At 50.7% G+C, this 106598-nt stretch overlaps 1 protein-coding gene across 3 annotated transcripts; it reads left to right on the forward strand.

Annotated features, from left to right (window-relative positions):
- Nucleotides 1-8683: 8683 nt before the first annotated feature.
- Nucleotides 8684-94980, forward strand: BCAS4 (breast carcinoma amplified sequence 4). Of its 3 annotated transcripts, XM_077948316.1 has the most exons (6): nucleotides 8684-8888; nucleotides 33519-33590; nucleotides 45792-45893; nucleotides 56985-57119; nucleotides 86217-86334; nucleotides 94287-94421. In XM_077948316.1, exons 1-5 carry the CDS (start codon nucleotides 8709-8711, stop codon nucleotides 86316-86318), a joined length of 591 nt encoding a protein of 196 aa, XP_077804442.1. In that variant the 5' UTR covers nucleotides 8684-8708; the 3' UTR covers nucleotides 86319-86334; nucleotides 94287-94421. The 3 variants fall into 3 exon arrangements, with proteins under 3 accessions (XP_077804442.1, XP_077804441.1, NP_001253400.1); XM_077948315.1 differs by lacking the exon at nucleotides 86217-86334 and having other exon boundaries at nucleotides 94290-94980; NM_001266471.1 differs by lacking the exon at nucleotides 86217-86334 and having other exon boundaries at nucleotides 8701-8888; nucleotides 94287-94460.
- Nucleotides 94981-106598: the final 11618 nt, after the last annotated feature.

The raw sequence follows: 106598 nt of genomic DNA on the forward strand, positions 1-106598 counted from the left end.
TTTGCATGCGGTGTTCTTCTAAGTAAACATCCTCATTCCCATTTGCTTTATATCAGCTATATTATTTCATTGCCTTAAATTGAACTCAGAGTCCCTTTAAAAGATCTGTGTTTGTCACATGAACTGCTGAAAACAAGATTTCCCACATCCTCATGCAGGTAAATGCATTAACAAATTTTTTTTTTTTGCTAAATTTTTTAATGTGGTTGCTTTTGGCCACTGTTACAACCAGAGGCCTGGCTCAGCTTTTTATGTTATTGGTATGACTGCAGATTTCATATAGAGCAGCACCTCATTTACAAAGAACACAGCCTTGCCATGGACTCCAAAGATGGAAAAGTCCTTTGAGGCTGGGCATGGTGGGTCATGCCTGTAATCCCAACATTTTGGGAGGCTGCGGTGGGAGAATGGCTTGAGCTCAGGAGTTCAAGACCAGCCTGGCAACATGGTGAAACCCCGTTTCTACAAAATTTAGCTGGGCATGGTGGTGTGTGCCTGTAGTCCCAGCTACCTGGGAGGCTGAGGTGGAAGGATTGGTTGAGCCCGGGAGGTCAAGGCTGCAGTGAGCCGAAATCAGTGCCACTGCACTCTAGTCTGGGCCAAAGAGACTGAGACCCTGTCAAGGCATGAAGAGAAAAGTCCGGGTGTGGTGGCTCACACCTGTAATCCCAGCACTTTGGGAGGCCGAGGTGTGTGGATTGCATGAGCTCAGGAGTTCTAGACCAGCCTGGGCAACACGGTGAAACCCTGTCTCTACTAAAATACAAAAAAAGTTAGCCGGACTTGGTGGTGTGCGCCTGTAGTCCTAGCTATTTGGGAGGCTGAGGCAGGAGAATCACTTGAATGTAGGAGGCAGAGGTTGTGGTGAGCCAAGATTGTGCCACTGCACTCCAGCCTGGGTGAAAGAGTGACTCCATCTTACAAAAAAAAGAAAGAAAAGAAAGGAGAGGGAGAGAGGAAAGAGGGGCAGAGAGAGAGAGAAGAGGAAAAAGAGGAGAAAGAAAGAGAAAGAAGGAAAGAGAGAGAAGGAAAGAAAGAGAAAGGAAGAAAAGAGAGAAAGAAAGAAGTCTTTAGAATTTTAATGAAAGGCCGGGTGTCGTGGCTCATGCCTGTAATCCCAGCACTTTGGGTGGCTGTGGTGGGAGGATGGCTTGAGCTTAGGAGTTCGAGACCAGCCTGGGCAACATGGTGAAACCCTGTTTCTACAAAAATTACCTGGGCATGGTGGTACGTGCCTGTAGTCCCAGCTACCTGGGATGCTGAGATGGGAAGATGGGTTGAGCCCAGGAGGTCCAGGCGGCAGTGAGCCGAGATCAGTGCCACTGCACTCCAGCCTGGGCCACACAGTGAGACCCTGTCAAGGCAAGAAAGGCAAGGCAGAGAGGGAGGAAAGAAGGGAGGGAGGGAGGGAGGGAGGGAAGGAAGGGGAGAGAAAGGGAGAAAGAAAAGAGAGAAATAAGTCCTTAGAATCTTAATGAAAGGCTGGTTGCGGTGGCTCATGCCTGTAATCCCAGCACTTTGGGAGGCCTAGGCGGGTGGATCACATGAAGTCAGGAGTTTGAAACCAGCCTGGCCAACATGGTGAAACCTCGTTTTATTTAAAAAAAAAAAAAAAAAAAAAAAGAATCTTAATGAAAGAAGAAAGAAGTTCTTAGAATCTTAATGAACAAAAACACAAGTTTCTGAAACAAGAAAACAAATGTCTCATGTAGTCTAAAGAATACGGTTTTTACTAGGGTATTTAGCAATTTTCTAGAAGATTCTGATCTATCTCTATGTGATATAATAGGTGCAAAGCTCAACCGCTCCACTTCACGGTTATGTGTGAAGGCCTCATTTTCTCCAGCTGTGGGATTGGAAAACAAGTCAATTCTTTTTTTATAATTTTGAAATCCAGGAAACGCCAAAACCATTAGCTCTCTTTCCCATCAGTTTGGCAGAAATTCACTGAGGTGAAGAGATGGGGGGTTATTTAAGGCTTTTATTTAGCTCAATTAAGGTGAATATCCACATATTTTTCTGAGAAATATGATTAGATAAGAGGATGCTGCCCCAGCTCCCCTGGGACTTGTACGTACTTTGTATTAGCCTTCTACACTCCAAAGAGTTCGGATTCTGAAACACATCTGGCCCCAGCGGTCTTGGATGAGGAGTAACACCTGTAACACCCAGAGGTAGCTGAGAGCAGTGAATGAGAATCCATGGACAGCACTGAAACTCATACCTCGGGGGACCTCTAATGTCCCTGCATCGGGCCAGTAGTTTCCGCCACTTACTGTTTAGATAGAGGCAGAGAAAACAAGTAGGGACACAATTTCAGTACCTGGAAGGGAGAACATTCCTTCGCCCTCCAACTAAGTCACTCTCCTCTCGCTTCTCAAGGCCGGGGAAGCTCTGCCGTAAGGCTAAACGCGACACTCAGGGAGCATCTGGAAACTTGCCCTGTGGCCTTTTGCCTCTAAAGCTGCAAGACCCTTTATGTGGCTCTGTTGTGAAAGGGAAAGGAGTAGAGAGAAACTGCTCAAATGACTGCAGAGACGTAGACGCTTTCCTTATCAGGGAGAGAATAGGAAGCTGTGATTGCTGTGTCCTGTCACTGTAGTGAACATTTCAAAATTATGACATAAAAATGGTCTTTGTTTGTTCTTTTGAGATGGTGGTCTCGCTCTTTCACCCAGGATGGAGTGCAGTGGTGTGATCACAGCTCTCTGCAGCCTCAATGTCCCAGGCTCAAGTGATCCTCCTGCCTCAGCCTCCTGATGTAGCTGGAACTACAGGTGCATGACACCATACCTGGCTAATTTTTGTAATTTTTGCAGAGGTGGGGTTTCACCATGTTGCCCAGGCTGGTCTCGAACTCTTGAGCTCAAGCGACCCACCTGCTTTGGGTGGCCAAAAATGTTTATTTATTCATGTATTTATTTTTGAGACGAAGTCTCGCTCTTGTCCCCCAGGCTGGAGTGCAATGGCGCGATCTTGGCTCACTGCAACCTCCACCTCCCTGGTTCAAGCGATTCTCCTGCCTCAGACTCCTGAGTAGCTGGGATTACAGGCGCCTGCCACCATGTCCGGCTAATTTTTGCATTTTGATTTTTAGTAGAGACAGGGTTTCACCCTGTTGGCCAGGCTGGTCTCGAACTCCTGACCTCAGGCGATCTGCCCACCTCAGCCTCCCAAAGTGCTGGGATTACAGGTGTGATCCACCGCGCCTGGCCCCAAAATGTTTTTTAATATCTGGGTTTTTATTGTTGGTGGTGTTGGGTGTTTGTTTGTTTGAGACAGCATCTTACTCTCTTGACCAGACTGGAGAGCAGTGGCACGATCTCGCCTCACCAAAACCTCTGCCTCTGGGTTCAAGCAATTCTCCTGCCTCAGCCTCCCGAGTAGCTGGGATTACAGGAGCAAGTACCACCAAGCTCAGCTAATTTTTGTATTTTCACTGGAGATGGGGTTTCACCATGTTGGCCAGGCTGGTCTCGAATTCTTGACCTCAAGCAATCCACCCACCTCAGCCTCCCAAAGTGCTGGGATTACAGGCATGAGCCACCATGCCCAGCCAATACCTGGTTTTTCACTATGCTTCTATGAAGATGGGTTGTGCTTGAAATTATTTCACTAGTGGGGAAACACACTAAGTAGGAGAGCGACTTCACATTTTATTTATTTTTTCCAGAGAGAGGTGCCCAGGCTGGTCTCGAAACCTGGTCCCAAGCAATTCTCCCCACCTCAGCCTCCCATAGTGTTGGGATTACAGGCGTGAGCCACCGCCTGTCATGTGTTCTTTTGACTGAGGGGATCGTTGCAGGACCTACTGGCCTCACATGGTGTGGTGAGGATCCAGTGAGCGCATCTATGTAAAGAGCTTAGAACAGTGCCAGGCACATAGTAAGGGCTCAGGACACATTAGCAACGAATATGGTTTCAGAGATCAGGGTCCCAGACAAAGCTATGCCAGCGGAAACAGTGTAGATCGGAATCACCTAGGGGCATCTTTTAAAACCATCAAAGCCGAGGCTACATCCCAGACCAATAAAGTCACAGCCTCTGGGGGTGGGGTCTGGGCATCAGTATTTTCTGGACGTTTCCCAGGAGTTTTCAATGTGAAGCCACGTTTGGGAACTGTCTGGTCTAGAACTTTGTGTGCCTGAGGCCTGTGCTGGGAGAACTGACTTTGAAAAGACACAGACAGGCAGTCATTTTGCAGCTAGAGGTGAAGCAGATGGGGTTGGGGCAGAAGGGTGTGAGACATGGGACCCAGCGGGGGACTACAGCTCCCAGGGGCCTTCGGGCCTGGCAACCACTGGCACCCCCACCCCCTTAGGCTGGGTTGGAGCCACTGTCTGCACCCGAGGAGGCCTCCCGAGCAGGAGGCGGGAGCAGCACTCTGAGCCCGGCTTGGGCACCAGAGGGAGCTCGTGGGGACGCGCCACGGCTCCATCCCTGCAGCTGGTTCAAACTGGTTTGGGCAGGGTGCGGCCTGGGCGGGCTGCATTCCAGGCCTCAGGCTCACGGCTGTCCGGGGCCTCCCCAAGGGCTGCGGACCTAGGGCAGGGAGCAGCGAGGGCAGGACCCTGGGCAGGAGCCCAGCACCCTGAGAGGCTAGGGAGATGTTTAAAAACCCAGTTCTCTTTGTGTAAAATCATTTACTTGACCTCCCACGGGGGTCCCTGACTAAGGCTGACAGCGCGGCTGAGCCCCTGGATAGGGCTATTCCCAGACATTAGTGTGCATTAGAATCAATGCAGAGCTTCTTAAATGCAGAGGCCCAGTGCCCCCTCTCACCAAAGATCCTGATTCAGAACGTCTGGTGGGGGAGCTTGTGGGCATCCATATTTTTAGCAAAGTATTTCTTTTTTTTTTTTTTATACTTTAAGTTCTAGGGTACATGTGTACAACATGCAGGTTTGTTACATATGTATACATGTGCCATGTTGGTGTGCTGCACCCATTAACTCGTCATTTACATTAGGTATATCTCCTAATGCTATCCCTCCCCTCTCCCTTAGCAAAGTATTTCTAAGCTACAATCACACATTCAGAAAAAAAGGTTAGAAACAAAATGACTCTCAACCAGCCAACCTGGCCCAGGGTATGAATCACTGGGACACTTGCAAAGGACGCAGAGACCCCTTCCCCAGACCTCCTCTCTCCCCAGGGAAGAGGATTTGAGCAATTAGCACTTTTAGTTAATATCCCAGGCTTTTTTTTGATAAAGGTAATTTTCTTTTTCTTTTTTATTTTATTTTTTGAGACAGGGCCTGGCTCTGTCACCCAGGCTACAGTGCAGTGGAGTGATCTCGGCTCACTGCAGCCTTGCCCTCTGGGCTCAGGTGGTCCTCTCATCTCAGCCTCCCAAGTAGCTGGGACCACAGGCGTGTGCCACCACTCCTAGCTAAGTTTTGTGTTTTTTGTAGATGCAGGAGTTTCGCCATGTTGGCCAGACTGGTCTCAAACTCCTGGCCTCAAGATCTGCCCGCCTCGGCCTCCTACTCCCAAAGTGCTGGGATTATAGGCGTGAGCCACCATGCCAGGCTGGCTTTTTTTTTTTTTAAATGAGTCATTTTAGACATTTACACAGTTTTGATATTGTTACAAACAGCAGCTGAAGAAATAAAACGTTCCAAACGTTCAGCTGTCCCTCTCAGCTGAACACCTGAGGTCAGGAGTTCAAGACCAGCCTTGCCAACATGGCAAAAATCCATCTCTCCTAAAAATACAAAAAATTAGTCAGGTGTAGCCAGGTGCGGTGGCTCACGCCTGTAATCCCAGCACTTTGGGAGGCCAAGGCAGGCAGATCCCCTGAGGTCGAGACTTCGAGACAAGCCTGGCCAAGATGATGAAACCCCGTTTCTACTAAAAATACAAAAAGTAGCCGGGCGTGGTGGTGGGTGCCTGCAATTCCACCTACTCAGGAGGCTGAGGCAGGAGAATCACTTGAACCCGGGAGGAGGAGGTTGCAGTGAGCCGAGATCGTGCCACTGCACTCCAGCCTGGGCTACAGAGACTCTGTCTCAAAAGAAAAAAAAAAAAAAAAAAGTCAGGCGTAGTGGCATGTGCTTGTAATCCCAGCTACTTAGGAGGCTGAGGCAGGAGGATCACTTGAGCCCAGGAGGCAGCTGTTCCAGTGAGCTGAGATTGTGCCACTGCACATCAGCCTGGGCAACAGAGCGATTCTCTGTCTCAAAATAAATAAATAAATAAATAAATCCCTCTTGGACTGGGCGTGGTGCCTCACTCCTGCAATCCCAGCTCTTTGGGAGGCCGAGACTGGTGGGTCACTTGAAACCAGGAGTTTGAGACTGGCTGGGCCAACATGTTGAAACCCCATCTCTACTAAAAATACGAAAATTGGCCGGGCTTGGTGTTGCTTGTTCCTGTAATCCCAGCTACTCGGGAGGCTGAGGCAGGAGAATTGCTTGAACCCGGGAGATGGAGATTGCAGTGAGCCAAGATTGCCACTGCACTCCAGCCTGGGCGGCAGAGTGAGTCTCTGTCTCAAAAAAAAAAAAAAAAAAAAAAAAAAAGAAGAAGAAGAAGAAAAGAAAAAGAAATCCCTCCCATACCCCTCCCCAGTGTCTTCTCCCAGGCCCTAAAGTAACCACTTTTGGAACATGGGGTGCATCGTTCCCATGCACAGCTTTGTACTTTTGCTCCATCTGTCGGTGTCCATAAACAATCTATAGTGTGGTTCTGCATGTTTTAAAAACTGTGCTAATGGCACAGTGCCCTACAGAGCCTTCTGCAACACGGCTTTCCTTCCTTAGCTTTATGTTTCTGAGATTTATCCACCAGGAGAAGTTTGCTGTGCTCAGGTCAATTTGGTGATCTGAGGCCAGTCCTGGACTCTTTGTGGGAGATGCCCAGCCAGCAGGCAAGAGCGAAGAGGGTCTAAGACCGGCTCCCAGGGGATGGCGAGGAGGGCTCAGAGCATCAGGGAAATCATGACAATGACAAATGGCCAAGTGTGGGCTCAGTGAGTTCCTATAAAACCCTTAAGCACTTGGGGCCCAAGTCTTTGCCAAGAATTTTCCAGAAAATGACTGGCCTGAAGGCCTGGATATTTGGATAGGGAGAAATTAGCTGTGGGCAGATTTGGAAGTGGGAATTGTGATGTACTACACAAAAGACAGATCAAATATGTGTTGTTTAGGCCCCTACCTAGGGTGGTCAACTACAATATAAATTCAGACTTAATGGAGAGGAAAGTGTGGGACGTCCTATGTATTTATTTGCACCCTTGATACCAGCCCCCTCTTTTTTTTGAAAAAAACAAAAGACAGGCTTTCACTGTGTCACGCAGGCTGGAGTGCAGTGGTGCGATCGGAGTTCGCTGTATCCAAGAACTCCTGGCCTCAAACAATCCTCCTGCATCTGCCTCCCCACTAGCTAGGACTACAGTTGCGCACCACCACACCCTGCAATTTTAATTTTTTTTTTCTTTTTCCTTTTTTTTTTTTTTTTTTTTTTTTTAAGGCGATTTAACATTTAAAGAAAAGTCAGCAGTCCGGGGGTGGTGGCTCACGTCTGTAATCCCAGCACTTTGGGAGGCCGAGGCAGGTGGCTCACCTGAGGTCAGGAGTTTGAGACCAGCCTGGCCAATATGGCGAAACCCCGTCTCTACTAAAAAATACAAAAATTAGCCAGACATAGTGACATGGGCCTGTAATCCCAGCTACTCGGAAGGCTGAGGGAGGGGGAGAATTGCTTGAACCCAGGAGGTGGAGGTTGCAGTGAGCCGAAATCGCGCACTCCAGCCTGGGCGACAGAGCGAGTCCGTCTCCAAAAAAATAATAATAATAATAATTAAAAATAAAAATCAAAGTCATCAAACGAAAAATTTAAACTTCAGACCTTTCTTGTACCTATTTGCCTTTTAGTACTTTCCTCGTTAGCACTGCTGGGGTGGGGGATGGGGCGCACCTCGCTCTCTTCAGCCCCAGGGCTGTAAAGGGTCTATCTAGGCCAGCCTCCGAGAGCGTGGAGGGAGTGGGGGGCGGCTGTCAAATTTAGTGCGCTCAATAGTTTCCTGGTGAAGCTTATTTAAAAGCTGCACAGAAGAGGAAGACGAGGACCGTCACACTCGGCCTTCCCTCAACTCCAGGACCCTCCGCCCGATGCAAACTAGATGCTTTAGCAGGATGGGAACGAGAGGGGAGCGGGAGGCTTTGGGCTTCCTCTAAGATAGCGCCTCTCTAACCCGGACGCCCGTTAGAATCACCCGGGGAGCTTTAGAAACTACCGATGCCTAAGCCCCACTCCGAAGGATTCCGATTTAATCGGCCTGGTGCGAGGCCTGGCTTCCGGCCTTTTAAAAGCTCCCCGGGGATTCTATTGTACCGCGGGGGCCGGGAGCCCGTACTCTACCGGGATTCCGAAGAGGAGGGGTGGCTTGCCCCAATAGCTCTCAAATTTAGCTTTCGGTCAACAATCTGATTGGAACCACCTACCAAACATCAAAAGATCCTGATACCCAGGTCCCAACCCAGATACGGTGTGGTCCGGGCTTGGGAAATTCTAAAAGAGCTCCAGGTGACTGCCATCTGCAAGCGAGTTTGCAAAGCACTGGTGTCCAGGTGCTGCGGGGGCGGGCGCAGCGCGCGCCGCTCGCCACTGGGTGGCGCTGCCCGCTCGGCCCGGCGCTCCTGGAGCTGAGAGCCGCGACCGCCGGGAGCGCACCTGCCCCGCCTCCGCCAGGCGGGCCGCGGAGCATGCAGCGGACCGGGGGCGGGGCTCCGAGGCCCGGGCGCAACCACGGGCTCCCAGGCAGCCTCCGCCAACCCGACTCCGCCGCCCTCCTGATGCTGCTCGTGAACGCCGATCGGCCGGAGCCCGTGCGCAGCGGAGCGCGGGAGCTCGCGCTCTTCCTGACCCCCGAGCCTGGGGCCGAGGTAGGGGACGGGGCTGTGGAGTTGGAGGAGAGGGTTCTCGCGGTTGGGGGTCCGGGCTCCGGATCCTCGGCTTCCCCGGAGCATCCTCTAGCTCCCGGAATGGGGGGCCCGGGGATTCCCCCCTTCCTGAACTGTGGCTGCGGGGCGCCACCCAGAGATGCGCAGCGGGTCGCCTCTGCTCCCTGCTCCGGGCGACACCGGGCCCCGGAGGCCCAGGCTCGCTTTCCCTCCCCACCCAGGTACCCCAGCATCCGCCGGGTCCCGAGGCGCCGCCCTTTGCCAGGCCGGCCCTGGGAGAGGCAGACCGCGGGACCGCCCCTGCCCCGGCTACCTCCGAGCGCGGTGCCCCAGCCGAGCGGCGCCGCAGGCTGCGGCTGTGCGGGGAGTCCTGAGGCCGCGCTGCGAGGCTGCAGCTCGGAGCGAAAACACCACGCCTCTGTCTGCGCTTTCTATTTTAAAAGCACCAAGTGAAAAGCAGATCTAAAACGAGACCCTCTACCTTCCGGCTGGAGGCATCTGTCGACGGTGCTGTGAAAAAGTTATTTACCCGAGTTCACTAGGAGTTATTTACGGCCAGAAATTCAACCCATTCTCTTTTTAAACCACAAAAGCAGTACAGGAGTATTTAAAATAAAGGCTATGCACCCCTTTCTCTTTTCTCTCCCATCCCAGTTCTAGTTTTCTTAGAAAACCAGCATTAACAGTTTGGTATAAATCATTCCGGACATTTAAAATGCCTTTACAAATGTAGATATCTATATATCTGTATCTGTCTAGGCGGAGCATTGGCTTGCGCCAGTGGTCCCAGCATTCTGGGAGGCTGAGGAAGGAGGATTGCTTGGGATGGGGATGGGGGACGGGGAAGACTGAGGCTGCAGTGAGGCTTGATCATGCCACTGCACTCCAGCCTGGGCGACAGAGTGAGACATGTTAAAAAAAAAAAAAAAAAAAATCTATTTCACCAGGCGTGGTGGCTCACGCCTGTAATCCCAGCACTATTGGGAGGCCGAGGCAGGTGGATCACCTGAGGTCTGGAGTTCGAGACCAGCCTGACCAACATGGCGAAACCCTGTCTCTCCTAAAAATACAAAAATTAGCCGGGCGTGTAATCCCAGCTACTTGGGAGGCTGAGGCAGGAGAATCGCTTGAGCCTGGGAGGTGGAAGTTGCAGTGAGCTGAGATCAGCCATTGCACTCCAGCCTGGGCAACAAGAGCAAAACTCCCTCTCAAAACAAAACAAAACAAAACATAAAAATATCTTTCCATATATATATAATATTTTTTCTATATATATTCTTTCCATATATATTAAAGATATTTTTAACTCCTAGTGAACTCGGTATTTTACATATATATATATATATATATATATATATATGTTTTTTCTTTTCTCTTTTTATTTTTCTCCATATATAGGCTGGAGTGCAGTGACACGATCTCAGCTCACTGCAACCTCCGCCTCCTGAGTTCAAGCAATTCTCCTGCCTCAGCCTACGGAGTAGCTGGGACTATAGGCGCATGCCACCACACCCATCTACTTTTTGTATTTTTAGTAGAGACAGGGTTTCACCACGTTGGCCAGGATGGTCTCTATCTCTTGACCTTGTGATCCACCTGCCTCAGCCTCCCAAAGTGCTGGAATGACAGGTGTGAGCCACCGTGCCCGGCCATCTCCATATATTTTTAAAATATTTTTTGAACAGAAGTTTTTCGTTTTTTAGGTTTTTTTGTTTTGTTTTGTTTTGTTTTTTTGAGACAGGGTTTCATTTTGTCACTCAGGCTGGAATGCAGTGACACAATCGTAGCTCAATGCAGCCTCAATCTCCTGGGCTCAAGTGATCCTCCCACCTCAGCCTCCCGCATAGCCAGGACCACAGGTGTGTACCACCATGTCAGGTTAACTTTTAAAACAAAGTTATTTTATGGAGACAAGATCTCACTATGTTGCCCAGGTCTTGAACTCCTGGGTCCAAGAGATCCTCTGGCCTCAGCCTCCCAAAGTGCTGGGATTACAAGAGTGTGCCACCATGCCTGGCCCATCTATATTCGTTTTAAATGAAACCTCACGTGCTGCTGTAATACTGTCCTGCAACTTGCTTTTCTTTACTCAAAATAGCATGGGCAAATGGGTGGGGACTACTAATGGGAAGGTATGGAGCTTCGTTTTGGTGTGATGAACATGTTCTGGATGTTAGTTGTGATGGTTGCACAAATTTGTGAATATACTGAAAACTGCTGAATTGTACACATTTAAAAGGGTGAATTTTGTGGTTTGTGAATTATATCTCAATTTTAAAAATAGCATGGAGGCAGGGCACAGTGGCTTATGCCTGTAATTCCAGCGACTTGGGAAGCTGAAGTGGGAGGATCACTTGAAACCAGGAATTCAAGACCAGTCTGGGCAACGCAGGAAAACCCCTGTCTCTACAAAAATGTTAAAAGATTAAAAAAAAAAAAAAACAAAAAAAACACACAAAAATTTAAAAATTAAAAATAACATGAGCATGTATCCATAAACACTGTCCAACAGAAATATAATTGGAGCTACAAATGTGAGCCACCTATGCAATTTTTTTTTTGAGACAGAGTTTCACTCTTGTTGCCCAGGCTGGAGTACAATGGTATGATCTAGGCTCACCGCAACCTCTGCCTCCCGGGTTCAAGTGATTCTCCTGCCTCAGCCTCATGAGAAGCTGGGATTAGAGGCGTGCACTACCATGCCCAGCTAATTTTTGTATTTTTAGTAGAGACAGGGTTTCTCCATGTTGGTCAGGCTGGTCTCGAACTCCTGACCTCAGGTGATTTGCCCGCCTCAGCCTCCCAAAGTGCTGGGATTACAGGTGTGAGCAACTGTGCCTGGCCACCTATGCAAGTTTTAGTGTCCCAGGAGCTACATGAAAAAGAAACAGGTAGCCAGGCACCATGGCTCACGTCTGTAATTCCAGCATTTTCGGAGGCCAGCGCAGGCAGATCACTTGAGGCCAGGAGTTTGACACCAGCCTGGCCAACACGGTGGAACCCAGTCTCTACTAAAAATACAAAAATTAGCCAGATGTGGTGGCATATACCTGTAATCCCAGCTACTCGGGAGGCTGAGGCACGAGAACTGCTTGAACCTGGGAGGCGGAGGTTGCAGTGAGCTGAGATCATGCCACTGCACTGCAGCCTGGGCGATAGAGTGAGACTGTCTCAAAAAAAAAAAAAAAAAAGGCCAGGCATGGTGGCTTACACCTGTAATCCCAGCACCTTGGGAGGCCAAGGCGGGTGGATCACCTAAGGTCGGGAATTTGAGACCAGCCTGACCAACATGGAGAAACCCCGTCTCTACTAAAAATATAAAATTAGCTGGGTGTGGTGGCACATGCCTGTAATCCCAGCTACTTGGGAGGCTGAGTCATGAGAATCACTTGAACCTGGGAGGTGGAGGTTGCAGTGGGCCGAGATTGTGCCATTACACTCGAGCCTGGGCGACAAGAGGGTAACTCCATCTCAAAGAAAACAAAACAAAACAACAACAAAAACCAAAAGAGTAAAAAGAAAAGAAACAGGTGAAAGTAATTTTAATATATTTAAAATAACAGTATATCTGGGCCAGGTGCAGTGGCTCACGCTTGTAGTCCTAGCACTTTGGGAGGCCAAGACTGGAAGATCCCTTGAGCCCAAGGAGTTTGAGACCAGCCTGGGCAACATAGTGAGGCCCCGTCTCTAGTTAATAAAAAAATAAAAATAAAAATATATCCAGGCTGGGTGCGGTGGCTCACGCCTGAAATCCCAGCACTTTGGGAGGCCGAGGCGGGCAGATCATGAGGTCAGGAGATCGAGACCATCCTGGCTAACATGGTGAAACCCCGTCTCTACTAAGAAAACAAAAAATTAGCCGGGTGTGGTGGCGGGCGCCTGTAGTTCCAGCTACTTGGGAGGCTGAGGCAGAAGAATGGCATGAACCCGGGAGGCGGAGCTTGCAGTGAGCCGAGATCGCGCCACTGCACTCCAGCCTGGGTGACACAGCGAGACTCTGTCTCAAAAAAAAAAAAAAATATATATATATATATCTCTCTCCCCAAAATATTTCAACATGTGATCAACAGTAAAAAGTTAATGAAATTTTACATTCTGTTCTTTGTCCTGAGTTTTCAAAATCAGGCTTTTGATACTGAACTTTCAGTCCATCTCAGCTTGGACTGACCACATTTGAAGTGTTCAGTAGTCCCATGAGACATGTGGCTGCCATGTTGGAGAGCCTAGGTCTCTGTCACCCTCTGGCTTCCTAGTGTCCCACGATGAAACGGTAATTGCTCCCATTCCTGAGCACATCCTGTGTGGCACCAGTTTGCCAAACTCTGTTCATGGCTTATGTCATTGTGTCATGGCAGTGACCCAGTGACTGGGATGGTGTTATGTTGATTTTATAGCTCAGCAAACAGAGGCTCGCACAGCATAAATGACGTTGTGTGGATGGACCGTAATTTATGAATCATTCATAAATGGTTCAGGGCTGCTGCGTTTTGCCAGGCAGCGTCCTGGGGGAGGCTGCACGCTCCCCAAGCATACTTTGGTCTAGTGTCCCAGGGACTCTGGCACAGACATTTAGGTTGTCTGCGACTTTTCACTGCCTTTAGCATCCTGAGTGCATTTCTTGTTCCTTCTCTCCCTTACTCTCAGCAGCTTCATGTCATTTTGCCCAGTGGCTAAGCCCCAGCTTCATTTTGTCTCTATTAGGAATAATCTTTAAGAGAAACTGCATGTATTAATTTCATTTTCTCACTCAGGGCTCTCTTTAACTGAGTCACGGGTTTGATTATGCTCATGTGTAAGGGACGTGTAGTAAAGAGCCTCAACTCCCTGTAGCTCCATGCAGCAATAACCCACTTAAAGCGCTTGTTGAACTTGATTTACCAAAAGAAACAGAAACTGCGCCAGAGCACAGTCACGTGCAGCCTCCACTTTTAAAGCTTAATTCATTAGCAGATACTCAGGCTGGAACAGTTTCCAGGTGGGCAGATGAGCAGGAAAAGGGAAACCTGGTTTGCGAACAGGCCTGGACGGCAGCCTCCTCCCACCAGCCTGTCTCCCAGGGGCACTTTTGCCTCTTCCGTGGAGCAGTAGAAATCTCAGTCCAGCCAACCCCAGCCTTAGGGGGCCTGGGCCTCCCAGTGAAGTGGGGCCTGCTTCATTCAGCACCTTCAGCCTCGGTATGTGCCAAGTCTTTCCTGGAGCTGGGGACGCCACAGGCAGTTAGACACACAAAGCCCTTCCCCCGTGGCACTGCCAGACAGTAAACACATAACAAGGCCAGACACAGTGGCTCACGCCTGTAATCCTAGCACTTTGGGAGGCTGAGGTGGGCGGATCCTTTGTGCCAGGAGTTCGAGACCAGCCTGGGCAACATGGCAGAATCCCATCTCTACAAAAATTAGCTGGGCGTGGTGGTATGTGCCCGTGGTCCCAGCTACTAGAGAGGCCGAGGTGGGAAGATCACCTGGGTCCTGGGAGATGGAAGTTGCAGTGAGCTGAGATCGCATCACTGCACTCCAGCCTGGGCAACAGAGGGAGACCCATCTCAAAAGAGAAAACAAAATGAAACCGTAGCAAGACCTCTAAATTGTAACGAATGCTACAAAGCACACGACATGGGTTGATGTGTGATAGGGCACCTGTGTGTGCAGAGACTCAGGAGGGTGAACAGAAAGTTATTGTCTGGGTGCAGTCATGGAGGTCTTCCCTGAGGCAGCATTGTCTTAGGATGAGCCCTGAGCCTAAATAGGAGTTGGCTGGCTGAGGAGAAAAATATCCCAGGCAGAAAGAACAGTTCTTACAAAAGCCCCGGGATGGGATGAAGCAGGGGGTTTTTGGGGGTGGAGAAAAGAGCAGCTGTGGGAGGCAGAGCAGCAGGAGATGGGGCAAGTGAGGGCACACAAGCTCTCCTTGGACTTCACACTGCCTTCCCCAGATGGAGAAGCTGCTGAGGGGGGTGCCTTGAGCTGGGTTGGCAGGTGAGTTACTATTTCCTGGGCCTCAGGTTTTCTCTTCAACCAGTTCCCTGCCACCCCTCTTTCTGGTTTGAACTTCCCCTTTTTCTTGAATCAGAGTCTTGCTCTTGTCACCCAGGCTGGAGTGCGGTGGCGCAATCTCAGCTCACTGCAACCTCTGCCTCCTGGGTTCAAACGATTCTCCTGCCTCAGCCTCCCGAGTAGCTGGGATTACAGGTATGCATCACCACGCCCAGCTAATTTTTGTATTTTTAGTAGAGATGGAGTTATACCATGTTGGCCAGGCTGGTCTGTAACCTCTGACGTCAGGTGATCCACCTGCCTCAGCCTCCCAAAGTGTTAGGATTACAGGCGTGAGCCTCCGCACCTGGCGAACTTTTGATTTTTCTATAGTCAGAATGAGAGAAAAGAGAAATATTTCTCCAAACTCTGTACCTGGACAAAAGTAGAAAAATGTAAATTAGCCAAAGATGGCCTTCAGTTTCAAAAAAAATGTAGGAGAAGAGTTTTCTTTGCATAAGCTAAGAATATTACTTCCAACCTGCAAACATGATGCACCCATGGGAAACTTGCCAACATGTCTCATCCTTGTGTGACCTGCTGGTCCCCTTTGGGCATTCAAGTTTGGGATGCTGGATTAGAAGTCCATGGTGGGGGGCTGGGCGTGGTGGGTCACGCCTATAATTCTAGCACTTTGGGAGGCCAAGATGGGTGGATCACTTGAGGTCAGGAGTTTGAGACCAGGCTGGCCAACATGGTGAAACTCCTTCTCTACTAAAAATACAAAACTAGTTGTACATGGTGGCAGGTGCCTATAATCCCAGCTACTTGGGTGACTGAGGCAGAATTGCTTGAACCCGAGAAGTGGAGGTTGCAGTGAGCTGAGATTGTGCCCCTGCACTCCAACCTGGGCAACAAAAGCGAGACTCTGTCAAAAAAAAAAAAAATCTGTTAGGGGGACTCCAGGGTATGGTCCACTGTCTCAAAGATGTAATTCCACTATTTATTCCTTAAATTTTGTTTTGAGATGGGGTCTTGCTATGTTGCTCAGGCTGGTCTTGAATTCCTGGGCTCAAGCAATCTGCCCACCTCAGCCTCCCAAAGTGCTGGATTACAGGCATGAGCCACCACACCTGGCCAGTTCCTTAAATTGTATGACAAACCTGCATTGTGCCATTCTGCTGTAGGCACTGGGCGAGACCAGCAAGATAGGCATGGTACCTGGTGTTGCAGGTGGGGAGGAAGATAAGCAGACTAGTGACAAACAGAGTGACTAAATGATGATAAATGCCATGCAGTAGACACCTGAGGGGTTATAGGGACTGAGGGGAAAGAGGATGGGAAGGACCGGAGGGCAAAGATATGACAGCAGATGCCCGGCCACAGGGGAAAGATGAGGGACCGGGAGGTACCTGAGGGGAGGGACCTCAGTGACCACAGGGGCGTTGGGGGAGGTAGGGCCACACCAGGGCCTAGGTCCCCAGGGGAGGAGTCTGAATTCTGTTCCAGGGTAATGCATAAAGGACAGGTTCTGATTTGTCAACTTGTGCTAGGCATGATAGCTCATGTCTGTAGTCCCAGCACTTTGAGAGGCTGAGGTAAGAGGATCACTTGAGTGCAGAAGTTTGAGGCTACACTCTAGCCTGGGTGACAGAGCAAGACCCTGTCTCAAACATAATAAATGAAAAGATTCATGGCCATGTGGCTGTGGTGCTAGAATGTATTGGCGGACCGCAGCGGCAGCAGGGAGACCAGAGATGGGTGCTGCGCCATCCAAGTGGACAAGGACCGGCTGGCCACCTCCCTTCATCAGAACCTTCTGGGGCATGAGGAGCCAGGGCCAAGGCATGTGCTGGGAGAGGCAGCTTTTCTCAGATGTGCCTGACTTTCTACCCACAAAACTTGCCTAGAAGCGGAAGGAGCCTTCCTCAGGGCTCTGGCAGCCTCTCATCAAAGGACGTGGTCTTGCTTTGGGTGAGGGTCTGCCTAGAGCCTTGGATGAAGGTTTGCCATCTGGCCGACCCTCAGCGTCACACAGAAGCCTTAAAACAAACACATTAGGCCAGGCATGTTGGCACACGCCTGTAATCCCAGCACTTTGGGAAGCCGAGGCGGGTGGATCAGTTAAGGTTAGGAGTTTGAGATCAGCCTGGCGAACATGGTGAATCCTTATCTCTACTAAAAAAAAAAAAAAAAAAAAAAAAAAAAAAAAAATTAGCCAGGAGTGGTGGTGGGCACCTGTAATCCTAGCTATTTGGGAGGTTGAGGCAGGAGAATCATTTGATCCCGGGAAGCAGAATTTGCAGTGAGCCGAGATTGTGCCACTGCACTCCAGCCTGGGCGACAGAGCGACTCTCCATCTCAACAAACAAAACACATTGACTGGCTGTGGTGGCTCACACCGCCTGTAATCCCAGCACTTTGGGAGGCTGAGGTGGACAATCACTTGAGGCCAGGAGTTTGAAACCAGCCTGGCCAACGTGGCAAAACCCAGTCTCTACAAAAAATACAAAAATTAGCCAGGTGTGGGGGTGTGCACCTATAGTCCCAGCTACTCGGGAGGCGGGGGCATGAGAATTGCTCGAACCCAGAATGTGGAGGTTGCAGTGAGCCAAGATCGTGCCACTGCACTCCAGCCTGGGTGACAGAGCAAGACTCTGTCTCAAAAACAAAACAAAACAAAACATGTTCCCAAAGATTGGAAACAGCCCAGTGCCCATCAGTGCGGGCCAGTGCCATAGCATTGCTTCTGATGAGTGGAGCAGTAGCGGCTGTGGCAGGAGTCAGCGCTACTTGTGCCCGTGCACAGCAGCGTTCAGCACAGAGTGCTGAGTGAGAGGTGCAAGGGGCATGTGTGTGTGCTGCCGTCTTCTGTAAATAAAAACAGAAGGCAAAAAATATGTATTTTCATGCATCTGTAAACAGGAGATTCAATTAAATCAGTTTCTCGGGTGGGGTAGGGTATGGGCGTGGTTCAGCAGTAATACAGATTATAGTTCTCAAACTTTACAAACTTTGGCATCCTTTGAGGATGCAAAATTACTTGCTGGGGTCAGATGCAGTATCTCATGCCTCCAATCCCAGCACTTTGGGAGGCTGAAGTGAGAGGATTGCTTAAGCTCAGGAGATCGAGACCACATCTCTACAAAATAAAATAATAAATTAGCCAGGCATGGTGGCACACGCCTGTAGTCCCAGCTTGTGAGCTGTGATCACGCCACTGTACTTCAGCCTTGGGGACAGAGTGAGACTAGACTCCAAAGAAAAAAGAAAGAAAAATACTGATTGCCTGTCCCATCCTTGAGTATTCTGATTTAATTGATGTGGGTGCAGCCTGGTCACTGGAATTATAAAATCTCTCCCAGAGGATTTTAAGCCTGGAAGTTTCCTGGTCTGATTGGTCTGTTGGAAAATCACTCTGGGGGCTGGTGGAAAATGGATTATAGAGAGGGGTGGATTATAATATTTAGCAGGCATGCAGGCATAGGGATGTGGACTTCTTTTTTTTTTTTTTTTTTTGAGACAAGAGTTTCGCTCTTGTTGCCCAGGCTGGAGTACAATGGCGCAATCTCAGCTCACTGCAACCTCTGCCTCCCAGGTTCAAGCGATTATCTTGCTTCAGCCTCCCAAATAGCTGGGATTACAGGCACCTGCCACCATGTCTGGCTAATTTTGTATTTTTGGTAGAGATGGGGTTTTACCACATTGGTCAGGCTGGTCTTAAACTCCTGCCCTCAGGTGATCTGCCTACCTTGGCCTCCCAAAGTGCTGGGATTACAGGCATGGGTCACTGCGCCCAGCCAGGGGATCTGGACTTCTAAACACCACCTCTACCCCAGATGATTCTGACGGCCAGCTTGGTTGGGACTGCCCACCTGTCCTGGCCTGGACCCTGCTGGGGTCGCAGGCTCGTGTCCCTGGATGTGGAATCCACTCCAGTGTCTGCGAGTGCCCCACCTCCAGCGTCAGACCCCTGAGGGCAGGGACCCCAGCTGTCCTGCTTGCTGCTGTGTCCTCGGTGCTTGGTGCCTCTTGGTTAAGGACACATCCCTTACAGGTGTGTGAACCCCCAACACCCTGCCCTGGTCAGACAGGGCAGAGAGGTGGGAGGACGTGGGCTCTGGAGCTCCCTGGGCTGGTGCAGATCTGGGGGCTGTGTCCAGTGCCTCGCTCCCTGCCTTGTCCAGCCTGCCTTCTCATCCCATACTGTGGTCTCCTAGCAGGGTTCTGCCCATTTTAGGTGGTCTGGGAGCATTAGCTACGATCATTTGCTAATTGTACAGACCTTTATTGAGCAGGTACTGGGTGCAGATACTGTGAAAGGTGGCATGAGAGGTGTCTTGGTCCTTGAGGGCTTGCATTTGGGTGACCCACTTGCATGGGTTACACTTGCCTGAGTAACAGTTGTATGCCATGCTTGGAAGTGGGCAATTTCAGCCCTCCAACTGGGCTGAAGAGCAGGGATTTTCACTCACCAGCTCTGCCTTACATAGGCGTGGAAGCCCGGTGTTCACTCGCTGCACCTGCGCATGCTGGGGGCAACCACGACATGGTCTCAACGAGCCACCAGTTGTCTTGAGCTGTTTTAGGATCTGAATTTATTCCTTTGCTGCAGCTGTGGTGGGGAATATGGCTTGTGGTTTTTTTTTTTTTTTAAAGTAAATTGGAGCCGGGTGCGGTGGCTCGCGCCTGTCATCCCAGCACTTTTTGAGGCCGAGGCGGGTGGATCACCTCAGGTCAAGAGTTGAAGACCAGCCTGGCCGACATGGCGAAACCCTGTCTCTACTAAAAATACAAAACTTAGCCAAGCGTGGTAGCACGTGCCTGTAATCCCAGCTCCTCAGGACGCTGAGGCAGGAGAATCATTTGAGCCTGGGAGGTGGAGGTTGCAGTGAGCTGAGATCACACCACTGCACTCTAGCCTGGGCAACAGAGTGAGACTCTGTCTCAGAAAAAAATAATAATAAATAAGTAAAAAATAAAGTAAATTGGAGTTTTTTTTTCTATTTTTTAAATCTTTTTAAATATATTTTTTTTAGAGACAGGATCTCCCTGTATCAGGAGGCTTAAGCAGTCCTCCCACCTCAGCCTCCCAAAGTGCTGGAATTACAGGTGTCAGCTACCACACTTAGCTGGTTTTGTTTTTTTAAAAAACTTTTGTCTTAAAGATTTAAAAATGTATGTACATGTTACAAATCCGAAAGACCCTGTGGCCATGGAGGGATGAGAGAGCCCTGCCTGCCTCCTCCGGTCCTCAGCCCCGCGCTCCTCCTGCAGAGCCCGGTCATTTCCTGTGTCCCCCTTCTGGGCAGGTAGGACAGGGAAGTCCCTACCTCCTGCCACCTCCCCTCTCTGCATTAAGCTTTTTTTTTTTTTTTTTGAAATGGAGTCTCACTCTGTCACCCAGGCTGGAGTGCAGTGGCGTGATCTCGGCTCCCAGGTTCAAGTGATTCTTGTGCCTCAGCCTCCTGAGTAGCTGGGATAACAGGCGTGTGCCACCACACCTGGCTAATTTTGGTATTTTCAGTAGAGGCGGGGTTTCACCATGTTGGCCAGGCTGATCTCGAACTCCTGACCTCAAGTGATCTGCCCACCTGGGCCTCCCAAAGTGCTGGGATTATAGGTGTGAGCCACTGTGCCACTGCACCCGGCCTCATGCTTTTTTCACGCATTTTTCGAGATCTTTTTATATTAATGCACAGGAGTTACCTGATTATTTTCAGCAGTTAGACAGAATTTCATTGTGTCTGAATGACACTTTAGGTAACCATTCCTCTGTTGACAGACATTTAAGTTATGTGGAAGTTTTTGCTGTCACAAAGCGTCCTGCAATAAATATCTCTGCACATACATCATTTTGCATTTATGCAAATATGTAGGATAAATACCTAGGAGGTGTATTACTGTGTCTAAGGGCACATGCATTTTAGACAAGATTGAGTGGTTAGGGCAGTATGGCCATAGACTGCACCTGCATTTTAAATGTTGGTTACTGTTGCCAAATTAACCTTCCTGGAAGTCAGGGTCTGCATGACTTTAGAGCAGAGTAGTCAGCCCTTTCTGGACACTCAAACCTCAAGATCAAGGGTCTTTTCGGGACCAGGATGGGAACTCTGTCTTGCTTTGGGGACCTGAGAGGAAAGAGTTCCTGAGTTTCTTCTCTGGGCGGTGGGTCATTGTTTAACCCACCAGCTCCTTCCTGGTTTGCAGTTCAAATCTAATGCTACTCAGAGAATCACTTCATTTGCTCCCTGGCTTCCAGGATCTTTCAACGTTCATTTCATCCCTTTCATCTTGTGCATAGAGATGAGGATGCTTTTTCTGCCTGGGCTGAATGGACCTTGCTGTGCTAAGATTCTTCTGTGTGTGTGTGTAAGCAGCATTATTGAGATGTGATTTGCATACATACAATTCACCTGTTTAAAGTGTATAATGTAATGGCTTTTAGGATATTCACAGAGTTGTACAACCATCAACCACAACCAATTTTAGAACATTTTTATGACCCCAAAAAGAAACACTGCACCGTTATCTGTCATTCCCCAACTCCCCACCACGAATATCCTTTCCATCTCTGTAGAGATTTGCCTGTTCTGGTATTTCATGTGTGTTTGTGTTTTAAAAGCACAGATTGGCCAGAGGCTTGAAGGCCACATTCAGCCCACAGACAGTTTTATTTGGCCGTCATAGTGTTTTTTAACTTATCAGGCTAGTTTTGAACATTTTCAAACGGAGAGAATTTGCATAAACATCTGGATTGCCATTTGTCTTGAACAAAGCAGGGTTGGCACATCCCTACCTGGCACAAGCTGGGGCCCAGTAGCAGCCACCCCATTTAAATAGGGCCTGTGGTCTTCTGTTTGCTACAGTCTCCACCCCTCCCTGTTGTCTCCCTGACCTGGAGGCTGAACATCAGCTGCTCTTTATAATCCCACCTGCACTGCTATTTTTCTTAGAAGTAAAATGTCTCTGTCAAAAGTGGGAAACTGGTCATAGCGGTGGCTCATGCCTGTAATCCCAGCACTTTGGGAGGCCGAGGCGGGCGGACCACCTGAGGTCAGTAGTTCAAGACCAGCCTGGCCAACATGGCAAAACCCCATCTCTTCTAAAAATACAAAACTTAGCCAGGCGTGGTGGTGTGCTCTTGTAGTCCCAGCTACTTAGGAGGCTCTGAGGTAGGAAAATCGCTTGAACCCAGGAGGCAGCGGTTGCAGTGAGTTGAGATTGCGCCACTGCACTCCAGCCTGGGTGACAGAGCGAGACTCCGTCTCAAAAAAAAAAAAAAAAAGTGGGAAACTGAAAATAAACAGTTTGCAGAAAACAGTCTTCAGCACAGCCCACTTCTCTGGCATTTATTACCTGCATGGCTTTGGTGTCATTTGAGTTTGGAGACCCTAGCAGGGTCCTTTGAAAGGGAGGTGGCGTCTCACTGGGAGTGACCCAGAGAAGTGACTTGGTAGACTTCCTTAGCTTCTGTCATGAGACAGAGTCTGTGGATTGTTTTTCTCATAATTTTCAAATGGGGAGTCAGAAGCACAGGGATGGTCAGAGGTGCAGTTGAGACCACATAGCATAAAATGCAAGGCTGGGACTAAGGCGCCACCCAGGCTGCTGTTCTCAGGCCACACCTCTTCCAGGCAGTACACATCCTCCTCTTCCCTCCTTTCTCTTTCTCCCTTTCATCTTCCTTTCTTTTCTACAATGAATATTCATGAGCACTGTACTGATTACCAATCACTGGGTAGCAAACTACCCTAAACCTTAGCAGTTTCAAGCAACTGCCATTTCATAGGGTTCATGCATGGACTGCGTTCAGCTGGAGGATTGGCCACTCTGGCAGTCCAGCATGGCCTTGCCCATGTGTCTAGCAGTTGGTGCTGGCTATTGGCTGGGGCATCTCAGTTCTCCTCCATGTGGCCTCTCAACCTCTAGGGCCTCACTCACTGGCTTTTGCAGAAGAGTTGCCTGGACTTCTTTTTTTCTTAAATTTTATTATTTTTATTTTTAATTTTTGGGGGTATATAGTAGGTATATATATTCAGGGGGTACATGAGAGGTTTTGATACAGACGTGCAATGTGAAATAAGCACATCATGGAGAATGGGCTATCCATCCCCTCAAGCATTTATCCTTTGAGTTACAAACAGTCCAATTATACTCTTTTTTTTTTTTTTATTTTGAGACTGAGTCTCACTCTGTTGCCCAGGCTGGAGCGCAGTGACATGATCTTGGCTCACTGCAACCTCCACCTTTTGGGTTCAAATGATTCTTGTGCCTCAGCCTCCCAAATACCTGGGATTACAGGCACACACCACCACACGCGGCTAATTTTTGTATTTTTAGTAGAGACGGGGTTTCACCATGTTGGCCAGATTGGTCTTGAACTCCTGACCTCAGGTGATCTGCCTGCCCAAAAAGTGCTGGGATTACAGGCGTGAGCCACCGCACCCAGCCCAGTTATACTCTTTAAGTTATGTTATTTTCTTTTTTTGAGACAGGACCTCACTCTGTCGCCTAGGCTGGAGTGCAGTGACAGAATCTTTGCTCACTGCACCCTCCACTTCCTGGCCTCAAGCGATCCTTCCACCCCAGCCTCCCAGGTAGCTGGGACTACAGGCATGTGTCACCACACCCAGCTAATTTTTGTATTTTTTTTTTTTTTTTTTTTTTGGTAGAGATTGGGTTTCACCATGTTGCCCAGGCTGGTCTTGAACTCCTGATCTCAAGTGATCTGCCTGCTCAGCCTTCTAAAGTGCTGGGATTACAGGCATGGACCACTATGCCTGGACTTTAAGTTATTTTATTTTTAAATTTCAATAGGTTTTTGGGGAACAGGTGGTGTTTGGTTACATGAATACGTTCTTTAGTGGTTTCTGAGATTTTGGTGCAGCAACCATCACCGAAGTAGAGTACACGGTAACCAATGTGCAGTCTTTTATCCCTCACCTACCTCCCACCCTTTCTCCTAAGTCCCCAAAGTCCGTTGTATCATTTGTATGCCTTTGCATCCTCACAGCTTAGCTCCCACTTAACGAGTGAGAACATATGATGTTTGCTTTTCCATTTCTGAGTTACTTCACTTGAATAATGGTCTCCATTTCCATCCAGGCTGCTGCAAATGCCATTATTTCGTTTCTTTTTATGATTGAGTTGTATTCCATGATATCTATATGTATATATGCCACATATTCTTTATCTACTTGTTGACTAATAGGCATTTGGGCTGGTTCCATTGTTTTGCAATTGCTAATTGTGGTGCAATAAACATGCATGTGCAAGTATCTTTTCATATAATGACTTCAAGATACCCAGGGGTGGGATTGCTGGATCAAATGGTAGATCTACTTTTAGTTCTTTAAGGAATCTCCATACTGTTTTCCATAGTGATTGTACTAGTTTACATCCCCGCTAACAGCGTAGAAGTGTTTACATTCCCACTAACAGTGTAAGTGTTCCTTTTCACCGCATCCATGCCAACATCTATGATTTTTTGATTATGGCCAGTCTTGCAGGAGTAAGGTAGTATCGCATTGTGGTTTTGATTTGCATTTCCTCGATCATTAGTGATGTTGAGCATTTTTTCATATGTTTGCTGGCCACTTGTATATCTTGTTTTGAGAATTGTCCTCAGCCCACTTTTTGATGGGATTGTTTTTTCTTGCTTAGTATTCTGGATGTTAATCCCTTGTCAGATGCATAGATTGTGAAGATTTTCTCCCACTCTGTGGTTTGTCTGTTTACTCTGCTGATTATTTCTTTTGCTGTGCAGAAGCTTTTTAGTTTAATTAAGTCCCATCTATTCATCTTTGTTTTTATTGCATTTGCTTTTGGGGTCTTGGTCATGAAGTCTTTGCCTAAGCCAATGTCTAGAAGGGTTTTTCCAATGTTATCTTCTAGAATTTTTATGGTTTCAGGTCTTAGATTTAAGTGTTTGATCCATCTTGAGTTGATTTTTTGTTTAAGGTGAGAGATGAGGATCCAGTTTCATTCTCCTACATGTGGCTGGCCGGTTATCCCAGCACCATTTGTTGAAAAGGGTGTCCTTTCTCCACTTTATGTTTTTGTTTGCTTTGTCAAAGATCAGTTGGCTGTAAGTATTTGGGTTTATTTCTGGGTCTCTGTTCTGTTCCATTGGCCTATATGCCTATTTTTAAAAAATTTTTTCAATTTTTTTTTTATTGTTTGAAATGGAGTTTCACTCTTGTTGCCCAGGCTGGAGTACAATGGCGCGATCTCGGCTCACTGCAACATCCGCCTCCTGGGTTCAAGCGATTCTCCTGCTTCAGCCTCCCCAGTAGCTGGGATTACAGGCGTGCACTACCACAGCTGGCTGATTTTTGTATTTTAGTAGAGACGTGGTTTCACCATGTTGGCCAGGCTAGTCTTGAACTCCTGACCTCAAGCGATCCACCTGCCTCAGCCTCCCAAAGTGCTGGGATTACAGGCGTGAACCACCGCGCCCAGCCTTTATAGTATATTTTGAAATCAGGTAATGTGATGCCTCCAGATTTGTTCTTTTTGTTTAGTTTTGCTTTGGCTGTGCAGGCTCTTTTTTGGTTCCATATGAATTTTAGGATTGTTTTTTTCTAGTTCATGAAGAATGATGGTGGTATTTTGATGGGAATTGCATTGAATTCGTAGATTGCTTTTGGCAGTATGGTCATTTTCACAATATTGATTCTACCCATCCATGAGCATGGGATGTGTTTCCATTTGTTTGTGTTGTCAATGATTTCCTTCATCAGTGTTTTGTAGTTTTCTTTGTAGAAGTCTTTTACCTCCTTGGTTAAATTCCTAAAAATTTAATTTTTGCAGCTGTTGCAAAAGAAGTTGAGTTCTTGATTTGATTCTCAGTTTGGTTGCAGTTGGTGTATAGCAGTCTACTGATTTGTGTACATTGGTTTTTATATCCTGAAACTTTGCTGAATTCATTCACCAGTTGTAGCAGCTTTTTGGAGGAGTCTTTAGGGTTTTCTAGGTGTACAATCATGTCATCAGCAAATGGTAACAGTTTGACTTCCTCTTTACCAGTTTGGATGCCCTTTATTTCTTTCTCTTGTCTGATTGCTCTGGCTAGGACCTCTAACTTATTTTAAAATGTACAGTTAAGTTATTATTGAATCTAGTTGCCCTGTGGTACTGCCTGAACTTCCTTATGTGGCTTCTGGCTTCCCGGAGGGTGAATCAGAAGCTTTGAGGTCTCTGGAGGCCTAGACCTGGGAGTCACAGAGTCTTGCTCCCATCACATCCTATTGGTCTAAGCAAGTCACAGGCCAGCCCAGATTCGGGGGTGGGAAGGATTGGATCCCACCTCTTCACTGGAGGAGCTGCAAGGTCCTTTCGCAAAAGCACATGTGGGATGGGAGGGAGTTGGAGGGCTGCCTTTGAAACACAAGTACTTATTATTTGCCAGACTTTGTTCTAGGCTCTGGGAATTGAAAGACGAGTAAAACAGACAAAAACCTGTGTCCCCCAGAGGTTTCATTCTGGTGGGGAAGATGACAGGAAACAAGTTGAGAAAAATAGATAGTATATTAGATGGTGATAAATGCTAAAGAGAAAAGTAAATTGGGGCAGGAGGACGGGGAGTAGGGGAGCTACAGGGTCAGGGAAAGCCTCACCTGGAAGAAATATTTGAGCAAAAGCTAGAAGGAAGTGAGAGACAACTTTCACCAGTAAAGGGAACAGCAGGTGCAAAGGCCCTGCGGTGAGGCTGTGGCTAGTGTTGTGGGTGGGGATAAGCAACAGGCAGTGAGATCAGGGGGAGGCGGAGGCTCCAGATGGGGTACAGCTGGGGAGGCTCCCATGAGGTGTTTTCTGAGTGGGTGGAAGATGACGGAGGACTCTTAAAAAAATTGAAGCCAGGCATGGTGGTGCCCATCTGTAGTCCCAGCTACTCATGAAGCTGAGGCGGGAGGATCCCTGGGGCCCAGGAGTTGGAGGCTGCAGTGAGCTATGGTCCTACCACTGCACTCTAGCCTGGATGACAGAATGAGACAGGTCTCTAAGAAAAAAACAGTTGGTGTATAATTCATGTATAAATGTATGATTTTAAAGTATATAGTTTGTTGGCTTTTAGTATATTTACTGTGTTGTGCAGACATCACCATGACCTAATTCCAGAACATTTCTATGACCCAAAAAAGAAACCCCATCACCATTAGCAGTTATTCCCTCTTCTCCTCTCCCTCTGCATGGAGTGGCAACCACGAATCTACTTCTGTCTCTGTGGATTTGCCTATCTCTGGACATTTCCTCCCTCCCTCCCTTCCTTCTTTTCTTTCTAGATGGAGTCTTGCTCTCTTGCCCAGGCTGGAGTGCAGTGGCACGATCTTGGCTACCTGCAACCTCCACCTCCAGGGTTCAAGCGATTCTGTGCCTCAGCCTCCCAAGTAGCTGGGACTACAGGCTTGTGCCACTACACCCGGCTTATTTTTGTAGTTTTAGTAGAGACGGGGTTTCGCCATGTTGGCCAGGCTGATCTCGAACTCCTGACCTCAAGTGACCTGCCTGCCTTGGCCTCCCAAAGTGTTGAGATTACAGGCGTGAGCCACCACACCTAGCCTTTTCTACTTTTTGACTGTCATGAATATGGTACAAGTTTTTGTGAGAGCATGTTTTCATTTCTTTTTTATTTTTATTTTTTATTTTTTTTTGAGATAGGGTCTTGCTTTGTCGTCCAGGCTGGAGTGCAGTGGTGCCATCATGGCTCACAGCAGCCTTGATCTTCTGGGCTCAAGTGCTTCTCCCACCCCAGCCTCCTAAGTAGCTGGGAATACAGGCACATGCTACCGTGTCCGGCTAATTTTTGTATTTTTTTTTTTTTGTAGAGACGGTGTCTCACTATGTTGCCCAGGATGGTCTTGAACTCCTGCACTTAAGTGGTCTGCCTGCCTCGGCCTCCCAAAGTTCTGGGACAAAGTGGTGGGCGTATTGCTTGATCATAAGGTGACTCTGTGTTCCTTCTGAGGAGATGCTGGACTGGTTTTCAGAGCAGCTGCACAATTGTACCCTTCCCACCAGCAGTGCGTGAGGTTTCCAATTCCTCCACATCCTTGCCAGCCTTCATCATTTTCCATTTTTGTGATTGCAGCCATCCCTGTGAGTGCAAAGTGGTACAGTGGAGGATTTGGGGCAGGGAGGGCTTTTTTTGTTTGTTTGTTTGTTTTGTTTGTTTGTTTTTTGAGACGGAGTCTCGCTCTGTCACCCAGGCTGGAGTGCAGTGGCGTGATCTCGGCTCACTGCAAGCTCCACCTCCCGGGTTCACGCCATTCTCCTGCCTCAGCCTCCCAAGTAACTGGGACTACAGGCGCCCGCCACCACACCCGGCTAATTTTTTTTGTATTTTTTAGTAGAGACGGGGTTTCACCATGTTAGCCAGGATGGTCTCGATCTCCTGACCTCATGATCTGCCTGCCTCGGCCTCCCAAAGTGCTGGGATTACAGGCGTGAGCCACTGCGCCCAGCCAGGGCTTTTGTTTTAACAGGACTGCACAGAGTAGATTGAAGGGCAGTGAGAACAGGAAGCTGGGACCAGTGAGCAGGCTACTGCACCAGTCCTAGCAAGAGACAATGGTGCCGTGTGCCATGGTGCTTGGTTGTATGGGAGAGAGAGTGAAGTAGTTGGATTTGGGTAGAGACATTTTGAAGGTAGAACTGAGAGGATTTGCTGGCAGATTGGTTGGGGTGGGAGGTGGGAGAGAAGAGTTGAGAGTGCTCTGAAGTATTTGGCCTGAGCAAGGGGACGATGGAGTTTCCATTTGTTGAGTTAGAGAAGATAATGGGTGGGGACCTTTTTGGTTTTTTTTTTTTTTTTTTTTTTTTATGTGCCAGCCCCTTGGAGAGCAGGGCCAGCCCCTCGGTGAGCAGGGCCAGCCCCTCTTCAATGTCTGGGCATTCCCAGCTGGGAAGTTTGCACTGCCACTTTGTGAGAAGGGGGGATGTGGGAAAAGACAGTGAAAACCATGATTTGCAGGTGTTTGTTTAAAAAAAAAACAACACTCACCATCTCCACTGGTCCTTCCTTGAATGTCACTTAAAGTGAGCCTCTCGCCTCCTTCCCCTCTGAGTGGAGCAGTTTAGGCCCGGGGGCTGCAGAGAACAGCGAGGGCATTCATCGGCTCACAGGCTGGTTAAAAAGGCACGTGGGCTGCAGCCTGCGGGACTCTCATTTCTGAGGCCACTTAGGGGATAATCTTGAGAGAAAATTGCCCCATGGACGATTTGTGGGCATGGTGGGCTGGCTTATCCTGAGCGCCTTCCTGTTGGTTGGGAATGTTTCTTCCTGTTGGTTGGTCGGGCTTGTTTCTCCCTTTGCTGACCAGACAGTCGGCAAATGCTCACTTTGCTCCCTCCTGCTTTTGGGAACCTCCCTAGGTACTAGGGAGTGAGGTGGAGGACTGACCATAGCTGACAAGCAGCAATGAAGGGGACACATTTCTAACCTCCCCCAACAGCATCTTGTTTTTGTTTTGAGATGATCTCGCTCTGTCACCCAGGAGTGCAGTGACGCATCACAGCTCACTGTAGCCTCAACCTCCTAGGCCCAAGTGACCCTCCCACCTCTGCCTCTCAAGTAGCCGAGACCACACAGGTGTGCACCACCATGCCCAGCTAGTTTTCTTTTTATTTTTAGAGAGACAAACTTTCCCCCTGTTGCCTAAGCTGGACTGGAACTCCTGGGCTCAAGCAATCCTCTGGCCTCAGCCTCCCAGTGTTGAGATTACAGCCGTGAGCCACTGTACCCAGCCCCAAAGAACATCTTATTACACATTCTAGCTCTGGAGTTAGAGTGCTCAGGGTCAAATTCTGGCTTCAATATTTATTAGCTGTGTGAGCTTGAGCAAGGGACTTAACCTCTCTGATCCTCTGTTTCTCAATCCATAAAAAGAGGGAGATAGTAGCACCTACTGCATAGGGTTCTTGTGAGAAGTAAATGAAGTAATTCAAATACAGTGTCTAGTCCTTGTTTTTATTCTATGGTAAAAGAGATGGGGTGGGTGCAGTGGCTCATGCCTATAATCTCAGCACTTTGGGAGGCTGAGGCAGGAGGATTGCATGAGGCCAGGAGCTTGAGACCAGCCTGGGCAACATAGTGAGACCCCTGTCTCTACAAAAATTAAAATACAAAAAAGAGAGAAATCGAGCTATGGAAAGCAACCCCTTATCATGCACCTATTGTGTGTCAGCACTCTGTTAACCACATCTATGATGTCAGGTTAACCTCCTGGGCATTCTGCCAAACGGGCATGATGGTTCCTGTCACAGGGGATCCAGCAGCAGTGAAATGCAGAGGTTAAGCCATTGGGTTCCAGCTGCATGACTGGCAGAGGGTAAGGTGAACCCAGCAGTGCCGTGACCACGCCATGCCCTTCCTGAGCGGGCCAGGATGGGTTGCGATGCGCTTCCTACAAGCACAGCGCTGCAGACACATCTTGGGAAGGAGGCATCCCACCCAGCTGGGGCGTGGGCTTCCGTGGCCTCCCATGCAGGTTGTGTGTTCTTAAGCGCGTCTGGACCCAGGTCTGTGTTAAGAGCACCTGCACCCCCAGGATCTCTCCATCACCCGCTGTGCCCCACTCCTCTCTTTCCCCTGGATCAGAAAGAACCACCAACCTTCTCCTCCCGCCACAGTGACCTCTTGGCTCCATCCTTTCTCCCTTAGTGCGATAATGACATTTTCTCATTGTAATTGAATTTGGGGGTTGGGTGAGGGGATGATCTTTCTTTTTCCGAGTCTTCTCTCCCCTCTCCCGCACTGAGGCACAGAAATAGTCCCAGCTGTGAGATGAAGGTTGCAGAGTTTAAAATTGCAACTTGGTACTATTTATACTCCAGCCTGAAAGATGTTTTTTTGCGCAGTCGTTTATTTTGTTGTGGTGGAGATGGCTCATGCTGGAAGCAGCAGGAACTGGTGCTATATAAACAGTTCTCTGGGGACAAGTGGGTGGTGAGGGAGCCTTCAGGTGCAGGAGGCAGGGACGAGGCCTGCCCAGAAACCCTGAACACGCCTCCCTGGAGCAGGACGGTGTGGCCTGGTAGGGAAAGCAGATCATGTGCTGGGTGAACTTTCTTCCTGCATGCTGGCCATTACAAAAATAACAACAGAAACTGGTATTTTAGAAGTCGTAAAAGTAGTAGATACTTGGGGGGAAAAAAACCCTAATTTTTTTTTTTTTTTAAGACAGGTCTTGCTCTGTCACCCAGGCTGGAGTACAGTGGCACGATCTCGGCTCACTGCAACCTCCTCCTTCCGGGTTCAAGTAGTCCTCTTGCCTCAGCCTCCTGAGTAGCTGGGACTACAGACGCATGCCATCGCTTCCGGTTAAGTTTTGTATTTTTAGTAGAGACGGGGTTTCGCCATGTTGGTCAGGCTGGTCTCAAACTCCTACCCTCGGATGATTGGCCTGCCTTGGCCTCCCAAAGTGTTGGGATTACGGGCGTGAGCCACTACACCTGGCCAAACCCCTAATTATTTCCCTAATTTTTACACAAGCGCATGAAGCAGTTGTACACTGGCAGACCCTTTGCACGTTTGTGATTGGCTTCATTTATGGAGCATTAAAGGGTTTTCTTTTAATGTGTTCCCATGTTTAAACATTGGGGCATTTCCTATCAAATTAGGATTTCTGGCTTCTCTTAGAAAATGGAAGATCTGGTAGCTCTGGGCCTGCGTTTCCTGATGGCGGCTAGTGGCCAGCAGCTGGAGGACTGGATGAGCACCTCTGAGATCACCACAAGCCCGATGGCCTGCTTCACTCATGTATTTTAATGTCCGGCCTGATGACTGGGTGTTTTTTCTTCTTCTCTTTTTTTTAAAGACAAGTTCTCGGCCGGGCGCGGTGGCTCAAGCCTGTAATCCCAGCACTTTGGGAGGCCGAGACGGGCGGATCACGAGGTCAGGAGATTGAGACCATCCTGGCTAACACAGTGAAACCCCGTCTCTACTAAAAAATGCAAAAAACTAGCCGGGCGAGGTGGCGGGCGCCTGTAGTCCCAGCTACTCGGGAGGCTGAGGCAGGAGAATGGCGTAAACCCGGGAGGTGGAGCTTGCAGTGAGCCGAGATCCGGCCACTGCGCTCCAGCCTGGGCGACAGAGCAAGACTCTGTCTCAAAAAAAAAAAAAAAAAAAGACAAGTTCTCACTCTGTCGCCCAGCCTGGAGTGCAGTGGTACGATCACTGCTCACTGCAGCCTCAGCCTCCTGGGTAGCTGGGACTACAGACATGCACCACCATGCCTGGCTAATTTTTTTATTTTTATTTTTTTGAGATGGAATCTCGTTGTGTTGCCCAGGCTGGAGTGCAGTGGCTCACTGCAGCCTCCACCTCCCAGGTTCAAGAGATTGTCCTGCCTTAGCCTCCTGAGTAGCTGGGACTACAGGGGTGCACCACACTTGGCTAATTTTCATATTTTTAGTAGAGACGGGGTTTTACCATGTTGGCTAGGATGGTCTCGATCTCCTGACCTCGTGATCCATCCGCCTCAGCCTCCCAAAGTGCTGGGATTACAGGTGTGAGCCACTGCACCCGGCCAAATTTTTTTTTTTTTTTTTTTTTAAAGGGACGGAACCTCACCATGTTGCCCAGACTGGTCTCGAATTCCTGGACTTCAGTGATCTTCCTGCCTTGGCCTCCCAAAATGTTGGGACTACAGGCGTGAGCCACTGCTCCTGGCCACGGACCCTTTACCTAACATAAAAAATTCAAGTTTCCCTTGTCAGAGTCCCTTTCCCAACTCCTCCTGCCCAGGGCTAAGTAAGCCCTATTAATAGGGTTTCCAAAGAAACTATGGGACACCCAGTTGAATGTGAATTTCAGATAAACAACAAAAAATTGTTTTAGTATAAGCACATCTCTTAACTATTAGCAGTTCGGCACATATCATTCCAGGCCTTTCTCTGTGGAGACAGGTACTTTTTTTTTTTTTGAGATGGAGTCTCGCTCTGTTGCCCAGGCTGGAGTGCAGTGGTGGGATCTCGGCTCACTGCAGCCTCTGCCTCCCAGGTTCAAGTGATTCTCCAGCCTCAGCCTGTGACTATGGGCACATACCACCATGCCTGGCTAATTTTTGTATTTTTAGTAGAGATGGCGTTTCACCATGTTGGTCAGGCTGGTCTCAAAATCCTGACCTCAGGTGATCTGCCCGCCTCAGACATTATTTGGTATGGTTTGTATCTGGCACTGTCTGCAGCTTGCTTTTCCTCTCTGGGGTATCGCCGGGGCCACTGTGTTTATTAGAGCAGGCTGTGAGGCTGCGGACTCCATCTGGATTAGGATTCTTGCCCCGCGCTGTTTGTTAACCTTGTGATCTTGAGTAGGCTACCCCATCTCTCTGAGCCTCATCTGTACAATGTGGAGGGTAAGGGTAGCTTATTTCCTGTATTTGTTGATCTTGTCTCTTTTGAAAGCTGTGTAGAATGGAGAGGCCGTGGTGGCTTTAACCAGTCCTCTGTGATGGGTGCCAGGACTGCTGCCCGTTTATTGCTCTTTCAAAGGAGGCAGTGGAAGGGGGTCGAGCAGGAACTGGGCACATAATCCTAAGACTTAGTTTGCTTTAAAAAAAAAAAAAAAAAAAAAATGAAGGGTGTTTGTCTCCCTGGAAACCACTTGCTAATCTCCAGGATGTCGTCTCTTTTTCAGGCGAAGGAGGTGGAGGAGACCATCGAGGGCATGCTCCTCAGGCTGGAAGAGTTTTGCAGCCTGGCTGACCTGGTGAGTGGCTTCCTGGGAGGCATGGATTTAGGCCCAGGCCAGACTTCGGGCCCTTCCTGGAGTTTTGGAGTTTTCTGGGGAAGCCATTTTGGTGGTGAGTTAGCAACCAGAAGGAATGGGGCAGCAGCCAGCGCTGAGAGGAAAACCACGTGCAAACACTCCCTTCTCTCTCTCTCTCTCTCTCAACCCCAAGTGCTTCCTGAGGCGGCCATCTTGATCTCGTCCTTCCCCCGAGATGGTTTTTATTCCGCAGAGGAGCCAGAAGTGGACCACAAGGTGGCACTCTCGGGCACCGATGCAGGGAGCCGTTCAGCGGGGACACTAGACTATATTTAACTTTCCTCAGCTCTGCACCGTCCCCTGTGCAAACATGGAGACAGCCAGGAAATGGCTTCAGGCCTGTGAGGCCTAGGAGGAGCCTCTTGCCCGGGCCACAGCCCGCGGTGGAGTTGGGCATTGAGTTCCTTCCTGAATCTTTCTGTTCTCTCTGCTTTTACCTCCTACTCTGCCTGGTTGGCCCAAATCTAGCCCGATTGAGGCGGAAGATGGAAGACAATGGCCCAGAAGACAAGGCCTCCCAAGCCAGAGTCTCTAGAAATTGCCTCTAGAGGCTGGGCGCAGTGGCTCACACCTTTAATCCCAGCACTTTGGGAGGCCGAGGCGGGCAGATCACCTGAGGTCAGGAGTTCAAGACCAGCCTGACCAACATGGTGAAACCCTGGCTCTACCAAAAATACAAAAATTAGCTGGTGTGGTTGCAGGCACCTGTCATCTCAGCTACTCAGGAGGCTGAGGCAGGAGAATCGCTTGAACCCAAAAGAAGGAGGTTGCAGTGAGCTGAGATTGCACCACTGCACTCCAGCCTGGGTGATAGATCAAGATTGTGTCTCAAAAAAAAAAAAAAAAAAAAGAGAAAGAGAAAAGAAAAGAAAAATTGTTTCTAGATCCCAGTGTTCCCAGGATTGCTGCCAGCCAGGTGAGGAGCCCCCAGGAGCATTGATAGAATTTTCTAGAAGCTCCCAAGCTTGTTAGAGGCAAACCAGTAACCTGGGCTTGAGGTGTCTGCCTGGAGGCCCAAAGTGCTCCATGTTGTGACCAGGCCCTGTGTCTCCCCGGAATGGAGGAAGCCTGCCCACCTGGACCCAGTGGTATGCGTTTGTGTCCCTGAGAAGCACTGTGTCTGGACCCTGAGAGTGTTTGTGAGAACCCAAGGGAGTAACAGTAACAGCAGCCCCAGGTGTTCATTGAACACCTTCCTTTGTGCCCGGCACAAAGCCACCCTAGACAGCAGGCACTGAGTCATCCCTATATATTCAGCAGACCTCAGCCCAACTTCTAGGGTCACAGCGGAAATCCCAAGAGGAACTATGTGGTTTCTTCTCTTGAGTCAAGTTTTATGTTCAGATGTGGGTCCAGGTGGGAGCCAAGTAACAAGACAGGCTTTTAATAGCCTGGATTGTCCTTTCTTTACCACCATGCATTGGGCTCTCTCTCTCTCTCTCTCTCTCATTCTTTCTCTCTTTCTGTCTGTCTTTGCCTCCTTCCCTCCCTCCCTCCTTTCCTTTCTTCCTTCCTTCCTTTCGAGACAGAGTCTCGCTCTGTCCCCCAGGGTGGAGTGCAATGATGCGATCTCAGCTCACTGCAACCTCTGCCTCCCGGGTTCAAGTGATTCTCCTGCCTCAGCCTCCCGAGTAGCTGGGATTACAAACATGCGCCACCATGCCCGGCTAATTTTTGTATTTTTTAGTAGAGATGGGGTTTTACCATGTTGATCAGGCTGGTCTCGAACTCCTAGCCTCAAGCGATCCTCCCGCCTCAGCCTCCCAAAGTGCTGGGATTGATTATAGGCATGAGCCACCACGCCTGGCTGTATTGGGCACTTTCCCAGGAATGGGCTCCGTGATAAGCTTGACTAGGCAGAGACAGTTCAGTCCATCTCCATCCCCACCAAGCCCCAGTGTATGTGGGGAGGCTGATTTGGGTACCAGTTGATGCCATCCTATGCTACAGTGCTGTCGTGAAGGTAAGGTCAAGGTGTGAAGGGATTCCAGAGCCAGGGTGTTAAGTCCTGCCTAGGAAATTGGGAAGGCTTTGTAGAACAGGTGGTAATGAATCTGGGACTGGAAGGAGAAACAAAGAATTCAACAGATTGGGAAGGAGGGCATTCAGGCAGAGGGACCAGCCTGTGCAAAGGTGGGGAGGCCAGGCATGTGGTGTGGCTGGGCACCGGGTGGAGGATCGTGGCTGCGGGCAGGGAAGGCAGGTTGGGAGGATGGTGTGGATGGATGCTCCAGGGATACCTTTGTTCTCAAATCCCATCTCGTCATCCATGTGGGCATTCTGTGCAAGGAGACCCAGCATCAGCCTAAAGAGGGCTGGGGGCAGGAGTCCGTGTGGACAGGTGGAGAGAGACCCATGTGGCCCAGCCCTGAAAAACCATCGCAGCTTCCTGTGGTGGGAAGTGTGTGTCTGTGTTGCCAGGAGACTCAAGATTGCAGGCAGCATCGGGCAGGTCCTCCTCACTCGAAGCCTGGAGATGCTTCATGGAAAGATTTAATCCTGCGGCCACACACAGATGACCCACAGCTCCAATCCTGCCTGCAGATAATTTGATGTTTCTGGGGCGGGGGGGAAAAAGGCATTAGCTTGTGACATTTTTAGAATTTCATGTGAAAAATCTGGAGTTCTGGCTTCTCTCAGAAAAGCAAAGATCTGGCCCTCCTGGGGTACTCATTCCTACCTAGCAAGCGTCGGCCACCATGTCACGTGGCAAGCAAGTGACCGCCTGCTGTGGGCAGCGAATGTGCTTTCCAGCTTGCTGCAGTGCCGGCTGCTCCCGGGGAGCCTTCCTGACTCCACAGCCGCCACGTGCTTGTGTATTTTTGATAGATGATGTTTCTGTGTTCTTTTGACCCTACTGAAAGTGGGAAAATAAAGCCAGACCAAGAGGATCCCGTGTTCCAAGAAATGGAAGAGAATATGCATCCGTTTGGAATCAGTGTCTTCCCATGTGTCTGTGTTGACAGGATGTGCCCAGCCAGTTCTGCAAATATGTGACGCTTTTGGGACCCCTGGGGGTGTTTGAGCTTACAGCCCCTGCATGGGCACTCTGTGCCGATGCCATTTATATTCTAGAAATCCTCTTGGCCCCTAGAGGTTCACGCTTGGCTTACCTGGTATGTTTGCTGTGTGCTGTGGGACCACCTGACTGCAGAGAGAGGTGTCCAGTGATCAGCCCTAGCTTGGGGCCTCTTTTTCTCTTTAAGAGCTGCTTTGAAATCCAAGCTAGGGATGAGTAGGGTCCTCTAGGGGCGAGTAGGGTCCTCTAGGGGCAGGTGATGTCACACCATGGACCACTGTCCCCCCAGGTCCCTGCCTCGGTCTTCAGAAACACTGTTTGATCAATTTACACGTCCGAGAGAAGGCAGGCCCTGGGCTGCACGGTTTAGAGAGAAGCCACTTCCTTTCTGATAAAATTGGGCTGTTAGAAATCAAAGTCCAGCTTCCTGTCTGCTCTATTAGTTCTTCCACTAGCCTGTCCTGATCACTCCCTGTCACTGAAATTCACCCCTTTGTTCTGGGACCTCTTTTGACATTTGATATAATGCCAATTGTTGGCACTTCACGTTCTGATTCCTCCCACTGTGGGGCCATGGACACGTCACATTACCTCTCTGAACCTTTATTTTTTCCTCCATAAAATGAAGATAATGGTTCTGATTGTCTATTGCTGTGTCAAACTACCCGAAAATTTCGTGATGTAGAACAACCACCCATTTATTCTGTGGGTTGGAGCAGGGCACAGAGGACTCAGCTCATTTGAGTGGAAGCTGGCTCCTTCATCACTTGTCTGATACCTGGGCTGGGCTGGCTGGGGCTGGTTGGTGTAACTTGCCTCGTGCACGCTCTCCATGTGGCTGGCGTGGGCTTCCTCGTAGCATGGCTGTTTGACCTCCCCAGAGCAAGCAGTCCAGTGGGCAGGAGGGAAGCTGCCACATGTCTTGAGGCCTGAGTGTAAAAAGTGACACAGTGTCACTTCTGTTGTAGTTTATTGGTCAAAGCAGTTACACAGCCCAGCCAGAATCAGGGGAGAGAACCTGGATTCTACCCCTTCATGGAAGGAATTAAGGAGTTTGTGGCCATCCTTAATCCACTACAAATAGTTTCCATCTCCAAAGAGTTACTGTAAGGGATAGATGAGGCAGAGATGTGTGCTTTACACCCACTAGAATGGCTAGATCTTAAAAACCACCAAAATACCAAGTGTTGGCAAGGATGTAGAGCAACGAAGCTCTGATACATTGCTGGTAGAAATGCAAAAAAAACCCACAGCCACTTTGGAAAACAGCCTGGCAGTTTCTTACAGGTTTTTTTGTTTTGTTTTGTTTTTTTGGAGACACAGTCTCACTCTGTTACCCAGGCTGTAGTGCAGTGGCGCTATCTCAGCTCATTGCAACCTCCGCCTCCTGGTTCAAGCGATTCTTGTGCCTGAGTAGCTGGAATTACAGGTGCCCACCACCACGCCTGGCTAATTTTTGTATTTTTAGTAGAGATGGGGTTTCACCATGTTGGCCAGGCTGATCTCGAACTCCTGACCTCAAGTGATCCGCCCACCTCAGCCTCCCAAAGTGCTGGGATTACAGGCGTGAGCCACTGCACCCAGCCTCTTACAAAGATGAACATGTGCTTAACCTACATCCCAGCAATTCTAGCCCTTGTCATTACCAATAAGGAATGAAAACAAGTGCCCAAACCACACAAAGATTCACACACAAATGTTCATAGAAGCCTTATTCGCCGGGCGTGGTAGCTCATGCCTGTAATCCCAGCACTTTGGGAGACTGAGGCAGGTGGATCTCCTGAGGTCAGGAGTTCAAGACCAGCCTGGCCAACATGGCGAAACCCCGTCTCTACTAAAAGTATAAAAATTAATCGGGTGCAGTGGCATGCACCTGTAGTCCCAGCTACTCGGGAAGCTGAGGCAGGAGAATCACTTGAACCCGGGAGGCGGAAGTTGCAATGAGCTAAGATCACGCCACTGCACTCCAGCCTAGGTGACAGAGTGAGACTCCATCCCCCCCCCAAAAAAAAGAAGCCTTATTCATGATACTCCAAACTGTAAACAACCCAAATGTCCATCTGCAGTAGAATGAGTAAAGCAACTGTTGTTTATGCATATATTGGAATACTACACGGCAATGAAAAAGAATTGACCGCTATACACAGCAACAGAGATGATCTCACACGTGTGATATGGAGCAAAAGAAGTCATGGCCAGGCATGATGGCTCACACCTGTCATTCCAGCTCTCTGGGAGGACAGACTGGAAGGGCTGCTTGAGCTCAGGAGTTTGAGACCAGCCTGGGCAACGTAGGGAAACCCCATCTTTATTTTTAAATAATAATAATAAATTTAAAAAGAAAAGCGTAACACAAGAATACATTCTGTGTGATTCCACTAGTCTGAAGTTCAGCAATAGGCAGAACTAATCTATGGGTGGTCTAAGTCCGGTAGTGGTTGGTCTGGGGAGGGTAGTCATGGCCTGCAGGAGGCCTTACGGGGTGAGGAAATATTCTGTATTTTAGTCTGGGTGGTGGTTACACAGATGTAAACATATGTGTGGATTCCTCAAGCTGTTCCACTTATAAGCTGTGCCCTTTCCTTTGTGTCGCTTACACCCAGTTAAAGATCATTGCTGAGCACAGTACCTGCTATTTATTAAATGACTAATGAATGGTAGCTACTAATGCCATCATCGTTATTACCAAAGCAGCAGAGGGGCATGACGCTGAGGAAGTTATCTGGAGTGAGGCTGGATTTGTAAAGCCTTTCAGCTCAGTGCCCTGTGGGGTTTGGGTAGCTTGTCCGGTCCCTCTGAAACTCCAGTGGCCTTGGGCCCACCTTCTGCCAAGGAGCAGACTCTTACTTCGCTCACATAAATGGAGAACGTTTCCTGTTGGCCTTGGCCCAGCAGTTGCATTTGGCGTGGGTGCGCGTTCTCGGGTCCAGTGCGTTTGGCTCTCCTTCCTAGGGGCCCTGAATCATCCTGGACAGATGACTTTGCTCTGTGATGACCTCAGCACCTGCTGCCCAGACTTCTGGGCTCTGGAGACCAGCTCTGGAGAGGTGGGAGGAGAGTTGGGGGAAGGGTCTGGGACCCCCAGGCTAGCATACCTGGTTGGGTGTTTGTCCTGGCAGAGGCTCCAGAGCATGGAGCTTCTTCACTGAAATCTCTTTGCTCTTCTCAGAGCGTGCCCCAAGGTGCGCAAATGTAAACACCTGTAATGTGATGAGAAGTGAGTTGGAGGTGAAAAATGTGCCACTTTTCTTTTGACTCTTCCATAAGAAGAAAGCGCTCCTCTGGGTAGCCATGGATTCCATGTTGGGGAGACTGTAGGGAGTGAAGGGGACTGGGGTTAACAAAAGTGGCAGCTGTCACTCAGCTCCAGCTGATTGTTGCCATGTGGAACATGGGCTCAGTGTGGCCAGGTCTTCTGATTTTTCACAAGAAGCCAGAGATCTGGGTTTCTAAGGGAAATATCCTGACTTTGACATCTTGGCATCTGGTTTGGTTTTACTTTTTTTAGGCATGATTGGGCTGACACTGCCTTGGCCCGATGGAACGACATCTGTAGACCTCTGGTATTAGGAAGGGTGGCCTCAGGCCCATCTGGATTGGAATCCTCCCTCTCCCACTTTCTGGCTTTGTGACCTTGGGCCAGCTCATTTAGTTTCTCTGAGCCTCAGTTTTATCTCCCATAAAATAAGGTTGAAGAAGAAATATTTCTTGCCTCCCGGGGCCTGTTCCCAGCACACAGTCAGAGGTCATGGAGTGTGCTCTGTTGGTATCATGCCCCTCTAGACTGGACCTATGTTAACCCTACAGTTCTGTTTTTTCCTTTAATAAATGTTTAATTTTTTGGCCGGGCGCGGTGGCTCAAGCCTGTAATCCCAGCACTTTGGGAGGCCGAGACGGGCGGATCACGAGGTCAGGAGATCGAGACCATCCTGGCTAACATGGTGAAACCCCGTCTCTACTAAAATATACAAAAAACTAGCCGGGCGAGGTGGCGGGCGCCTGTAGTCCCAGCTACTCGGGAGGCTGAGGCAGGAGAATGGCGTGAACCCGGGAGGCGGAGCTTGCAGTGAGCTGAGATCCGGCCACTGCACTCCAGCCTGGGCAACAGAGCAAGACTCCGTCTCAAAAAAAAATAAATAAATAAAAATAAATAAATAAATAAATGTTTAATTTTTTAAATAGAGATGGTGCCTCACTATGTTGCCCAGACTGGTCTTGAACTCCTGGCCTCAAGGGATCCTCTCACCTCAGCGTCCCAAAGAATTGGGATTACAGGTGTGAGCCCCTGCACCTGGCCCTAAAGTTTCTTTTATGGTTCCCAGCCCAGGGTGGAACCAAGAGTAAGGGTTGGGGTCTTTCAGCCCCTGGGATTGCCCTCCCTGGCCCCTCATTCTGAGTAACTACCTCTGGGTAAACCTCTGGGCAGGTATAAACAGTTCCCTGTTGCCTTCGGTTTCAGCCATTGGAGAAGCTGCATCAGAGAAGGGATTTCTCTAAAAATAAAATAAGAGGCCGGGCGCCATGGCTCACGCCTGTAATTCCAGCACTTTGGGAAGCCAAGGTGGGTGGATCACTTGAGGTCAGGAGTTCAAGACCAGTCTGGCCAACATGGTGAAACCCTGTCTCTACTAAAAATATAAAAATTAGCCAGGCGTGGTGGCAGGTGCCTGTAATCCCAGCTACTCGGGAGGCTGAGGCAGGAGAATCGCTTGAATCTGGATGCAGAGGTTGCAGTGAGCAGAGATGGCGCCACTGCACTCCAGCCTGGGCGTCTCAAAAAAAAAAGAAAGAAAAAGAAAAAAATAAACAAATAAAAATAAGGAAAAAAAAAAAACTGTTCCCAGTTCTTTCGGATTTAGGGGGCGAGGGTGGTCCCTGAATCTTTTGTCTGCCACTTTGTCTCCTGTAGGTTGCCAGTCCCAGCCCATACCCCCAAGCTCATTCTCACCCCTCCCCCAGTTTGTTTCTTTAGAAATTAACAGAAAGATACGATTCAGGTTTGCTCCCCCCTGTTCTGACCTTGCCCTGGAATTAATTATCTGCTCTTTGCTACATCAGGGTGATTTTCTCCAAGTTTCGCCTTGTTGAGGAATGAGCTTCTCTCTAGAAATCCAGCCTTGGGGAAGAAAGGGAGGAGACTAAGGACTTTTCCCTGTCACTGGTAACAAATGCTGGAGCCAGGCAGAGCGTGGAGCTGGGGTGAGACAATGGGGAGGGGTGATGACTGTGGAAACCCCAGCACTCAGGCCCATCTGGAGGGAGCAGCCTCGGCCTTTGCTGCCTGGGGAGACTCAGGCCCATCATTGCCAAAGCTGCTGACTTAAGAGAAGCTGTAGATTCAGAGCTAATTACTTGATTTTTTAAAACTACATTTATGTATTTTTTATTTTTGAATAGTTTATATTTACAGAAAAGTTGCAAAGATTGTTCAGTGAGTTGCCATATTAACCCTAAATTTTTTAAAATGCATTTTTAATTTTTTAACGGAGATGGTGGCTCGCTATGTTGTCCAGGCTGGTCTTGCGTTCCTGACCCCCACTGTTAACATCTCACATCACCATGGTACATTTGTCAGTACTAAGGGGCCAGGCACAATGGCTGACGCCTGCAAACCCAACACTTTGGATTGAGGCAGGAGGATAGCTTGAGGCCAGGTGTTCAAGACCAGCCTGGACAACACAGTGAAACCCTGTCTCTACAAAAGATAAAAAATTAGCTGGGCATGGTGGTGGACAGCTGTAGTCCCAGCTATTCAAGAGACTGAGGCTGGAGAATTGTTTGAGCCCAGGAGGTCGAGGCTGCAACAAGCCATGATTGCACCACTGCACTCCAGCCTGAGTGACAAAGCAAGACCCTATAAAACAAACAAACAAAAAGAAACACCCCCCCCCCAAAAAAAAACAAATGAAGAAACCAGCATTGGTATATTGCTATGCACTGAACTCCACAGTTTGTTTTGATGTCACCAGTTTCCCATGAGTGTCCTCTTTCTGTTCCAGGATCCAGTCTAAGGTGCCACATGGCACGAGATTGTCACATCTCCTTAGTCTTTGCCGGCCTGTGACAGTTTCAGTCTTACCTCGCTTTTCATCACTTGTGCAGTTTCGAGGCATATGCTGGTCAGGTGTTTCACAGAAGGTCTCTCGATTTTTGTGACGTTTTTCATGTGGTTAGATTGGAGATAGGAATTTGTGGAACGATCACCACAGAGGAGGAGGAGTCTTATCACATCCCATCAGAGGGTACCGGATGCCCACGTGGCATCGTGGATGTGAACCTGCGTAAGGTGGTGCCCGCGGCTTTCTCCAGTGGAATTTGCCATTTCCCACAATAGGCTTGTGCACATTTACTTTGTACTTTGAGCTATGATCTAATGCGATGTTAATTTTTTGTTGCTCAGTTTGTCCCAGCTTTGGCCATTTCATCCTGCAGGTTGGCTTCTTTGTCTCTTGGGTAAGCCCCATCTCATCTTTTATTTTGTGGAATACTTTCTTGCTTTCTGGGCTGCAAGATGCTCCAGGCTCAGCTCAGTCCTAGAATCAGCCATTTCTCATGGGAGTCCCACTTGAATTTTTGTTTGTTTTAGAGACAGAGTCTTGCACTGTCGCCCAGGCTGGAGTGCAGTGGCGCCACCTTGGCTCACTGCAACCTCCATTTCCCGGGTTCAAGCGATTCTCCTGCCTCAGCCTCCCAAGTAGCTGGGACTACAGGCACGTGCCATCACACCCAGCTAACTTTTGTATTTTTAGTAGAGACAGGGTTTCTCCATTTTGGCTATGGCTAGTCTTGAACTCCTCACCTCAGGTGATCTGCCCACCTTGGCCTCCCAGACTGCTGGGATTACAGGTGTAAGCCACTGTGTCCAGCCTGCAAAATCTTTTTTTTTTTTCAAAATATGAGATGAGGAAACCGAGGCCCAGGGAGGATAGGGGACCAGCCTCGTGTCATAGTGGAGAACAGTGGGCCAGGGGCTTAGGCCGGGCAGCCTGATACCACATGCCACCCTCTCAGGGCTTATCTTTGACCTTGTGGGATCAGGGCATGAAAAACAAGTATCCCTGAGGATACTAGACACCTAGAGCTAGGTGCCCAGAGAGATGGCGGTGCTGTGACCAGAGGAGGGCTAGGCGTGGGGAGAGGCGTGGAGGAGTTTGGTTTTAGACATACAGAGCAATGGGGCGAAGGTCGCAGGAAACCCAGGGCAAGGGGGAAATGTTGTCTGAACAGTGGTGGGAGCAGATTTTCATGATAACCACGAGAAGTCTGATGTACTTAGGCAGAAAGAGGAGGAAAAACAGTTACAGTTTTCAAAAAAAAATTTTTTTAATAAAAATTTGGGGCCAGAAGTGGTGACTCACCCCTATAATCCCAGCTCTTTGGGAGACCGAGGCAAGTGGATCACTTGAGGTCAGAAGTTCAAGACCAACCTGGCCAACGTGGTGAAACCCCGTCTCTACTAAAATACAAAAACTACCCGGGCATGGTGGTGCGCACCTGTGGTCCCAGCTACTCAGGAGGCTGAGGCAGGAGAATCGCTTGAACCTGGGAGGCAGAGGTTACAGTGAGCTGAGATTGCACCACTTCACTCCAGCCTGGGAAACAGAGCCAGACTCAGTCTCAAAAAACAAACAAACTAAAGCCACTAGGCCTAGCCCAAAATCTAGGGGAGGAGATTACCTAAGCATGAGGATACCAGGAGGGTGAGACCCCGGGGAGCACGTCAGAAGCCACCTCCACACTCCACGCCAGCACTGTGCTAAACAGCTCATCCTCAGCATCCCAGCGAAAGGACCATCATCATCGCACCACTGTCCCAGTGAGCAAAGGAGGGCTCAGAGAGGTGCAGTGAGTTGCCTAAGGTCACAGAGCTCATGGTGGGTAGAGCTAAATTTAAACACTAGCCTGAATCCTTAGTCCAGCTCCTGCTGTGCCCACTGGTGTTTCTGTAACAGTGGTCCCCAGATTCCTATTCCAACGTTGCCTCAGAGTGTTGGCTGAAAATGCAGATTCTTTTAGGAGAGGCTGGGAATCAGAATCACTGTTTGAAAGGCTTCCCCAAGGAGATTCAGTTGCTCCCCAGAATTTTTTTTTTTTTTCCTTTCTTTTTTGAGATGGAGTTTCGTTCCGTCACCTAGGCTGGAGTGCAATGGCTCGATCTTGGCTCACTGCAACCTCTGCCTCCAGGGTTCAAGCAATTCTCCTGCCTCAGCCTCCCGAGTAGCTGAGATTAGAGGTGTGTGCTCTATGCCTGGCTAATTTTTGTATTTTTAGTAGAGACAGGGTTTCACCATGTTGGCCAGGCTGGTCTTGAACTCCTGACCTCTGGTGATCCACCTACCTCAGCCTCCCAAAGTTCTGGGATTACAGGCGTGAGCCACCACGGCCAGCCGCTCCCCAGAATTTGAGAGCCATGAATATATGGCCTTTTTTTTGCACAGCGAGGATGTGATAACATGAAAATGGAATCTCTCATTCTCTCTCACACACACAGAAGAGTTAGGCTTGGTCCTTGGGTTCTGAAGGAAAAAGGAACCATCGGCGTCTGATTTCAGTGATCAAGGGAAAGATACGTGGCTTCACACAGTTCACTTCTGGAACCCTTGCAAGCAGAAGAAAATGATAACTCAAGGAGATGGTGCAAGGAAGTACTTAGGACAAGCCTGCGTGTCGGAAGCATCTGATACATGAGAGTTGTGGTGTTCATTAACATTATTAATGAATATTAATCGTAATGATCAACTTGTTAATATTCCAGTGCAATGAAAACTGGACTGACTTTGACTTTGGTTTAGAGAAGAGATTCTGATTCTTTCCATTTGCTCCAGTTCAGTGGTTTAGAAAACGAAGATATTTAGTTTGGGACTGGTGTTGCTGGGTGGTTGGCGGGGAAGTGATTAATTTGTGGTTCAGTAAATAATACCTGGGTAGGTCTGGGTCCACAGAGGCGATGAGGTTGGTCCTCCCCTGGGGCTCTGGGTTGTTCTTGGGCCTGTCTGGTGCAGGATGCCACCTGGCACCTCAGCCATCGGTGGGGTCTGTGTAGACCCTGGCCGACCTCTGAGGCAGGCAGGAGGACACAGTGATGGGGCAGAAGGCCTGATGAGCTGTTTTGTTCCTTGCAGATCAGGAGTGATACGTCACAGATCCTGGAGGAAAACATCCCAGTCCTTAAGGCCAAACTGACAGAAATGCGTGGCATCTACGCCAAAGTGGACCGGCTAGAGGTACGTCTAGGCAAACGAAGGTTCTGAGACTGTGAACCTGATCTGGCTTTTCCCTTTTCCTGGAAGACGCCGATCTGGCCTTGAACATGCAGGCATTATGCCCAATGCAGGGGGTTGGTGGTGGCAGTTGGGGGGTCTGCACTCAAGTGATATTTTGAAAAAAACCACAAGTAAGAATTTGTTTCCAGGCCAGGTGCAGTGGCTCATGCCTGTAATCCCAACATTTTGGGAAGCCAGTGTGGAAGGATCGCTTGAGCCCAGGAGTTTGAGACCAGCAACATGGCGAAACCCCATCTCTACCAAAAATACAGAACTAGTCAGGTGTGGTGGGTGCATGCCTCTAGTCCCAGCTACTTGGGAGGCTGAGGTAGGAGGATGGCTTGAGCCCAGGAGGTCGTGGCTACCGTGAGCCTTGATTGTGCCACTGTACTCCAGGCTGGGTGATAGAGCAAGATCTTGTCTCAAAAAGAAAAAAAAGAATTTGTTTCCAACATTTAAAATCAGGGTACTTTATATAAAAATCTGCATTTTAAGCTTTTGAAAATTCAGAAACTTTGATAACCCTGGGCCCACATTTCCTTAAATACTTTAATCTGTTTATGTTTCAAGGCATAAATATATAATGTATACACGTCTAAGTATGTAATTTAGTGAATTTTTACATATATCGACATCATGTGATGATGACCCAAATTGAGAGCGAGAACATTTCCAGGCCCTGGGTTGCATTCTTGCAGTGTTCTTGCAAGAATGGATGGAGGCTGGGCGTGGTGGCTCACGCCTGTAATCCTAGCACTTTGGGAGGCTGAGGCGGGTGAATCAATGGAGGCCAAGAGTTTGAAACCACCCTGGCCAACCTGGTGAAACCCTGTCTCTACTAAAAGTATGAAAATCAACTGCGTGTGGTGGCACACACTGAGAAGGCTGAGGCACAAGAATCACTTGAACCTGGGAGGCAGAGGTTGCAGTGAGCCAAGATCGCACCACTGCACTCCAGCCTGGGCAACAGAGCAAGACTGTCTGAAAAAAAAAAAAAAATGGATGGAGCTGGTGGCTGCTGCTCCTCAGAAGGGCATGGGCTCTCCAGTTTTCCACAGTCCTCACCATGCCCTCTTGCCTTACCACTGACGTAGCTCACCCATCTTTTACTTGCCTGGCTAAGATGCATGGCATCTCATTTCCTCCTTGCTGCACTGCAGAGTCAGTCCTCTCACTGCCCCCATCTCCTGGAAGAGGAGCATAAGCTTTGCAAGGTCAGCCACTTCTCTGGGGTCACACTACTAGTTACATCAAGCCAGGACTCCAGCTCATATGTGCCGGTGCAGACGCTCTTCATCCACTTGGGGCCCTAGGCTTGGGACCCTGGCTTCGTGCACAGCAGAGGACTGGGAGGCTGAGAGGACCTTGCGGCTGTGTCATAGTCACCTGGCCAGAGGGAATGTGAGCCCCTCCCAAGCTGCAGAGGGAGGGAGCAGGCGTGGCTGTCAGCACCGAGTTAGCAGAGAATTAACATTCTTGTCAGCAGAGAATGAAGCAGGAATATAATTAAAACTTTGCCCTTGGAATAGCTGATTCATTTGAATTTTATTCCACACGTTTGAAAGAGGAAAGAAAATGTGAAGACTTGCAGCTTGGTTCTCGCCTGGCCTGGGCCAGCCCAGCTATCAGGACCGTTCCTTTCTGAGCATTCAGTCCATTGACGTTGACTGAGAGCCGTCCAGGAGAGACCCTCAGCAGGGTATTACCACATCAGCCTCCTATCGCTGCTGGGAGAAATTACCATGAACTTAGTGGCTTAAAACAACACACAGGAGCCTCTCTGAGCCCACCCTGGCTCAGGAGGCTGCCCAATTTTAAAAAAAGAAGAAGAATAGCCGGGCGCGGTGGCTCAAGCCTGTAATCCCAGCACTTTGGGAGGCTGAGACGGGCGGATCACAAGGTCAGGAGATCGAGACCATCCTGGCTAACACGGTGAAACCCCGTCTCTACTAAAAAATACAAAAAGCTAGCCGGGCGAGGTGGTGGGCGCCTGTAGTCCCAGCTACTGGGGAGGCTGAGGCAGGAGAATGGCGTGAACCCGGGAGGCGGAGCTTGCAGTGAGCTGAGATCCGGCCACTGCACTCCAGCCCGGGTGACAGAGCGAGACTCCGTCTCAAAAAAAAAAAAAAAAAAAAAAAGAACAGAAAACAACACCTTTTTTTTTTTTTTTTTTGAGACGGAGTCTCGCTCTGTAGCCCCAGCTGGAGTGCAGTGGCATGATCTTGGCTCTCTGCAACCTCTGCCTCCTGGGTTCCAGTGATTCTCCTGCCTCAGCCTCCCAAGTAACTGGGATTACAGACGCCTGCCACCACATCCAGCTAATTTTTGTTTTTTTTTTTGTTTTTGTTTTTGTTTTTGAGACGGAGTCTTGCTTTGTCACCCAGGCTAGAGTGCAGTGGCCGGATCTCAGCTCACTGCAAGCTCCGCCTCCCAGGTTCACGCCATTCTCCTGGCTCAGCCTCCCGTGTAGCTGGGACTATAGGCGCCCGCCACCTCGCCCGGCTAGTTTTTTGTATGTTTTAGTAGAGACGGCGTTTCACCATGTTAGCCAGGATGGTCTCGATCTCCTGACCTCGTGATCCGCCCGTCTCGGCTTCCCAAAGTGCTGGGATTACAGGCTTGAGCCACCGCGCCCGGCCTCTAATTTTTGTTTTTTTAGTAGAGACAAGGTTTTGCCATGTTGGCTAGGCTGCTCTTGAACTCCCGACCTCAAAGGATCTGCCTGCCTCAGCCTCCCAAAGTGCTGGGATTACAGGCATGAGCCACTGCACTCGTCCACAACACACATTTATTATCTTATAGTTCTGGAAGTCAGAAGCCCAAAATGTGCCTTATGGGGCTAAAGTCAAGGTGGTGGCAGGTTGGCCCCTTCCGGAGGCTCTGGGGAGAATCTTTGCCTTTCCTTGCCTTTTTTCCTGCCTTTTCCAGATTCTAGCACTGCCTGCATTCCTCAGCTCGTGGCCCCTGCCTCCCGCTTCAAAGCCCATGGAGTGACATCTTCCTGTCTCTCTGTTGCTGGCCCTCCTGCCTCCCTCTTGTAAGGACCCTTGAGATTACGTTGGGCCTACCTGGATGATCCACAGTGACCTCCTATTCCAAGACCCTTAACTTAATCACACCTGCAGGATCCCTTTTGCCAAGGAAGGTGACATATTCACAGGTTCTGGGACTAGGACGTGGACATCTTTGGGAGCCATTGTTCTGCTGCTCACACTTGGCCAGGATTTGCTTTCATTAGGCAAGTGCTGTGAAGGGAAGCAGCGACTGAGGCATGGGATCTACAGGACCCTGGAGAAGGAGTGGAAGGAACTGTGTTCGGTGGGTGGAGGAACTGTGGGAACTGTGTCAGGTGGGTGCAGCTCAGGCAGGGGCTCCAGGCGGGATCTTGGCTCTGAGCAGGGAGGAGATTTGGATGTTGGAAGGATCTTGGGAGGCCAGGTACTGGGGGCAAAGGGGAATCAGACCCCAGTGGGGCCAAAGAAACTGGCGGCAGCAGCCAGGTTGTCCAACCCTTGCCGTCCGAGGTCAGGACTTTGGCCTTTATCCTGAGGAGGAGGAAGCCACTGAAGAGTCCGGACAGCCTAGTGGTTGGGAACGCACACCCCAGAGCAGGGCTTCTCAGCCCCAGTGCTGCTGCCCTGGAAAATTCTCTGTTGTGGGGCTGTTCTGGGTATTGTAAGTTGCTTAGCAGCCTCTCTGGCCTCCACTCCCAAGATACTATTAGCATTCCTCCAACCCCACTCCCCAGCCTGACAACCAAACATGTGGCCAAATGTCCCCGGGGGGCAAGGTCGCTGCTGTTTGGAAGCGCTGATCTAGAGCCGCACAGCCGGGATTCACGTCCTAGTGCTGCTGTCTCCTAGCGTGTGACCCCCAGAAAATTCCCAGCCTCATTTCCCCATAAAATGGGAGTGACGGTGAGGTTCTTGCACCCAAATCCTTGTCGTATTCAACAAACATTTGCTGCACGGTGGGCTTCTCAGAGATGGGTACTGGACATACGACCCAGGGGAGATGTCTGGTTCCCTGTGGGTGGTCCTGGAGGAGCATTAGACAGGGAAGCAGGCTGGGTGGGGCGGGTCGGCCTCAAGAGCACACACCAAGGGGTCCTGGCCAGAGCTGGAACAGAGGGGGCTTCCCAAGTGTGTGACCTGGACCCTAAGGCCTGAGATTGGGTGCAGAAAACCTGGGGAGGGAGCAGCTTGTGCAAAGAAAGGTCCAGGGGCGGGAAAAGGCAGCTTCTCAGACACCTGGGGCCCGGGAGGAGCTCAAGGTCAGGGATGAGACTGGAGTGAGGGATGTAGCCCACAGGGTAGGGCCAAGGCCTGGAGTTTGGACCCTGTCCTTAGAATGACAGGACCCATCAGAGGGATTGCAGCTGCTGTAACCCCCACTCCCCACCAACAGGGAAGTCGACATTGATTATTCTTTATTTCTTTCATTCATTCATTCATCCATTCATTCATTCATTCATTCATTCATTGTAGAGACCGAGGCTCACTAAATTGCTGCCCAGGCTGGTCTCGAACTTCTTCTTTTTTTTTTTTGAGATGGAGTCTCGCTCTGTTGCCCAGGCTGGAGTGCAGTGGTGGGATCTTGGCTCACTGCAAGCTCTGCCTCCCGGATTTGAGTGATTCTTCTGTCTCAGCCTCCTGAGTAGCTGGGATTACAGGAATGCCCACCACACCTGACTAATTTTTGTATTTTTAGTAGAGATGGGGTTTCACCATGTTGACCAGGCTAGTCTCGAACTCCTGACCTCAAGTGATCTACCCGTCTTGGCCTCCCAAAGTGCTGGGATTATAGGCATGAGCCACCACGCCCAGCCGATTATTCTTAAAGTATACCATTTGGAGGTGTGGGGTATATTTACCAGGTGATACAACAATAAGCACTATCTCATTCCAGAACATTTTCCTAAAAAGTACCTCATGCCTACTGGCAACCATTCCCCAGCCCCCGACTCTGGCAACGACTCTTCTACTTTCTGTCTCTGGATTTGCTTATGCTGGACATTTCATGCTAATGGAATCATACCATATATGGCCTTTTGGGCTTGGCTACTTTCACTTGTCATAAAGGTTTCAGGGTTCATCTATGTTGTAGCATGTGCCAGGACCTCATTCCTTCTGTGGTTGAATCATCTTTTGGTATATGGCTGGACCGTACTTCATTTGTCCATGCACTAGCTGGTGCACAGTCGGGTGCTTTCCACTTTATGGCTGTCGTGAATAATGCTGCTATGAACGTTTGCGTACAAGTTTTTGTGTGACATATGTTTTCATTTCTTTTGGGTAGATACCTAGGAGTGGAATTATTGGCAGGTCTTTTTAGGAGAGCTATGGAAATTCATTTTAGGAAGTTTCAAACAATTTTCCAAAGTGACTACACCATTTTGAACTTCCACCCACGCAACTACTATAATTTTTTTTTTTTTTTTTTGAGACGGAGTCTCTCTGTGTCACCAGGCTGGAGTGCAGTGGTGCAATCTCAGCTCACTGCAACCTCTGCCTCCCGGGTTCAAGCAATTCTTCTGCCTCAGCCTCCCGAGTAGCTGGGACTACAGGCACCCACCACCACGCCCAGCTAATTTTTTGTATTTTTAGTAGGGACGGGGTTTCACCATGTTGGATGGTCTCGATCTCCTGACCTCGTGATCCGCCCGCCTCAGCCTCCTAAAGTGCTGGTATTACAGTCATGAGCCACCGCGCCTGGCCTACTATAAGTTTTAGATGGAGATTGCAAACTCAGATGCCAACAGGAGCCAGAACTGCTGAGGGACCAGGTGTTAGAAGACCAGCCCCAAGCTCTCCCCATTCCTTTCTGGGAACAGCTGAGAAGCAACTGTCACCACCGTGGGGCGTGAATCTCCCGGCTGTCACAGACCACGCTTTGCCCTAGAGTCTCACCAACATTGAGGCTGAGTGGCACTCACCTCCTGTCAACACCCCTGCACATCCGCTTTCTTTAGAGTAGAGAGAGATTTCTCTGTAACTGATGCTCCGTTAAAAGGGGGGAGTCCTAAGGGAGGTTCCAAGAGGGCCGTGGATTTTTAAGGTCAAGTGGGAGATGATGTATTTCTTTTCCTTTTTTTTTTTTTTTTTTTTGGAGACAGAGTCTTGCTCTGTCACCCAAGCTGGAGTGCAATGGCACGATCTCGGCTCACTGCAACCTCTGCCTCCCAGGTTCAAGTGATTTTCCCGCCTCAGCCTCCTAAGTAGCTGGGACTACAGGCGTATGCCACCATGCACGGCTAATTTTTGTAGTTTTAGTAGAGATGGGGTTTCACCATGTTGGTCAGGCTGGTCCCGAACTCCTGACCTCATGATCCGCCCGCCTCAGCCTCCCAAAGTACTGGGATTACAGTCATGAGCCACGGTGCCCGGCTGATGATGTATTTCCTATTAGCTCAAGTGTGTGACATCAAACAATAAAACTGAGGGACCTGCTGAGAACCTGACATTGTATGGGGCAGGTGGACTCCAGAACCAGAGAGCTGGGGCTCTGATCTGCCCCTTTGGTAATTCACCAACCCCCTTGGAGTCAGTGTCAAGGAAGACCCCCATCTCCTGGAAGGGAATGTGCCGTCCACCCCTCAGAGTCATTGTGAGGATTAAACGAGACCAGCACCTGCCATCTTGCAGATGCTCCGTAAGGACAAACTATTATGGTGGTTGTAGTGGTCCACAAGGCTGAGAGAGGGAGAATCTGTCCAGGATGGAACAATGACTGCTCTGCCCTCCCAGGGGGAGGTCCTGGGGTGACTAGAGTGTTAGTGGCTTCCACAGACTGCAAGTCCACCCTGCCCTCAGAATCAGTGTGACCTGCCAGGTGAGAGCTTGGAAACCACGAGGTGACCTCTCAGGCCAGAACTTGACCCTTTATCAGTTGTATTAATAAAAACTCACTTTGTTTTTTTTGAGACAAGTTCTCACTCTGTCATCCAGGCTGGAGTGCAGTGGTGCAGTCACACTTCCTGGCCTCAACCGATCCTCCCACCTCAGCCTCCCGAATAGCTTGGGACTACAGGCGTGTACCACCACGCCCAGCTAATTTTTTTTTTTTTTTTTGAGACTGAGTCTCGCTCAGTCACCCAGGCTGGAGTGCAGTGGCACAGTCTCTGCTCACTGCAAGCTCCGCCTTCCGGGTTCACGACATTCTCCTGCCTCAGCCTCCCGAGTAGCTTGGACTATAGGCACCTGCCACCATGCCCGGCTAATTTTTTGTATTTTTTTAGTAGAGACGGAGTTTCACCGTGGTCTCGATCTCCTGACCTTGTGATCCACCTACCTCAGCCTCCCAAAGTGCTGGGATTACAGGCGTGATCCACCGCGCCCGGCCACAATTTTTTGTATTTTCTGTAGAGATGGAGTTTTGCCATGTTGCTCAGGCTCGTCTTGAACTCCTGGGTCAAGCAGTCTGCCCACTTTAGCCTCTCAAAGTGCCAAGATTACAGGCATGAGCTACCATGCCCAGCCAACAAAAACTAATATTTTTGAGTACCTACTACAGGCAAGGCACTATGAGTGCTTTACACATAAGAACTCACTTCGACTCCACAGCAACCCCAGGAGCAAGGTCCTGCTATTAGTCTCATTTTACAGAAAAAGCCGCTGAGGCCCAGAGATGAGAAGTGACTCTCCGGAGTTCACACAGGTGGGAAGTGGTAGAACTGGGGTTGCAAAGTTTATGTTCCCCCTGCTGGATGTCAACACACCTTTCTGTACAGGAGTCATGCTCTGAAGCTGGGAACTCTTTGGTGGAAATGTTCAAATTCTCCAGGCATAGTGGCTCGGCCTGTAATCCCAGCACTTCGGGAGGCCGAAGTGGGAGGATCACTTGAGCCTAGGAGTTCGAGATCAGCCTGGGCAACATGGCAAGACCCCTGTGTCCAGGGGGGACGAAAGTGTTCAAATTCCTCAATACTTGCCAATATATTTTTAAACAATGAGGCTTTCCTCCTTCCCTCCCTCTCAACTGATTATAAAAGTAGCATGTCTTTATCGAAGAGGAAAATAAGCAGAAATCAATTGTGCTCCCTGCACCCAGCCCTCAGGGTGGCTAAGATTAGCGGTGAGCCCTCTCGCTCACCTGCAGCCACCACAGCCTGGCTGTGTGGGTGGACATGTGCGTCTCCTCTCTCCAGAGTCGGGGCTGCCCTGGCCCAGGTTTCCGCCTCTCTGGCTGTGGCTTGGCCGGGCTGGCCTCACTGGCAGGCATTTTGGAGACAGTTCAGACGTCGCGAGCGCACATTCCTCAGCTTCGCCTCACACTCTCCACCAGATTGGTATTAACGCAGGGAGCATAAAATTGGAATCGGCTGGAGGAAGGGGAGTCGGGACTTTCTTCTGAGTTTTACAACCATATGTGCGGGCTGAGCCAGGCCTCTGAGGCTGGAGCCCTTGTCGGATGCTTCCTGGCCCATTTCCCACCCACCCACCTCTATACACACACACACACATACACGCACACATCTGCACATACACACACACACACACACACACACGACGTGGCTGATTCAGCCTTTCAGCCCTGCTGCAGCCAGAGCCCCAGGGCGGCAGCAGCACAAGAGAAGCCTCCATCTTGGGTTCACTCAATGTCGTTTTGCTAAGGATACACTCACTCATTCACTCATTCATTCATGCACGTGTGCATTTATGCATCCACCATCCATATGGGCCCTGTCTCCTGGACCAGGCTCTGGTCTTGGCCTGTGAGCAGTGCTGACTCAGCAGCTTCTCTTTTAGAACCCACATCCTAAAGGTGTGGACCGTGAATAGATAAGAATTTCAGAGGGCAATGAGGGCTGTGAAGACCAGGAATCTGAGTGGCTCTAGAGTACCTGCCGGGGCTGTATGACATCAGGTGCTCAGGGACAGTTAGATGGAAGCCTGAAAGACAGACTGAGCGCAGTGGCTCACGCCTGTAATCCCAGCACTTTAGGAGGCTGAGTCCGGCAGAACACCTGGGGTCAGGAGTTCGAGACCAGCCTGGCCAACATGGTGAAACGCCATCTTTATTAAAAATACAACATAAGACGGGGTGCAGGCCGGGCGCGGTGGCTCACGCCTGTAATCCCAGCACTTTGGGAGGCCGAGGCGGGCGGATCACAAGGTCAGGAGATCGAGACCACGGTGAAACCCCGTCTCAATACAAAAAATTAGCCGGGCGCAGTGGCGGGCGCCTGTAGTCCCAGCTACTCAGGAGGCTGAGGCAGGAGAATGGCGTAAACCCAGGAGGCGGAGCTTGCAGTGAGCCGAGATCGCGCCACTGCACTCCAGCCTGGGCGACAGAGCGAGACTCCGTCTCAAAAAAAAAAAAAAAAAAAAAAAAAAAAAAAAAAAAAAAAGACGGGGTGCAGTGGATCACGCCTGTAATCCCAGAACTTTGGGAGGCCGAGGTGGGCGAATCACCTGAGATCTGGAGTTTGAGATCAGCCTGACCAACATGGAGAAACCCTGTCTCTACTAAAAATACAAAATTAGCTGGACATGGTGGTGCTCACCTGTAATCCCAGCTACTTGGGAGGCTGAGGCAGGAGAATTGCTTGAATCTGGAGGCAGAGGTTGCAGCGAGCCAAGATCATGCTATTGCACTCCAGCCTGGGTGACAGGCTGCTAAAAATATAAAAAGTAGCTGGGCATGGTGGCAGGTGCCTGTAATCCCAACTACCTGGGAGACTGAGACAGGAGAATCACTTGAACCTGGAAGGTGGAGGTTGCAGTGAGCTGAGATCACGCCATTGCACTCCAGCCTGGGTGACAAGAGTGAAACTCCATCTCAAAAAAATAAATTAAATTGGCCGGGCGCGGTGGCTCAAGCCTGTAATCCCAGCACTTTGGGAGGCCGAGACGGGTGGATCACGAGGTCAGGAGATCAAGACCATCCTGGCTAACACGGTGAAACCCCGTCTCTACTAAAAAATACAAAAAACTAGCCGGGCGAGGTGGCAGGCGCCTGTAGTCCTAGCTACTCGGGAGGCTGAGGCAGGAGAATGGCGTAAACTCGGGCGGCGGAGCTTGCAGTGAGCTGAGATCCGGCCACTGCACTCCAGCTTGGGTGACAGAGCGAGACTCCGTCTCAAAAAAAAAAAAAAAAAAAAAAAAAAAAAAAAAAATTATAATAATAATAAATTAAAATAAACAACAAAAAAAGAATTCTGGCTGGGCATGGTACCTTATGCCTGTAATCTCAATACTTCGGGAAGCTGAAGCCAGGGAGGGTCACTTGAGGCCAGGAATTTAAGACCAGCCTGGGCAATGTGGTAAAACCATATCTCTACAAAAAAATTGAAAAATTAGCCAGGCATCTCAAACTCCAGATCTCAAGGCTGGTCTTGAACTCCTGACCTCAGGTGATCTACCCACCTTAGCCTCCCAAAGTGCTGAGATTACAGGTGTGAGCCACTGTGCCCTTTATTCTTGAAACTGGCAGCTCTGCACTTGAGGCCTGGAGCTAAGTGGTTCCTGTGGGCCTGGACTTAGCTTTCTGGTTGACCCTGCTTCCCATTAGGCCCCCTTTACCTGCTTGTTTCCTGCTAGGCCCTTGGTGGCTTCTGAGTTCGAATATACAGCACATCCACTATTAAAATGAGCGTTTGTGTGTCCTTAACATAGATGAAAAGTACAAATAAATAAGCATTTGGGCTATTTCTATAAAATCAACTTTGAACAAAAAAGGCTTTGAAATCTGATGAATGTGCCCTGAGACCCTGCCGCCCCCCCGGCCCCCGGCACTTCCTGGCTTCGTGACTTTGAGCAGGTGACCCAGCCTCTCTCAGCCTTGATTTCCCTCCCCTGTAAAATGGAGGCTAAGAACAGCGTCCCTATGGGGAGAAGGCAAGAGGCCACCAGCGGGAGCTGTGACCGTTGTCAGGGTTTCTGCAGGTGTCCCTCCAGCGAAGCAGGCCCTGCCACCTTGTGGGGAGCCCTGTTGGAGGGAGGCTGGTCGTAGTGATGAAAGGCCTGGAGTCCCCACCGGCCTAGGGAGTGTGGCCAGGAATGGGCTCCAGCCTGCACAGATGTGGCATCATGGCCTCTCCGTGTCTCTCAGGCTTTCGTCAAGATGGTCGGACACCATGTCGCGTTCCTGGAAGCAGACGTGCTTCAGGCTGAGCGGGACCATGGGGCCTTCCCACAGGCCCTGCGGAGGTGGCTGGGATCCGCAGGGCTCCCCTCCTTCAGGAACGTGAGTATCCTGACCCAAGAAGTGAGGGGAGGGCTGCTCCCCCTTCCCTCCGCAGACCCCAGCATGGGGAGGAGCGCGCAGGAAGCCAAGTTCAGGGGGCACATTTCACTTCTGCAGACAGGAAACGGGTACAGGCGGCCAGACACCTCAGCCTTTCTCTGTCCCCTGTGAGCCCCGGGCTGCGATGGTTTGTGTGCTCATCCACCATTTATTGGGCACCTACTGTTTGCTGAGTGCCATCTGAGGTTACTGTGGTGAGCAGAAACAGCTCCCATCCTCCTGCCCATCCTTGCACACTTAGGGACAGTGACCAAGATGACATCCAGAATTCTGGCCAGGTTCCCCTTCCTGAGGCAGGAGTCAGCCTCAAGGAGCAGGGGAAGGGGGATGGGTTTATGGCCTGCAAAGGCCGTTCTCTTCCTCATCTCTCCTCTGTCGTCCTGGGATCCTCTCCATGGCCCCGCAAGGAAGGAAGGATCATGTGTCCTTTTTGTTTTCTTTTGAAATGGGGTCTCACTCTGTCACCCAGGCTGGAGTGCAGTGGCGTGATCTCAGCTCACTGCAACCTTCGCCTCCTGGGTTCAAGTGATTCTCCTACCTCAGCCTCCCAAGTAGCTGGGATTACAGGTGTGTGCCACCATGCTCAGCTAATTTTTGTATTTTTAGTAGAGATGGGGTTTCACCATGTTGGCCAGGCTGGTCTTGAAGTCCTGAATTGAAGTAATCCACCTGCCTTGGCCTCCCAAAGTGCTGGAATTACAGGCATGGGCCACCATGCCTGGCTAATCACCCTCATTTTATAGTTGAGAAGATGGAGGCTCAGGGAAGGAGATAAGGGGACTTGTCTGAGGTCAGGTCCTGGAGTGCCTGTTTCTGGTGACTTGCCCTTCACAGGAAAGGTGTCACCTAGTGGGGCCTCTTGTGGCTCCTTGGGCTCTGCCTGCAGGTATCCCCTCTACTGCCCTGTCTCCACTGTTCCTGCCTGTCCACACCTTATCTCTACTTTATCACAACAGCCCAATTAGTGAGTGCTTTTTGTTTTTGAGATAGGATCTCACTGTGTCACCCAGGCTGGAATACAGGCGTGATCCTAACTCATCGCAGCCTGGAACTCCTGGGCTCAAGTGATCCTCCCACCTTCGCCTCCCAAGTAGTTGGGGCTGCAGGCATGCACCACCACACCTGGCTAATTTTTTATTTTATTTTTCTTTTCTTTTTTTTTTTTTTTTGAGACGGAGTCTGGCTGTGTTGCCCAGGCTGGAGTGCAGTGGCACCATCTCGGCTCACTGCAAGCTCCGCCTCCCGGGTTCACGCCATTCTCCTGCCTCAGCCTCCCGAGTAGCTGGGACTACAGGCCGCCACCACGCTCGGCTAATTTTTTTTTTTTTTTTTGTATTTTAGTAGAGACGGAGTTTCACCGTGTTAGCCAGGATGGTCTTGATCTCCTGACCTCGTGATCCGCCCATCTCGGCCTCCCAAAGTGCTGGGATTACAGGCGTGAGCCACCGCGCCCGGCGGCTAATTTTTATTTTTATAGAGACAGAGGCTCGCTTTGCTGCCCAGACTGGTCTCCATCTCTTGGACTTCAGTGATCCTCCTGCCTTGACTTCCCAAAGTGCTGAGATTACAGGCATGAGCTACCACGCCTGGCCTTGTTGAGTGCTAACCAGGTTCCAGGCTCTGCGTTAGGCGTTTTATATGCAGTGATTCATTTACCTTTCCCAGCCATCTTGTGTGCTGGGTATTAATAGTATCTCCATTTAACAGGTGAGGAAATGAAAATTCAGAAAGTGTCAGGGTTCTGCCCGTGGGCAGAATTTGGCCCATGTCAACTCATTCTATTTGGCCAGGCGATATATTTAAACAGTGCGACTTGAAATGCTGATAGGGCATGTGCTTTCCCGTCACAGGCTCCTGGCCTCATTGTACCTGCCTGAGGCACGTGCTACTCACCTGCCTGCTTCCAGATGAATGGTTTGCCCAAGCTTGTAACAGCTGGACAGCGGCCTCTCAGATTTCATGGTCTAGGAACTACTCTTGATCTTTCAGAGCCCAGGTTAAAGACACCTCCTGTGAGAAGCCCTCTGGGATTGCCCCTCTTCAGACAAACTCCATCTCTTTGCTTTCCAAAGACAATGAAGTCATGAGCTGCATCCTTTGTCCTCTCCCTCAACTTACAGTGACCATTCCTGAGTGACTTTTCCCACTGATGGCTTTAAAAGCACATTTGGGGCTGGGCACGGTGACTTATGCCTATAATACCAGCACTTTGGGAGGCCAAGGCAGGTGGTTCACTTGAGCCCAGGAGTTCGAGACCAGACTGGGCAACATGGCAAAACCCCATTTCTACAAAAAATAGAAAAGTTAGCTGGGCATGGTGGCGCATGCCTGTGGTCTCAGTTACTCGGGAAACTGAGTGAGTGGATCACTTGAACCTAGCCTGGGAGGTGGAGGTTTCGGTGAGCCGAGATCGCATGACTGCACTCAGCCTAGGTAACAGAGTGAGACCCTGTCTCACAAAAAAAAAGCACATTAGGGGCCAGATGTGGTAGCTCATGGCCATAATCCCACCACTTTCAAGATCAGCCTGGGCAACAAAGCAAGACCTCATCTCTACAAGAAATTATCCAAGTATGATGGCATGCACCTGTGGCCCTAGCTACTCAGGAGGCTGAGGTAGGAGGATCACTTGAGCCTAGGAGTTTGAGGCTGCAATGAACCTTGATCATGCCACTACACTCTAGCCTGGACAACAGAACAAGACCCTCTCTGAAAATTTAAAAAAAAAAATTTTTTTTTTTTTTTAAAGACACATTGGGGCAGAAAGGACCTTGGCTGTCCATGTCCTGTTAGGACTCAAGTATCATAACAGTAGGTCCTGCCTGTCATTTAATACACTTCTTGCAGTCGGCAGTCATCCCCATGAGGTTGGTGCTAGTGTTCCCATTTACAGAGGCAGAGACTGAGGCTTGGAGACGGAGAATCACCTATCCAGGGTCACTGCTGGGTTTGGGATCCAGGCCTGTGGAGCTCTGAAACTGAGGTCCCCCCACCCCCCCTGCTGCAGGGATGTGGCATCCCCCCCGGAGTGTGGCTGGGGCATGCTGGGACCTGCACCCTCTCCTCTCTGCCACACTGGGCCTTGCTAAGCCTTGGAGAGCCCCCTAGACCTACCTGTGGTAACTTGTTCCAGGAAGCGCGTCCTGGCCAGGGGTGGGTGAGTCATTCAGCAACCCCGGTGTGTTGTTCTTGGCCCCACAAGGGCTTTGTCTGGGGGAGGCGGTGCAGCCAAGTGTGCGCATGCGTGTGCAGACCTGAAGGCTCCAGGGCTGTGGCTGCTCTAGGGTGTGAGCTGGAGGGGCCCTTCCAGAATGATGACCATCACCGTTGCTGCTGGGGCCGACTCTGCAGTCGCCTCACACCCCACCCTGTGAAGAGGGTGTGGTCATTGTTCCTGTTTTACGGATGAGGAAACTGAGTCACTGCGGGTTGCCCCACGCAGGAAGTGGTGGAGCTGGGATTTGAACTTGTGATGTCTGGGCCCAGAGCTGGTGCCCTGCACCCCGTTGGCCCATTCTGTGCCCTCCCTGACCCCCAGACCTGCTCTCTGGGAGGTGGGAGTCCTTGTAGGGCGCCCAGGCCTTCTCAGTGTCCTCCATCTTGATTCTTTCAAAACTGGGATTCTGTGCCGTCTCTAGTCAGTTCCCCTCAGCGCCTCCTCCCCCAGGGTGGACACCTCCTTTCTGTGACCCTAAACGGCCATCACCCTCAGAGGCTGACATTCCAGCCTCCACCAAGGGCTTGGATCTCCACCAAGCCCTTCTCCCGGGGCCTGTTCCAATGCCCAGTGTAGGCCCGAGGGGCCCAGGCAGCCAGGGGCTCGGAGAGCTTTGGTTTCTCTCGTGGTACCTCCCCCAGGACCCCACTGCTCCCCCGAGGCAGGTGTTTGAGGCCTCCCCCAACCCCGAGTGGCCCAAACAGTGACCATCCAGACACAGCAGCCACTCAGGGTGACCTGGCTGTGTGGCGCCCCTGGGCTGTCTGTTTCTCACCCACCCGTGCTGTCTCCAAAGGGTCCATGGAGTGGAGAGGGCTGAGGTGAGACAGGGATATTGGGTGGCCCCACAGGAATGCTGGCATGGGGTTCTGCCCCTGTGGGGAGCCACACCACTCGCCAGAGGCCCAGCCCCCAGAGAGGGCAGGCTCCCCGCTGCCCGGGTGACTTGGTGCTGGCGTGGACATGGCCTGTGGCCTGGGCTGGCCCGAGGGGTCTGGTGCAGGAAGTGACCTGAGGATACTAGTGTTCCCCTCAGCCAGCTTTCCAACTGGAGCCTGGCCTCTCAGCCCCGCCTTTGAGCTGCCTGAGAAAGAGGCATTTGCTCCACAGACGGAGCCAGCCTGTGCCCCAGGCCCTTGGCGCCCAGCCACCAAAATGTACGCAGGGCCGTGCTACGACATATGTATTTCGTGGTACAAAAGTCCACATTTTCATGGTGTTCTGTACAAATGAAAAGTTTTCAGTTATGCTTTTATATTGGTCGTTATAACATTGTGAGGTTTTAATAAAAATTGCACCTCTCTTTCATTGTAGCTAAGCCCCTTCTGTGACATGTCTTAGCTGTGTGACCATGGGCAAGTCTCTTAGCCAGGCACAGTGGCTTCCACCCATAATCCCAGCACTCTGGGAGGCCAGGGCGGGAGGATCACTTGAGCTGGGAACAACATGGGGAGACTGCATCTCTAATTTACTAGATGTTATTAAGATGATATCTTTTGAGATCCTAAAGTTATTTTGAATTGTTCCGAGATGGCTTCTCAGTGACTTCAGAATAAAATCCAAATTCCTTGTCATGGCCTGCAAGAGGCTGCATGATCTGGCCACATTCAGTCTGTCTTTTTTTGGGGGGTCTTTTTTTTTTTAATTGAGACAGTCTTACTCTGTCGCCGGGCTGGAGTGCAGTGGTGCGATCTCGGCTCACTGCAACCTCTGCCTCCTGGGTTCAAGCGATTCTCCTGCCTCAGCCTCCCGAGTAGCTGGGATTACATGCACCCAACACCAAGCCTGGCTAATTTTTATATTTTTAGTGAGAGACAGGGTTTTGCCATGTTGGCCAGGCTGGTCTCGAACTCCTGACTTCAGGCGATCTGCCCACCTCAGCCTCCCAAAGTGCTGGAATTACAGGCGTGACCCACCACGCCCAGCTTAAAATAATATCTTTAAATTTCAAAAAAAAAAAAAGCCTCAGAGAGTCCGACTGAGTCAGTGAGCTGGCATGGGCAGGTTCGTGAGAGGCTTTGCTTGCTAGAAAACTAGTTTGGATTTGTTGGAAAATGATGAGGGCCCACGCTAAAGCAGAGGAGAAAAGCTCCAGAACTCTCAGGAGGGATTCCGAGCGTGGAGCGGAAGAGCATCGGCCACCTGAAAAGCCAGCCAGTGGTGTGATCTCAGCTCACTGCAACCTCCGTTTCCTGGGGTCAAGTGATTCTCCTGCCTCAGCCTCCCAAGTAGCTGGGATTACAGGCATGCACCACCATGCCAGGCTAATTTTTGTATTTTTAGTAGATACAGAGTTTTGCCACATTGGCCAAGTTGGTCTCGAACTCCTGACCTCAAGTGATCTACCCACCTTGGCCTCCCATAGTGTTGGGATTATAGGCGTGAGCCACCACACCCGGCTGAAAAGCCGGCTTTGCTTGTGAGCAATGGAGTGGTCCAGGGCAGACTCAACACTTGGTGCTCAGCGGTGAGCGGGAATCACGGGGCAGCTGACAGAGCCAGCCCTGCTGTGCCAGGCACTGTTTTCAGCCTGTCAATCCTCATAACATCCCACGAGGGAGGTGCTATTTCTATCTCCATCTTACAGGTGAGGAAACTGAGGCACAGAGAAGGTAAGTAACTTACCCAGAATCACACAGTTGGACATCAGGATATGAATCCACGTTCTTCTTTCCATCACATGTTGCTTTGGTAGAGAGCTGTGATCTCTTCAGGGAGCTTGTGTCTGGTGCAAGAATACGGACAATGACCAAATTCAAAGAAAGTTCAGTTACAGGTGGGACATGGTGACTCATGCCTGTAATCCCAGCACTTTGGGAGGCCTAGATGGGTGGGTCACTTGAGCCCAGGAGTTACAGCCTGGGCAATATGGCGAAACCCCGTCTCTACCAAAAAAAATACAAACTTTGCCAGGGATGGTGGTGCATGCCTGTATTCCCAGCTACTCAGGAGGTGGAAGGATCACTTGAGCACAGGAGGTCAAGGCTGCAGTGAGCCATAATTGTACCACTGCACTCCATCCTGGGCAACAGAGCAAGACTCTGTCTCAAAAAACAAGAAAAAACAGAAAATCCAGTTAGATGGCTGTTTCTAAAGGGGGCCCTTTAGCCAGGCATGGTGGTGCATTCGTGTGGTCCCAACTACTTGGAAGCCTGGGGTGGAAGAATTGCTTGAGCCCAGGAGTTCAAAGCTGCAGTGAGTCGAGACTGCACCACTGCACTCCAGCCTGGGTGACAGACCCTGTCTCTACAAAATAAAATGTACAAAAATTAAAAAGGATCCCTGGTCTGAGGGGTCAGGAGTGGCCTCTGAGGAGGGGCCGTGGAAGCTGAGAGCTGGATGATGAATAAGTGGCGGTGTGGAGTCAGAAGAAAGAGTGCTCTGGGCTGAGGGAACTGCAATTGCAAAATCTCTGCAACGCACCTAAGCTTGGTGCTTGAGGAATCGCCAGTTTAGCTGGGCTGCCTGCACGAGCCAGGGCAGAGTGGAGAGAGATGAGGTCTGGGAGGTAGCAGGGACCAGATTGTGCGGGGTCTCAAGGCCACAAGAGGAATTTAACACTATTCTAGGGGCGACGGGAGCCATGGAAGTGTTTGTAGCAGGGGAGTGACTTGGTCGAATTTGCTTCACTTGGCGAGAAACCAGGGCTCCTTCTCTGCTCTGAGCTCAGGCTGGCGTTCAGGGTCTGTGACGTCTTAGGACTTGAACACCAGAGCTGAGCAGGGCACGTGGGTGCCCTCCAGGCTGCAGGTTCGGCTGTTTGGAATGTTTCCTCCCCTGGAAATACCTCATGCTGTGCCCTGAGCTCTCTGGAATCCTCCCCTCGCCAGGTCTCAGGGCCCTTGTCCAATCAGAGGAAAGAAAAGAGGCTCCGGAAAGGGGCCCAGGTCTTCCAGACAAATGTCCCTGAGACCCCGCTGGAGGGGGCGGCCATCAGCCCAGTGCCTGCCTGTGGAGGGCCCCTCACATCTGGAGATGGTTTCAGGCATGTGCGGAAGTGAAAGTGTGAAATGGGGCTGGAGCCCTGCGGGCTGCGGACCTCGGAAGTACACAGAGGCCACAGCAGGTGTCCCCTTGGCCTGGGCCAACTTCCTGCTGACCGTGCCAGGCCGGCCCTCCTCCTGGCTCACGTGCCCAGAGGCACAGAACAGCCTCACTAATTTGTTGTAAATCACTGTTTGTTTTCTGCCGCCAAAACATCTTGTTCACGAGGTGTCATTTTGATTAATTTTTCTGATGGAGAAGAATGCGGTGCTTCCCAGGGAAGCTCTTTGGCTGACAGCAAAGCTCACTGGGCCAACTCCTGACTCCTTTACAGAACGGTGCTGCCCTGGCGGGAGGAAGCTTGGCTGGGTCTTGGGGCTGCCTGGCCCACCTGTTCACCCCTACCCCCACCAGGGCAGCAGAGGCCTGGGGAGACCGTGGTTACTGAGACCTTTCCAGAAAGAAAGATGGGCAGAGGGGCTGGAGGGGAGCCAGGGTGGCTTTGGAGCAAAGCAGAGCCAGGACAGGCAGGGTATGAGATGTCACCCGGTCCCACAATTGCAGCGCTCCCAGGGTGATCTGGTAACAGCAGTGAGTGAGCGAGTCTTCTGGGCATGAGACAGGAGGGAGTGGTGGGGACTGTGGCGAATTGCAGACCCCATGCCTCATGTACAGGAGTGAAGCTTGCCTGGCACCAGCCTCGCAGAAATGGTGACCAGCAGTCACCAGGTTTTCCTGTATGGGGGAGAAAGCTGGACATCTGGAGGGTTTTTTGTTTTTTGTGTTTTTTTTTTTTTTAATGAATCTTCTCATGTCAAAAAGTCAGTATTTTTCTAACTGTTGAATACTGTGTGGAAAAAAGTGTTGTGGCTGGAGCAGTGGCTCACACCTGTAATCCCAGCACTTGGGAAGGCCAAGGCAGGAGGATCACTTGAGCCCAGGAGTTCGAGACCAGCCTGGGCAACATAGTGAGACCCTGTCTCTATTCTTTTTTTTTTTTTTTTTTTGAGACGGAGTCTCGCTCTGTTGCCCGGGCTGGAGTGCAGTGGCCGGATCTCAGCTCACTGCAAGCTCCGCCTCCCGGGTTTACGCCATTCTCCTGCCTCAGCCTCCCGAGTAGCTGGGACTACAGGCGCCCGCCAACTCACCTGGCTAGTTTTTTGTATTTTTTTAGTACAGACGGGGTTTCACCGTGTTAGCCAGGATGGTCTCGATCTCCTGACCTCGTGATCTGCCCATCTCGGCCTCCCAAAGTGCTGGGATTACAGGCTTGAGCCACCGTGGCCGGCCTATTCTAAAAACTAAAAAAATAAATAAATAAAACTCTGTTGTACCATGGGCTGCACCCAGTATACCCCCAGCTCTGGACTTTAGGCTGATGACCTGTACCACTTCGTCCCCTCCACTGTGGAACATTTGGGACCAGGGAGGAGTAGAGAGGTATCTTCTCCACTTTTTTGCACCAGCCCTGGCTGGAACTCTTCAATTCTAAACAGCAGCATGACTAACAGCCAATAGTTGTATTGAGCCCCTACTGTATACGAAGGGCTTTCTGTGCTTCATCTCAATTTCCTATAACAACGCCGGAGGCAGATGCTATTATTCCAGTTTACAAAGCAAGGACCTGAGGCTCAGAGAGGGCTGTTCACTTGCTCAGGGTCACACGGCATAACTGGCAGAGCTGGAATTTGATCCAGCTTTGACCTTGGTCAGCTGGTCAGCGTGTGTCTCTACCTCCCTCTGTGAGCTTCCCAAGGGCAGGGACCGAAACTTCGACTGCCAAGGCTGCAAACTCGAGATCTTTGGGCTAGTTCTGCCTCAACCGCACTTGCTCTTTGGCCAGTGTGGTATATGGATACATTTAACTTGAGTTAATTGCCAAAAAGCAAATTTTATGTGAGATTTTGAGGAGGGGAGGGGAGGAAGTTCCTTCTGACAACAAGTAGTTTTTCTTTGGGTGGGGGGGGGGGTGCTGTTTGTTGAGCCCTATCTGGAAGTACCCCAACTTTGCCCTTGTGGCTTCTCATGAAGAAGCAGAGGTCCAAGTGGGCCCCTGAGCGGCATCCCTGCCCAGCCACCATCTGGCCCGCTGTGCCCACCCTTAGTGCCTGCTGGTGCATTTGAGTTTCTTCCCCTGGTAGAGCACATAGTAGGTGGTCAATAAATAGTCATCAGTGGATGTTCTGAAGGCTTTGCCTCCCAGATTTCTTAGAGGGCGTGTCCAGGCACTGGAAGGCTGGAGAGGATTTTCAAGGCTGAAAGGGAGGTAATGAGGCCGTGGGCGGAGCTGCCCTGCCCGGGCTGCCTGCAGGAGTCCTCAGTGCCAGGCTCAGCGTGCTCCCCTCCCCCAGGGACCCCTAGCTCCCTCCCCTCGCCTCCTCTCCCTTCCTGCCCAGCCCTGCAAAGGAAGGGGCGGGGTCTCTCAGGACACCCCCTCTCCCCTGCAGAATCCCCCTGCAGGGGGCGACTCGGGGAGGAGGCCGACGGGCTCGGCTTTATCTGGTGGTGGAGGCTGGGTAAGACACAAACGAGAAGGCAGAGGAAATTGTGAGGCGCCTTCTCCCGGCCCTGAACCAGCCGCTGCTTCTCCTGCTGCCCCCATCAGCCCTTGCGGTAAAAATGCAGCAGGAGCAGATGGCAAATATGAGGACCACGACTGTGGAGAGCCGAGGGGCGCCGGGTCCCAGCCCCCACCCACCAGCCCCCTCCCCACGGCTCCCAGAGACCTCCCAGGCTGTTTCCTTCAGGGTCTTTGGTGGAGTGCTGTAGGGGGATGGAGGGTTCCTGGCAGGCTGGTTTGGGAATCAAATTGTGTTTTTCAGGCATTTCATTCTTGTTGAGATTTTGAGGATGAGAGGGGAGGAAGTTCCTTCCGACAACAAGAGGTTTTCATTTTGCGGGGAGCTGTGTGTTCGGTCCTATGTGGAAGCACCCCAACTTTGCCTTGGTTGGTGGGACCCTCATCATGCCCTTCTCTCAACACAGCACCACCATCAGGGGCACCCCCTGGGGCAGTAGCGCCCTGGGCCCAGCCCTGCCATCCTGGGGTTGTTGGACATCATTTGCCGCCTTTGCACATGCCAGTCCCCCTCCCTGGAAAGCCCTTCCCGCTCCCCGCCTGGCAATGTTCGTTATTGTTCAAAGTCCTAGTCACACGGTCCCACCCCAGGAAGCCTTCCTCTGGCTGGCACATGGCTTCATCTGCATTTGCTCCTGTTGCTCCCCTAGACTGAGAGCTGCTCAAGGGCGGGGCCTGTGTCTTGTCTTCACCATGGTGATGAGAGTTCTGATGCTGCTGTAGTGTTCTGGGCTCGACTTTGGGCCGCCACAAGCAGCACTTAAACTGCCCTACTTGATTCATCCCCAGGCCACCTGGTACAGAGTAACTGTCTCCATCCCCGCTCTTCAGGTGAGGAAACCGAGGATCATAAGTTAGAACATTTTAACAAAGCCAGGGCCTGGCCCATTTGGTTCCAGAGTCCCACATTCTTCACATCCCAGGAATCAAAATTCAAACACTGAGACCAGGCAAGGCCCTGAGTGATGCAGAGAGGCCAGGCTGGGGCTGTGACCAGCAGGGGAGGCAGGGCCCTCAGCTGCAGCCTGAAGCCTGGAACAGAGACCAGGGTGGCCAGAGTGGCCAGGCCTTGTGCTTTTTGTGTGTGTGTGTGGTTTTTTTTGTTTTTTTTTTTTTAATGGTTTCACTCTGCTGCCCAGGCTGGAGTGCAGTGGTATGATCGTAGCTCACTACAGCCTCCTCCTCCCCCCAGGCTCAAGCAGTTCTTCTGCCTCAGCCTCCCGAGTAGCTGAGACTACAGGTGCCTGCCACCACGACTGGCTAATTTTTGTAATTTTAGTAGAGATGAGGTTTCGCCATGTTGGTCAGGCCGGTCTTGAACTCCTGACCCCAAGTGATCTGTCCACCTTGGTTTCCCAAAGTGCTGAGATTACAGGCGTGAGCCACCGCATCCGGCCGAGGCCTTGCACATTTTAAAAGAGCGGATGCAGATTTTCTCTGAAATCAACTGATTTTGAAAACAGATCTGAGAGGCTCGAATAAATCTCCTCAGGGCCCTTGGTTCAGGGGCCTGAATCTGGGCCTTGGCAATGATCTGCAGTGACCAGGCAGCACCCAGAGGACCCAGAACATGAACCCGTGGGTGGGTACCCACCTCTGCCTGCCCAGCCTGGCATTTGAGTCCCCTCAGTGGGGGATGTCATCAAGGATGTGGGAGGTGCCAGGGCCCACGGCTGGCCTGGGTTCACTTCTCAAAAGGGGTTCTGGGTGCAGTGCCAAGGGAGGCAGTTGGTGGGATCCCTCTACATCCCCCAAATTCTTTCCACCTGGCACTCCTACTTTTTGAGCCAAACAGATGATGTTTTCTTTGTCTTACATGAAGTGTTAATGGATGCAGTCAACAACATCTCCTTTCCTTTTGTTTTTTTGAGATGGAGTCTCGCTCTCTCACCCAGGCTGGAGTGTAGTGGTGCGATCTCAGCTCACTGCAACCTCTGCCTCTCGGGTTCATGCGATTCTCCTGCCTCAGTCTCCCGAGTAGCTGGGATTACAGGCGCCTGCCACCACGCCCGGCTAATTTTTGTATTTTTAGTAGAGACAGGGTTTTGCCATGTTGGCCAGGCTGGTTTCGAACTCCTGACCTTAAGTTATCTGCTTGCCTCGGTCTCCCAAAGGGATTACAGGTGTAAACCATCTCACCCAGCCAACACCCCCCTTTCTTTATTTTTTATTTATTTTATTTTTTTTGAGACAGAGACTCACTCTGTTGCCCAGGCTGGAGTGCAGTGGTGCGATCTTGGCTCACAGCAACCTCTGCCTCCCGGCTTCAGGCGATTCTCCTGCCTCAGCCTCCTGAGTAGCTGGGACTACAGGCACGTGCCACCACACCTGGCTAATTTTTTTGTATTTTTAGTAGAGGTGGGGTTTAACCATGTAGGTCAGACTGATCTCGAGCTCCTGACCTTGTGATCCGCCTGCCTCGGCCTCCCAAAGTGTTGGGATTACAGGCGTGAGCCACCACGCCCAGCCCAACACCCTCTTTTCTAATTGGAATGCCGCCTTCAGGGTCACTCATCATAGAGAAACTCTGCCCCTTGCAGCTCCTCATATCATAATGCAAACCCCATTCGCCCCTAAGATTGCGGATCCAGTTCCTAAAGCATTTGGAGGGAAATAATCAAGAGCAAGGATGCAGACCAGGGCTCTCAACCTCAGCACTGTGGACATTTGGGGCCAGGTCATTTTTTTTTTTTTTTTTTTTTTGAGACGGAGTCTCACTGTGTTGCCCAGGCTTGCTGGATCTCAGCTCACTGCAAGCTCCGCCTCCTGGGTTCACGCCATTCTCCTGCCTCAGCCTCCCAAGTAGCTGGGACTACAGGCGCCGTCACCACGCCCGGCTAGTTTTTTGTATTTTTAGTAGAGACGGGGTTTCACCATGTTAGCCAGGATGGTCTCGATCTCCTGACCTCGTGATCCACCCGCCTCGGCCTCCCAAAGTGCTGGGATTACAGGCTTGAGCCACCGCGCCCGGCCAGGTCATTCTTTACTGTGGGGACCATTTTGTGCACTGGGGGGTGTTTGTGTACTGGGGGGTGTTTGTGCACTAGGGGGTGTTTTGTGCACTGGGGGATGTTTTGTGTACTGGGGGGTGTTTTGTGTACTGGGGGGTGTTTGTGCACTGGGGGGTGTTTTGTGTAGTGGGGGGTGTTTTGTGCACTGGGGGGTGTTTTGTGCAGTGGGGGGTGTTTGTGCACTGGGGGATATTTTGTGTAGTGGGGGGTGTTTTGTGCAGTGGGGGGTGTTTGTGCACTGGGGGATATTTTGTGTACTGGGGGGTGTTTGTGCGCTAGGGGGTGTTTTGTGCACTGGGGGATGTTTTGTGTACTGGGGGGTGTTTTGTGTACTGGGGGGTGTTTGTGCACTGGGGGGTGTTTTGTGTAGTGGGGGGTGTTTTGTGCACTGGGGGGTGTTTTGTGCAGTGGGGGGTGTTTGTGCACTGGGGGATATTTTGTGTAGTGGGGGGTGTTTTGTGCAGTGGGGGGTGTTTGTGCACTGGGGGATATTTTGTGTACTGGGGGGTGTTTTGTGCAGTGGGGGGTGTTTGTGCACTGGGGGATATTTTGTGTACTGGGGGGTGTTTTTGCACTGGGGGGTGTTTGTGCACTGGGGGATATTTTGTGTACTGGGGGATATTTTGTGTACTGGGGGGTGTTTGTGTACTGGGGGGTGTTTGTGCACTGGGGGGTGTTTGTGCACTAGGGGGTGTTTTGTGTAGTGGGGGGTGTTTTGTGTAGTGGGGGGTGTTTTGTGTAGTGGGGGGTGTTTTGTGCACTGGGGGGTGTTTTGTGTAGTGGGGGCTGTTTTGTGTAGTGGGGGGTGTTTTGTGCACTGGGGGGTTTTTGTGCACTGGGGGATGTTTTGTGCACTGGTAGGTGTTTTGCCGCATCTCTGGCCTCTCTCGCTAGATGCACCCTCCCCACAGTGTAACAACCAAAAAGGAGTCCATAAATTGCCAGCTGTCCCCTGGAGGCAAAATTGCCCCGAGTTAAGGACCACTGGCCCAGAAGAGTGACAGCTGTCAAGACTGGGCGATGGTACCTGGAGACCCCTCATTGCTTTTATGTTTCCTATAAATATGAAAAAGTTTCCTTATGAATATGGAAAAGAATAAAAAGTTTAAAAATATAGGAAAGTATGAATTCCAGAGCCAAACAGTCCTGGGTATTGTATCTTGGTGGTATTGCTGGCTAGCTCCATGGCCTTGGGAGAGTCTCACCCTCCCCTCTGTGAAATGGGTGGCAGTTCTCCAGCCTCATGGCCTCAGGTCGAGCATTTGAACGTGCGTGATTTGCTCTTCATTTGGAAACTTCTATGTAGCAGTACTCTGATGTAGGCACTGTTCTAGCAGCTGAGATGCGTAAGTTATGGAGAGTGGCGTGCTTTGCTGAGTACTCACACGAGGCAGGCACCTGGATGCTCTGTGCTGACCTCATTGCTTACCTGCTTAGCTGCCACGTAGTGAGGCAAGTTGCTATCACTGGCCCCATTTTATAAAGAGCAACTGAGGCAGCAGGAGGTGGAGCTTCTCGCCACAGTCAGCGGGAGGAGGTAGAAGAGGTGCCCCCAGGCTGCCTGGCTCCAGAGCCTGCAGTCCTGAGCTCCACACTGCCTGAAGGGATTCACTTATGCATTCGGCACAGCGCTAGCACATAGTAGGTGCTCAGTTAGGGTGGGCCGCGAGGATTGCTTTTGTAGACAGCTCTCTCTGAAGGGGCTGATTGTTCCAACCCCCCCCCCGCCACCATGTGGCACCCTATGTGTGTCTCTGACATCTTCAAGGCTGCCAAAGCCAAGTCCTGAAGCTGCTGTTTACAGAATAACCTATCACCCGCTTCCTGCCATGTGCGGATGTCGGCCACCACAGATCTAGCCTGCAGGAATTGAATGGAGTGGCTCACTCGCCTCTGAGCTGCTGCCTATCTGGGCCAACCCCTCCGCACTGCTCATGCCAGGAACATGTGGGTGGTCAGGGATGGCCAGGTTCGTGATGTCTCAAGCGATGCTGGGTCATGAGGGGTTGGACTAGCTACGTCCACCTGGGCACACCCACCGGGGGTGTCTTGGGTCCCCCTCTGGGTCCCACCTCTCCCACTTCCTCCCATCTTCAGCCCCCTATTCCATCTTGACCACTGGAGGAGGGGCCCAGCCTAGGCCCCACCCTCACCCCGACTCCTGCTTGGTGGAGATTTCGGCCTCTGGCTCTGCATCCCCAGCAGTTCTGTTTCCTGCTGCCTCTCTTCTCTTCCCGTCTCCATCTCTGTTGGTATTCTGGTCTGTCTCTATCTTTGTGTCACTGCCTGAATCCATGTCTCTTGCATTCATCTTGCTTGTCTCTGCCTTTGCATCCCTATCTGTGCCACTCTGTCTCCTTGTCTCTCCTGCCATGTCTCTGTCCCATGTCTCTCCGTGTGTCACCCACATAATCACAAACCTTCACTGTGCTTCCTGCCCCCCAGGCCACAATCCTTTCATCCCCTTTCACTCCCCACCGCCACCTGCATCTCTGGCTCCTCCAAGAGACCTTCCTGGGACCCACTCCTCCTCAGACTGGAAGGGGACGGGTGTGGGCCAGAGAGGATAGGGCAGGTCTGAGCCGGCCAGCCAGGCTGGGCCGTGGATACCCACTGCCCTTCTCTGAGCCCTGATGTCCATATCAGGCCGTAGGTGCATCCACAGGAGAGCCCCCCAGGGACGCTTTTTACTGCGTCACTAGAGAGCAGCACTTGGTACGTGGGAACTGTTAGTAACAACAGCCATGAACCTGAGGATGAATAAATGACGGACCTGGGTCCCTGCCTGGGCTTAGGTCTGTCTGGAGAATAAAACTCGCAGGCAGAAACTATCAGCAGATAATAACAAGATGGGCTGCATGCATCTGACTTCCATGCCTCACAGAGAAAAAGAGGAAAGAACTCAGGGGAAGCTGCAGAGGATAGGCTGGGAAAGGCCTGTGGGAGGGAAGAGCCTGGCCCATGTGTGGCACTGGGGTGGCATTCGCAGCACAGCCCACGACAGGCTGCTGGGTCGCAGGCCTTCCTGAGCGAGGTTGGGCCCGGCAGGGGATGGCAGGTATGGTCGGTGTCGGAACGCAGGTTCTGGAATCAGGCAATGTGCAGAGGTAAGTCGATTGTCAGTGCAGACTCCTGCCTGCTGCCTGCAGCTGTGGATTAGGTCTGGAAAAGGTGCAATCCCTTTGATGCCCACGGAGCCTGGGAAGTACTTGGCTCTGTTCCTGGTCAACTTTCTGCTGGGAAGATAAACCGTGTCTCATTAGGCAGTGAGTTCATGCCAATGACTGTTCTGGCTGATAACGTCACACCTTGTCATGCTGCCAGGCCCAAAGTCAAGGTCAAAGTTCTTGTTACTTAGGGAATCCTAATAATTAACCTGGGAACCTCAGCTGGTAAGGGAGATGCTGGTTTCTAAATGGAGTAAGAAGCTGGAGCAGGGAGGTGGCTGTTTCAGGGCTGGGCATCCCCAAGCACCAGTTTTGAGGTGCCACCCTGACCAGGATTGGTGATCACAGTCTTCCAGCCACCTTGTCCCTTCTGTGTCTGGCAGCTCTTTGCTGACCTGGACCTGGCTCCAGAGGCCTTGGGCAGTGCCCCTGGAAGTGTGTGCATTGGTACGGGGCAGGAGGGGCTCAGATGACAGCGGTCAGTGCTTGGAGAGACATGCAGGGGGGCTGCTTGCAGGGCTGCCTGCCAGCATCTTTGTGCCTGACATGTGGCATCCTATAACCTCTCACTCTCTGACCAGCAGGCATTTAGTGAGCACCTACTATGTGCCAGGCCCTCTGATTGATCAGTCACATCACTTAGTGGCTCAGAGATGTTCTGGCATTTGTAATTTTCAAGCCTCCTTGTAAGTTAAACATCGAAGCAGTATCAGAACTGGCTCCCATAATTGTGATTTAGTTTAAATGTTCACATTTTGAAACTGAATGTATTTAATTACTAAAAATGCAACATTATAACATTGTACGTTTGGGCTGTTCACAAGCTAATGATGGCATTTTAAAAGCATATGAATTCAGAGAGCCCTGTTAAGAATGAAATTAGCCGCCAGGCATGGCGGCTCACGCCTGTAATCTCAGCACTTTAGGAGGCCGAGGCGGGTGGATCACGAGGTCAGGAGATCGAGACCATCCTGGTTAACATGGTGAAACCCCATTTCTACTAAAAATACAAAAAAAAAAAAAAAAAAGCCAGGCGAGGTGGCGGGCGCCTGTAGTCCCAGCTATTTGGGAGGCTGAGGCAGGAGAATGGCGTGAACCCGGGAGGCGGAGCTTGCAGTGAGCCGAGATAGCACCACTGCACTCCAGCCTGCGCGACAGAGCGAGACTCCTCCACACACACAAAAAAGAATGAAATTAGCCTTCACTCATTGAGCACTATTTTCTTCCTTTTTTTTTTTTTGAAACAGAGTTTCACTCTTATTGCCCAGGCTGGAGTGCAATGGTGTAATCTCAGCTCACCGCAACCTCCACCTCCTGGGTTCAAGTAATTCTCCTGCCCCAGCCTCCCGAGTAGCTGGGATTACAGGTTTGCGCCACCACGCCTGGCTAATTTTGTATTTTTAGTGGAGTTGAGGTTTCCCTATGTTGGTCAGGCTGGTCTTGAACTCCAGACCTCAGGTGATCTGCCTGCCTCGGCCTCACAGTGCTGGGATTCCAGGCGTGAGCCACTGCGCCCGGCTGAACACTATTTTCTAAGTGCTTTCCATTATATGGGCATAATGCCCTGTGAGGTAGGAGCAATTATTAGCCCCCATTTTCAGATGAGAAAACGGGCACAGAGAGGTTAGTAACTTGGCCAGGGTCACACAGCTAGAAAGGGGGACTGCTGCCATCTGAGGGATTTGGAAACGGGACAGTTTATTGCACTGGATGAAGGGACTCTGCTCTCAATGCTAGCAGCTCTGGGGCTTTGCAGGGGGATGTCAATGTGCAAATGCAAGGTCCTCTGTGACCCCCACCTCCACTCCCACCCTTATTCCCATAAGCAATGTGAGTCTCACCGAGGGAATGGGAAGGTGGTGGGAAGCCCCTAAGGCTTTGTGCCTGCACCCCCAGGAGGCCCTGAGAAGTGAGTTATTCCCCACCGGAAGTCCCCAGTTTCTGGTTCTGTTGAGAATGTCCATGGTGGGGGTGAGGGTGGCTCAGCCAGCAGGGTGTTCTCCTCTTTCCCTCTGTCTCTAGGGCTCCTGAGCCTGGAGACCACCCCCCCAGTTGTGCTGCCTGGAGGCTCCTTCCACCCACCTCCATGCCCGTCCTGTACCTGCACAGTACCCTCTTAGCCTCCTTGTCTGCTCTGGAAGCTGCTGAGAACTAGCGACTCCAGCCCCTGGGCCAGGCTTAACTCTGCTGCCAAACTTCCACCCATTCATTCATTGACTCATTCATTCAAGTTAATACAGTCATCCCTGGTATCCATGGGGCTTGGTTCCAGGAACTCCTGTCAGTTATCAAAAATCCATGGGTGCTTGAGTCTCTAATATAAAGAATATATAGAGATAATCTGCATATAACTTACTTCCTTCCCTATACTCTAAATCATCTCTAGATTACTTATAATACCTAATACGAAGTAAATGCTGGCTGGGCTTGGTGGCTCACGCCTGTAATCCTAAGACTTTGGGAGGCCAAGGTGGGTGGATCACCTGAGGTCAGGAGTTTGAGACCAGCCTGGCCAACATGGTGAAACCCTGTCTGTACTAAAAGTACAAAAATTAGCCAGGCATGGTGGCAAGCACCTGTAATCTCAGCTACTTGGGAGGGTAAGGCAGTAGAATCACTTGAAACCAAGAGCCGGAGGTTGCAGTGAGCCAAGATCATGCCATTGCACTCCAGCCTGGGTGACTGAGCAAGACTGTCTCAAAAACAACAACAAGGCCGGGCGCGGTGGCTCACGCCTGTAATCCCAGCACTTTGGGAGGCCGAGGTGGGCGGATCACAAGGTCAGGAGATCGAGACCACGGTGAAACCCCGTCTCTACTAAAAATACAAAAAATTAGCCGGGCGCGGTGGCGGGCGCCTGTAGTCCCAGCTACTCAGGAGGCTGAGGCAGGAGAATGGCGTAAACCCAGGAGGCGGAGCTTGCAGTGAGCCGAGATCGCGCCACTGCACTCCAGCCTGGGCGACAGAGCGAGGCTCCGTCTCAAAAAAAACAAAACAAAACAAAACAAACAAACAAAAAACAACAACAAAAAACCAAAGTAAATGCTATATAAATAGCTGTTATACTGTATTGTTTGGGGAATAATGACTAAAAATCTGAACATGTTCAGTACAGAAGCAACCACCCTTTTTTTTTTTTTCCTGAATTTTTTTTTTTTTTTTTGGTGAGGCAGTCACTCTTTCACTCAGGCTGGAGTGCAGTGACACAGATCATAGCTCACTGCAGCCTCAAACTTCTGGGCTCAAGCAATCCTACCACCTCAGCCTCCTGAGTAGCTGGGACTACAGGGATGTGCCACCACGTCTGGCTAACTTTTTGTATTTTTTGTAGAGACAGTGTCTTGCTCTTATTATTATTGTTATTATTATCGTGTGAGACAGAATCTTGCCCTGTCACCCAGGCTGGAGTGCAGTGGTGAGATCTCAGCTCACTGCAGCCTTGACCTCCTAGGCTTAAGCAATCCTCCCACCTCAGCCCCCACAAGTAGCTGAGAGACTACAGGTGTGTGCCACCATGCCTGGCTAATTTATTATTATTATTATTAATGCAGACACAGTGCCTTGCTATGTTGCCCAGGCTCGTCTGAACTGGGCTCAAGTGATCCTTCCGCCTTGGCCTCCCAAAGGGCTGGGATTACAGACTTGAGCCACCACGCCCAGCCTCGCTTTTGAAGATTGTTGATTCATGGTTGGTGGAATGCATGGATGTGGAACCCACAGATGTAGAGGGCCAACTGCACTTATTTTTGAAGCACTGTGTAAGCCAGGCACTTTTTAGACCCTTGGTGTGGAAGGAGCAGAGGCCGCCTGCTCCCGGCCCTGGCAGTGGCCTAGTGCGTGATGTACCCCAGGGAGAGCACTGTGAGGAAAGGAAAGGAGAGGTGTCTGAGGAGGAGGAGCAAGGGGGCCAGGGAGGGCCTCTGGGGAGGTGACTTGAGAGCCAGGTGGCTGGTGCCCTGGGGGAGGGAAGAATAGGACCTGGGGATAAGGAGTTCAGGCAGTGGAGGGAGCAGGCCCTGGGGCCAGTGGGAGGCTCAGCCTGGAGGCTCTGAGACCTGCTCAGCCCTTGTCTTCCTGGGACCGCCCTGCTGTATGTGGAGGGAAGATGCCGGGTGTGCGGTGTGGAGCTTAGGGGACTTAGAGCCGCTGCGATGGTCCAGGAGAGGTGCTGGTGGCCTGGAACAGGAGGGGGGCAGGTGGAGGTGGGAGGTGTAGCCAACTCTGGATGTGCGTGCGTGTTAGTTGAAATTTTTCTTTTGAGAACGTTGTAGATTCACATTCGGTTAGAAGAAATAACATGGAGAGGCCAGGCACAGTGGCTCACGCCTGTAATCCCAACACTTTGGGAGGCTGAAGCAGGAGGATCGCTTGAACCCAGGAATTCGAGACCAGCCTGGGCAATCTAGGGAGACCCCCATCTCAAAAAAAAAAAAATGTTGGGCATAGTAGCATGTGTCTGGGGTTCCAGGCACTTGGGAAGCTGAGGTAGGACAATTGCTTGGGCCTGGGAGGTCGACGCTGCAGTGACCTCTGATTGCACCACTGCACTATAGCCTGGGCGACAGTGAGATCCTGCCTCGAAAAAGAACACAGAGAGACCCCTTTCTGTGCCCAATTGTCCCCAGTGGTAACATGTTTCTTTTTTTTTTGTTTTTGTTTTTTGAGACGGAGTCTCGCTCTGTCGCCCAGGCTGGAGTGCAGTGGCGCGATCTCGGCTCATTGCAAGCTCCGCCTCCTGGGTTTACGCCATTCTCCTGCCTCAGCCTCCTGAGCAGCTGGGACTACAGGCGCCCGCCACCGCGCCCGGCTAATTTTTTGTATTTTTAGTAGAGACGGGGTTTCACCGTGGTCTCGATCTCCTGACCTTGTGATCCGCCCGCCTCGGCCTCCCAAAGTGCTGGGATTACAGGCGTGAGCCACCGCGCCCGGCCCCAGTGGTAACATGTTTCAAAACCATAGCACAATATCCCAAGCAGGATAGCAGCATGAATCTGACCTGTTAATCCAATGCAGATCTCCCCAGTCCGATGTGGACTCATTTGTATGTGGCATAAGTCCTATACGTTTGTACCCATTCCATACAATTTACTTGTATCAGCCAAGACACCGAGCAGGGTCCCACCAGGTCCCTTGTGCTGTCCTTTATAACCACCCTCACCCTTCCTGTGCCCCCACTCCCTGCCCAACCACTGGCTACCACTCATCTGCCCTCCATTTCTAAGATTTTGCCATTTCAAAAATGTTCTATAAATGGAATGGTGCAGTCTGTAACCCTTTGGGATTGGCTGTTTTCACTCAGCACACTTCCCTGCAGATTTGTGCAAGTTGCTACATGAATTGAGAGTCTGAACCAGGTGCAATGGCTCACGCCTGTAATCCCAGTAATTGGGAGGCCCAGGAGGGTGGATCACCTGAGGTCAGGAGTTCAAGACCAGCCTGGCCAACATGGCGAAACCCCGTCTCTACTAAAAATACAAAAATTAGCCAGAAGTGAAGGCATGTGCCTGTAATCCCAGCTACTTGGGAGGCTGAGGCAGGAGAATTGCTTGAACCCGTGGCGGAGGTTGCAGTGAGCCACGATCATGCCACCGCACACCAGCCAGGCGACAGAGCAAGACTCCAGCTCAAAAAAAACACAATAAAGAAAAAGAAAAATAGTGTGTCACTTGGGCCCAGGAGGTCGAGGCTGCAGTGAGCCGTGATTGTGTCACTGCACTTCAACCTGGGTGACACAGCAAGGCCCGGTCTCTAAAAAAAAAAAAAAAGTCTGAATACGTTTGTAGGCAGAGCCAACAGGATTTGCTGGGGTGGTCAAGCAGCAGTTGGAGATTTGAGCGTGGAGTTCAGGGCTGGAGGCATCCAGCATTGTGTCTCCATGAGGCCGAATGAAGTCACCTGGGAGCAGGAGGCCCAGAGGTCCGAGGTCTGAGTTCACATGGATTAGGTGTCTCCCATGCGGCAGATGCCGTCCTGGGCCAAGGGTGCAGCAGCCAATAGGGCAGACGAGCTCCCTGCGTGGCGAGGGGCTGATCAGCTGCAACTTCGGTGTGGGTATGGACAAGGGAGCAGGCTCAGGATCTTGTTCCCTTATCGTTTCTGTCTTTGCAGCTGTGGAGGGCTCCAGGGCCTTCTCTGTGTGGAGCCCACAGTGTGGCCCTGGAGTGGAGGGGCTGGACCAGAGCCTTGCAGCAGCCATGAGTGAAATGAGAAGAGTGTAGTGTTTCTCTGAAGGCGAGATGGCCTCTGTCCAGCACGGATGGTCTCTCTTCTGAGATGTCCTTTGTACATTTAGAATATCAGCTTTGACAGAGGGATGGGGTTGGCAGGTGAGGGGGGTGCAGTTGTTTTGTGTGTCCATGCCAGGGGCAGGTGACCTGCCCACTCCTTGGCTTGGGTGCAGAAAGGCCTGGAATTCTTGGAGCGACTCCTCCAGCTCCCTTTCCCATCTCCTCCCCTCCAGCCCCTTTCCCCAGCCTAGCCACTCATTCCTGCTTCCCTCCCCTTATCTGGCTGCTTCATGTTTGCATCACAGCCACTAGGCTGTTCATTCCTTTCTTCTTCTTCTTCAACTAGGCTGTTCATTCATTTCTTCTTCTTCTTCTTCTTTCTTCTTCTTCTTCTCTCTTCTTTTCCTTCCTCCTCCTTCCTCCTCCTTCTCTCTTCTCCTTTCTTCTTCCTCCTCCTTCCTCCTCCTTCTTCCTTCTTCCTCCTCCTCCTCCTTTCTCCTCCTTCCTCCTTCTTCCTCGTTCCTCCTTCCTCCTTCTTCCTCCTGCCTCCTCCTTCCTCTCCTTTCTCCTCCTTCCTCCTTCCTCCTCCTTCTTCTCCTTTCTCCTCGTTCCTCCTTCTTCCTCGTTCCTCCTTCTTCCTCCTTCCTTCTTCTTCCTCCTTCCTCCTTCTTCCTTCTTCCTTCTTAGACCTCCAAGGACACCCCCCATGTCTGAGGAAAGGGGGAGATTGAGAAGAGGCTGCCAAGGCTCCCTGGAGGCCTGGAATGGGGGAGAAGGGACACAGGGGACAGTCCAGGCCTTGTCTCTGAAGCAGGTCCTTCAGCTGCACCTGGGCTACGCTTCTCCATAGGTAGGGGGCACAGCTCTAGGGAAGGAATTTCTCCAGGCCGGCCAGGGGCCTGGAGGAGGCATCTGAGCACCTGTTGGTTCCAGGCTGCCTCTCATTTTGCCCTCAGCGCTTTTTTTTTTTTTTTTTTTTTTTGAGACAGAGTCTCACTCTATCACCCAGGCTGGAGTGCAGTGGTGCAATCTCAGCTCACTACAACCACTACCTCCAGGTTCTTGTGCCTCAGCCTCCCGAGTAGCTAGAATTATAGGTGTGTGCCACTGCTCCAGGCTACTTTTTGTATTTTTAGTAGAGATGGAGTTTGCCATGTTGGCCAGGCTGGTCTTGAACTCCTGAGCTCAAGTGATCCACCTGCCTCAGCCTCCCAAAGTGCTGGGATTATAGGCATGAGCCACTGCGCCTGGCCAGGGCTTGTTTCTTGAATGGATAACAACTGCCTGTATCAGGAACTGGGCTTCTCTGAGTAGTATTTGTGCAGCCTGACAACGTGGTAGGTCAGGTTTGCTTCCCAAAGCTAACTGGTGCTATTTTTTTTTTTTTTTTTTTTTTTTTTTTTTGTGAGACGGAGTCTCACTCTGTCGCCCAGGCTGGAATGTAGTGGCGCAGTCTTGGCTCACTGCAACCTCTGCCTCCAGGGTTCCAGCAATTCTCCTGCCTCAGCCTCCCCAGTAACTGAGACTACAGGTGTGTGCCACTATGCCTGGCTATTTTTCATATTTTTAGTAGAGATGGGGTTTCACCATGTTGGCCAGGCTGGTCTTGAACTCCTGACCTCAAGTGATCCACCTGCCTCGGCCTCCTAAAGTGCTGGAATTATATGCATGAGCCATCGCACCTGGCCTAGTTGGTGCTATTTTCAATACTTTTTTGTGGAGCCAACCACCTTCCAGGCCGGCCAACAAAACCTTCAAGGATTCTATTGATAATTCAGCATCAAAGTGAGAAATGTATGACTCTGATGTGACAGTGGTTGGTGGTTGGACTACAGCCAGCTGTCGGTATGGGATAAGGGGACTGATCTGGAGGTTGGACACTGACTGCAGGCATCTGGGCGTAAAGCTGCCTCCCTTGGGGAGGTGGATCTCAGTGTGATGGGGGACCCCTGAACCCAGCGAGGCCACTGGGCACAGCTGTTGGTTTGTTGCCCTGGGCTACAGAGGACTCTTCCATTTGCTGCTCTGTCCTGCAAGTGGGTCAATCCTAGCTCCAGCCAAATCCATCTGCTCATGTGCCCCCCTCAAATTCTACCACCGTTCCCACCTCCACCCTTTGTCCCACGGTGTTTTCTCAGCCAGGAGCGCCAGTGCCATGCTGTCCCTTGTTCCGTGCCCAGGGCTCATCCATGGAGCTTCCCTGGAGTCATCCTTTTGACTGATAGCAGAGGACAAAGAACACCATCCTGGAGGCACACAGATCTCAGGTGACAGTTTGAAGTGCCAAGGCAGGGCCCCTTTGTCAAACTTATTAAGAACTTCAGGCCGGGCGCGGTGGCTCATGCCTGTAATCCCAGCACTTTGGGAGGCTGAGACGGGCGGATCACGAGGTCAGGAGATCGAGACCACCCTGGCTAACACGGTGAAACCCCGTCTCTACTAAAAATACAAAAATTAGCCAGGTGCGGTGGCGGGCGCCTGTAGTCCCAGCTACTCTGGAGGTTGAGGCAAGAGAATGGCGTGAACCCGGGAGGTAGAGCTTGCAGTGAGTGGAGATCAGGCCACTGCACTCCAGCCTGGGTGACAGAGCAAGACTCCCTCTAAAAAAAAAAAAAAAAAAAAAAAAAAGTACTTCAAGACAGAGAGAGCAGAGCGGTAGCCCACGCCTGGGCCTGACTCCCTGGGTTTGCACACTCCAGAGGCCGACCCAGTCTGTCGTAGAAGCATCACACTGGGAGGTGAGTTCCTGAGCCCCATTGAGTCTTGGTTTCCGTGACTATAAAACGGGATCACCATTCATATCCCTGCAGAGGACTGTAGTGTGCAATCATCGAGACAGTGTAAGGGGGAGCTGCTATTGTACTTACTATTGATCATGATTGATTTTTTTTTTTTTTTTAAGACAGGAGTCTCGCTCTGTCACCCAGGCTGGAGTGCAGTGGTGCAGTCTTGGCTCACTGCAACCTCCCTTCCCAGGTCCAAGAGATTCTCCTGCCTCAGGCTCCTGCTTAGCTGGGGCTACAGGTGCATGCCACCACACCTGGCTAATTTTTGTTTTTTTGTATTTTTAGTAGAGACAGGGTTTCACCATGTTGGCCAGGCTGATCTCTACCTCCTGACCTCAGGTGATCTGCCCACCTCAGCCTCTCAAAGTGCCATTATTGATACTATTTAACACAATTGTCATCTGTGTTATTCCCCCTGTACTTTGCATCTGCCGCCTTCTGTGTGCTTTATTTATTTTTAAATGACCTTTTGGCCGGGCGCAGTGGCTCATGCCTGTAATCCCAGCACTTTGGGAGGCCGAGGCAAGCAGATCACTTGAGGTCAGGATTTTGAGACCAGCCTAGCCAACATGGTGAAACCCCGTCTCTATTAAAAATACAAAATTAGCCAGGCGTGGTGGTGCATGCCTATAATCCCAGCTACTCCAGAGGCTGAGGCAGCAGAATCGCTTGAACCCTGGAGGCGGAACCTTGGTGAGCCAAGGTTGCAGTGAGCCGAGATCACGCCACTGCACTCCAGCCTGGGTGACAGAGCAAGACTCTATCTCAAAATAAATAAATAAAAATAAAGATATACTTGTGTGTCCTATACAGTCAGTGGCCATGTGACAGGAGCAAAGCCCAGGTGCCTTGGTGCTCAAGTAGGATGACTCTGGCACAAACCATCAATTGAAGGAGGGAGTCAGGACTCTAGGACAGAGGGATGGGGAGGGGCAGGAGGAAAGAGGGGACTTGGCCCATGGACAGCACAGTTTGTTGACCAAGTTTGGAGGGACCAGACCCAATCAGGAGCTGGCGCCCCATGGAGCCCTGGGTTTGGAGGGTGCTGTGACACCGACACCCCGACCTGCTGTCCCTGTGCGTGAGCTTGGATTTAGTAGCCAGCAGCTTGGCAAGACTTCTGGGGCCGCTCCTCTGCTGGTTTCCATGTTAACACTTTTCCTCCAGCTAAAAGCAGAATCCGTGGGCATCCAAGAACCTTCCAGAGCTGCCCCCTTGGGTCAGCATCACCTTAACAAGATTGCCGCAGCTTGTCCCTGCTGCTGGCTCACCCTGGGCACCGGCTGCCAGCTCTAGCAGCCCCAAACCCTGTGCTTCTGTCACTAGGGTCTCGGCAGCCTCCCATGTCCACCAGCTGCGGTGGTCACTGGGCCGGCAGAGGCTGGGGCCAAGGCTGGGCTGGACTGGGCAGGAGGATTCAGATGGGAAGGGGCCGGTGTCTGCACGAGCTCTGCAAGGCTGTCCAGCCCAACCCCAAGGGCAGGATTAGACACGCAGGGGCTGCCTACAGAGAAATGGGAGGGGTTCTGCTCACAGCTGTCAGTGTTCTGGAAGACTCAGGGCTCTGGAGCAGACACAGACATTGCAGGCAGGACAGGCTGAGGTACAGAAAGCCCGGAGCCCGGACACAGCAGGGTGCCCAGGACCTAGGGGACGGGCCCTGGGGGCCGGCGGTAGTGGGGGCTGCCACCAAGAGCTCGGAAGAGCCCAGTTGAGTCTCCCCTCAGCCTTTGACTAGCTGGGACCCTGGGCACATGGCCTAGCCCTGTTGTCTCCAAGCCCGCTTTCTCATCTGTACAGTGGCATCATCACAGGTCCTCACTCATGGCTCTTGAAAGCACTGGAGGAGACAGTAAGGGAGGGACAGCAGCCACAGGCCATGGTGGTGGCCCCAGGTCAGCAGTCCCTTACCCTTAGGGCTCAGGGTAAGCAGAGGCCTCTCCACTGGCATCCTCTTCAGCCTTATGGAGCCTTGGCCTGGCGTTGTGAGCCGGGAGCCACTGCCAGCTTGGATGTCCACAGGGCTCCACAGGTCCTGCAGCCCAGGCGGGGACGGTGACAAAGCAGACAGCACGTGTCCTGGTTGATGGGGCAGCTCACTGCACCCTGTGGGAATGCGGGCCCACGGTGGCCAGATAGCTCAGTTTTTCTAGAGAAATAGGCACTCTGTTTATTTGAACATCCCAGTTCTTCACTGTTGGCAACGAACTCATTTTTAAATTCGTCTGTAAGCCGGATGCTGACCAAAGGTGACCCATTTGTGCTCTCTGAGTGGAACAGATCGAGCAACCCCTAAGGGTCCTGAGGTTGGAGGGCAGATGCTGAAGGGACATCCTGGTTCCTGACTGAGAGCTCACCCCCAGCTCCACACAGCTCCGGGGGTGCCTGTGTGCTGGGACAGTGCAGATGCTGGAGCTGGGCAGGCCTGGGGTCGAACCCCAGCTCTGCCAATTCCCGGCTGAGTGGGTATGGCCAAGTGACTCGCTGAGCCTCAGTTTCCCCTTTTGCAAAGTGGAATGGAGGATCCCTGCCTCTCCCAGCTGCTGTGAGGATGAATGCTCTGTGACCCTGAAGGTCCCATTGTGGGCTGGGCACTCTGTAAATGCTCCGTTCTTGGTCACTGAGGTTGAATTAAGAGAGGCTGGGGCTTGGTTTATGGAGTGAGACTGATCTGTTTCTTCTGTTGGCTTTAAAAAAAAATTATAGAATTAGAGCGAAGTTGCTGTAATAGTACAGAGACTGTCTCTGTACCCCTCGGCCAGCTGCTTCTGTTGTTAACATTTTACTGTGTGCATTATCACAGCTAAGGAACCAACACTGACACATTATGAACATAGTTGCTTCGGTTTCCCTAAAGCCTTTTTCAGTTCCAGGATCCAATACTACATTCAGTCATCATGTCTCCCCAGCCTGGTCTCCTCTGACAGTTTCTCAGACTTTCTTGGTTTGGTTTGGTTTGGTTTGGTGTTCTTGGTTTTGGGTTTTTGTTGTTGTTGTTATGTTGGAGAGAGGGTGTCGTTCTGTTGCCCAGGCTAGAGTGCAGGCAAGATAATGGCTCACTGTAGCCTTGACCTCCAGAGCTCAGGTGATCCTCCCACCTCAGCCTCTCAAGTACCTAGGACTGCAGGTGCATGCCACCATGCCCAGCTAATTTTCTGGGTTTTGTTTGTAGAGATGAGGTCTCCCTATGTAGGCCAGGCTGGCCTTGAAATCCTGTGCTCAAGGGATCCTCCTGCCTTGGCCTCCCAAGGTGCTGGGATTGGCCAGGCATGGTGGCTCACTCCTGTAATCCCAGCACTTTGGGAGGCCAAGGTGGGCAGATCACTTGAGGTCAGGTGTTCAAGACCAGCCTGGCCAACATGGTGAAACCCTGTCTCTACTAAAAATACAAAAATTAGCCAGGTGTGGTGGCGCGCACCTGTAATCTCAGCTACTGGGGAAACTGAGGTATGAGAATCGCTTAAACCCGGGAGGCAGAGTTTGCAGTGAGCCAAGATCATGCCACTGCAGTCCAGCCTGGGTGACAGAGAGAAACTCCATCTCAAAACAAAACAAAACAAAAAAACCCACACAAAGTGCTGGGATTACAGGCATGAGCCACCACGCCCAGCCTCAGACTTTCCTTGTTTTTGATGACCTTGACAGTTTTGAGAATATCGGGTAGGTATTTTGAACAATACCCTTTAATTAGGGCCTATCTGATGTTTTTCTCATGCTTAGATCAGGGCTGTGGGTTTGGGGGAGGAAGACCACAGAGGTAAAGCACCCTTCTCATCACATCATAGCAGGGATACCTCAGCATGGCTCAGCAGTGATGCTGCTGGATGTGGGTCACCTGGCCCAAGTGATGTTTGCCAGGTTTCTCCACTGTGCAGTTGCTTTCCCCACTTTCCATGCCCTGCTCTTTGGAGTGCAGCCCTACTCAAGGGAGGAGGGGCAGACGCAGGCAATTTGGAATTGTTTTGGAATGTTTTTGAGATTTGCTTCTCCTCCTCATCTGCTTGCTTTTGCATCTAGCAGTTGTCGCTTCTTGGGTGATTCTTTCTTTCTTTCTTTTTTTGAGTCAGAGTCTTGCTCTATTGCCCAGCCTGGAGTGCAGTGGCACAATCACGGCTCACTGCAGCCTCGACCTCCAGGGCTCAAGTGATGCTGTCACCTCAGCCTCCTGAGTGGCTGGGACTACAGGTATGTGCCACCCCGACCAGCTAATGTTTTTGTTTTTGTAGAGGTGGGTCTCGCTATGTTGCCTAGGCTGGCCTTGAACTCTTGGACTCAAGAGATCCTCCCACCTTGGCCTCCCAAAGGCCAGGATTGCAGGCTGCCATGCTCAGCCTGATCCTTTGATTTCATTATCTGAACAACCCGGGCTTGAGTCCTGGCTCAGTGCATTTACTCTCTGTGTGACCTGGGTGGCTTGCTATGAACAGAGGGATCATGAGAACAAGAGGATATGTACATCAGGCTGCACGTGGTGCTTTGAGCAAATAGGTTGGTGTTTTTTCCTACTTGTGACAAGAGGTACTGAGGTGGCCCATTGAGCTGACAGGGTGTCTCAAGGAGGTAGTCAGGGACCCAGGCTTCTCCTGGCTGCTGTTCTGCCATCCTTAGCATGTGGCTTTTGTCTTCCTGGTCTCAAGGTAGCTGCAGCACCTCCAGCCTCACTGCCGTGCTCCAGGCAGGATTCAGTGAAGTTGACGGCGTTATCCCTGTTTTGTAGAGGAAGAAAGTGAGGCTGAGGAGGATGAGAAACCCTGCCTTAAAGAGTGCTGTGAGGTTAGAAGTAGTGCCACCTGGCGTGTAGTAGGCATGGTTGTTTTCACAGTAGGATGGGCCTCTCTCAAGTTCCCTGGCACTGGCCCAGTGCACTGGGGGATGAAGGTGGGCCTCTGACAGCAGGCACCTGAGCTCCTCCACTTGGCTGGCCTGAGGCTTCAGGCTCCCAGGGGCTGGCCCAGGTTCTGGTGGGGCTGTGGGTGGCTGGGGCAGACCCTGGACAACCTTGGATCCCAGCCTGCGAGTACAGGTGCAGTGTGTCCGCCCCTCCTTCTGGGGTGGAGGATGCTGGGCCCAGCAGCCATGTTGACCTGTGCCTCTTGCCTGTTCTGGGCGAGTCAGCACTGGCTGGGGCTGCAGTGGTCACCCAAGAACAGCCAACCACATAAAAGTCAGGCCCGAGGATGGTCACCGAGGCAGGCCTGGCCCTGCAACTGGGTAGCCATGTCTGATGACCTACTATTCAGTGCCTGCTTGGTAGGGAGGTATAGGCAAGGGTTTGTCATTCCTGTTCTATTTGGGAGGATAGATTTAATTCAGAGGCAAACTATGGTCTGGGGATCAAATCTGACCTGCCACAGCTTTTTTTTTTTTTTTTTGAGATGGAGCCTTGCTCTGTTGCCCAGGCTGGAGTGCAGTGGCGCGATCTCAGCTCACTGTAACTTCCGCCTCCTGGTATAAGTAATTCTCCTGCCTCAGCCTCCCAAGTAGCTGGGATTACAGGCACCTGCCACCACACCCAGCTAATTTTTGTATTTTTAGTAGAGATGGGGTTTCATCATTTTGGCCAGGCTGGTCTCGAACTCCTGACCTCAGGTGATCTGCCCACCTTGGCTTCACAAAGTGCTGGGATTACAGGCATGAGCCACCACACCCAGCCTGCCATTGCTTTTGTAAATAAAGTTTTATTGGCACACAGCCATGCCTTCTGTTTACATATTGTCTCTGGCTGCATTTATACTACCTGGGCAGAGTTGAGTGGTTGTGACCGAGACTGTGGTTTGCAAAGCATAAAATATTTACTGTCTAGCTCTTTACAGAAAACATTTACTGACCCTGACCTGAAAACCATGCAGGGTCAGGGATGTGCGATTAGGGCTTCCCAAGAGGGAGATGCGGGTGGGCCAGGACTGGCGAGGGGCTGTGGAGGGTTTGTAGAAACAAAGCAGCACAGGGCAAACGGAGGCCCTGAGGTGGTGGGCGTGGCTTTAGAGCAGAGCTTGTTCCGATTGGGGGGCTTCAGAAGAGAGGCTGTGAACCCAGCCGGGGCCTGAGGCTTCATCCTATCACATGCTGTGACAAACGTTTGAGGTCTTTGTGCGAAAAGGAGCACAAAGGGTGCTCCTTTGGGTGGTACGGATTGCTGGGGCCAACTCTGAGACTTCGGCCAGACGCAGCAGGTCACAGGAACTGTGGGGATCTCAGGGGCTGGGGCTCCTCAGCTCAGCCACTTTCAGCCATGAGGGACTGTGGGCCCGGAGCCGCCCGACGGTCTGATTTTCCAAGAGAAACCGGCAGTCTGCTTTTCACGGGAAATCTGATTTTTATATGTTTGAAGTTAATTCCATTTTTACAAAATCACGAAGCAGATCCAGCACACATGCATTTGGCCTGTGCACTGCAGGTTTGGGAACTCAGGTGTGCAGGGTGGATGCAGGGACCTGCGGGGGTGTGGGGAGACTCAGAAAGCAGCCAGGCCCTGTGCCCCAGCACTCCCTCTGGCAGAGGCGGGCCTTGGTCTGGGGTAGGCTGGGGAGGAGCTCACAGCCGAGTCAGGTTTCTGTGTCTTGACCTATCCTATCCCAGAGCAGAGAACATTCCTGCCTGCGGCACGGGAGGAGGGGGTGGGGAGCCGGATTCCAAAGGGTTGGACGTACCTCGTGGACCCCAGCGGGGACTCATTCCCAGCCGGAGGGCGAGGGGCGGGAGGTGGAGAGCTCTGAAGTCCCCTCTGAGATTTTCAAGGGTGAAAACCCTAGGGTTTGAATTTGCTGCTCCATCAAGGAGCCCTGTAGCGTGATGGGCAAGGGCTGGTCTTGGAGCTGGACAGGCCCAAGTGGACCCCAGCTCCACTGCTGTCTCCCTCCTGGGACCTCTGAGACACAGCGACTCCTCCCTTGCAGGCTGCCATGAGAATCCAAGAGAGAATGGGTGTGAAAGTGGTTTCCGTGGCATGCGGGTGTGCCAGTGAGGGGGTCTGCCTCCGGGGCGTGGTCCTGTCCATCCGCCAGGGGCGTCTGCAGCCTGACAGCCCTGCAGGCATCTGGTTGTTTTCAGCCTCACACACCAGCCCTCATCTGCTGATTCAGGCGGCTGGTTTCAAAGCACTTGCTGCCACCCCTGGGGGTTTATTATTTATTTCAGGCAGGACTCTTAGTTACAAGCAACCCTGGTGAGCGTGGCTTAAAGGAAGAAGAGAATTTTGAGGCTCATGAACAGGAAAAGCCCCAGGGTAATTCCAGTCTTCAGCAAAATAGGGTTCATGTGCTCAAAGTGATATTGGCAGGACTCTGTCTTGCGCTGTCTTCCAACTCTGCATCCCTCTGCGCGGGTTTCATTCTCAGGCGGGCCCCTGGTGGGGTGGCAGGAGTGGCCTGTCACCTGAACTCCCAGGAACCTCTGGGGAGAGCACCCCTGTCCCAGCAGCAAGAATCGCAGTGGCCTTGTCACATGCTCACTCCTGGACTCACCTCCGTGGGTGGAGGGTGAGCTGCTCACATGGGCTGGGCCTGCTCTTAGCCCCAACCTGAGCTGTGGAGGGGGTGGGGATCTGCTTAGATGGGGAGTTGGGCACGAGGGGATCCCTTGGAAAAATCAAGATGCAGCCGGGCGTGGTGGCTCACCCCTGTAATCCCAACATTTTGGGAGGCTAAGGCGGACAGATCACCTGAGGTCAGGAGTTCAAGACCAGCCTGGCCAACGTGGTGAAACCCCGTCTCTACAAAAATACAAAAAAATAAGCCGGATGTGGTGGTGGGCGCCTTTAGTAATCCCAGCTACTCGGGAGGCTGAGGCAGGAGACTCGCTTGAACCCGGGAGGCGGAGGCTTCAGTGAGCCGAGATTGCGCCATTGCATTCCCGCCTGAGTAACAGAGCGAGGCTCTGTCTCAAAAATAAAATAAAATCAAGATGGTAGCACCCCAAGGGGAAGTGGACAGACAGGCTGATACAGCGCCCACCCATGCCCACCGTTCTCCAAGACTGTGTTTTGGTCTGAAGAGGAAACACCTGAGCTTCCTGGCTCATGCCCCTCTGCCCCTTGCCTGGCTCATGCCCCTCTGCCCCTTGCCTGGCTCATGCCCCTCTGCTCCTGCCTGGCTGACTTGAGCCCCATTCTCCAAAGAGCTGTGGTTACTCACCCACGTGTCTCCAGCATGTCCTCCCAGGTGTGAGGCTTGGGCCTGAGTGGATGTGGAGCGGCACCAGCCTCTGCAGCCTTTTGTCTGGTCTTCCAGAGCAGTGGCCCTCCTGAAAAGGGAAAGCATGCTTGTTCTCCGTGGAGCCCCTGAGGGCTCCTAGTGATTGACTTCCTTTCTGAGTGCACAGGAAACAGCTGTTCAGTAATCCATTGTGACGTTTGGCCAGACACCGACAGAGCTTGTCTCCTTGCGACCCCCTTGTCCAAATTCAGGGAGGACCTTTCCCCTCTGTCACCAGGAGGGATGTGATTGTTGGGAGTTCCTTGCATTAGTTCTCTCCAGGCCTGAAGATACGATCACATCTAGAGCTGCCAGCAGCCTCTCACCACTCCTTCTCTTTGGCTTCTTCATAAGGATATTGATTTTTCCTCCATTTTTAGAATCCATCTCCTTGAGGGAGGAGACAGAAACTCCATCCTTCTTCATAGAACCATTTCAGAAAGGAACAGGGGTTTCAGATGAGGCCCAGCTGGCCTAGGAGAGGCCGCCTGGCTGGGCTGGACACTGGCTCTGGCCTGGCCTGGTCACTGACCCTTGCCTGGGTCCTCAGGACCAGGAGAAGAAGGGCCGTTTCTTTTCAGATCACAGAACACTCTTTGGCTCCTAGTCATGTGTCAGGATGAGAGGGGTGGGCTTTGAACTCCCATGATTCACTTGAATGTTGCATTTTCTTTTCTTTTTTTTTTTTTGAGACGGAGTCTGGCTCTGTCACCCAGGCTGGAGTGCAGTGGCCGGATCTCAGCTCACTGCAAGCTCCGCCTCCCGGGTTTGCACCATTCTCCTGCCTCAGCCTCCCGAGTAGCTGGGACTACAGGCGCCCGCCACCTCGCCCGGCTATTTTTTTGTATTTTTTAGTAGAGACGGGGTTTCACTGTGTTAGCCAGGATGGTCTCGATCTCCTGACCTCGTAATCCGCCCGTCTCGGCCTCCCAAAGTGCTGGGATTACAGGCTTGAGCCACCGCGCCCGGCCGAATGTTGCATTTTCTAGATACTATGACAGCCAGTTCTCAGGCCATCATTAAAAAGGAAGAGGGTGAAATCCCACACCTGTGGGTACCCACCAGCCGCAGCCCTCTGGCTGGAGATGTATCTTGTGGCTCAGCTGCTGTTTGTGTTCTGATTGCAGTGCCATCAGGGGGACGTGTGTCCACTGACCCACAGAGGCAGGGATAGCTCGGGAACGTGCTAGGAGAAGAGGGGCAGGTGGGAATAGGCCTCATCTCCCGAGTCATCCCCGAGCAGGCTGAGCCAAGAGTGGCTGAGCATTGGCTGGGCAGAACATTCCATTTGCCGTGTGTGAGGTTCACCCTTGGCCAAGTTGCGTCACTTGTCCTGGTTTTCCAGATGCGGAGGTGGTGACGCAGGCTGGGATGAGGTCCCTAGACGTCAGAGCGTGTTGCACCTTATGTAAGATCCTTTGATGGCTCCCTTCTGTAACAGGCTCGGTGTGGTATGGTGGGAAGTCAAGGCCCTGGAGCCCAGACGTGATTACCTAGCCACTCTCACTTTCGGGGGACACATGCAACAGCCTCCTCGTGGCTCCACTCTCGCCCCTAGAGTGTATTCTCTCCCTGCTGTTCCTGAAGCGCAGACCTCATCACACACACAGCCTCCCGCTTGGGAGCTTTAAAGGCCCCCAGTGCTCCTGGGATCAAGGTTATAGCTTGGCTTGCAAGAGTGAGCGCAGGTGGCCCCGGCCCGTTGTCTGGCTTCCTCCCTGTCTACGCGCTGATCCCCACAGTCCTACACCCCAGCCACTCAGCGCAGGCTGTTCCCTCGGCCTGGAACACCGGCCCTTGGCACCGCTATACCCCACTTCTCCTGACTCCTGGCCAGCTGCTGCTGAGGCTGTGAAGGTTCTAGACAGCTCAGCCCCCAAAATTCCCCCAACCCTCTAGGATGAGCTGAGGCCCCATCTGGGTTCCCCAGGCCTTTGTGCCCATCCTGCCATTAGCCCACATCATAGGGTGGCATTGTTTCTCCTGGTTCATCTGTGTCCCCACTAAGTGAGTGCCATGCCCCATGAAGGCTGGGACGGTTGTCTTGTTCATGGCTGTCTCCTCAGCGCACAGGACAGGGCTGGCCTGGTGCCCTGTAAGTCAGTTGCTGGTGGACAGATGCTTGGAGGATGTGTGACTTGGGGCAGGGCACCTCCTGAGCCTTGATCTCCCCCTCTGCACTGGGGTCATGGTGTCAAGTGCAGAGGGAGGGGAGGGAAGGGAAGCAGGGAGCACGGGAAGGGGCCTGCAAAGGTGTCTGGCAGTTGGGGAGCTGTCATTGGCCACAGTCTGGAGCCCATATCCCTGCACTGGCACCCAGCTTTCAGCTGTAGCCAGAACTGGGTCTCAGCCAGAGTGGGCAGAGGTAGCCAGGAGATGAGACAGTGCAGAGAGCTGGGGGACAGGGTCGGGGGTGGTGAGAAGGTCCCCTCCCTCTGTCCCCCTTGGCCCTGCATCCTTGCTCATCTCCACCAGCTCCAACCAGGAACAGCAGCCCAGGAGCCCTCTCCTTCCTCTGGTGCAGGCCACGGTCCTTGCAGCCTGGACTCTGCACGAGAATCACCTGGGAGCTGTGAAATGTCCCACCCCCAGGCCATGCCCCAGACTAGTGACATCCGACTCCCTGGTGTGGGCCCTGGGCATCAGTATTTCATAAAACTCCCAGGAGATTCCAGCGCATGGCCAAGTTTGAGAGCCGTCATTCCGGGTGGTTGTTGGTAACCTGGTTTTTCCTGGAGATGCTCGGCAGCCTGCAGGAGCCCGCCAGCCAGCGCGCAGTGAGCGGCTCAATGGGAAATCTCCCCTTCCCCGCCTCCCTCCACAAAAATCCTCACCAGAAATGAGGAAGCACTTCTTAAAATGGTTTTGTTTTTTGAAAGAGTAGCACATGCATATGGCAGGAACTCCAGGCAGCACAGATGGGTACACAGTGGAAGAAAAATCAGTCCTGGCCAGGCGTGGTGGCTCACACCTGTCATCCTAGCACTTTGGGAGGCTGAGGCGGGCGAGTCACTGGAGGCCAGGCATTTGAGACTAGCCTGGCCAACATGGCGAAACCTCATCTCTACTAAAAAAAAAAAAAAAAAAAAGCTGGGCGTGGTGGCGCACGCCTATAATCCCAGCTAACTTGGGAGACTGAGGGAGGAGAATCGCTTGAACCCAGGAGGCGAAGGTTGCAGTGAGCCAAGATGGCACCACTGTACTCCAGGCTGGGTGACACAGCAAGACTCTGTCTCAAAAAAAAAAAAAAAAAAATCATGTTACCAACCACAGCCACTGTACCCAGGCTCTGGGATGGCCCTGCAGAGCTGTCACGTGTCGGTACAGGTCCCTTTGTCACATGTCTGCCCTTCTCACCTTGCTTTCTTAGTCCTTCTCTGCCAGAACATATTGATCTGCCTGGCTCTTTTTTTTTTTTTTTTCACCCTGAGACATTGTCTCACTCTGTTGCCCAGGTGGAGTGCAGTGGCACAATCTCGGCTCACTGCAACCTCCGTCTCCCGGGTTCAAGTAATTCTCCTGCCTCTGCCTCCCAAGTAGCTGGGATTACAAGTGTGCGCTACCACGCCTGGCTAATTTCTGTATTTTTAGTAGAGACAGGCTTTGACTATGTTGGCCAGGCTAGCCTCAAACTCCTGACCTCAAGTGATCCGCCCACCTTGGCCCCCGCAAAGTGCTGGGATTACAGTCATAAACCACTGTGCCTGGGCTGCCTGGCTCTTCTTGATGCCTACAGGGTATTCCGTTATGGAGAGGGCATGACATGGATGTCTTGGTCCCTTTGGGTGGCCAGCTTTGGCTGTCACAGGCAGTGCTGTTAGAGGAGCTCAGAGTCTTTGGTCATATGTGTGAGTCCTGCGGGATGAACTTGTAGACGGGGAATTCCTGGGTCGTGGAACAAGTGGATCCAAATTGCCGATAGAGCACCATTTCTTGTCATTCCAGAAGTCGCCTGCACCAGTACCCGTGACGTATGAGCTGCCCACACTGTACAGGACGGAGGACTATTTTCCTGCGGACGCCAGGGAGGCACAGCACCACCCCCGCACCTGCCCTCGGCCTCTGTGAGCTTTGTGGTCTTCCCATCAGGAATGCTGGAAAAGTGACATTGTGTACATGCTGCAGCTTGGGGGTTTTTTTCTTTGTATTGCTGTTTATTTTATATTTTAAAGAGATTTTTTTAAATGTCGAGATGGGCTCTCACTATGTTATCCAGGCTGATCTCAAACTCCTGGGCTCAAGTGATCCACCCGCCTTGGCCTTTCAACGTGGTGGGATCACGGGCAGCAGCCTCCGCGCCCAGGCTGCTGCCATTTTCAGATTTCCTCCCTGCCTCATGTGAGACTACAGGGTTTGGAGAAGCAGTTGGAACCCACGTGTGGTGCCTCCCACGTTGGCCTGCCTGGGGTTCTACAGGGGTTGAGGGGCCAGGCCTGGCCGGGGCTGATGGACAGTGGGGACTTTCCTTCTCTCCATGATGGCTTTGCAGCGGCTCCATGGTCCTCTCCGTGATGGGGTTTTGCACGGGGTGCGCTCTGCCACTGTGGTGGGTGGATAGGTGGATGGGTGCTGGTTGTGTTGCCTCTAGACCTCGGTGCCCACAGCCTTGAGGATCCTTCCAATAAAGGTGTCGAGAGCAGTCCTGGTCTGGTGTGAGAATGATGGGGAGTGATAGTTTCCTTTTCACCTGGGCAATGTTTTCCAGAAGGTTCCTCATGTGTGTCACCTGTGAGGGTCTGATCCTGGGCATCTGTTTATGAGGCTCTAGCTGAGGGGAGGGGATAGTCCCGGCCTTTGGATTCCCAGCAAGAATGCAGAGGTCATTAGGACCCCCAGGGTCTTCAAACGCTTGTTTACCCGCATTTCTTCCCATGCAGATGAGTTTCCTGCTATTGTCCTAACACTCCAGATTTCTCACGGTGACTTCAACCTGTAATGGGTATTTCTGGAATTCCTGGAAGAGCCAAGAACACACACATACATACAGCCAAGTCCGCTATGCACATACAGGACTGAACTGTAGACCTGCATTAGAATTTCAAGATAATCTGCGTGACCAAGGTGACTCATGCCTGTAATCCCAGCACCTTGGGAGGCTGAGGCATGAGGGTCGCTTATGCACAGGGGGTCAAAACTGCAGTGAGTCGTGATTGTTCTACTGCACCCTAGCATGTACAACAGAGCAAGACCTTGTCCCCCACCCCCCAAAAAAGTTTTTCAAGGAAGCCTAAAATGTTGAATCTGGCAAGAGAGAGTAGAGGCCAGGTGCAGCGGCTCATGCCTGGGATCCCAGCACTTTGGGAGGCTGAGGTGGGCGGATCGCTTAAGCCCAGGAGTTTGAGACCAGCCGGGGCAACGTAGACCATGTCTCTACCAAAAATACAAAAGTTAGTTGGGTGTGTTGGTGCACATCTGTGGTCCCAGCTACTTGGGAGGCTGAGGCGGGAGGATTGCTTGAGCCTGGGAGGTTGAGGCTGCAGTGAGCCATGATTGTGCCACTACACTGTAGCCTGGATAACCAAGTGAGACCTTGGCTAAATTTTTTTTTTTTAATTAAAAACAGAAAAGCAGGGAAATAGTTTAGGACAATTTTTGGAATTAAAAGATATAGGTAGACCCCTTGTTTCTGGAAAAGTCGGCATTTTTCTTTTCTTTTTTTTTTTTTTTTTGGGATGGAGTCTCACTCTGTCACTCAGGCTGTAGTGCAGTGGCACGATCTCAGCTCACTGCAACCTCCGCCTCCCTAGTTCAAGCTATTTTCCTGCCTCAGCCTCCCAGGGAGCTGGGATTACAGGAGCCCACCACCACGCCCAGCTAATTTTTGTATTTTTAGTAGAGACGGGGTTTCACCATGTTGGCCAGGCTAGTCTCGAACTCCTGACCTCAGGTGATCCTCCTACTTTGACCTCCCAAGGTGCTGGGATTACAGGTGTGCTCCATCGTGCCCGGCCAGCATTTTTTTATTGAGGTAACTTTTGCAATTTTTTTTTTTTTTTTAAATGAGACTCCTGTCACCCAGGCTGGAGTACAGTGGTGTGATCACGGCTCCCTGAAACCTCAAACTCCTGGGCTCAAGTGATCCTCCTTCCTCAGCCTCCCAAGTAGCTGGGACCACAGACGTGCACCACCATGCCTGGCAACTTTTCACGTTTGTTTTATTTTTTGTAGAGACAGGGTCTCCCTATATTGTTCAGGCTGGTCTTGAACTTCTGGGCTCAGGGGACCCTCCCGTTTTGGCCTCCCAAAATGTTGTGTTGGCAGAAACTTTTATTGAAGTATAATTTACTTTACAGAAAGGGGTGCCTGAGTGGTTCACCAAATTTTTCACAAACTGAATGCATCTGTTTAAGCCTCACCAGACTGAGAAACCAACCAACCAACATTATCAGCACTGAGTAGCCCCCTAATGCCCCCTTCTGGTCCATGCCCATGCCCACCCCCACCCCAGGCTGACAGCATACTGACATCTAACCGTATGGGCTGGAGTTTCTAGTTTCTGTGCGCTGTATAGAGAGGACACACGGGATGTGTACCTATGTTGTGTCATCTCTTGTCTCTGGCGTCATTGGCTTGGTGTTACCTTGGGAGGTGTCCCTGTTGCTGTGTCACTGTAGATCATGCATTCTCATGCCTGTGTTGTATTGGCTGGGACTGTTTTTATCGAAGGGAGCTTGGACACTCTGCATGCCCCAGTGTGCTCAGGGAGAGCATGCGTTGGATGGAAAGTTGGCCGGGCGCAGTGGCTCATGCCTGTAATCCCAGCACTTTGGGAGGCCGAGGTGGGCAGATCACTTGAGGTCAGGAATTCGAGACCAGCCTGGCCAACATAGTGAAACCTCATCTCTACTAAAAACACAAAAATTAGCCAGGTGCTGTGGTGTACCCCTGTAGTCCCAGCTACTCGGGAGGCTGAGGCATGAGAATCGCTTGAACCTGGGAGGTGGAGGTTGCAGCAAACCTAGGTTGTGCCACTTCACTCCAGCCTGGGCAATGGAGCGAGACCCTGTCTCAAAAAAAAACAGAAAAAGGAGGAAGCTAATGTTAAGTTTTTAGACAAGCGTTTGAGGACACTCATTTCCAGAAGGATGAGTATCTGCTGAGTGTTGGGCACTCCCAGGCTTCTTTCTACTCCCCGCGCCTGAAACAGGGGCCGGGGAGAGTTGGAAGGAAATCCCATGTGATTAAGCCATAGCAACGTTGAGTGTCCTAAAGCAGAGAGCTAGGAGCATGGCCCTGAGGTTAGCCTGCCTGGCGGCACTGTCCACTCCCACGCCTCTTAGCTGTGTGGGCCGGGCTTTTCGCTTGCTCTGAGTCCAGCCGCCCCTGTGGTAAGACATGAGGATGGCTCTGGCCTGATAGGTTGTGGTGAGGGTGACACGAGGTGAGCTGTGTGCGTGCTGGGCACACTGGTGAGGGGCTCTCAGTAATGGGAGGCTGCTGTTGCAGGGCCCCGGCTGCGATGGGGAAAGGGTTGATTGTGCTGCATTTCTCAGTTGACCAGCGGCATCCGAGGGCCTGAACAGTGAGTGACTCAGGAACTGCCCTTACATGTCAGAGTTAGAAGTCATGGGAGAGTAGAGGCTGCTCTCTCTGTCCTGTTAGGAGGGGTGAGGTTGCACAGGGAAATCTATGGGGAAAAGGTGACAAATGAACTGGAAGTAGCCATTCCAAAGTTCCTAGGATTTGCATTGCCAAACAATGAGCTTTAAGGGACACTTGGAGACACCTGGGAAGGAAGGCCGGGACACTGCGCCTTGCCACGAACCCCCAACCTCAGTCCTCTGAGCGGCTGCACTGTCCTTGTGCCAGGTGACTTCGTGTGCATCCTCATTAAAGCAAAGTGCCTGACGTTTCCATTGTCCAGTCAATGATGTCCTCAGTTGCTGACTATTGATGGCCTCTAACCCCTTGGTAAGGGTAACTGCAGCCTAGGAAAGGGTGATCTGATCTTTTTTTTCTTTTTGATGGGGTCTTGCTATATTGTCCAGGCTGGTCTCAACCTCCTGGGCTCAAGTGATCCTCCTACCTTGGCCACCCAGAGTATTGGGATTACAGTCGCGAGCCACCAAGGCCTGCCAGTCTTTTTCTTTTGTGGTCGATGTTGGACAGGGACACCAGTAGAAAGGTCACTACAGATTTTTTCTCAAGAGCAAGGCTCTTCGGTCAACCCCTTTCCCACTTTGCCAGCGGATGTGAACTTCGTGCTCACCAAAGCAAGAGGTTTCAAGACAGCAGCCCATGGGGTTGTATCTGATTGGCAGAAATGTGTGGTTTGCCCTGAATTGTTCTAAGATGTTTTCATGTTGTGACAATTGGCTGACCTGAAAAAATAGAGCTCCATACCTCACTCAGCACACCTGGAACAATTCCAAAATTGCAAATCTATTAGGAGTTTGATGTATAAAATGAATCTATTGGCCGGGTACAGTGGCTCACACACGAATCCTACCACTTTGGGAGGCCAAGATGGGTGGATCGGTTGAGCTCAGGAGTTCAAGACCAGCATGGGCAACATAGCAAAACCCCTTCTCTGTAAAAAATACAAAAATTAGCCAGGCATGGTGGTTCTTGCCTGTAGACCCAGCTACTTGGTGGGAGGCAGGAAGATTGCTCAAGCCAGGGAAGTTGAGGCTGCAGTGAGCTGAGATTGTGCAGCCACTGCACTCCAGCCTGAGTGACAAAGTGTTACCCTGTCTTAAAAAGTAAAATAAAACGAATCTATTGAAGAAATAGGTAAACACATTGGAGAAGTGTACAAAATCGAGAAGCCATAAAAGAGGTCAATTTGATTTTGTGTGTGTGTGTGTATATATATATATATATATATATATATATATATATATATATATAAATTTTAAACCTCTGCATGGCAAAACCAACAGAAAACGCAACCAAAAGATCCCAAAACAACAAAATCCTAGGCAAATTCAAAAGATAGATGACAAATTGGGAAAATATATTTGCATCTCATGCTACAAAGGGATAATCTCCATAATAAATGTCACCTACAAAAAAGGGAAACAGTGGCAAAACAGGCAAAGGCTATAAACAGGAGTTTCACGGAAAATGCAAAACATGGAAAGATACTCAGCCTTAATGTATGCCAATAAGTATGGAAAAATACCCTGAGATTTTTCACATTTCAGGCTGGCAAGGATTAAAATTTTTGATGACACTATTGATTCTGTTTTGTTTTGTTTTTGTTTTTTTGAGACAGTGTCTGCTCTGTTGCCCAGGCTGGAGTGCAGTGGTATGATCTCGGCTCACTGCAACCTCTGTCTCCTGGGCTCAAGCGATCCTCCCAACTCAGGCACCCAAGTAGCTGGGATTAAAGGTGTGTACCACCATGCCCAGCTAATTTTTGTGTTTTTAGTAAGATGGGGTTTTGCCATGTTGGCCAGGCTGGTCTCAAACTCCTGGCCTCAAGTGATCCACCTGCCTCAGCCTCCTTAAGTGCTGGGATTACAGGCATGAGCCACTGTGCCTGGTCTTGTTGGTGACATTTTGAAGAAACATATTCTTGTACATTGATGGTGGGACACCATTCTCATGGGGGGCAATTGGCATGCCTATCAAAATTAGAAATGGTTCTAGTTACTCAGTAGGCTGAGGCAGGAGGATCGCTTGAGCCCAGGAGGTTGAGGCTGCAGTGAGCCGTGATCATGCCACTGCACTCCAGCCTGAATGACAAAGCAAAACCCCATCTCTTTAAAAGAAAAAGGGGGTGGGGAGGGGGAATGTCCTCAGACCCAGTAATTCCACCCCTAGGAATCCAGTTTACACACACAAGAAATAAAAGATAAATGTACAAGGTTAGTCACTGCACAGTGAGATAGCAAAAGATTAGAAAGAACCCAAGTGTTTATTGATCTGGGGTTTATTCCTTTATAGCCCAACTATATGATGGAACACTATAATGTTGTAAAAATGGATTAAGAGTTCTTTATGAATTGGTATGGAAACATTGCCAAGATATGGAAGCCAAATGCAGAAAAATGTACGTGGTATGCTATTATCTATGTGAAAAAGGCATTACCATTCTCTGGAAGGATAAATACAGATTTGAGAATGGTGGATATCTGGGGTGAGAGGTATCCTTTTCACTGTACTTTAAAAATTTTGATATTTTGGTGTTTGCCTATTCAAAAAATGGTTAAAATCAGTTGCCACCAATTAAAAATTAGGAGAATGCATATAAATAACTGAATTTCCTGTTTGCTTGTTGCCTTAAGAATGTGAGTACATTGTTTTTAGTGCCAGATATTCTAATTTAAAACAATGAGCTAAATAAAGTCAAGTTGCTTTGGGGGGTCCTGCTCTCCAGGCTTTTCTTATACTTAAATTATTTCACTAATTTATTTCACCTGCCTAGCCCCTGTGGGCATTTGCATTTGAGATCCATAAAAGCAGAGACTCAGACAAGGGGAAATTTATTCCAAGGATATGGAGTGTGTGAAGAAATGCATCTTGGTCTCAGCTTCATGTGGTAGAGGATGGCAGCTGGATGGTCACTGCAGTTCAAGCAATTGGCAGTCTAGCTAGCACCTCTGTACCCCAATTCCAAACTCCCTGAGGATGAGGCATGGGGTCCCACTAGAGAACTGTGTGCTGTCCAGGGCTCTCCTTTGGGAGGTGACTGATACCAGGTCAGACATTGTAAGAAAGCTACCCCAATATTCCTCATGAATACAAATGCAAAATCAAGAAAATATCAGGAAACAGATTCCAGCAACATATAAAAAAGGATTATATGCCATAACCAAGCAAGATTTCTTCTGGGAATGCAAGGTTGGTTTAACATCTGAAAATCAGTGTACCACACCATATTAATAAAGGACAAAAACCACACGATCATCTCAACGGATGCAGAAAATAAGCATTTGACAAAATCCAACACCTACTCATGATAAAAACTCTCCTTCTTGGGGTAAAAAGGGGAGTTCTTGAGAAGGTTAGAAGCTACCCCACAATGTCTGCATACAGGGTTTACTAACTCCCTGGAGATGTTTAGTTGACCCAGGCAGCTACAGGTGTCCAGGAATCTTCCTCTCCATCTTAAAGCAAAATCCCACTAAATCCCACTTTGCATTATGGTCAAGAGTGCAAACATCGTTGGAAGGGGTTCAGAGTAGTTCTAATTTCAAGCAGCTGTCACAGAATTGCCTCTCTGAGTTCCCTGAGCTCGCTGTGGATTCAAAAGCCTGGAAATTCTTACAGGTGATCATCAGCTTGATGCATTTCAGGCTTGCAGCAGTAGGAGGGAGTGGAGGACAGCAGGTCTGAGGCTGGCCTCTGCAGTCTTTGCCGGGCCTTCTGGCAGAGTGCTTTAAGGACTGCTCATGATGCTGGATTTGGAGAAGTAGTTAAAGGGAGGACTGCAGGGGACATATGCATTACATTTGGTCAGAATGAACATACGGTTCCCCTGAAAAACCAAACCAGTGAAGCCTGAGTGCCCGGGGCCAGCCTCTTCAATGAGGAGGGGTTTCTCACTGGGCATTCCATGGAGATGCTCCGTTGTAGATGTAACGGGCAGAGTTTCATCCGGAGGAGCCAGGCCGAGGTGAATGAAAGGGAGGAGACCTGGAGGAGTGGGTCTTCTGTTGGCATCCTCAAGCCTAGTGCTGCTGCAGTGGGGACTCCACCCAGAAGGTAAGGATTCCAGCTTAGGCCATGGTCTCCTTGTTGCCGTGATGAATCGAGGAGATATTGGGGCGAGTCAGGTTGCATCTCTGAGTGTACAGTTTCTTCTTAGGCTGCTGGCAGGTGTTTGTTGAATGGAGGGGAAAGAGAATAAATGGTCTCAAAGGAAACTGCCTGGAGCAGATATGCTATTCAGGGAAAGGCTCCAGCTTGTAGCCCACGTTCACTGCGCATCTCTTTAAACCATCAGTTCTGTCTGGGAATCAGCTGGGCCACACCTCAAACCAATTACATCAGAATCTCCAAGCAGGGGAGGGGGAACCTTAGCATCGCCTGTCTTTAAGGCTCCCCAGGTGATTTCAGTATGTAGCCAGGGCTGGGAATCACTGCTTCCAAATAATACCAGTTAAGAGACTTTTCAGGATTTGCTTCGTCTTCTGAGTTGGAGCAACTGCACCTTTTATCTGGTTTTCATATGGCACAAGGCTTCCTTTGAAGTGCTGGGTCCTCAGCATCCCTCTGCACCTTCTGAGTGTAGCATGGAATTGGGTTTGAATTGGTTTCACCTGAACTCCAGAGATGGGTCCTGACTGGTCTAAGCCAACCAGGGTGATGCTAGCTCAGTGACTGACCAGGTAGCTTTGGACTAAGCCCATCAGCTTAGTCAGATGTTCTGGAATGGTCCAGTTGGCTCAGAATTCAGGATTCTTGCTCAATACTGAATGAAGGGCAACCTCTCAGGTTAGGTAAGTGGGAGGCACCCTATGAATACCGGGGTGCCTGCCTAGGAGGAAGTGTCCCTGTGGGTGGCAGGATGGAGACAGAAAACCTGAACCCTTGCTGATGTCCCTGAGCAGCTTGCCCTCCCCAGACACAGCCAGTTGCCCCCTTGTCACCTTTATTAAGCCCAGTCTGAGTTGGATTTCCTGTTACCTGCCAGTGAGAATCCTAATTAATATAAAAGGGCCTGAGGTTGGGTAAAGCAAAGTGAGTAATCACTGCTAAAGGAAGCAGAGTTCCCTGAGAAGCTCTCGGAGCCAGAGGCCAGGGTGGGCTTGGAGCCCGTCTCTCAGCCCCTAGCTCAGCGCTATCCGGCATGCTAGAGGTAGCAGAGTCATCCTGGGATAAGGCAGGTCTGGGCCGAGGCTCACTTTGGTACTCATGGATCTGCAACCCTGTTCTGATTTTTCATTTTTTTTTTTTTTTTTTTTTTGAGACGGAATTTTGCTCTTGTTGTCCAGGCTGGAGTGCAATGATGTGATCTTGGCTCACCACAACCTCTGCCTCCCGGGTTCAAGCAATTCTCCTGCCTCAGCCTCCTGAGTAGCTGGGATTACAGGCATGTGCCACCATGCTCGGCTAATTTTTAGTAGATACGGGGTTTCTCCATGTTGGTCAGGCTGGTCGCGAACTCCTGACCTCAGGTGATCCACCTGCCTCGGCCTCCCAAAGTGCTGGCATTACGGGCATGAGCTAGGCGCCCGGCCTGATTTTCCTTTTTAATAGCACAAGTCTCAGGCTTGCAGCCTCAGCATGCAATAACAGGTAGCAAAAATCTAATGTTTGTCTTGTATTTACTTTCATAGTCACTTTTATGGTCATCTGAATTTGTGGCAAATTATGCTGATTTTGCTTTTTGGTGACATCGTTTTCCTTTAAAAGGGGGACTGAGGGCGAGGCACCGTGGCTCACACCTGTGTTCCTAGTAGTCGGGAGGCTGAAGCGGGAGGATTACTTGAGCCCAGCAGGTTGAGGCTGCAGAGCTGTAATCGTGCCACTGCACTGGAGCCTGTGTGACAGAGGAGACCCTGTCCCCCCAAAAAAGTGGTGGCAGGAGTTGAGACATACTAGGAACATAAAAGCAGTTGTGAGGCAGATGTGGCAAAACTGACAACGGTGGTGGAGTGTGAGTTTGGGGAACGCTAAGCCAGGGACTGAACACCGTGAGGGTGGGGCTCACACATCTTTTCATTCATAGCAGCAGCCACCTTGCTTCCGAGGCCAATCTCTATCCTAGGCCCAAGGGCATGGTGTGGCCGGAAATACCAGTGGCTGGGGACTCAGATATCCCATGTCCTAGTCAGCAGCTTCCCCTTTGTCAGCTGCGATGTCAGGACAAGTTAGCTTCTCTGCACCTTCATGTCAGCACCTGAAACCCGGGGTTCCTACACCCTTTACAGGGTTTGGGGGTTTTTGGAGGAGTGCGGAAGGATTGGGGTTGGACTGTTTTGAGAATACCTTGGATTCCAGCGCTCTACAATTAGTCCCAGGAACTACACATCCGTTCTGAAAATACCCATTGGGTAGCTGCATATTCATGATGCCTGAGCTTCAGGTGTTTTTAGGAACATTCTCCTTGTAGGGTGTAGAGAAGCCCCTTATCCAGAGGCCTCTCCTTGGGGGAGAGGGTTCTAGCTGAGCTTCCCCAGGGGATGCTGATCCAGCTTTGCTGGCAGACGGAGTGGCATCGGGTAAGCCATGCCACTGTCTCTTCCTCTGTGTCTCCAAGGCGGGATCTCTACTCTTGATTCCTAGACTTGCAGATGGCTACTTCATGTACACAGCTGTCACGTCCCACTGCAGTCTAGGATGGCAGCCAGTACAGCACTCACATCAAGTATATTGGAAAAGCCCTTTTACTTCTACTGCTTTACGGTTCCTAAAAGGTGCCTGGTCTGCATATTAAGAGTATCCATTTTGCTTCACTTGTAGTAATAAGACACTATTAAAGGTACACACATAAAATAAGGATTCTTTCTTTTCTAAGACGGAGTTTCACTCTTGTCATTCAGGCTGGAGTGCAATGGTATGATCCTGGCTCACTGCAACCTCTGCCTCCTGGATTCAAGTGATTCTCCTGCCTCAGCCTCCTGAGTAGCTGGGATTACAGGTGCCTGCCACCACACCCGGCTAATTTTTGTATTTTTAGTAGAGACAGGGTTTCACCATGTTAGCCAGGCTGGTCTCAAACTCCTGACCTCAGGTGATCCACCCGCCTCAGCCTCCCAAAGTGCTGGGATTACAGGCATGAGCCACCATGCCCGGCTAAAATGAGGATTTTTAATTGCAAAAACCAGTTCAGGTTTAAATGGTCTTACACCTTAAGGATAGGTGGTGTCCTAGATGGGGAAGGGGTTTGCATCACAGATGCATTGACGCCATATGCTGAAAAAACACACATGCAACCAAACTCATTAAATAGCGTGGAAGATTTGTCCTGGAAATGACTAGGGACCTTCCTTCCCACGTCGCCTCCTCTTGGTTGGAACACTTTGAAATCATGACTTAAGAATTTTCAGGGGGTGATTTTGACTATATGCAACTCTTATGTGCTGACTTTAAAACACAACCCCACCTATATTGTAGCTCCACTGCATTCAAGTTACAGTGAGTAGTCTGTTACTAAAGTGATACAAGTTGGTGGGAAGCAGGATGCAAAGAATTAGCAAACGGGGACCTTCCTTTGGTCAAGTTTTCAAGCCAACTTTCCAGCAGCTGGGAGAAATGCCTTTTAGTTTCAAACCTGCCTGTCAAGTTTCTATCAGCTAAGATGTTATTTTTCTAGATTACCTCATGGTGACCCAATGATAATTGGTATGTTGGAATGCCATTTCCTAATGGTGGGAGCGGCCTCTTCTAGTCTTCCGGAAGCTTTTGAGATGTTCTTTCATGACATTTTGGTGAAACATGCCTCAACTGGCACCTCATTATTGCTCAGCAGGGGGGTTAGAAGGGTCACAACAGGCAGGAAAAAAAGAAAAACTGCCTGATACTCTGCAAAATCCATGTATTCAACATGTTCTACTTAATTTCATTGGGGAAATAAAATTTCCATCACTCAAGCGAAATGGTTCTCAAATGCTAGTGGCATAGAACCACCTAGAGATGGACGGGAGTGGTGGTTCATGCCTGTAATCCCAGCACTTTGGAAGGCTGAGGCGGGCGGATCACGAAGTCAGGAGATGGAGACCATTCTGGCTAACATTGTGAAACCCCGTCTTTACTAAAAATACACATGCAAAAAATTAGCCAGGCAGGGTGGCAAGTGCCTGTACTAGTCCCAGCTACTTGGGAGGCTGAGGCAGGAGAATCACTTGAACCCAGGAGGCAGAGGTTGCAGTGAGCTGAGATGGTGCCACTGCACTCCAGCCTGGGCAACAGAGCAAGACTCCATCTCAAAACAAAAACAAAACAAAACCCCGAGCCACCTACAGATAATTCTTGAGCCTCATCTCAAGGGCTCAGTGCTAGTCTGAGGTCTAAGTAGTAAAGGAACTACATGTCTATATGGCAGTACTTATTTAGCAATAAGCAGGTTTAATCATTTCTAGCGTGAAGCATCTCAGATGGGAAACTCCCGTGTTTAATACATCCAGTTTTCAAATCTGGCACATTTTGTTCATGCCAGAAATGGATGTCGTTACAAAGGGGCAGGCATTGGGATCAAACTGACATACAACTCTAAAGCAGTATGAGAGGCAGATACCCTTTCTGCTTGAATTTCAAGAGGGAACCAAGCTGTTCTCTCCCTATACTCTACAATGATGAGGAACCAAAGATAGGATGAGAAAATGCTCTATGTGATAAACAAGGAGAGAAACCACAGTCCTAGCT

The sequence above is a fragment of the Macaca mulatta genome, chromosome 10 (genome assembly GCF_049350105.2).
Source record: "Macaca mulatta isolate MMU2019108-1 chromosome 10, T2T-MMU8v2.0, whole genome shotgun sequence".
Taxonomy (NCBI): domain Eukaryota; kingdom Metazoa; phylum Chordata; class Mammalia; order Primates; family Cercopithecidae; genus Macaca; species Macaca mulatta.

Bases quoted from the DNA above. Each gene is read 5' to 3' on its own strand.
- BCAS4 (NM_001266471.1), top strand. From the start codon at position 8,709: ATGCAGCGGACCGGGGGCGGGGCTCCGAGGCCCGGGCGCAACCACGGG. The intron at 33,591-45,791 runs GTGAGTGGCTTC...TGTTCCTTGCAG, and splicing joins TTTGCAGCCTGGCTGACCTG to ATCAGGAGTGATACGTCACA. The intron at 45,894-56,984 runs GTACGTCTAGGC...CGTGTCTCTCAG, and splicing joins CCAAAGTGGACCGGCTAGAG to GCTTTCGTCAAGATGGTCGG.